At 38.9% G+C, this 144179-nt stretch overlaps 2 protein-coding genes and 2 long non-coding RNA genes across 8 annotated transcripts; 3 read left to right on the top strand and 1 right to left on the bottom strand.

The window, feature by feature from the left end:
- The first annotated feature begins 11776 nt into the window (after positions 1-11776).
- On the top strand, positions 11777-18921 carry POU3F2 (POU class 3 homeobox 2). 2 transcript variants are annotated; one of them, XM_019743418.3, is made up of 2 exons: positions 11777-13209; positions 17710-18921. In XM_019743418.3, exons 1-2 carry the CDS (start codon positions 12130-12132, stop codon positions 17791-17793), a joined length of 1164 nt encoding a protein of 387 aa, XP_019598977.2. In that variant the 5' UTR covers positions 11777-12129; the 3' UTR covers positions 17794-18921. The 2 variants fall into 2 exon arrangements, with proteins under 2 accessions (XP_019598977.2, XP_019598975.2); XM_019743416.3 differs by lacking the exon at positions 17710-18921 and having other exon boundaries at positions 11785-16235.
- Positions 18922-21057: 2136 nt separating this feature from the next.
- LOC141571687 (uncharacterized) lies at positions 21058-28017 on the top strand. Of its 3 annotated transcripts, none has more exons than XR_016020218.1 (4): positions 21058-22317; positions 22404-25790; positions 27229-27269; positions 27907-28017. It is a non-coding gene; the product is annotated as an uncharacterized LOC141571687 (long non-coding RNA). The 3 variants fall into 3 exon arrangements; XR_012496693.2 differs by lacking the exon at positions 27907-28017 and adding an exon at positions 27514-27788; XR_016020217.1 differs by lacking the exon at positions 27907-28017 and adding an exon at positions 27514-27788 and having other exon boundaries at positions 22404-27269.
- A 23650-nt stretch (positions 28018-51667) lies between these two features.
- Positions 51668-119562, bottom strand: FBXL4 (F-box and leucine rich repeat protein 4). Of its 2 annotated transcripts, XM_019743411.3 has the most exons (9): positions 119427-119562; positions 105010-105127; positions 103782-104364; positions 96652-96997; positions 87188-87432; positions 80012-80225; positions 60168-60239; positions 56660-56972; positions 51668-52217 (listed from the first exon to the last, which is right to left on the bottom strand). In XM_019743411.3, the coding sequence occupies exons 3-9, from the start codon at positions 104291-104293 to the stop codon at positions 52054-52056; spliced, it is 1866 nt and encodes a 621-aa protein (XP_019598970.1). In that variant the 5' UTR covers positions 104294-104364; positions 105010-105127; positions 119427-119562; the 3' UTR covers positions 51668-52053. The 2 variants fall into 2 exon arrangements, with proteins under 2 accessions (XP_019598970.1, XP_019598973.1); XM_019743414.3 differs by lacking the exon at positions 105010-105127 and having other exon boundaries at positions 119427-119551.
- Positions 119563-119768: 206 nt separating this feature from the next.
- LOC141571884 (uncharacterized) lies at positions 119769-127005 on the top strand. Its single transcript, XR_012496938.2, has 2 exons — positions 119769-123240; positions 126406-127005. It is a non-coding gene; the product is annotated as an uncharacterized LOC141571884 (long non-coding RNA).
- The last annotated feature ends 17174 nt before the right edge of the window (positions 127006-144179 follow it).

Raw genomic sequence — 144179 nt, 5'->3', positions numbered from 1 at the left:
GGGGCATTCTATGAGGGGATTTGGGGGGATCTAGTCCCTTCCCCTAACAAGTTCCATGTTGAAAACATGGCTGTAGAACAGCCTCTGCCCTGGGTTTGCAGGGAGAGGGGAGAGTTTTTAATAGAAGATGATCATGAGGAAGAACCTCTAAAAATACTCTTGAAGTTATTTCCAGCTTCTAATCATCTAATAGTTAAAGAAAGGTATCCCTAAGACCTTTGTTGATCTTTTTCTAATGACATAAAAGTATCAGTTATCTAAATGACTTGTTTTTTGGCTAAGGCAGTAACAGAGCTGGAACAATACCCCAAAGCTAGCTTCCCATGTGATTTCCGGCAAGATATTGTCCTTCTTTATAATATCCCAATTTTTTTTCTTTATTACTAAGTTTCCTATCTTACTGTGCCTCATCTTCCTAAAAGGAATTATAATAGTGTATAACAATAAAAATCTTTCCAAACCTTTAGTAAAGTAGATGGATAGGAAGGAAGGAACTCATTAAACTAGTAGCAGTGATTCTCTATGGGAAGGGAATAGGGTAAAGATGAAGATAGTAAAGAAGAAACTAAGCATTTTATTCTATGTATTTTGTTATTACTTGACTTTTCTTTTACAGTGATCATGTGTTCGTGAATCCTTTTGTAATTTAGTAAAATTTGTACTTAATTGATTCTACTAACTAAAAGACATTTGTTCTCATATTTGGGATTAAACTTGAGGGAGATTGGCCTAGATAAATGCTGACCACACAGAGAAAAAGTGTATCCCACAAATGTCACTGCTGGCTGAATTAAGCTTAAAAATAATGCTCAGATGCTATAAAACTAAGCTGAATAAAAATGCAAAATACTCCAATTCTTGTTACGCCTGCTTTTTTTTCTTTTTTCAAAAAGAATGAACTACTGCTATTCTTGAGAGTGTCATAAAGATACAGGTCGGTTATGCTGCTCCCCTAGATGGGTTTCGGTTGGTAATAAATGGTTTTCTGAGAGGTTTGAGTTAAAGCTCTTATGTAAATAGAGAGCGGCTTACATAATGCTTTCTAAACTAGAACTTTGAAGACAAATCTGCAGTAGGCATATGAAATCTGTCTTTGCTGCAAATGGCATCTGAAAACTAAGAGGAAACCATCCAAGATGTGGTTTAAGAAAACAGGAAGAATAAACACCCAGGGTGCAAGCTTCTGATCAATCATTTAACCAAATCTCAACCATGACCAAACAGAGAATATGTAAGAGGTGTGTCTTGGGCTTATAGTAATACTACTACTAACCAAACCAGCGCTCATCGCTCATGAGTTTCCTTCATTGAAAATTTCTACGTAAAATTCAGGGGCTGGAGCCATGCCATCGGCCGTTTGCATCCCGGTATGGTTGGTGCGTCATCTCACGGAGGAGGCTAAACTAGTATTGATTTTCCAATTTCTAAAAGAAGTAACCATTTAGAGCAAAGGCATGCCGGGGGGCGGGGGCGGGGGTCTTTGTAAAGGAGAAACACACGTCAAAGCGAAAGTGCTGCGTGGAAAAGAAGAGAGAACTGGGGTTAGCGAGCGGCGGCTTCACTGCCCAGGTAGGGGGCAGCGAAGTTCTTGCATCAACAGATGCGACGTTGTAATTCTGCGAACCTGCCAGAAGAGACGTTTCTTGGCCAAAAGAGAGAGATTTCAGTATTTTTCGGGAAGGCGGGAAAGACCATCTTCTATCCGTTTTCACTCGCACTTCATCTGTATACCTCGCCCTCCTCACTACGCCCTCCCTTCCGAACCCAGCGGCGAGCAGCACAGCAGGAGAGGGAGGGAGGGAGAGAGCGCGCGCGCGGGGTTTCAAACGTCACCAAACTTTCCAGAAGCCGGGCGGGCCCTCCTCTGACTCAGAGCAGGCGCCCCTCCAGGCCTCCGAGTTCAGCCCCGCCGCTCTGCTCCACAATCTACGGGCCCCAGTCAGGGCCCTGAACTGAGCGGAAACTTGCCACCCCCAGATGAGGGGTGAACTAACTTTCAGGTCCAGTCCAACCCTGAGATTGTAATTCTCCGTGGGCTCCGAGCTCACTCCGTAACTGTCAAGTCTGAGCGCACGTTGGACAGCGCGCAGGGGCACGCGGCAGGAGAAACCCGCGGCGCCCAGAGCCTCAGCCGGCATCTCCCCAGCCCCCGCGGCCGGCCGTTCCCCCCGCCCCCGCCCCTCTACGCCCCCACCCTCCCGCCAGTTCCCCACCGCCCCAGGAGAAGGAGAGCCCTCAGACAGAGGCCCCTTCTCTGCCCGCATCTGCTAACTTTCCTAACATCCCCTTCCCCCACCACGTAACACGATTTACGACCGCGTAGACTCAGGCTCACGCTCGCCTGCCCTTTTCCCCAGAAGCCTGAAAGTGGCTGAATGGAAATACTGACACGTGAAAACTCTATTTTGAGTGACTTCGAATCCGCCGCCTTGAGGTTTTAACCTTGCTGGGCTCGTCCCGCGCTGTGCCCAGGGCAGCTGTCCGGAAGATCCCCGGCATTCTCTCCTATGCCGAGGGAAGGTGAGGCGAGGAGGAAGGGGCCGGAGGAAACGTGAGAGGTCTGGGACCACACGGAATATCCCAGAAGAAATTCTGAATCCTAATCCCAGGAACTGAGATCTTTGTGCATTGTTCCCAAACCAAATGCACGTGGCAGCTTTCCTCTTAGCCCTGGGACCCCCAGGTCGTGTGTTAGGAACAGAAGAGTACGGATGCGCTACCACCGACCATCTGTCCTGGAAGTTGGAGTGGGTGGCACTGTTCGCCCTAATCCTGCCCTTTCTGTGCCCCCTTTCATCAGCAGCAGATTTTCAAATATGGGAGACCATCCCCGCCCCTGCCCACTCCCCACCCTGTGTCCCACGCCCGCCAGGTGTTCACCCCAGACAGGGTCAGACAGAGACCGAGTGGTCTTGTGGGCGTGGGCGCCTGTGGCCAGTATGGTGTGAGATTTTGAAATGTCAGGGCACTGCTGGGGAGATGACAGACAAATTTGTTATAAAACTCTTCACGAAGGAAAGGCCTTTAGTTGTCTTGGCCTTTAGTTGTTCCTCTCCTAAGAAAACCTTTTTTGTTTTCCAAACACAACATTGAGGATCCCTTGCATCCTTGTACTTTTAGCTTAGACTTTTCGACTCTAAAAGGTTCCAGGACAATCTTGGCGTGGACTTGCCTCCCTTCTGCGTCTCTGCGGGATTCTAACTGCCTTGCTTTCCTGGCCTGAGATGCTTAGTGATGACCCAGCCCTCTTGGGGCAGTTGCAACGAGTCCTTCTGTTGCTCCAGGTCTACCTGGGGACCGCCCACCAAGCTGCCTGCTCTCCAACTACCATGGTCAGTATAAGGTGAAGAATGAGCTTAATTCTCTATAACATGACCTCCAACCTGAGGGCTCTTCCTGCTGAAGACCATCAGAAGGAAAGGAAAGTAGTCGTAATGGTGGCTGGACACCCCCAAACTGACCTCAGAAAAGGAAAACCCTCAACTACTGCTTGTCCCCATCTTGCATTGTCTTCCTGAAACCTGGAAATGAAAATGGAAATTGTTTGATGTATGAGGAGACATTATCTGATTAGGGCGTAAGAAATTTAATCTTTCCAGCATGCAGGTCATATAATTAATGTTAATTTAACGCTCAAATTCTCAGTCATTAATTTTTATTCTCTTAAATGCAGTTTGGCAGGGGCCCCTGATCCATGACAATGGATTTTACTGGATGTAAGAGCACACTTGGTCTTAGGAGTGGCTCACCGCATACCTTCCCATCCCAATAACAAGATCACATCATGTACGCATTATTAAGCTACATAATTGAACGGTCCATAGTTTGCATATCAGACTATTAAAATAATGTGTTTTGCTTTTCTCCGAACACGTATTGTTCAAGCCTCTGCGAATATGTGGCGATTCTGATAATTATCACCAAATTACTGCAAATGTTCTCTTCATTAACATGATTTCTTTCAAGCATTTTTAAAAATGTGAATATTATTGTGAATTAAGGAACTTCTTACAAAGTTGTGTGAACTTTTTTTTAAGAGACTTGTCAGTGGGCAGGAAAAATATATTTTAAATGCAGGAGGAAGAGAAATGCTTTTAAATATGTCTTTCAAATGGCTTCCTCCGGTCAAATAAAAGTTTTTCCTCTAGTTTTTCAGGCAGCTTCTAGGGAAAAGGCGGGGGGGGGGGGAGGAGAGGGGGGCAGAGAGAGAGAGAGAGAGAGAGAGAGAGAGAGAGAGAGAGAGAAAGAGAGAGAGAATGGATGTTTTAAAGTCCCTATTATCCTTTCCCCTTGTCCTCACAGATAAAATTCTTTTTACCTGACATAGAATAAACTAATATTCCCCCTTTTTAAAGTACGAACTCAAAATTTTCTAAAGCCAACAGCTCACAGTTAACTAAATATTGTTATTTTCCCACAGCTAGTCTGAGCTGTACTGTTGGGGAAATTCTAAGCCGCAAAGAGCTTTTATTGTAACCTTCCCTTCACACACTGTTTTCAAAGTTGAATAGCAAGACATTAAAAAAAAAAGAACACTACTGCAAAATAAGAGTCTCTTTTCAATGTGAGAAATTTGCATCTACACTTCTTTCTAGCAAAATTTTCCTTTGAGTGATTTTTAAACTCATAACAGGTCATTCTACCGCTGGTATTATCTCTCTTTCCGGGTACCGAGTCTGCGCCACGCCAAGTCACTGTCCCGACCGCGCTTCCAACGCTCTGCCATGAGCCCCAGCGGTGAGGGGCTTTCACTCACCAGGAAAGTCTCACGAGTTTGAGAAGGTTGTGAGATTTTTTTTCCCCCCTAAATAAAATACTCCAGGAAAAAAAGGGGACAGAAGCGAGTGGAGAGAGGGAGGGGGGGGAGGGAGGGAGGGAAAGGGGGAGAGAGAGAGAGAGAGAGAGAGAGAGAGAGAGAGAGAGAGAGAGAGAGAGAGAGAGAGCTGGTGCATTCCGCCAGCTCCAGCAATAACCTGCTTGGTGGTTCCCTGCGTGGTTGGACACCCCCTCCCCTTGCTCGGTGCCGAGATCCGCCGGGACCCTTCCTCGAGCCCGCAGTCAGCTCTCTTGGGAAGGGGTGTCAGGCCCCGGGAGGCACTTTTATTTTGGCTGAGAAGAGGGAAAGCTGCTCCTAGGCCCAAGGGAGGCGAACTGAGCCCTTCTGTTTGGATTTCCCTCCTCGCTATAGCAACCAGCAGCATCTGGACAAAAATGCTCCCTCCCTGGACAATGGCCCGGCCTCCCCCTTCTCGCCCTCTTCTTCCTCCCCCGGATCGCAGCCAGGACCTACCTAGGAACTCAGTGGCTCAACTGCCGGGAATGGCCCCACCCCCACCCCGCTGAGTTCCCTTGCAATCTCTGCCGAGGTCAGGCCAGGGCGCCGGGACCCCGCATCCACTTCTCCCCACGCGGCTGATGCCCATGCGGGTGGAGGCCGGGACACAGAATCTCCCGACAGAACTCTGGCGCTCCCACAGCGGGGTTATCCGCGGAATTGTATGGGTGGTTGGATGGCCCTGAGTAGCATAAATTCCAGCTTTTTTTCAGGGTAAAAAAAAAAAATTAGTAGTATAATGCACAAGGCAAACTACTCTCTCTCCCCATGGCTCCTTCCTCCTCGCCCCCCCCCCCCCCGCCACACACACACACAGAGTCTCCTACATCCTAGACCACGGTACTAGGCGTGATCTCTGACTTTCTTTCGCTCTATCAAGGTTAATTAAGTTCCCTTCCACGAACTGAGCTCCTCGCCTATTCATTATTCTTTCCCTCTGACCTAGGGCATTAATATGATCAGGACTGTGACTCCGCGTGTCCTGTTTTCCTATTTTGCATTTAATGCTGGGACCTCGTTTCCCTAGATTACCATCCTAAATTCGCAGGAAAGACTTGAGGAGTGAGCTGGTCTCACTGCTCCATCCTGCACAAGGCTTCCTCTTTCTGCGTCTTCTTCCGGACAGTGCCAGCCTCTACATTCCCGGGACCCACATTCTGGAAACCTGTCTTTAAAAAGTAATAACCACCTCTAACTTTATTAAGTCCAAGGTGCCTAGAATGACAGTTCTGAAACTCAGAGACCTAGCAGAAGGTCCCGGCCCACAGCTATTACCTCTGTGGTTAACTGCTCTCAGGAAAAACTTTGCCCGGTTGCATCACTCTTCCCCCGCTGGCTGCCGGCCCCAGGACACTAACAACACAACCGTTAGTGCACCCGAACACTTTAGAAGGGATTTCCATTCGTTCTCTATGCAGCCAGCATAAGAATTCCGAAGTTCAAACTCTACTAAACGCAGCCTCATTTCCTCCAGCAATGGAAACCCAGCCCTAGCCCTTGGACACCGCACCAACGAAATAGCTGAGGACGCCCTTCCCCCGCGCCTGCGCGCAGGTGTGTGCGGTGATCTCGCCCCTCGCCTTCCGCTTCTTAGATTGCTCCCGAGGATAAGACAGGGAAGAAACTGCGGCGAGAGCTTCATCTCAGCACTTCTCCAAATGCTTCAGAACTAAGGTGGTTTCTGTTGAAATCACTTTAATTTATTAAAAGGTTGTCATTCCCTCCTGGTGGCCAGCCATCCACCTGCTTTGAGGCGGGGTAGGGGAATTGGGAGGTGGGGGAACACCTTCAAGCTCCATTGTTAGGAAGTCATTTAACTGTTATTTCTTTGAAAACGAAATTTCAGGAAGGAAACTAGGAGCCACAAATCGCTTAGTGTTCTGTTCCTGATATTTCAGTATAAATGGGCGGCATTAACTCCAAATAGAATTGATCTTGCACACTGATGGAATGTGTCCTTTAGTCTCTCTCTGCCCTGAGGCCTCGTATTTACCACTCAAAATTTAGCAAGCTGCCTTTGATAAATTTCTCAAAGTAATCCCTGAAACAGCTAGACTGCCTGGGTGAGGTGGTTTTAGAAGTCTTCAAGCCTTGCCTGCCTATAAAATGTTCACTTTGGGGCTACAAAGGGGGGAGGTGTCATTTTTAATGACGAGAGTCAAAACTGGCAGAAAAATGGAAAGAGATTAATATCTGTGAATTCAAATAATTTCGTTCCAAATACTCAGTTTAGAATAGTACTCTCACTGGTTTACACAGTAGTGAAAATAAAATAGAATGGTCTGTATGTGAGGCATGGGCAAACAGAAATTGCCAAGCATATGAAGAAGAATGGGAGTTTCAACTCTCAGAAAACTTTTCCTTCTTCAAGACCACTTATGACATGGAGACAGATGCACATTTAGAAACTCATAAAATGTATGAATAGATAATAACATATAACTCTATATGGGATTTTTTTTTTTTAATCCAGGAGACAGTGAGCTGTTACATACTAGTTAAAGATGTTAATTTCCATTCCTTTTTAAGGTAAATGTTTACTGTGTTTCTCACAAGAACTGGCAACTTGGAAATACATTTTCCATGCTTCTTATAAATGCATCCCAACCTTGCAGTTCTTGAAGCTTTAAGGAGGTTTTTATTAAGGCAGCCAGCTGCCTCTTTGTGTGGATTGACTGTTTAAAGCTGCAGCTCTGAATTGGGAGTCTCAGTTTTGACATTCTGTAGGCCCTTAGTACAGAAGTTCCATTCAAATATGGGGGAGCTCTCCACCAATCAGACAGCTTCTGGGGGCTAGTAGTGGAGAAGAAAGTACAGGAATGAATGACTGGAACAGGCAGAAGAAGGAGGAGGAGGAGGAAGAGCAGGAGGAGGAGGAGGAGGAGGAGGAGGAGGAGGAGAAGGGATTCAAGCAATCCTCCTCCAAGGTGGATACATTAAAAAGAAAACACCAGGAGGCAATTTTATCCAAGTTTAAACCAGTTGCCACCTCCTAGGAAAATTTCCTTTGTTTCCTGATTTCTATTGTTGTAAGACTACATAGATAATAAATAAATTAAGGTCTATCAAATGAATATCATCTCACTTCTATTTTAATAACTGTGCCCTTTCAGCTCAATGTATGGGAGTAATTATGGTGGTTTTTCTGTCAAGTCCTGGTATGTAGAAATAAATAAATGATATTTTACATATGGTGTGACTATGTTTAATAGATGAATGAGTTCATAAATTAGAGTTCAAGTTAGAGTGCGTGGGTTGATCCCATTACTGTTACTCAGGTGAAGACTTTGGGGGCCTTGGGTCAAGGTTCTGGGGGCTACTGAGACAGGCTGGCCCCACTCTTTGGAGGAGTGTGACAGTGTGGGAATAAATATGGGTCTTTTGGGTTTAGCTGGAATTAGCTTAATTGTTTCCTCTCGGTGCAGCGCACCAGGGCAGGAAGGAGTTCTCACCACCTCTTCACACCAGTTCAGATCAGGACGCTGAGTAGAGCCCTTCCGTGGGACCTAAGGGAAGGGGACGGGCTAGCACTCTTGCCAGGGTCTCCTCTCGGGGTACCTCGAAATTGTTCTTGAGGAAGGAGTCCAGGGGACCCCGCCGTCCGCGCCCGAGGCAACGAGGCTCTCACAAACCGCCTGCTCAGCCATTGTCCTGGAGAGTGATGTACGGAAGCTGCTGAAGTGAGGGGAGACATCGAGATACCTCGTAGGTTCAAAGCATTTTAGGGTTGTTTGAAATCCACTCCACGTCAAAGGAAGCAGCCTCTGTATTTGAACAGCTGCTTTGAACAGTGGAAGGGAATGAGCTGAATCAAAACCTGGAGGTGTCTTTCTGAGACACCTTCAACGTGCTTTTATGCGGGTGGAGAAAGGCAGGCAGACAGGCGGAATCAACAGCAAAGAAAGGCGCAGGCGACAGTGGGAGGGGTGGAAGGAGGACGGAGAAGCCCCCATCTGGAGCTAAAACCTCCTTGAGCCCGGGTTCTCGGAGCCCCAGGGAGATGCCGCGCTGGGAGGCAGACCAGAAGCCGAGACTACTCAGGACCCAGCGTTCGCGCCAACCGGGCCTCGGGCGACTGGCGAGGAAGCAGGGGTGGCTCAGGAGGGAGGTGGTACCCAGAGCCACAGTGCGCGCCCAGCCCTTCCCGCCCCGCGATTGGCCCGGCTCCGAGGGTGGGAGTGGGATTCGGAGGCTGAGGCCCAGGGGTAGGACATTGCTTTGTGTTCTCCCGAGGATTTATTGGGGTATCATTCCCCGTAGAACTATCAGAGCTTACCCTGTTGGGAATGTTTCGGTTCTGTCACTCGCCAGTAAATGAGGCGGGGGTGGGGGGTGGAGTGGAGACCAAGGATGTCAACCTGGGATGGCTCTCGGAGCAATAATCGCCAGCGAAGTCCCTTTACAGACGGGAAGTTTTGATGTCCATGTGCAGCCTGTTCTTGCCCACCCCCAGTTACACACACCAGCGCCCTATGGGAAGGGAGGGAACAAAAAGCGGGGGGGACTTTTAAACTAACTCCAAGCCCGGACGCCTCGGGTTCCTTAGAGATGCATCTGGAAATCTTTTTCTTCCCTCGAGTGTATCACCCCACGGGCTGCAAAGGGCCTTGTCCCTTGAGAAATGTGAAATCAAATCCAGAGAAAAGCAGACACCTGCCCCGGAAGGGGGAAGGGAGGGGAGCTTCTGATATCCGGACGCGGCCCTTCCTGGCGGGAGGATTCTTCCATCTGTGGGAGCTCAGAGTCTCCCAGTGGGGGAATGCGGGGAGGAGGAGAGGCAGGGGACTGGAGGGGTGAGAGGGGCGCAGAGGGCCAGGACTCGATGCGGCTAGAAAGCGGCCTGTGCGTTCCCAAAGCCCCAGCGGAGCCGCGCGCCCAGTGCTGGGGACTTGGAGCCGCTGCCGGGAGGAGGCAGTCCTGATCGCCGCCCAGTCCCTTCGCTCACAGTAGAGGAGCTGCGAGGGCCAGCTACGGAGTCTGTGCCCTCCGAAGCTCGGACTTTTTCCTTTATTTTAGCTGGGCAAAGTTACGGGGTTCTTAGTAGCCACCAGGCGCACGGCCAGAGTGGCTCCGCGCTTGCGCTGAGATCGAGCGCCACACGGTGTGTGTCCTCGCCTCGCCGCGCGGGTGCGCGCGTGGGGGATGCAGGTCCGTTCCGCTGGCGGCCTGTGGGCTCGCCCCTCCCCTAACCATTTCTCTCTCTCCCACATACACGCTCATAAACACTGGGCACGTGGAAATTCTCAGCCAAAGCGCCTTGCCCCGGCGGGTGCTCAATGTGGTGATTTATAAACAGCTCAGCCACTCCCCAAAGAGCTCGGCTCCTCGTTAGTCATGATGAATTCTCTGGCCCGCTCTACTTGGCTGTCTGGATTAAGACGCCCAGAGGCCCCAAAGTGCTCCCCTTGAGCGTTGACTTGGCTTCCTTCACAAGCCCACGACCTCCAGCAGTGCCAGCGTTAGAGCTACAACGCGCTGGGCCCAAGGTGAGAGGTGGGGACGCGATCAATTTCCATGAGGTCTTTTTGCCCTTCCTGGCAGCAACTTTTGATTCGCTTCGCAGTATAAGCCCCGCCGTACGCTTGGCCCTGCGTGGTATTCCGGACGCTCAAGCCTGGGTCGGTGCCCGGGCTCCTACTAGTCGACCTGCAGTCTCCGAACCGCTGCAGTCACCTGCTCCAGGCGGCTAAGAAACTGACGGCGCAACGCGCTCGCACTGAGTGGCGCGGCACCGCCTGTGCGCTGTACCGCAGTTTTGCTCTGGAGTTCAAGGCCTAAGACTAAGTAGGGAGATACGCCAGCCAGAGCCAGACAGCTGAGTTAGCCCAACCCCACCCGATGGCGCCCGCAGAAGTTACTGAATAGGAAGGGTCCCCTAGCATCGGCCCATCTTCCGTCACACACACTCTCTCCCCTTCCAAGTAGTTAACGGAAAAGTTGCAACGAAGAGGACCAGGAGCGCAAAGAAGCGCGCACGCAGCCCCTGTGGCTCGGCTTCCCCAGGTGGCCGTTGGTGCCTCCACCACACCCCGAGGCAGAGCCACCAAAGCTCCTGCACAAGGCAAAGGTCTGCGCGCAGGCCCCCAGTTTTCTAAACCAAAAACTGCGCGCGCCCTAGTGTGGGAATCTGACAGAGACTTTTAGAGTTTTGTTTTGCTTTCAGTCCTGCATGCTGCGCTGTCAAAGCAGTCAACTCCTCTCCTTAACAGGAATCTCTCACAAGCCAATACGCGGGGCTGAGCCTGCCTCTCGTGGGGGCCTCTCGCGGAGGGGCCGTGAGACAATTGGGCCTGGAACCTAAAAGGAAGAGAGCCTGCGCTAGTGGCAGGGTGGCAGGAAAGAAGAGGACCTTTATTAGCGGCAAAAGTATCTTCAGACCCCAGGGCAAAGAGCACATGGACATTGAAATTCTAAGCGTGGAGGGAAAGGAGACTTCAACAGCGGGACAAGTCTGGCTTCTGAGTAGGTTTAAGAGACGCTGATGTGTGTGTATCCCAAGGTGATTAAAAATCAGACGCCCCCTGGCTCTGTGCAACTCGGCCTGTCTCGTCCTCCCTCCTTCTTTACCACGCTCCCCCCTCTCCAGCCCCACAGGGAAAAGGTGGACAGACACCCACCCACCCAAGTAGCTGTGACGGATAGTGCGCCGGGGCGGGTCCCCGCCCTGCACCCCCATCCCCGCCCGGCCTGTCTGTTGGGGAGACAGATGGGGGGCGGGGCCCATCCAAGAGGGGAGGAGGAGGCCGGGGGGCTGGGGAGAAAGGGAGATGAGATCCAAGAGAAGCTGAATAGGGTTGCGAGGGGGCACCAAAGGAGGGCTATGAGGACTCCGCGCTCGGGGGGAGGAGGAGGGGCTGCTCTGCGCCAATCAGTGGCGCCGGCCTGGGAGGTTGCTAGTGGTATCCACGTAAATCAAAGGGCGCAGAGCCAATGGGAGGGGGCGGAGGGGGCGGGGCTCAGGCGCGTGCCGTTGCGAGCCGGCTCTGCCAAGAGAGCGGGAGAGAGCTGGAGAGAGCAGGGAGAGGGGGGAGAGCGCAGCTAGCCTGAGAGTGAGCGAAGCAAGAAGGAGGGAGAGGAGGAGAAAGAGAGAGAGGGCGGGCGGGAGGCGGCGGCGGCGGCGGCGGCAGCAGTAATAGCAGGAGCAGCAACAGAAGGCGTCGGAGCGGGCGTCGGAGCTGCCCGCTGGGGGAGAGAGAGGAGAGAGCGAGCGAGCGAGGAGAGCAGCCCGAGGCGAAAAAGTAACTGTCAAATGCGCGGCTCCTTTAACCGGAGCGCTCAGTCCGGCTCCGAGAGTCATGGCGACCGCAGCGTCTAACCACTACAGCCTGCTCACCTCCAGCGCCTCCATCGTGCACGCCGAGCCGCCAGGCGGCATGCAGCAGGGCGCGGGGGGCTACCGCGAGGCGCAGAGCCTGGTTCAAGGCGACTACGGCGCGCTGCAGAGCAACGGGCACCCGCTCAGCCACGCTCACCAGTGGATCACCGCGCTGTCCCACGGCGGCGGCGGCGGGGGAGGCGGCGGCGGCGGCGGGGGCGGGGGCGGCGGCGGGGGCGGCGGCGACGGCTCCCCGTGGTCCACCAGCCCCTTGGGCCAGCCGGACATCAAGCCCTCGGTGGTGGTACAGCAGGGCGGCCGCGGCGACGAGCTTCACGGGCCAGGCGCCCTGCAGCAGCAGCACCAGCAGCAGCAGCAGCAGCAACAGCAGCAGCAGCAGCAACAGCAGCAGCAGCAACAGCAGCGGCCGCCGCATCTGGTGCACCACGCCGCCAACCACCACCCGGGGCCCGGGGCATGGAGGAGCGCGGCGGCTGCGGCGCACCTCCCGCCCTCCATGGGAGCGTCCAACGGCGGCTTGCTCTACTCGCAGCCCAGCTTCACCGTGAACGGCATGCTGGGCGCCGGCGGGCAGCCGGCCGGGCTGCACCACCACGGCCTGCGGGACGCGCACGACGAGCCGCACCACGCAGACCACCACCCGCACCCGCACTCGCACCCGCATCAGCAGCCGCCGCCGCCGCCCCCGCAGGGCCCGCCAGGCCACCCCGGCGCACACCACGACCCGCACTCGGACGAGGACACGCCGACCTCGGATGACCTGGAGCAGTTCGCCAAGCAGTTCAAGCAGCGGCGGATCAAACTAGGATTTACCCAAGCGGACGTGGGGCTGGCGCTGGGCACCCTGTACGGCAACGTGTTCTCGCAGACCACCATCTGCAGGTTTGAGGCCCTGCAGCTGAGCTTCAAGAACATGTGCAAGCTGAAGCCTTTGTTGAACAAGTGGTTGGAGGAGGCGGACTCGTCCTCGGGCAGCCCCACCAGCATAGACAAGATCGCAGCGCAGGGGCGCAAGAGGAAAAAGCGGACCTCGATCGAGGTGAGCGTCAAGGGGGCTCTGGAGAGCCATTTCCTCAAATGCCCCAAGCCCTCGGCCCAGGAGATCACCTCCCTCGCGGACAGCTTACAGCTGGAGAAGGAGGTGGTGAGAGTTTGGTTTTGTAACAGGAGACAAAAAGAGAAAAGGATGACCCCTCCCGGAGGGACTCTGCCGGGCGCCGAGGATGTGTACGGGGGGAGTAGGGACACGCCACCACACCACGGGGTGCAGACGCCCGTCCAGTGAACTCGAGCGGGGGGAGGGGCAGAGCGCGGGGCTCCCCCTCCCCTTCGGTCCACGGCCCTTTCCCTGCCCCCTTGTTCCCACTCTAACTTCTGATTGTTCTTTTATTTTTAATTATTATTTCCCCGTCTCGTAAAAAGAACAAAAATAAGGAAAGCAACTAAGGCACTGGACTATCTTTTAAACGGTAGCAGGTGTAATGATGTGTTTTGACCTTTACAGGCTAGTGCCCAGGCAATGGAGTAGACTGTCTCATAGAGAGAGAAGTGTGTGGAGAGATAGAGAATGAGAGAATGAGAGAATGAGAGAATGAGAGAGAGAGAGAGAGAGAGAGAGAGAGAGAGAGAGAGAGAGAGAGAGAGGAGTTAACCTGGCAAAACTAAATAAATTACAAAAAAAAAAAAAATCCACCAAACCGTGATAAACGCAAAACACAGCTTCCCGATGCTCAGAGTTGGCACATGCTGCTGTGTTTATTTAATGTGGATCCCCATCAGGAAAGAGGAAAAAAACACACGTTCTTTGATGTCGGCAAAATCTAACCACATAAATTTGCACTGCAAGAAAATTGAAGTTTACATGAACAAATTCATGAACATGTTTTTCTTTCTCCCAGTTAATTTTGAAATTGCCGGGTTTTGTGTTTTGTTTTGTTTTATTCAGTGGAGAGAGTTGCAGCCAGCTCTTGGCCACTCTCCATTTCTAATGTTCTTGTGTAGCCACTTGTTCTTACTGTTTGTGAACTTTGGTTACCTTCAGATCCCCCCTCCTCCCTTATATTGGTGTAACGTTTATTTGCTCCTTTTACCAAAGCAATACGGTTGGCTTCATACAAAATAAATAACTCTCTGCTTTTAGGAGAAGTGTATGATCTACCCGTTTTATCCACGACCAGAATCCAGTTTGGAATACAAAAATGAGAGTCAAGCATTGGCTTTTGTTACCAACCACAAAGTAAACTTCATTTTCAGGCAGTGTTTCTGGGGGAGGTTGCAGAGGGGAGAAAAAGAAAAATCGATAGTGAGTGACTGATTGCTTCATTTTATCAAGCGGGCCCATTGTGAAAGAGCTCAGAGGAAATGTGGAGGTTACATATATTTCCAGAGTTGTCCAACAGAAAAAAAGTGGCACTTTGAAGAGAACTAGGGAAATATATATCTTCAGACACCCCCTGTATAGTTCTCTGCCTTCAGTTTTAATAACTTCATTATGAGGAATTATTTGTGCTCACAGCAGCCGTTAAACTTTGTTCCTCTAATAGCTTTTTTAAAAACAAAGAAAATAATCTTGGAACTTAATGGTGTATGCCTAGACTGTGTTTCTCAGCACACAAATACCCACATGCATACAGAGAATATTTCCACTCTAGACTGGTTTTGTCTTCACTAGCCCATTTGTTTATCAAGTCATATTTAAGGTCCCACACCTTCTTCTCCTGTAATTTATTACAGAAAATACCAGTTTGACTTGAACAGCTCCCCCCCCCCCCTTTTTCCACTGAGGAAGCCAAATGAAGTGGGGAAAAATGCTATTTTTCAATTTTTCCTTTTCTCCCTTTGTTAATAGTTTTAAGTGCATTTTGACCTTATCTTGATGGAAAAATAGTTAACTCCCATAACAAAAGACTCTACTGGGAAGTGTAGGTGAAAAACAAAACTGTAACTACATTGAAAATAAATGCCATTAAACTGTGATCAGTTAAAATGTTGAAAAATAATCAGCACAAAAGGGCGCTAAAAGGGAAAACACTTTTTATTCATCTTAAAAGACCGGGGCTTTTTTTTCTGGTTAAGTATTAGGTAAATTTTTATTTTAAAAAATTAAAACTCAGTACCATAAAATTATGGTTCAGCATCAGATTAGCTTGCACTCAGTAGTTAAGGTTTTAGGAAATATGCTTTATATTGTCTTTTCAAACACCTGTGACTGTTTCATTTTCAATGTTTTTGCAAGATAAATGATGACTTATAATGGGCATATTTATTTGCCTGTATTTCATTTCCCCCAACGAATGTCACAAGGAAATGGGCATAGAGCTGCTTCGGGGTGCATCACACCGCTTGTTCCTGAGGTGTGGGGACTGGCCTGTAGTGAAGCAAATAGCCAATGGTAAAGGGAGGAAATGAATTTTCAGATTCTTATTACCAAGTGGGTAAGGTTAGAAGCTGGAGTTCAGGGGATGTGTCTACAGCTCCTCTAACTCCCAGAGGTTTACTAAAATGAAGGGTACCACTGAACCTTACCACTATGTATATATGTTTAATATCTGTCTTTTGAAATGCAGAAATAGTTTAAATGTTTCTTTGTCTATTTTTCTTTTTTTTTTAATGCTACCCAGGGAAATATTTTCATATCATTTTTAAGTGGCCTGCCTCAATGTATATTTATTTCTTTTAAAGCAAAAAGGTTCTGGAAACTGTTTTTCTGTAGCTTTAAATGAGTAGGTGAGCAAAATCTATATGGGATGTAATTTTTTTTTGTTCAGTCTCTTTAAAAATACTTTGTTTTGGTACATTTGGTTGTGCTTGTGGGGAAAATAAAAACGCAGAGATCCTTATATATTTATGTTAAAGTAATATTTTATTATCTACATAAAACAGAAATGCACAATACCTTCATAGTTTGTTCTAATTATTGAAATATCTTTATTTTATTTTTAAAATAGTGCCAAGTTTTAAGGGGGAAAAAAACCCTAGACCTTATACTGACTGAGTTGAGTTGTATGTAAAACACTTCCCTTCCTTTATACTTCATAAAGTTTTGGAATAAATTTTATGCATATACTGCCAGGTTTCATGTTTATAACTTTCAGAAGCCTTTTTTTTAATTAGGTGAGACTACTGTTCTGATTCACTTTTCTTTGCAAAAACTATCAATCCAAAACCTTTCAGTCACTGTGCCTGTAGCATTAAATTGAAATGGTCATTGGGTTTGAGCTTCAATTTGTTTGCCATTTCATGGTCTGACAAAGAGATGTTTGTCCTCTTTAAATATATGCAGATATCCCTGCATCTTCTTTCTAGGTTAGTTTTACCTTACCCGATTTCACTTTTTTGGAAAGCATCAATGGAACTAGGTGGACTTTAATCTTTACCCACATGTCCTTACATAATTTGGGATCTACGGAAAGCAAGGCTTAGTTAAGGGGATTATTCTTTTTAGTAATTAACAAATATCTTTCAACAAAGAATTTCTGACCATATGCAATATGTGTGTTTACCAAGTGATAGAGAAAGGTCATATTGTTCCTGTTAGGTTTACAGAAAAAGATGGATTTTGCAATGGTTTATACAATAGTGTTTATTTCTCATCGGGCAAGAAAACAGGCTCAAAAAGAAAAGAATATATGGGAGCACTCAAGACTGTGGTGCTAATAAGTGTTTCACATAGTCTGAGATGGAATATTACCCTTACTAAAATCAGTTTTAAGGTCAGTGAGAAATCCAAGCAATGTTGGGTTAGTTTACAAGTTTGCTGATGTGTTTGAAGTCCTCCTTGGAACATTGGTTTTAGTATAAATGTCCATTTTGAAAGGTAGTTTCTGGGCTTATTACATCTGATCATCTTTTCTAACTCCTAGTCAATATTACACAGGTCCCAAACAGATTCAGCCAAATGATCTTATCAATAGTCAGAACGCGAAGTGACAGAAAGAAGAAGTGTTTTGTGACCGCAGACATGCTGATGGGTAAAATGTTTAAGCTGGGTATAGATCTGAGTTCTGGGTCAATATCCTCTTCCATTGTAGGCAGAAAACAAGCAGCATCTGCCCTCTGCAGGGCATTTTAGGGGACCTTGAGAAGGCGTTTTTTGTTCTTAGCCACAAGGGCTACCGACTGGAAACCATCACGTGTTAAACGGACTCGCCATGGTTTTGACCCATGCTTGCATTCAGATTCTGAAGCTACTCAGGCAGTCTCGATGCTGTTTTAGGGAATGTATTACATGCTAAAGTGAACAACTCCATCATTGCCACTGGGAGAAATTTGTGGGGTAGTCACCCCTAAAATGTTGGCTAGACATGACAAACCCTTTCTTTTCCCTAAAGACAATAATGCAGAATACAGCCATCCCGAAAGAGCTCCTGTGTTTGCTCGAAATATGTCATTTAAAAAATTTATGATGTAAGATGAAGGAGAAACAATCATGTGGGAGAGTTATGTGAAGGTCAGATGGAGGGAATGGCCACAAATAATATTATGCTTGACAGTTCTAAACATTCTCGGTTCCCACGAAGTTACCTCCTTTATATTTCAGATGCAGCAACAAAAGCACTCTTCTCCTTGCCTTCCTGCTCCTACCAGTGGAAGCCACACACTGGTTGGCAAATTTTTCTGGTGAAATGGATTTAATAAAGGCACTCATCTTTCTACTTATTTCTCCAAAAGCAACTAATAAAGAAATGCATCAGCCTCAATGGGGGAAATGGCATGTGAGTGCATTGGTACATGCACATGGAGGTCTATATCCTTCATTCTTTTGCCTTTCATTTGCCTTACTACATGGAAGCAGCTCGGGGAGTGCTGGGCTGCTGGGTGAGAGAAATTATCTTTTTATCACTGGTCTCTGTGATGTGTCTTTGTTGATTTTTCAATCAGTTTATAGAACTCTGTTCTAGATTCTATTGAATTCCTAGGCAAGTTACAGAATGAGGCAGAGAACAAAGTTTATACAGAAAAAGATAGAAGGATAGTAAAGTGAGGGTGTCAAAGGTAAAAATGTTTCTTTGAATCTGCTTGTATATTTCAGTGAGGCAAAAGGGACAGTTCTTATTTAAAATGGAAGAAAATGGTGCATCTTAAAGTAGTAAGAATGAATCTTGACAATATGACTAAATGAGTTGTACAGCTAAATTTTATACCAACACTTTCGCTGTTCAGGAAAGTTTATTTTTTCAATGATACACAATCTCTTAACGGGGCATATAGTGGTAGAAGAAAACCAAGTCTCCTGGTTCCTATTCCCACCACTTGATTCAGGATGGGAAATAATTCAAAAGTGGCAAGGGCTTGCCACTCAGCTAGCAAAACATGGAACAAACTTGCCCACATTTGTAGAACTTGGACCAGAGTTATTTCAATGCCATCTTATATAGATGTGGGTACGGGAGTGCCAGAATATGTTTTTTTAGTTTTCTTTAAGGCTTTGCTTAGTTATGGAGATAAAGAAACAATCAGAATATTTTCACATTGTTCTTGTGTTTGGTGGGAAGCTAGGAAATTTGTTCCCTTTTTTAAAGAAAAAAAGTTAATTAACTTGATCACGTAGTACTTTTACCTTAATAACAACTCTGCTTGGCTTAGCTGTTAGAGGTTTTAGAAACAATATCATACCCCTTCAAAACAACCCTGGCCTCTCTTATTGTTCCTAGAATTCTGGTTGTTAGTAACATTAAGATGTACTTTTTAAAAAAATGTCTGAAATGTTATTTAATAGACCAGTAAAAGTGCATCTATATCTTAAAGTTTATTCCTTCCACGTCTTTGAGTTTTTATAGCTCTTTGTCTGGGATTTGGTGGTGGGGGGGCATTTCCATATGCGGTTCCTGCGTGAAGAGCCTGGGCTCTGGAGCGGTCTGTAGCTGGCGGCACACAGCTCTCTGCTAGAAAGGGGAGCTGTCATCTAGAAAAAAGAAGGAAATAAATGCCCCACAAAGACTCACTTGTCACTGATTTTAGAAAGACAGGGGAGCTTTAGGACCCCATCTGAGCAATATGGAGGGGATTTTGATTGTTATAAATTGTATACGATTAACTCTCGGCGTGCAGAACGATGGCGATAGAAACCTTGTGGAGTAAATTTAAATCTGCGTCTTTTTTTATTTGGAGCATATATATTTCCTCCCAGCAATGTTTCCTCTGAGTTTGTTGTTTAAAAAGAAAAAAGTGCCATGCACACAAGAATATGGCGAATTTAGCAGGAGTGGGAAAAAGAAAAAGTTTCTTGCGGGTTTGTAACACAAATTAGCCATTGTAAATCACTGGGTTTTAAGGTTTAGACAAATCCTTGTAGAAAGTGTTGGGAGTTCTTTTCCTCCTCCCATTAGGAAATCTCATTCCGTCAGAGGACTTTTTATGTTCCACAGCACAGGATTCTGGAGAGAATGATTTGACATTAATAACTTTTTGTTTGTTCCCCTAACAAAATATTCCTTCAAAGTTGTTCAGAACGCCTGGGCCAGGCGGGCCAGTGTGCTGGCTGCCGGTATCTGCTCAGCCTTCGGGCGCAGAGGAGGCGCCCCCAGCCTGGCTGTGTGCCCCTATCTCGGGGAAGCCCAGACCACTGAAAAAAAGGCCCAGACCGCCCTGCTGGCCCACGCAGGGAGAGAAGTGAGAGGAGCGGAGCATTCCCTGTACTCCAACCCTGCCTTCGCTCCTGGACGCCCAACAGCCCCTGAGTGTTTGCCAGGAGCTGGGATTCTCTGCGGCTCCCGCGGTTTGGACGCCTGAACCCTTAGGGGAAAGTTCCACAGCCCTGAAGACGTGGGCCATTCCATCACTTTCCCACTTTGAGGAGATTCTGCGGGGTGGGGGATGGGGGTGTAGACGATTGGTGGGTTCGCCCGTGGAAGGCAGAGGATAGAGGTAGCGATTAGGGGGAGGGCAGGCGCCTTGGATGGGCCGCCGCCCCTGGGGAAGTTGGTTTTAGCTGCAGTGAGTTGGCGGGGCCTCTCTGGGGGCTCGCTCCGCCAGGGCAGAGATGGCGATGGGTCACAGAGATGACTGCAGTTCAAGAGTCCAGGGGCGTGTGAGTCTCCTAGCTTTCTCCCTGCGTGGCTTTTCCACTTGACTTTGTTAATTTGGGCCCAGGACATTGCTTTCTGCATAAGAGAAGCAATCGTGGGAGAAGGTACCTCAGAAAGAGAGGGTAGATAGAGGAGGCAAACTTCAGGAAACTGCGGAGGAAAAGGGGATCATCTGCCTGTGAAGAAAAGTAATATGACCTTTTCCTGTTTGTTTGTTGGGGGCGAGTGAGGGTTGGGAGATTGGGAAGGGCCAAGGAACCGAGCAAGGGAGCAGAGAGCTGGCAAGCGAAGTTCAGCTAACACCTATCAAACTTCTTGGCGCTCCTGACCTCAGCTCCCTGCCTCCAGTGGAGAGCAACTTACTCTCCAAGCCTTGAAGATGGAGAAAAACGAACCCCAAAACCCTCCGCAACCGACTACTACTCCCTGCGGGGTCTAAAGTCTCTTTTATCTCTACACTGAAGGAAAGTCAATTCCCCAACGAAGGGAAGCTGGGAGCCCCATTGGGCACCCCATCATCCCAAGTCAGACCTGAGAGCAGCGAGCCGAGAGAAGCCGCGCCCCATGACCCGAGGCCTGGGCTTGCCTCTGATGCCTGGGTACTCCCAGCACTACGGACCCCCATCCTCACCCCCCTTAGCACTCCAAGGCTTCTGGGATGAGTCTCCTGGTGGGAGGAAATCAATTCTTAAAATCCTCGTTGAGGGGCTCTGGGGGTTCTAAAGCGGCCTTTCACCTATGTAGGAGGTGAGACCCCACGGGGCACAGGGGTTCTTGGGGCCTGGGGTATGTGGCCAGGCCACAGAAGCGGGAAACTGACTGTGGAGGGTGGGCGGGCGGCCAGCAGCAGAAGCAGCGGCTCTGACGCGGCGCAGGTCTGGGCTGGCGCGGGGCCCGGCCTCTGCCCTGCACGCTGAGCCTCCTGCTCGCTCCCGCCGCGCCCGCCCGCGGCCACTCACCGGCCTCGCGGCCGGCCGGGGCGGGGACGCACGCAAACAAGGATGCTTCTATTTACTCGCCTCTGCCTGTACATTTCTAAGACATTCAGCAGGCACAATCATTAAACTAATTTGTATTTGATTGTTTGGGCGGACGGAGGGTAGTTTTATTGCGCTAAGCATTCAAGCAGGCACGCATCGCTGATTACCAGTATACATTAAATAAAGTTGTTTGTACACATTGTCTTACCACATATAGGCAGAGGCTTATTATTCTAATTGCTCTAATTAGTGCATTGAAATGTTTTCTACTTGATTTGAGGAGACAGTGATTAGTTCTATTACTTCTTTTAACTCGTATTTTATGGAAAACTGTTGGTGCATGTTCAAATTACTTTATTTGCCCCTGGAATATAACGCTGACCCAAACGCAGTGAACTGCACGGCCCTCATGGGGCCCCAACTTTGATGTGGGCCTCAGCTTGGAAGAGGCGCCCGTTATTTATTTCCCTCCCACCCGCATGGCCAGGTCTCCCAGCTCTGGGCCCGCTGCGCCCGCCCCAGCCTGAGCCCCACAGGCGTGTCCCGCACTGGCCGCGTCCCAGCAGACACAGATCCGAAACGCTGGCCTGCTGCCCACTGGTTTCCTGGGTGCATTACTTTTAAAAGACGCCCTGAAGCATATTTTCTGTGAATCTGTTTCTTGAGCTTTAATGTTACTATTAATTGATAAGATCAGCTCATCAAACATACTTTTTCGATAGGGAATTGTAATTAAAACCTTAATCCTGTTTGAGACTTTTTCCTTTTAAATTCCTTTTTCTTATGGAAGGGGCGCAAAGTTCACTATGAAAAGTATTATAACAGGGAGATTAATTCGTTATCTAAATAACAATCTTTGCTATTGATCCAACGTACTTCCCGCCACCTTTTGTGTTGGTCGGGGAGGCCCCTAAAAAGGAGAATATGACAAAGCAGAAGATTTGAACTGTGCGGGGCTGACTCCGATAGACTTGGCAAACAGTTTCAAGGCCCTCCCCCCTTAACCACACCCGAAGGAAGCTCCGGAGGAGGGTCGTGGCCAGACTGCGATGCCACCCGGAAGCGTCACACCAGGCCCGCAGGCCTGGGAACCTGGCCTCCTTTGAGCTCCTCTCCCCTGGCAAAAGATCTCACTTCTAGGTAAATATACCACCGGTTCTGCTTTTACTGTTAATATTTAAACTCGGATTATCCCGTCTCTAAATGCGCGTTCCTAACCTTTGCAGGTGGCTGGGATGTAATAAACCCTGGCGAGGCCGGGGCGTTCAGTCTCTGCTGGTGTCTGCCGCTGCCTCCCGCCTCTGCCTCCCGCCCCCACCCCGCCCTGCCGGCCTCCCGCCCTCCGCCCTTCGCTGCCCGCAGCAAAAGCCGCGGCAGAATGAAATCAGCTCCTCCCGGCAGCTGACGGCTGAGCATCCCGGGAGCTCGCAGACTAGGGAAGGCCGCCCTTTATCCCGACGGAGGAGTCCTCTGGCGCTGCAGAAGGAATTGGGCAACCCTGTGGCGCCCAAGAGGAGAAACAGCCCCGAAATGGGCGTGGGGGGGGCGGGGAGGTGAGGCGGGGTAGTTGGTGTGCTTGTGGGGAACAGATCCTCTCCAAATCCATCTCCCCTCTTCTCACGCCCAGTTTAAAAAAGGTCAGGGCCCCAGTTTGAGAAACCCAAGAATTTCTGAAGCTAAGAGGAGCGTCTGTGCTCCTTGGTGAGCTCAGTGGTCCGAGATTTTCTTCTTTTCTAAAGAGCTTTCCCCCACTCACACCCTCTTTTCCTTCTAACAAAGTGTTCATCCTCCACGTACAGACTTGTTATGTAACGAAGTCTCCCAGGCGACTTTTACTGGAGAATAAAGAGCACTCCAGCCCCACCCCTGCTTTCCTTTCCCTTCCCTCCCCCACCCCGCCACTTCTTCCCCGAGTGCATCTGTTCCCCAGGACTTCTGTTCTCGCACCCAAGACGGCCGCGGTCCTTAGCCGAGTAGAACTTTGGCGCCCCACAGTGGCGTCGACTCACAATTACTCTTGATTTTACGTTGCCTAATCTTCAACTGTTTTGTTTCAGATCCAGTTCTCCTTTCCCCCTCTTCTTCCTCTCCCTCCTCATTCTAAAGTTTCCCCCCAAGTCCTCCTAGCCTTATGAAGGTGACTGTATGCATATGACTCATACAAAGGTTTCTAAACATCCAGTTTTAGGTAGTTCCTGAGTAGGGATTTGAAAAACTTCCCCTGGAAAGACGATACGTTCTATACAAGAGAAGTTCCCAAACAAGAGGAAAGAATCGTTTTCTCAATCCTTGGTTCCCACATATTTGGACTGTGGCAGGCCAGTCTTCAGTCTCTCGGAGAACCCTGGCTTTTCAGGGGCATCAAGACCAGAATACTAAGTTAGAAGTAATGCTTCCTCACAGAATGCTTCATCGGGAATAAGAGACCAGAGAGGGATATTTTAATTCAGACTCAGGTTCCACCTGTAACTATAGAGTAGGTTTGTTCAGTTTTAGGGTTCAAAACTGAGTTTCCAGCTGTCACTTGAACAGAGATTTATCCATGGAAGAGCTTCCCAGAATAGGAGGCCCCCCACCCCCAAACACCTACCAAAGGTATCAATTCAGCATAGAGAGCTGAACTTTGCTTCCTTCAGACCCCAGTTAACTGGTCATTCTTCCACACTATATGCATTTGCACCATGAATGGTGATTTCTTCCTCCACCTTTATCCTACATTATGTGCCAAGGAAGAAGAGGAGAACAGACACCACAGGCTGCACCCAGCAGTAGTAATAGAAATGAACTGCAGTCAGAACACCTACGTTTGTGTACCAGCCCTGCACTTATGTATGAGCACCCTGGGGGGAGTTAACTGACACCTCCAAATCTCAGTTTCTTCGCATACAGAATGTGGATAACACCGCTTCTTTCTTTCCAACAGGATTTAAGTAAGGCTCAAATGAAATAATATATATGAAACCACATGAAGGGCAAGTCCAATGTCAAGTGCTGTTGTTGCCAACTCCAGTGGAGGCCTCTGCTGTGACTGTCCAGCAAGAAATGTTTTTAACTTAAAAATTGATGCAGCCTTATGTCTACCAGCGTGGAGAAAGAGAAATGCATGGACAGACATCTCAATTGCATTATCCAAGAGAGGCACCCTGGATTCTGATTAGCTTTACCCTGGGCTGCCCCTGCACCGGATATTTGCATTTGGGATGTTCAGGCCCCTTGTAGATAAAACCACCATGAGGGCTGCCAGCGCCCCTCTCCAGTAATGCCGCTGTGACGCGAGGGCTAGCCCACAAACCACTCCATTTCTTTAACATCTTACAACCTCTTGACGTTTTTATAGCATTTTTCTCTGTCACTTACAGCACCGACATTAGTTAAGAAGAAAATACTGGGATAAAACACTTAAAACCAATCACACACACATAAAGTAGCAACAGCAACAAGAGCACTAACCACCAGCAGTTTATCTTGAATTGATCCAGGCCTCCCACCTATGGAGAGCTCCAGGGGTCGAGGGCCAGCCACATCCAGTCTCTGGGCTTGGAAACAAAGACAGTTTGGGTATTATAGGCGCTCCGTGACATCCCAGAGTTGCTCGGAGGGGCACAGTGGCAGAAGCCAGTCCCCCATTCTGGACTACCCTCCACCACTCAAGGGGTCCCATGCCATTGTCGGCATCCTTCCAACACCCTATGGTCCCTTCCTCCAGCCTGGGGGTCCCTCCGCCACTCTGGCGTAGGAAGAGTGGCCGTGGCCAGTCCCTCCCTCTGCTTGAGCCAGGAGGCCCCTTCTGGGGCACCCAATCAGGCACGATTTGGGGAAAGAGGGTCTGGGTGTTCTCCGCCGCGCACTGAAGCCTGGGGCGGCTGTGTTGGCTGGGCGCAGGCGAGGCGGGGGCTGCATGAGTTCCTGGCGGGCCCGGGGGGGTGCTCTAAGTGCAGGCGGAGGATGGGTTCACCTCTGGGTCGCCCCAGGACTGCCCTCCCTCTTCTCCTGGTTGGCAACGCAGGACAGCTGGCCAGTGCCAAGTTTTAGAGACACTTTGTCTCTCCCGGGAGTTCTCCTAGGGCAGGAGAGGCGGTCGCGGCCTAGAGCAGCCATACCGAGAAGAGGAGCGGAGCCTCAGCATCGCGGCACCCCGGGACCCGTGCGGACGAGGAGGTGACCCCGCAAGAAATGCCCTGCGGCCTACGGTCCACTACCCACGCTGCCCCAGCCGCGCTCCACCGCCTCTCGCCTAGTTTCCTTCTGACCCCCTGGAGGCCCCTGAGGCTTCCCCTGTTCCACCGCCCGGGGTTGGGGAATAGAAGGCAGCGCAACTCGCGGGAGGGGAAGGGAATGGGACCGCACCAGGACGTTCTTCGAGCATGCCTGCCTGGCCTGAGCCAAGGACTCCACTAGCTCCTTCACCTGCTTATAGGAAAAGCCAAAGCACTAGCCCGATGACAGCTGGACTTCCGCCAAATGCGTGGAGCCCTTGAACCAAAATATGCGGGCAGTGCTCCCCACGACAAGGCGTGAATAATACAGGTACATGAACACGCGTTTCCAAAAGGACAGACCCAAAGTCAATCCATAGGATTCTCAGTTGGCATAATCAAAGTTGGAAGGCAAAGGTAATTCAGCATTTTTTTTATGAGGGAGAGGGGGAGAGAGAGAGAGAGAGAGAGAGAGAGAGAGAGAGAGAGAGAGAGCGAGCGAGCTTTGGCAGAAAGAAGAAATAAATAGAGTGGGCACTCTAGGTAGGAGGCACCTGGCACAACATGAGGCAGGGAAGTAAGAAAAGGCAGAGGGTGAGCAGGTTTGGTCCACTGAGCCCGAATCCCTCACAGGAAAGCTGCTGAGGGAGCCTGGTACAGAGTTCATGAGTAGAAGGTCTTGAAGAAGTTTTAATTAGATCCTAAAGGCACTTAAGAGCTATTGAAGAGGAGCAATCCCATGAAAATCATGCTTCAGGAAGGGAGTCGGGGCAGTGCATCAGATAGGTTGGAGAGGATGAAAACCTGGAAGGTTCGCTAGAGGGCTGTGGAAATAGCCCTGACTCAAAGTGGTCAGAGAAGTGTGGAAAAGAGCAGATGATGGTGCCAGAATGGCTGTAGGGGCTAAAAAAGAGACACAAAACATGGTGAGACCATGATTACTTTCTTGGGGAATAAGATGAACAAGGATCGAGAGATGAGAACAACGGACAATTGTAGAAATTGTATTCAGCTTCAGATGTGCTAGTTTCACTAGTCTCTCTCTCTCTCTCTCTCTCTCTCTCTCTCTCTCTCTCTCTCTCTCTCTCACTCACACACACACACACACACACACACACAGTATCATAAAGCCATCATGATAAGCGGTTTCCCAGCAACATTTATCTATTTATTGAACCTAGCTCTAAGGCTGACCCTAGTAAAAAACAACTTAATTTCAAATCCGGAAATTGTTACTAAGCTCCTACCATGTGCTGGGCCCTTTCTTCAGTGGTGCCTCTGTAACAGAGCTCGAGAGAATAGGAAGGAGGAGAAAATGAACACAAACCATAGGCCACACATTGTTCATATGAAGTACGCACTATGTACAGTCTTGAGAAACCTTTAAGGACTGCAACCAGGCTTCTATAACTTCCCAGAAGGAAGCCTGCTTGAGCCATATCACTTCTTTTTTTCATGTCTCTTCTACCACATACATTTATCCAAACCTTTCCTTCTAAGGGAGTTAAAGGAAAGAGTCTATTTTAAAGAAATTTAGACATACATTAAACTTTCCTTATTTAACATGTTAACTAAAACTACGAGGGGATGGATTTGGGAATAATATATTTGTTTATATTAATACTACTTCCCAATTAAAGTGAAAACCCCCCTCTCTATTTCCTAGCCTTCAAAAGCTCAGAATGGTATTCTGGATCACTCTGAGTTAGGAAGAAAGGAAGGCAATTTGAAAAGTAGAATACTGTAAATCAATATTCTCTTGAATATAGTTTGAAGTAGCTGAAACTTCCTGGCTTATAAAACAGTACATGAAATGACGTGCATATAATTTCTTTTCTTCTTTTGTTTACCACAGATAGTCAACATACATTGTTCTACTTTCCACTTAAAATCAAGGTAACCAGAGGACTTTGATTTTTATTTATTTACTTATTTTTTTGGTCGAATCTTTCTAAGTAGTATTCAGAAAAGAATTTTTCACCTGTAAATATTTGTTAGAAATAAACATTTTGGGGATACTAGGAAAAAATGAGAAATGATTTTCTGCAATATTTGTCAGAATAAGATTTAACCCTAATTATTTAAGGGAATTAAAGTTTTCTGGAGTCCTTTTGCAAGCATTTTTTTTTTCCAAATGTAGACATACTACTCCCAGCCCACCCCACCCCTTGCTGTATTTTATAAAATGTACTACATAAAAGTCCTTTTGGGTGCAAGTAAGCAGACTGGAGAGGCTATTGCCTCCAAATTGGAAGGTATGTATGTGCATAGTGGAGAAGCTGCTGAATGCTGCCGTTCTCTGTGCTTGTCATTACCATAATTAATTTAGAAAGAAGAGAAAAAAGTATTGTGAAATGGTCCTGCACAGGGAATGAATTATCAGAATTATCTGTATAGTGAAGCAACATTTTAGAATCCAATAAAAAATTGTTTCTGAAATAGTTCCATGTATCATAGATTTGAATGGTGTCTTAATCAGATGATAAATATGAAATATTAAATTCTCTTTATAATTTTGCTCTATTTCATATAGAAATACCTAAAGAAAAATATAACAAATACCTGTACACCATTTAAGAACTAAAACATCACCAGTATGTTATTCTGCCCTCAGTCATGGCTCCTTGATGGCCTACTCTCTTCCCACCAAAGGTAAGTAACCACCAGCCCGAATTTAGTATTTGCCATCAATAAATTTTTAAATATTTTTATACATATATTTTTATTTTTAAGAGTTTTTCATGTTTTAAAACTTTATATAAATTATATAAAACACACATCATAGAAAAAAATGTTAAATATCTCAAATGGAAAAGACAAACATCTTAGATACATACATTGCTACACTTTTCAGAGTTACATAATACAATATATAGATTCAGAGGCCTGACCAGTTATATTTGCAAAAACTGAAGTTCTGTTGAGGAGAGGAAAAGGCAGAATGGATAGTAATTGCAATGTTTGTGTTTTGTTTAAGATATACACATAAGAGCAAAACCTATATATTTTACAAATGATCAGCTTAGTTGTGTATGTAAGCCAAAGAAAATAGCCTAGCATAGGTGTGTACTTACACATAACTGTGTGTCCTAATACTTGCCAGTTCAGAAATATACACTTCCCAGTGAAAAGCACTTTTTTTTTTAGTACTTTTATATGTATTAAATGGTTCAGGGAGGATTCTACTGTATGCATGAAGAGGATTTGGAAATAAAAGGCATACTAGTTTTGTATTCCATTACAAACAAAAACAACAGTGAGGTAGATTGTTTCCAAAGATGGTCACAACAATAGCCCGCATTCTGCACATTTTCTGGGATGAGATTTTGCCACTCTGGTTGAGTGGTTGAATTATCCCCCTCGCCTCAGTTCTATATAAGCTGGGTTGGTCCTCACTTTGATCAAGAAACTGCAGCCTTAGGAATGACTACATGGCTTACAAGGTCTCTTTAGGAGACCTTGAAACTCCTATTTGTGCACTCTAGGAATCGCTGAAAAAAGAGGAGAGATGTGCCTCAACCAACAACCTAGCTCAACCCAAGCCCAGCCAACCAGCTACCTGAATGCAGCCAGGAGTGAGCTTGGGCAAGAACAAAACTGTTCTAACAGTCCACAGAATCATGGGAAATAATATATCATTATTGTTTTAAGCCATATATTTTGAAGTGGTTACAATACAATAAGTAACTGAAAGAAAGAATAATATGAGAATGGGCTTGTGCTATAGATCTGGCATATTTGCACTGTAAGGTGAAGTCATAAGAAAATGTTCACAAAAGGAAGTCTTACTAGCTCTGCACATGGTAAAATACAGTATTTAAAATTTCTCGGGGTGCCATTCCTGCCCAACTCGCAGTCCTCCGACGTATGTCAAATGTCAATGAAGTACTTTACACTAAATGAAAAATTTCAAACAACCAGTCCAAATGACTCTACTTATTACTAAGCGTGTGGGGAACCCTGAACTACTCTGGTATCAGTGTTATTTATAATTGCCTCAGGAGTTTACAATCCAAGTACACAAATACATACCAATTTCCAGCACAACAGAAGCATACGAATATTATGTGCAAGCTAACAACTGAAATTCTTAGTTGGAGAATTCAAAACTATAAAGGGTAATATAAGAAAATGATCTATCAGCGTTTAACAAAATGAGATGTGATCTGGCAGGAAGAAGCGGGATGGTACTCTGCAAAGGGAACACAGGAAAAGACAAAGGGAACCTGCGCTTTATAGGAAATAGGTGGGAGAAGGAGTTGCTTGTAAGAATATTTTCTGTAAAACAGCAGTATATGACTAGTAGGATTCTTTTACTTGCAAGTAACTGAAACTAAATCAAACAGACTTAATAAACAAAAACAAACAAAAAAACAAAAACGAAATTTATTGGATCATGCAACAGAAAACTTCTGCAATGACTCGACCCAGGGGGACAAATGGCATCATCAGGACTGAGTCAGTCTCGCTTCATCTCCTGGTAGGTGAACTCATTCGGGTGACTAGAACTGTTGGCTTGATGATATAAGTTAGGTTTGTATTCTGTACTACAAAGAGCCTCAGCTTGAAGAATTCCACCTGAGGCCCAGAATTAGTCTTATTGCCCATCTTTTTAAACAATGTGTGTGTGTGTGTGTGTGTGTGTGTGTGTGTGTGTGTGCTGATTGGTCAATCCTAAATTCTAATGCCAAATTCTAAAACCAAGGAACCTACTCCATCCAAACCATACATCCTAAGAATCTCACAGGGGTGTTTCCCCAAAGTCAGGGCGGTGGTTCAGGAAGGGCTAACCATTAATAAAACAAAAAGACATCTCATTGAATGGGAGAAAATATTTGCCAATGATACATCTGATAAGGGGTTAATATCCAAACATTATAAAAAAACTCATACAACTCAACATAAAAAAAAACCCCAATTAAAAAATGGGCAGAGGACATGCAGAGACATTTCTCTAAACAGGACATACAGATGGCCAACAGACATATGAAAAGATGCTCAATGTCAGTAATCATTAGAGAAATGCAAATAAATACCACAGTGAGATACCACCTCACTCCAGTCAGAATGGCTATCACCAATAAATCAACAAACAAGTGATGGCGAGGATGTGGAGAAAAAGGGACCCTCATACATTGTTGGTGGGATTGCAGATTGGTGCAGCCACTATAAAAATCAGTTTGGAGGTATTTCAAAACACTAAAAATGGAACTACAGTGGTACCTCGGTTTTCTAACGTAATCCATTCCAGAAGACAGTTCGAGTTTTAAAACGTTCGAAAACTGAGGCACGGTTTCCCCATAGAAAGTAATGCAAAATGGATTAATCCATTCCAGACCTTTAAAATCAAACCCTAAAACTGCAAATTTAACATGAATTTTACTATCTAATGACACCATAGATCCATAAAATTTACGGCATTCATAAACCAAAATGTTCGTCAACAGAGATGTTTGAAAACCGAGGTACTACTGTACCTTATGACCCAGCAATTCCACTTCTGGGTATTTATGCAAAGAAATCCAAAACACTCATTCAAAAAAATATATGCACCCCTATGTTTATTACAGTGCTATTCACAACAGCCAAGACATGGAAACAACCGAAATGCCCATCGGTAGACGACTGGATTAAGAAACTGTGGTACATTTATACAATGGGGTATTACTTGGCCATAAAAAAGAATGAAATCATACCATTGGGAACAACATGGGTGGACCTAGAGGGTATTATGCTAAGTGAAATAAGTCAGACTGAGAAATCATACCATATGATTTCACTTATATGTGGACTCTAAAGAACTGAATAAATGAACAAACAAAACGGAAACAGACTCAGAGATATAGGGAAAAACTGATGGTTGCTAGATGGGAGGGGGTGAGGATGGGGGAGAAAGTACAAATTGGTAATCACAATATAGTCACGGGGATATGCAATACAGTACGGGGAATATAACCAATAATGTTGTAAAGATTATGTAGTGTACCAGATGGGCACTGGACTTATCAGGGGATCACTTCATGGACTGTGTAGATGCCTGACCACTGCGCTGTACACCTGAAGCTGAAGCTGAATAATATTGAATGTCAACTATATGATACACACACACACACACACACACACACACACACACACACACATATGTGTATATATATATATTCATTCACAGGGTGTAAAGTACAGCACAGGCAATATAGTCAATGGTATTGTAACAGCTATATACGATGTCAGAGGGGTAGTAGATGGGGGGGTTATCACTTTGTGAGGGGCGTAAATGTCTAACTATTGTGTATCTTTGTACACTGGAAACTAATTTTTAAAAAGGCTAAAAGATGGCTGAATAGGCAAAAAATAGAAAAAAGATGTTTAAATGAGAAAAATAAGTGTCTACTATAATCAATGTACTTTTAATACAGTTATACTTATATTTTAAACACCTCTAATCTAAGAACTAAAAGTAAGCGTACTTGGAGAGCTCTTTTTCTTTTCTATCTTGAGTTAGCAACTTAAAGAAATAGGTTATATCACTGTTTAAGTGAGTTGCAAAAGTGAAGATTATTAGTCTCAAACTAGTTTCCCTACTTTTTACTGTACAGGTAATAGACCTTTATAGAAAACTACTCTTAGAAGATTAAAAGATTTCATCTAAAAACTGTACTTACTTGAAATTCTACAACATTCTTAATGAAAAAAATATTATCTGCATAATTACATTAAATGGCTTCTGGAATACATTACCACTAATGATGCTAATAGAGTTAGTCCAGATGCAAACTATAAAAACATCCATTATCTTTTGTCCTTGAAGGAACTTCAAAAAATTGTTTTTTATTTCTTATAAACAGCCTACTAATGCTATACTCTAATTTTGTGTATGTTGTTTTGTAAATTGTTCTACAGAGCCTCAATATCTCACAGAAGTTTCTGAAGTGATTCTGCAAATACCTATCATAATTTTGTACTTTTTTTCTGTGGCCCAATTTCATGTCATTGACTTAATGAATACAGCAGCCAACATATTTTAATCTGACTTTTATTTTACTTCCTAGCTTGTAGTTAGCATATAGATATTAGGTAGTACCATAAACAACAGAAACATTTTCTAGTATTTGATAAGAAATAAATTCAGCTACCATTATTGGTAATACATAAAGTTGAAAATAGGTTTCATTGTGCATCAGTGTTATGTTAACTAATAGAATTTACAAAAATTGTCTGCAATGATATTTAATTTAAATATCATGGGTCTCAAGTTCATAAAAAGCAGAAGTCCTATAAAAGTGATGTTTATTAAAAAACAAAGTAGATGTTTGTAAGGTAGACAAGAGCATGGTAATAGAAAAGTCTACACACTTAAAGGTCAGTGAGTGACTAGATCTCTGCAACGAAGTATATGTAATGAAAACGTATGCTAGCTTTGATAAATGTTTTGAATCCAGTTAATAAAATGTCATTATTTCCTTCTTTATAATTTGTAGGTCACAAACTTTTTTTGGCCTTGTTGGGAAGTGTATGAAGGTTCTGCAGATAAATAGAACCAATAGAATGTGTATGTATGCATATATGTATATATATTTATACAATATTATAAGGAATTGGCTCATGGGATTATGGAGGTTGACAAGTCTAAAATCTGCAGGGTGGGCTGACAGGCTGGAGACCCAGGAGAACCAATGTTCTAGTTTGAGTCCAAAGGCAATCTGCTATAGAATCAGGAAGAGCCAATGTTGAAGATAAAGTCTGAATACACTCTGATGGAAAATTCTCTCCTGCTTGAGGGAGGCTGAACATTTTGTTCTATTTAGGCTTTCAACTGATTGGAAAAGCCCCACCTACATCACGGAGGTCACTGTGCTTTACTTGAAATCTACCAATTTAAATGTTAATCTCATCCAAACACAAAATACACCCAGAATAATGGTTGAACAAATACCTGGGCACTTTGTGGTGCCAAGTTGACACATAAAATTAACCATCACAAGTGCACCCCTTGTCAACCTGGTATCCATATATAACTCCTGAAACAATACGTAACCTCCAAATAATCTCCATTGTTAACCTCCAAATAAAGAGAATAAGAGGGTCATAATTCTACCTAACACACATCTGATATTACATGATAAGGAGATAAAAAAAAGGAAGAAAACAAAGATATCTACTATGCAAACACACACACAAACATATTCATAACAAAATAAGGAAATACTCATGACAATCAGTCCTTGTTTCTATAACTGGTCACATGGCTGTAGCTGGTATTCATGATTACCATCTTCCACTACCTCGTTTGTATTCCCTTTGCCCTTAGAAAACACCTCTGCTGGTCCTGGTTCTTTACCTTGTGAGGTGACCCAAACCTTCATTTCTGACAGAGTACTGGCACATGGGGCATTTCCAGGCACCAGACCATGCAGTAAGTAACAAGCAGGGAAGTCTAGGCCAGGGAGGAGAAAATGTCCAAATAAATGGACTATTTTACTGTGGCTTAATATTACTTGACTAAAAATGTTGTAAACATTGCAACAGCTACTTTATTCCTTTAGTTTGCAAAATGCTTTGGACCTATTGTCTAAATAACCTCAGTACTGTTCCAGTCAGGCATATTTTTATGGCATAAAATCCTCTATCAGTACATGTATTGGTTTTAGAGGGCATGTATCAGAGGATGCTAAGAATAAATTATCCTTTTACTTTGTTTATTAATCAAGAAGAATTTTAATTTTAGAGGAAACCATGAATGCTATTACTTATTTATGTAACTACATCAAATAGGTATCACATGAAGGTAAGTACTCCATGTTACGGGAATGTAAATCTGGTTCCTTTCACCAACATTGAATTCATAATTGGAGTTTCAAATTTCAATTAAGTAAAACTTGTTGAAGTAAAATATCAACTTTAAGTTGCCGTAACTCAAAACAAAGTATGACAAATAATTTAAAAAATAGACTAAAACAGATGGAAAAAGATTTCTGGTCAAAATGGTGGAGTATGTAAATGCTGTGCTCACTTCTTCTCACAACCACATCATAATTACAACTGAACCACAGAAAAACTATCACTGAGAATCACCTAAAGTTTAGCTGAACCGAAGCCCTACAAATAAGGACATACATAAAAAGCCACCTCGAGACTGGTAGGAGGGGGAGAGACGTGGAATATCTCGGCTGAGGAGGTCCCCACCCTGCCAGAGGAGTGAGGGGTCCCAGTGCCACACAAAGCTCCCCCTCCCCGGTCAGGATTTCAGAGCCGGGGAGAGAAGCCCCCTTAACTTCTAATAATCAGCAGAAATTGTGGCTGAGTGAGCCAGAAGGCAGCTGCACTCCAAGGTGTTCTTCATACAGGGCCTGCGCAAGAACTTACTTGCTGACGGACTTGCTCTGAGCTCCAGCGCTGGGGCAGCAGCTCCAAAGGTGCCAGGGACAGACGGGGAGGAACTGAGTTGTCTGGTTGTAGAGCAAGGGCTGGAGGGGCAGCTATCTCCCAGATGGAGGAGCTGACAGAAGCCATTGTTTCTCTGTTGAGTTCCCCCCCCCCCCTTTTCAGCGTGCAGACGCAGGCAGCCGCCATATTTAAGTCTCCATCAACCTGGCCCCACCCCAAAGAATCTGAGACCACGCCCCTCCCAACTTGTGGGCCCTTCTAAGCCACGTGCAGTGACTCTCCTGTACAAAATGCCTGCCTTGGCTCATTTGCAGACTTTCCTAAAATATCACAAAGTTTCACAAAACCCAAACAAGCAGCTTCTACCTCCCGCATGTCTTGTACCTCTGGCTGAAAAGCCCTAAGCCCTAAACTAGCCACAGCTGGCCTTGGTTTGCAGCTTGGCCTCTCCAGGCACCTCCGAGCACAGTGGATTGCTTTGCGGTTCATGCTAGGTGGCTGTGGGCAGGGCACAGTCTGCAGCTGAATTTGGCTTACAGCAGATCCCTTTTCAGAAGGTACTGGGGCTGGCACGCCCAGTGGCCAGCTTTGGTACAAGCTGGAGAATCATGCTGCCACCTCCAAAACCGACACACCCAAAGGGCATACTGAGTAGGCACCAGAGTTCTGCTAATGTGAACCCTACCCTGTAGGGTCAGTGTCTGTACCACAGCTACTCCACTGTAGTCACAGCCAGTCCTCTCAACCAGCCTGCGGGTCAACCCCTCCCACTGATGTGCAAACAGCAACCAACGCTCAACTATAACAGGACACACATAACCACACAAGGAGCAAAACTTGAGCGCCCGGTTCTGGTGACAAGGGAGATTGCACCCCTGGGCCCACAGGACACCTACTACATAAGGTCACTCTACTAAGACTGGGAGGCACAGCAGCCCTACCTAATACACAAAAACAAACACAAGGAGGCAGCCAAAATGGGGAGAAAAATAAAAGAACAGAATAAATCTCCAGAAAAGGAACTAAAGAAAATGGAGAAAAGCAATCTACCAGACAGAGTTCAAAATACTGATTATAAGGATGCTCAATGATCTCAGGGAGAACTTCAACAAAGAGACAGAAAACATAAAAAATGGAGATAAAAAATAAAACAGAACCAGTCAGAAATCAAGAATACAATCATTGAAATGAAGAATACACTAGAGGGAAACAACAGATTAGATGAAGCAGAGGGTTGAATAAGCAATTTAAAAGAGAAGGTAGCACAAAGCACCCAATCAGAACAGCAAAAAGAAAAAAGAATCCAAAAAGATGAGGTGAGTTTATGCGGTCTCTGGGACATCAAGCATACCAAGATTCGCATCATAGAGGTACCAGAAGGAAAAGCAAGAGAGCAAGGAATTGAAACCTTTATTTGAAGAAATAATGACAGGGAGACCACCTCAGGGATGACGTAGAGGCCTGATCACTGCACTGTACACCTGAAGCTGAAGCTGAACAATAATGAATGTCAACTACAAGTTCAAATATGTGTGTGTGTGTGTGTGTGTGTGTGTGTGTGTATACTTACAAGAAGCGGAGTACAGCATTAGGAATAGAGACAATGGAAATGTAATGGCCATGTGCGATGTCAGAGGGAGAATGGATGGGGGAAGGGGGGTTGACACAGTGTGAGGGATATAAATGATAAACGTCTAAGTATTACTTTGTTTTGTGCAACTGAAATAAAAAAAGAAAAAAAAGAAATAATGACAGAAAACTTCCCTAACATGGAGACGGAAATGGATATTCAAGCCCAGGAAGTGCAGAGTCCCAAACATGAATTCAAAGAGGCCCACACCAAGACACATCATAATTAAAATACCAAAGCTTAAAGACAAGGACAGAATCTTACAAGCAGAAAGAGAAAAGCAGTTAGTTACCCACAAGGGAGGCCCCATAAGACTATGAGCTGATTTCTCAACAGAAACTTTGCAGACCAGAAGACATTGGCACAAAATATTCAGTGATGAAAGGCAAGGACGTACAACCAAGATTACTCTACCCAGCAAAGCTATCATTTAGAATCAAAGGACAGATAAAGAGCTTCCCAGACAACAAAAAGCAAAAGGAGTTCATTGCCACCAAACTAGTATTACAAGGAATCTTAGAGAGACTGCTTAAAGATGAACAAAAAAAGAAAAAGTGATAAAAAATATGAATAACAAAATGGCAATAACTACATTTCTATCAACAATACTTTAAATGTAAATAGATTAAATGCTCTAACTGAAAGACACAGGGTGGCTGAATGGATAAGAAAACAAGACCATTGCATATGCTATCTACAAGAGATTCACTTCAGATCGAAAGACACACACAGACTGAAAGTAAAGGGATGGAAAAAGATATTTCATAAAAATGGAAATAGAAAAAAAAAAGCTAGGTTAGCAATACTTATACCAGACAAAATAGACTTTAAAACAAAGGCTATAACAAGAGACACAGGACCTATTGATCCCACTTCTGGGTATTCATCAAAAAAAAAAAAAAAAAAACAAAACCCTAAATGCAAGGGTACACATGCATTCATATGTTTATTGGAGCATTATTTACAATGGCCAAGATATGAGGGAAACCTGGGTGACCCTCAATGGATGAATGGATAAAGAAGAGGTGGTACATATATACAGTTGAATATTATCCAGCCATAAGTAAAGAATGAAATCTTGCCATCTGCAACTACATGGATGGATCTAGAGGGTATTGTACTGAGTGTAGTAAGTCAGACAGAGAAAGACAAATGTCATGATTTCACTTATAAGTGGAATCTAAAGAACAAATAAACAAATGAAACAACAACAAAAACTCATACAGAGAACATTATGATGGTTGCCAGATGGGAGAGGAGTAAGGGGTGGGTGCAAAAGGGGAAGGGATTAAGAAGTACAAATTGGTTGTTACACAATAGTCATGGGGATGTAGGGTAAAGCATAAGAATATAATCAATAATATTATAATAACTATGTATGGTGTCAGAGGGGTACTAGATTTATTGGGGTGATACATGGTAGAGGGTTGGGGGAGGGTGAAAAAGGTGAAGGGACTAAGAAGTACAAATTGGTAGTTACAAACCAGTCATGGGGATGTAAAGTAAAAAAAGGGAATATAGTCAATAATACGGTAATATCTATGTATAGTGCAGGGTGGGTACTAGACTGGTCAGGAGGATCATTTCTTAAATTATATAAACGTCTAACCACTATGCTGTACACCTGAAACTAATGTAAAATAATACTGAATGCCAAGTGTAATTGAAAAATAATAAAAAAAGATGGAGTTTGCAAAAGGGATGATAAATCTAAAAACATTAAAGTATCTTTAAAAATAAATGAGAAACTAAGAGAAAATAAAACTGCCTTTAAAAACATTACTTATTTTATAAAACTTGAGTCTTAATAGTCTTGCCTTATACTGGAGATAGGCCAACCTGTGGATAATCTCCAAAAGTTTGTTCAACAAATATTTACTGAGTACCTACTATGTGCCAGGTATTATTCTAAGCCCTGGAGACATAGTGAACAAAACAAAGTCCTTGTGCTTATAAAACTAAAAATTAAAAAGGGGTGGATATAAATCAATACATGTTAAATAGTCTTAAGTACTGTAAACAAAAATAAAGCAGAGAACAAAGGGTAATGATTGATGGGTGGAAGGGAATATGCTATTTTATCTTGGATGGCCAATGCGGGCCTGTCAGCGTAAGGCAGTATTTGAGCAGAGACCTCAGGAAAGCCTTAGCTGGTGTGGTGAAGACAAATGGAGAAGTGCATTTCAGCAAACAGCGAGATGCAGGAGGGGTGGGTGAAGTTAGGGAGATAAGATCCTACAGGTAGCCAGGATAAGAGCTTTGGTTTTCATTCTGGAGGGTTTCAAGCAGAGAAATAACATGATCTGAGTATATTTTAAAAGGCGTACTAGGCTGTGGAGCTTAGACTGTAAGGAAACAAGGAAAGAAGCAGGGAGACTGGAGGTAATAATCCAACAGTTCTAATTCTGCAGTTTTTCATTCTGAAATAAATCTACCCTGTACGCATTTGGAGAATGCTAAACTAATCAAAGTACTTTCAGAATATTAAGATATTTCAGTTTCCACATTTCTAAAATTTGTATATGACCATAATTCCATCACTTACAGAGGTCCAATACACTAAATGCGGTAACAAAAAGCAAAAATTAAATTCATGAAAACAAAATACACCAAACAAAGGTGCAATTGAGAAATATGGTATTAACAACTAATTTTAAATTATTATACTATGTATATTAGTATCCCAGTATATGGTGTTGTTTTTTATTGCTATTACCAAAATAATTTATAGGGTTTGTACTGCTTAGATTAGTTTAGATACCTGCCATTCTTATTAAAAATGTAGTTTTCTGGGTTCTATCTAGTCTCAAAATCTCCAGGGGTTTAGGGACTGGAAATTTACATTTTAAACAAGCTCTCAGATGATTTTAACATATAATGATGCTTAAACCAGCAAATCTCAGAGTAACGAAAAAGTATTAGTTTGAATATTAAGATTAAAACAAGGAGGACTGGATTCTATCACTTTAGCTTAAATCCATGTTTGAATAGGGCGGGACAGAAATAAAGGGAAACTAAAATTCCATTGCTCTGCCATAATTCTAAGAAAAACAATGAGTTAAACTGTAATAAAAATTGCAGAAGGATATGCTTTGTTAATTAGATGGCAATGAAAAAGCATTAGAATGAGAGCTTTATATAATAGTAAAAATGACCTTAGGAAACTTGTGGAACAATTTTCTTATTTTAGAGATGAGCAAATTGAGACTCAGAAAAGTTTAGTTAACAGCCCCCCCCAAAAAAAAATAATAATACAAAGAGTACTATTTTTAGTACTAATTGTACTATTAGTACAATTAGTACTAAAAATAGTACACCATCAATTATCTAGGAATATTTCTATTAATTTATCGTATTTTTTATTTCCTACAGAATTAGGTGATAGTGACATTAAAAAAAATCTTATTTTCCAAAAAGTGAAATATAGACAGAGTAAGATGAAAAATTCTGAACCAACTTATTATGTAGGTTTATTTTCTAAAACCTATTTTATTATAAAACCTATCTATATATGTATATATATTTATATACTATATATATCTATACATATAGATATATATATGTATATAGATATATGTGTATATCTATATATCTATATACACAGGGTGCCAAAAATGTATACATATTTTAAGAAAGGAATAAACTATTAAAATTGTAATACTCAATGTAGTCATATACTGATAACAAAAAATGAATACAAGTCACGTTTGACTTCTGCAATTACAACAGGTGCTCAAAGTGGTTACCATCAGCGTCCAGACACTTCCGATTACGGCAAACTACTGCTTGAGCAACGTTGACCACTTGTATACATTTTTTTGGCAACCCTAATATATATATATATATATAAATTATATATATATATAAATTTTTTTTTTAATATTTCCTTTCAGATTATTTTGATATACTTTGGTTACTCCTATGAGCTCAAATATTGTGGTACCTGCGGTATTGTTGTTCAGAATTATATTTTCATACCTTTAGCTATGATTTACAGTGGCTTCATGTAGGAAGAGCAGTTTTGTTGCTCAAATGACTGGGCTTAGCCACGACTTGCTATGGTCAACAGAATGTGAATAGACTAGATGAGAACTGTATCTACTTAAACACTTTTAGATCCATTTCACATTGTTGGCAGTTCTCTTGAATCACTGCCTTCTGTCACTAGAAGGGCATATCCCAGGTAGGAGCCTTCTCTTTCAGCCTGGGTCCTGGACGGTGCAGAGCTGAACCTGAACCACAACCATGGAGGACAGCACAGCAACCAACCTGCAGTACCCAACATGCCATGAGTGAGAAATGCTATTGAAAGGCACCGAAAATTTTTGAAGTTGTTATTCATTGCAGTCTGATAAAAGCTAGCACATAAATGTTCCCAAATCTGGACCAAAAATATGTGACATGAGCCAGAAAGATATCAAAAGTAAAAATTCTGAGGTTCCCAAGCTAAGAATTTTTGTTATAATAATGTATAAATATCTTATCAATGTTCCTGTACAAGTGATAGAATGTTTTTATGCAGTTTAGAGTTTGGTATATGACAAGTATGTATTTGAGTTACAGTCATTTGTGTTTGGAAAATACATGTAATGAATCTACATGACAATTTCACAATGTAAATTGCACCAATGTGCAGAAAGAAAATGTCACAATTTATCTGGGGATGTAATTTCAAAGTCCATGGAAATACATAAGAATTTTTTTTAAATTATAATCCCACAAACACACATGCTCTATCAATTTACATAACCAATGTCAGATTTACATCATCAAAAATAACTTGCTTCTCCTTGTAAGTTTTTTCAAAGTTTTCCTTCTTACTATTCTTAAATCTCCTACTAATGATTACTGGCTATTAGTTTAGGAAAATCTATTTTAATTTTATTCTTTCAATGTATTCAGTGGCAAGGAAGAATTTCATAGATTTTGAAGGACAACTCTACTACAGATAACACCAACTCTGGGGGAAATCTAGTTATAGATTATCATGCCTATTTTTCAAAAGTTGTAAGATCACTGTTCAATAATTTCATCTGGCAGTGTTGAGCTAGAGCTGGTTCATATCAAGTCAAAAGAGCAAAGTGTGTGCATCTCATCCCAACTCAGTATTGAGTGACTTCACATTGATAGCTTGAAATCAATCACGGAAGGAGAATTTATGTAACAAAAATTGGAAGGTACTACAAATAAGGGTTTTTTGCCCCACCAGAGAGTTGGTGGTAAAACATTTATCCATGTATAAAGAGGCTTAAAAACTCACCTTAACATTTGGTACTTTAATGTTCAAACCATAAAAAAATAGATTGCCTAATTTCATTTATGAGGGAGGATTTAAGGCTAGAGTTAAAACTGAAGCTAGTGGCTTCTTACAGAGGTTTAGAACTGAAGGCACTGAAGAATGAGACTTGATGATGCTCCAGGAAGACTGTTTTGCTCAGACTCTAGGTGCTGGTAAAACTGATGCACCTAGAATAGGAAATGAGATCCTGGACTTGGGCAAGGAGTGTACATAGATGGGAAATCAGAATACATTTTCTTCTTTTTTAAAAAACATTTTTATTAAAATGTAGCTGACATACAATATTATATTAGTTTCAGGTGTACACCACAATTATTCAACATTTATATACCTGAAGAACTAATCACTGTTAAGTCCAGCAACCATCTGACACCATACAATACTATCACGTTACATCTCCATGTCTTATTTTATATCAAAAACTGGAAACTCTTACTCCCCTTCACCTGTTCCCCCCTTTAAAAAATTTTTCAGTTAGTTGACATACATATTATATTAGTTTCAGGTGTACAACATAGTGATTAGACATTTGTGTAACATATAAAGTGATCACCCCAATAAATCTAGTACCCATCTGACACCATACATATTTATTACATTATTGACTATATTCCCTATGCTATACTTTATATCCCAGTGACTATTTCATAAGTACTAATTTGTACTTCTTAAGCCCTTCACCTTTTCCACCACACCCCACTATGGCAACCATCAGTTTCTTTTTGCATCTATGAGTTTGTTTTGTTTGTTCATTTATTTTGTTTTTTATCTTCCACACATAAGTGAGATCATGTGGTATTTGTCTTTCTCTGTCTGACTTATTTCACTTAGCATAGTATCTTCCAGGTCCATTCACATTGTCGCAAATGATAAGGCTTCATCCTTTTTTATGGAAGAGTAGTATTTCAGTGTATAAATGTACCACAATTTCTTTATAGAGCGTCTATTGATGGGCTTTTAGGTTGCTTCCATATCTTGGCTATTATAAATAATGCTGTAATGAACATAGGGGTACATATATTTCTTTGAATTAGTGTTTTGGATTTCTTCAGATAAATACCCAGAAGTGGAATTGCTGGGTCATACCGAAGTTCTATTTTTAATTTTTTGAGGAATCTCCATATTGTTTTCCATAGTAGCTGCACCAATGTGCAACCCCACCAACAGTGCATGAGGATTCCCTTTTCTCTGCATCCTTGCCAAACTGTTGATTTATTGGTGCTGGCCATTCTGACAGGTGTGAGGTGATATTTCATTGTGATTTTAATTTGCATTTCTCTGATGATTAGTGACGTTGAGTATCTCTTCATATGCCTATTGGCCATCTGTATGTCCTCTTTGGAGAAATGTCTATTCGGGTCCTCTGCCTGCTTTTTAACTGGATTGTTAGTTTTTCAGAAGGCAATTAGAAAGACAGAAGCAGAACAGTCATCGTAGTCGAATAGTATTTGTCTTTTCTGGGTAGATACACATGGTCAGACACACTGCTAAGAAACTAAGGATAACATGTGCTAGGTAAATACGTTTTAAGGTCTTACAATTTAAAAAATATTTCTGATTATAGGAACTTATGAATTATTTATTTTAGGTTTTACTGGGTAGATTTATTTTTAGGACTTCTAAACAAAATAAGCAGGACTTCAACACTATCAATGCTTTATCTGGAGTATCTATCAGTAAAAACATCTCAAGTAAGAAAAATGGTGTGTCAGAAGTTGTTAGTATTAACAATTCTCTAGCTTTTGTTGTTGTAATCTTAGCAGCAATTTATAAATATTCTATAGACTGCATTGCAGAAATGTAACTTCCCATTAAAAATAAAGTTTAACAAAATAAACACATATTTTCTTGAGAGACTGAAATAAATATTGCTTATATATGTGACTACACACATAACAGGGTTCACATAAAAGTATCCATTTGGGAAGAAATTAGTCTCGTCATAAATTACCACTTTATTCATTCAGACTTTAGCAAAACAGATGCTAGTTGTGAACTGTTACTATACCTATTTTTAAAAATTACGTATTAAACATAGTCACTGATCAGAAGCTAATCTAAAATTTTTACTTTTTTTCTACTACTACACAATTAATGATTAGAATGGTTTACGGACTAGCACAACATATAAATATTAATGCAACTGAACAGGGAACTCCTACATACAAATATTCATAATCATTAGATGGTACAGCAGTTTCTTCAGGCATTCCCAATGACTACAAGATTCATATTTCACAGAAAACAAACACAAATTCTAAAACTCTGTATATGAATAAAAATTGAGTTAGCAATTGTGGGCCAAAATAAAAAGTAATCATGCTCAGAAATATTTTTTAAAAATCACATCACCGAAGTATTAGTAACATCCTAACATTCTTAAATAATAAATTAAAAATATTTTGTTAGAAACAAATTACACTGCATAATCTTTAGCAAGTCTATTAAAAGTTAGTGTAGGGTAACTTTTCCCAACTGTGCTCTGAGAAACTAAAATTTTCAAAAAATGTTGACAGGCATTCCATCAGAAATTAACACCGCAAACCTTCCCTCATCCCACTTTCACAGTATCCATTGTATATTGAAGGTTCTAAAGTTGAGCAGTAAAGAAACCTGCCTAACTTTGTTGTCTATCGTATCCCATGCTTCTTTCACCACGTAATTCTTTCTTGGCACATAATGATTTTTGAAAATTGCTCTGTAGTTATTCATATGCATTCAGTAAACTCGCCCCCCCCCACCCAATCTGTGCCTAGCGCACAGATGTCAATATGTATTTGTTGTAAATATATATTGTTGACTAAATGGATGGATGAATGTGTCTTATCTGTTATTTATTCCATTCTAGCTCACCAAAAGTAGTTTGGGCATGAATTAAGAACTAGGGGACAAGTTAGGGGCTAATTAGTAATGAAGGAATTGGCTTCTACAAAAGGCAAATAAATACCACAGTACATAATACCTTACAAATAAAAGCAGAAAAACGTTATCAAACTTTGGTTTTTGGTAGCAAACCAAACAAACTCTAAGTAAACAAATCTCATTTAGTAGAATTACTGAGAAAGAAATAAATAACAGTGTGAACTCAGTTTACAGTTTATTTACAGATTCATATAATTTTAGGGTTTAAAATGCATCCTAGCTGATGTCATTTCATAGCATGAGGATGGATTGTAAGTGTTCAGCACGTAGCTAGCTGATGGCTCGTCTTCCAGGCTTATCCTCATCTATAAGGTCGGACAATTACGCTCGCGAACTTTCCACCGTGTAAGTGTATGGTGCAAAGTTCGCGAATGTAATTGTCTGACCCTCGTAATTTCACAGAGGCTGTGACACAAACCTTCCATAATATACATCAGTGTCCTGAAATACTCAATTTTGAAAGTGAGCTAATGAAACTCCCTAGCTTATCTTATTATTCTAAAGTACAAAATAATACAAACAGTAAAAAATCATTAGACATTGAACAGCATTTTTACACAAATAAAATTTAAAACACCTCAGTTCATACAGATTCTCATTTGTAACAGAAAGAGCTATTTTATCTTTGGTGTAATCTCTTCAATTTATCTGATCACATGACCGCTTTGTTTTTAAATTTTTCCTAAAAAACTTTATAGCTAAGACCACTAACTTACCAAATACATTTATAAAAATCTTCCTTTTTCTGACAATGTCAATTCTGACATTACTTTTTTCCGTTCAAAATTTAATCAAAGCATTAATACTACTGACATGTACAAAAATATAAGCCAAAAATTCAGATTTATAGGCAAAAATCTTAAATAATCCCTCTGCTGTGCAAAAGGAAATATCCTGCCTGGCCTCTACCACCTTTATAAAAATACATATAATAAATCATGATCTCTGATAAAAATAATTTATCTTTTCCCTTTTGACTTGTAGCTATTACTGCCAACCATCATCTCATTTGTTTATTGACATTAATGTGCTGCTAGAGAAGTAGGCTGTAAGTATAAAACGATAGCTGTTAGAATAGTGTTTTGGCAATAGCTAATATACTGTTAAGGGTCATTGACAAAATATTCAGAGTGGCTAAAAAGGACAGTTTTTCTGAAGTATCATTATTAAATGTGCCAAGAGGGTGGAAAACTAGATGCAACACAGATAAATGTGTGATAAATGGCTTTGAAAATGAAAATTACTGTAACAGGCATCCTTTTAATACCTTAACATAAAAAAAAAGAAAAGCCAAACATTCTTTTTAATATACATGGAACCCAAATGTAATTTTTATTGACTCCTTGGTTAGTATTACTACACTCGCAAATGAGTTTTCAGTCTTTAGTTAATTCCTGGGGAAGACGGAAAAAAAAATAACTCTGCAAAGAAATCAGTTTTTCTTTGCTACATATTGGCTCAAAACTAATCACTCCAAAGGAAAGGAGGAATATTAACCATCTAAATGGTTTGCTAAATAGTGTATATTTTTAGGGTCTTATTTCAGAGCAATTTAAATTGAGAGGACCCTGTAAATATGCTCAGAGTCAGGGACATATCTTTATCACTAGCCACTGGGAAGATAATTTATCTTACAAAATGCTAAGATAAATAATTATTTAAAAATTTAAGTCAGTTGATAATGCTAATAACAACGGGTCATTTGGCTTCAGATTTAATGAATAGCTTGCACATTCTCTTTTGTTAAGGGAACCCTTTGTAGACTGTTGGTGGGAATGTACATTGGTACAGCCTTTACGGAAAATAGTGTGGAGGTTCTTCAAAAAATTAAAAATAAAAATACCATATTATCCAGTAGTTCCACTTCTGGGTATATATCCAAAGGAAATAACATCAGGATCTCAAAGAGGTATCTGTACTCCCACATTCATTTCTGTATTATTCACAATAGCCATTATAATGGAATATTATTCTTATTCAGCCTTAAAAATACTGATATTTGCAACTATATGAATGAATCTACAGAATTTGTGCTAAGTGAAATGAACCAGACACAGAAAGACAAATGCTGTGTGACCTCACTTATATTTGGAATGTAAAATATTCAAATTCATGGAAGCAGAGAGTATAATGGTGGTTACCAGAGACTGGAGAGAAGGAAATGGGGAGCTATTGGCCCAAAGGTACAAAGTTTCAGTTATGCAAGATGAGTAATTTCTGGAAATCTAATGTACAATAATGTGGCTATATTTAACAATACTTTACTGTATACTTGAAATTTGCTAAGGGAGTGGATCTTAAGTGTCACTACCAAAATAAAAGTGGTAACTATCTGAATAGATAGGTATGTTAATTAGCTTGAATGTAGTGATTACTTCACATTGTAAATGTATATCAAATGATCAAATTATAAACCTCAATAGATACAATTCTTAATATAAATGTATACAATATGTACAATTGTCAAATATATCTCAATAAAAGACAAAAATTTCAAAACTGTCTTTTACTATGGTAACAAGTTTTGTTTTCTCTAAGTCAATAAAGTAATGTTTTTCATTTTTAAATCTAAATGGCAAAGTGAGAAAGATAAAGGCTGAGAACAGGTTTGAACATGGTTTATAAAACTAGGAATAGGCAAACCTGGGTTTACTAACTGATCTGAAAATATCCTAGAAAAGGGTATAAATTCAGTCCACAAACCAAATCTAGATTGCCACTTAAAAATGGTTTTTACATTTTCTAATGGCTAAAAAAATTCAAATCAAAGGAAGAATATTTTGTGATACATGAAAATTATGTGAAATTCAACTTTCAGTGCCCATAAGTAAACAGTTTTTTGGAACATGGCCACACTCATTCATTTACGTATTGTTTACGACTGGTTTCTTCTCTACTACAAAGGCAGAGTTCAGTAATTGCAACAGAGACCTAGTTGGTGCTCTCTCGTTTTGCACTGCTGCTTAGCACATTACAAATTGCAGTGATGCAGTTATAACTACCAGCATTTTGAATGCCACACATATTGTAATATCACAATATTTTAAAGTTTCTTTATTATCAGTGCATACTCATAATGTCAGGAGAGAGAGGGGAACAGAGAGAGAGAGGTGGACTTCAAGTGTCATGTATTTAAGGCAAAGTGGAGTATAGACTATTTTGTTATCTAATTAGATGGCAAAGCATTGTGTTTAACATGCAGTAGTAATACTTTAGCTGTTCTGAAAAAATACTATGTATACATTGGAATTACTAAATGAAGTACTCATCACAATATTCTCAATTCATAGAATGCAGTGGCCAGAGAAATCAGAAAATTTAAAACAAGGAATCTCATCACGCCAGAATTTCTCTACAAAAATAAAAAAATGAAAATAAAGTTACAGCCAAGTAACTTTCTGAGTGGCTCATTTGTTAGCCAAGCAAAGAAAGCCTTTTTACCAATGGTGAGTTAATTAAATTGTTTTTGATTCATCAGTTGAAGAAACATGTCCAAAGTAAATTTGCTTAAGACTATTAAATTAGCCTTCTGGCAAGAACAGTTGCTGGAAAGAATTGAGAACACTGGCAACATCAATAGTTAATAATAAAAAAGAGGCAAATGATTCTCAGTGGTTTTCCTTGGCTCTTGATGAATCAACAGATGTCACTGATACTGCCTAGTTATTGTTGTTTATTTGATAAGTCAATGCCAAGGTTGAAGTATCTGAAGAGTTAGTTTCTATGAATAGTCTGTGTGGAACAATTACGGCAAGAATATTTCCTAAGAAGTTAAGAAAACATGAATTCAGTACAACCTGAAGTAGAATCTGCTAAGATGTGTTACAACTGGTGGTGGTAAAAATATGTGTGGAGCAAAACAAAAAGATTTAGTTGGTCAAATATACAAAGCTTGTAAAAATGTAGTTTTTAAAACCTGTGGTTGTTTACTGTATTATTCATCAGCAAGTTATCTGTGGAATATATTTGACTCAATGTAGCAGTGTCAATGGTGAACTTCATTTAACCATCATCAGTTGTTATGTTTTGTCAGATATAGAAGTGGAATATGCACATTTGTCCTACCACACAGCAGTTTATTGTACATTTGTTGTATGTTTTTGAGCTCAGAACTGATATTGAATTTTTTCTGAATGAGAAGAAATACCCTCAACTACTATTATGAAACACTGAGAGGCTTCAGAATTTAGCTTTTGTTGACAAACTTGATAATACTCTGTAATAAATTCAACCAAAAATTGAAACAGTGCAAAACAGTGAGAACAGTTATTCATACTGTGGGGTTCACCAGGATTTCGGAAAAGGTTTCAGACTCAAGGAGAGTTCTAGAGCAGTGCTTTTCAAAGGGTAGCCCTCAAACCAGCAGCATCAGCATCACCTGACCACTTATTAGAAATGCAAATTCTACTGAATCACAAACTCTGGAGATGGAGCGATACAGTGTTTATGTATGAAACATACTAATGTAATTTTGATAATAATTAACATTATTTGAATCACAAAGTAATCTTAAGTTGCTTTATATACTTCCTGTGCTATCAAAAGGTAAGACAATAAGTAGGATCCCTATTCTCACACAAATTTGCAACAGATATATTTTCCAAGCTCTAAGCTCACACTGTAGGTCTAACACAATTTTTTGGACCCTGATGCAAGTATAAAGGAAATTTCCATTTTCCAAAATCCATTCAGTTGTGCGATTGAGGAGCCTCCACATAATCTTCAGTTGGAAGTGATTAATCGGCAATGTAATATGTGCTAAAAGTAAATCATCAAGAGAAGAATCTATAGAATTCTACCAATGCCTTCCAAGTGATAAATATGCTCAATGAAAATCATATTCTTCTCATGGATTAATATATGTATTTGGCAATACCTGTCTGCATGAAAAGATTTTCAAAGACAAAATATAAGATCATACTAGAGATCAACATTAAAGATGAATATTTGCAATCAATTTTGATGGCAGGAAATAGTCATTTTGAACCCCAATTGTGAAATATTATCCTCCCCAAGAGTATTTCATTCTTCTCATTAGTAGAACCGTATTACAAAAAATTGTTCTCAATTATTGCTATTTTTTGAATTCTATCAACAAAAACATTGTAGAAAGTTTTTCTCTCTATTTATATAAAAATTCCTACATACCACGTTTCCCCAAAAATAAGACCTAGCTGGACCATCAGCTCCAATGCATCTTTTGGAGCAAAAATTAATATAAGACCTGGTCTTATTTTACTATAAGACCGGGTATAATATCATATAATAATATAATATTATAATATATACCAGGTCTTATATAAGACCGGACCTTATATAAGACCCGGTCTTATATTAATTTTTATTTCAAAAGATGCATTAGAGCTGATGGTCCGGCTAGTTCTTATTTTCTGGGAAACACGGTAATAATCTCAGTTTTGCCTCTAAGCTCCAAATCCTCAAATATTTATTATCTGGCCCTTTACAGATAACATTTGCTGACCTCTGCTCTAGAACCAGAAGCAACCCCAGATACTTAAAGCATAGGTTGAATGCACTGCCTGTAAAGCTAGATGTCCTGCATGTGTATGTTGGCTCTGCCACTAGCAGCTATGTGATCATAAGTTCTTCGATCTTTCTTTGCCTCAGTTTCCTTGTCTGTAGTAAATGGGAGTAAGTAATGGTATCTATATTACAGTGCTGTTTCTGAGGATTAAGTGAGTTAGTAAATGCAAAGCACTTGAGAAAGAGTAAGCATTAGTACTACTTCATCTAGGTGGTAGTCCAAGTATAAATCTCATCATCCTAAAAGGTCCATCAAATACAATTTATAAAATGTTTACATACATTAGTGAGTAAAAAGAACATTTAAGTACATGAAGATAACAATGGAGGATAACCAAGCTCTTTTCCAACTGCCAGGACATATACTGCCAACATATACTGCCAGGACAGGAATTCTCATAGAGATGGTTTCTTATATGTAGGAGATTGTATTAATATTTTAATACTTTAAATGTCATAATATTACATTCTTTATAGTCTATAAAATAAGCATAGTACTAGTAATAATTTATAACATTTACATTTTAAAAATTTGACATTACATGGCTTAACTCAATATAGAATTATCCATTCAATAAATATTTACTGAATGCCTGTTGACTGCCATAAGTATTAATTTGCTAACTTAAGAACTTTGGAGGAACAATGCTTTCACATATGTAATGATGAGTACCCTCAAAAATTGCCTAGAAATATATATTAATTATGCTAATTTTTTAACCAAATGTGCTTTTTCTTAAATGACTACATTTATAACACAAGAAATTCTAGATTAATGTTGTCCAATATAACCCCCAGCCTCAGGTGCACTACTGCACACTTGAAATGTGGCTAGTACATTGAGAAATGGAATTTTTAATTACATTTAAGTGAATGAAAATTAAATAAAATAGCCACATATGGATGTGGCTGCCGTAGTGGACAGCAGCACAGGCTCACTCTAGGATGTGAAGGTGTTGGAATTTAACATTTTGCCCTATGTGGGAAAATAAATTTTGTTACACTATACACTTAATATTAGTTTGTTATTCACAACAGCCCTTGTTTGTCATGCCACAAAGTATTTTCTGTTTACTTTCTTAGCAAACAATGTTGGTTTGTTTTTTCCTCCACTATAGGTGATTTGTAATTACTTAAGGTGCTGGGGCACAGAAAAAAATAAATACAAATAAAAGCCACATAAAACTCAGAAGTTTCAAACCTTTCCCTCTGGCAAATTTTTAAGGTAACTGCTTAACAGTCGGAAAGCTGTTTTGTTTAGTAGGTTACCTCTTGCTCTTGGTTACGCCCATATTTTTATATTGATACTATCCAGTAGTAAAGTAGATAAATATATCAAAAGACAAGTATAAAAACAAAAAACTTGGAAGTTGATGAGCTGATGTATCAGCTTAAAAAAATAATTTTAACAAATGAAAAAAATAAGACTCTCCAACTAACTGACAATTTTGTATATACCAAACAAAATACAGTCCAGGTCATAAGGCTTATTAATAAGGCATCCTTACACGGAGGTGTGAAAAATTAATTATATTTTTTTCATAGACATCATGATAACTTACTGTTCAAACTGTTCCTTTAAAAATAAGTTAAAATGGTTCCACGTTATTCTTTTATTAAACATGTAATTATTAACTAGGGCATATAATATCACCACTTAACATAAGGTAAAAATAATATCAGCTACTCACATATTCTTGAAGAAAAGTGCTTACAATATTTTGTGAAAACATTTGTTTACATTTATACTTGATTTAGTGGACAATTTCAAATTTGTCTTTAAAAATCTACATTAAGATATTTCCACCAACATGAAAACTACACAAAACAAAAACACAAAACCTGCCCTAAAATAAAACCCTACAAAAGCACATTCATTTTATTATAGAACATATATGAAGTCACTGAGTAAAGCTCTTTTTTATGAACACTTTTGGAAAGCTTACATTGAGTTCTAGCACAGCTCTATTATCAATCTGGGAACAGAAGGACACATCAAGCAAGGAAAGATCTTTACAAGATTCCAGGAGTTTTCTTAAGGATGCTGGACTTACCATTCTTGTTCCTGTTTAAAAAAACAAAGCCACATAAAACATCTTAAATATAACATTTATATACTATTCCGATAAAGGGTCCCTTTGTTATGTATTGTTTAAAAATAACAAAGTAAATTGTATTTTAAAAATTAAAAACATTTCTTAAAACAAAAGACTTCATATTGAAACAGTCTGATAAAAAAATATGAACTGAATTTTCCCAGCCAATTTGGCACCTTGTCAATACTCCACCCACTATCTTCATTCCTACCTCCTACCTCTTCCAGTCAGCTCCTCCAGGCTTTCCTATTTCTGTCACCCAGTTCAAAACTGTTTGCACATCCCATTTTCTGTTACCCATGCGTCATATCAGGCACCAAGGATTCAACCTGTAACTCCATGCAATAAATTACTGAGCAACTAACTACCCTATAGAAACATCTGTTTCAGGCATTAGAAATACAAAGATACGTAAGACAGACTTATGTCATAGGGAACTCACTGACCAGAGTTGAAAGCAAATAACTACAACACAATTTGATCAGTTTTACAGTAACTGGTTGGTATAAAATGACATTACTGGGAAGACAGATGATGGATGATGAGTACTAGTTAGCCCATGTTAAAAATGAAGAGATTATGGGACATTCAGACGGAGGCTAAATTGTCACTAGCTCTAAGATGTCACCTGTTGTAAAACATACCTTGCTTTAACTACAGCTTTTCTAGGGAGGAAAAAAAAAATCACAGTTGTATTACACATACACATCTACTGGGATGGGGATTCAAGTTTCTAAAATGTTAACCTATACCTTTTTCTCTGAGAGCTTCTTTCTATTCCCCTCCCTGCCATGGGTTCCAGAAGCTGTAACTATACTGCTACTCAGGTGGTGACTGGCCCTGCACCTAACACAGATTTCGCTGAAATTTTAGAATTGGCATTCAGTAAAGCCATCCCTTGAACAAAAGACATGGAAAACTGGGTTGGGTCTGCTGTATTTGGCTACGTGCACCCAATAAGGCAGAGACGTCCAGTATGACAAGAACAAGGCAAAACCAAAGGGAGCAGCAAACATCAAAGTCTTTGTGAGTGTACAGCTGCAGAGGGTAGGGGTAGGGGACAGGTACCTGATCATGTAAGACAGAAAAAGAGAAAACAGCTTCCTTGCCTCCTGATGGTTTTCCAATCCCTCTTTATTATCTGACAATAGCTCGCTCCTAACCATGGGATCTGAGACACCTGTATCTTCAGAATAATTTTCTTTTTCTTATGTTTAAATTATCTTGAGTGGGTTTCTGTTATATAAGATCAGAGACCCTCAGCTAAGACACCTGACTACTTTTTTTTTTATACCTAGGATTGTGATTATTTTCTATTTGCCAGTCTTGGTCATTAGAATCTGAGTTTCCTGATAAATCAGGAGTGCCTAAGAAAATGTCAGGGAAGGAAGTCGGAGGCTGAAAATTTTACTAGGCTAGGGTGCCTCGTCCTCGGTTTCCAGAGCACTTTGTGCTGATGCTTTGTTACTCACTTATGACACAATTATGCTTTCAGCTTGCACCTTCAGGGCAGCAGCCATATCTATCTTGTTCACTGACATATTTCCAGTGTTTAAAACGGTACCTGACATGGTATTTGCTCAATAAGTGTGTAATAAATGAAGCGATGAAGGAATGGTAGTTAATTTCCCAACACCATCGCCCTGGTTCGGATCCTCTTTAGATCTATGACTTAGATCTCTTCCTTCTCCAATTCACCTACACTTGTTTCCAGATTAATATTCCCTAAATGTGTCTCTCACCCCCCTAATTAAAACCCAATAATAGTTCTTCCTTGTTTAATTTTGTGCAGATTCCTCATTCTGGTGTGTTCAAAATTCTCCATGAAAGCCTATTTTATACTAACATTCTCAGTCAACTTAGATTGCCTGTTCTCTGAACATATTCTGTATTTTTAACTCTTTTACTTTTGTTTCATGCTAGTCAATCTTCCTAAAATGCCCCCCCATTCCTATTTCCTATTTACTTTTCAAGGATATTTTTCAAATACCTATTAACCTTTTTAATTAAGCCTTTTCTCATTTCTAAAATCATATATACTCTCTTTTCTTTGAGCCCCATGAAAATGGACTTGCTTCGAGCTTGCATTATAGTTATGTATATACTTGTTTTACTCCTCCTTGCTAGATTATAAACTCTCTGAAAGTCAGGACTGTATCTTACTCAGCTTGGTCCTGATCAGTAAGTATTCTCAGTATGAAGAAAGTATGCCACTTAACACTCATATGTGCTGGTCACAAAATGACAAAATAATAATTATTAGCTTGGTTCAATTAAGAATCCTTTTAAAAATATCGATTCTAACACTTAAGGATGAAAGGAGACAAACACGAAACCAATAAAAATAAAGAAAATATCGCATAGTATTAGGTTGGTGCAAAAGTAATTGCAGTTTAAAAGGTTAAAAACAATTGCAAAAACCGCAATTACTTTTGCACCAACCTAATCTGGTTCAACACCCGATTTCTTACTAGACATGAGACCCAGGCAGACAGATCACTAACCTGTTTCATTCTGTTTCCTCGTTTGTGGCTAATACTAATACCTGCCTCACAAAATTGTTGTGGGGATTAAATCAGTTAATGCATGCTCAGCAGTAGGTAGTAACATTGCTGTTAACATTATTAACTATTATTGATATTATTTTTACTGTGCTCTTCGTATTTGAAATAAGATGTTCCAATATATTTGCTGATGGCTGTCTTCCATCTATAATTAGTTTTGGCATAATAGATAATTATACTTCCTTGCTCTTATGCTCATAAAAGTTATAAATGCTTTCATGAAGAAGTCATTATGCTTCTTACCCATTTTTCTTTTATGTCTCTGTCAAGTAGTTAATACATTTATAAGCCAAAGTTAGGTCACCTGACACTCAACCCCACTGTTTGTCACAACTGTGCTATTGTTCTAGGATCAGTGTTACCAACTTCTCTGTGCTTCTGTAGCATCTCTTTCAGATACTGGCTACTCTTTATCTGTAGTGCATGAGTTTTTTTGGTTTTCATTTTTTGTTTTGTTTTCTTTGTTCTTTGTTTTGAGGGGGAGGGTTGTAAAACAGATTTTAACCAACAATAGCACCACCCTCTGAAGTGAAGTGTGACTCCATCAGCAAATCCCTTTTAAAAGGCCCTGGCCACTTTTTCTCATTCTCCCTGTGAATTCATGACTTTTTCTTGAACTTTTCAAAATATTTCTCTTATAAAAGGTCTGGGCTAATTCAAGGGGGAAAGTGGGTAGTAAGGAAAAGAAGCAAGCAAGGTAAGTGGGTGTGGTGTTATATGAAAAAATGATACTATGTAGCCACAGACCTTGGATTTGAAACCTGCTCTGCCACATGTTAACTGCCCTCACCAATGAAAAAACAATGACATCCAACTCGCTCAGCTATGAAGATAAGGAAACTATAACAGATGAAATATGTATCTAGCCCAAAGTGTACATATAATAGGCAAAAATTTCTCTCTAGTTTTTAGGCAAGAATTTCTGCCTAATAGAAGCTTGATTAAGTAACATGCAACTATATAAGCAACATCTACCAATGTTATCATAAACCTGGACTGTGGAAAGATTTTAACTAAAACCACCAATACAAATTTTCCTTTCGTTGAATGTTTAATAAAAAGAAAAGGATATAATTAGCACTTCGTGGACTAATCTGTTAGTACTAATAAATTACCAGAGAACAAAGAACAAGTGCTATGTGGGCTCACAAAGTACCAACCATGTGGGCATTTGTAACTGTGACACTGCCAGCACTCTGGCTAAAGTAAGAAGTGACAAAATCTCCCAGGGTTCCTTGCTGAGAAACTGCAGTAAGGACATAAAGAGTCCCAGAACCGGAAAGGATCTTCATTGGCTCGGCCTTGGGGTAGAACCATTCCCAAAAACTGGAATTATCAGGGATGGAGAGTGTATAAAATTCTTTAATCAATAGTTCAACATCAAGAATATATACACACATATATATACACACATACATATGTATATATACACATATATACGCATAAGTACATATATATTTATACATGTATAAATATACATATGTATGTATATTTATATTTGAACTCCTTATACAAATGGATTCATTTCTTACCTGTCCTTAATGAAAACGGATAACACAGATCATATAAATTCTCACTCTTCTTACTCGACCAAGAATTAATGATTATTTGGAGCTTTCTGATGGGTTCAAGTATAAAATTTTGTTATTGTCCTCACTCTTTTACTTAAGTACAGATATAATTACTCTTCATATTAATTGACTTATCTTGTACTTCCTATCAAGCCAAGCAGTGTTATCAAGACAAAATTTTTATTTTATCCAAGAAATTCTGTTTTTTCTTGCAAAAAGTCTGAGATTAGCTTTTATGTCAAGGCTTTAAAATAAATTTATATACTGTATCCTTACCTAGTATGTCCAGTTGCCGTAATCTGGTACAATTACATGCCAGTTCTTCAATGTCTGTATCACACACAGACCTGTTAGCAGTAAGAAAGAGTTTTTGCAAGTTTGGGAGCTGGCGTGCCAGTCTGGCAAAGCACCCAGTACTGCTCTGCAGAGTAGGGCACCAGCCGAGATCAAGTTCCTCCAGAAGCGGACATCCAGAAGCCAGTTCTGCTATCCCATTCTCAGTAATATTCTTACATCTCCACAAATCCAGAGTGCGCAGTTTTTTACACTTGGCTCCTATCATGCTAGCGATCACATCATAGTCTTCAATCTGGAAATCAAATAATTCCAATCTTTTACATATGATGCTCAGAAAAACAAACTATTTAGAGCAAGTAAGACATTCTTAATCATTCATATTGTTTGATTGTTTGATCTCGAAGCAGTCTGAAATCCTCCATCCCTCATGAAGAATTTGAGGGTTACGTGTTGGTCCTGCCTGCCTCCCATTTTGACCTCGATGCTGCTACTTGCTGAGAAGGCATGGCTTCTTCTATCTTATATATAATTAATCAATTTTGGTAGACAAATAAGATCTCCCTGATAAAGGTGTGAACCTTGTTAGGCTCTAAAATAGTATGTAAATATTCTGATAGGACTAATAAGGATACTAGTTTGGAGTTAAGTGAGGCATTTGGGGACTGAAGATACAACACAAAGATAATTTAGATTATGTTGTTAATCATTGTCAGTTACAGGAGGTATCCAGTGATTTACCTCCAGACCACAGGATAAGCCTCCACCAACCAAGGATTAAACATTTAAATTCACGGGCTTTATATGCTTTAGTAATGGTTCTTAAAACAGGTTCTTTTAAGAGATTCATTTGATTTGGTTGTAATCAGGTGTCAAAATTATCACCAGTAGTCAAAAGGGAACAAAATAGCAAACAATTTCCAATGATTATTTCCTTTTATTTATTGTTTATTCATATTTTCAACTACTATGTGCCAGCACCACTCTAGATGCTAAGAATAACAGTGAACCAAAAGACAGGACTTTGTTCACATTTTTGGGAAAGACATACAGACAAATATAAGAGCAAAATAAATTCAGAGAGCGATCAGCGTGGAAATAACAAACCAGGGTGATGTGAGCACGATCAGAGAGGGAGGCAGTGGTGGCTGCTGGGACCTCCGGGAATGAGCTTGGTGCATCAGATCAGTATGGCGCTGGGTAGTGATGGAGAGGACACGCCATAGAGGACAGAGTGAATGCTGGGGTCAGGCCATTAGGCCATAAAGGAATTTGATTTTTATTTTAAGTAATAAGGAAATCAATGGAGGGTTTGCTACAAATGATTTACATTAAACCAAAAACAAAAACCCCTCTTGCTTCTATCAGATGGTCTATGGTGGGTAAGAATGGAGGAGGCAGCCCAGTGAAGAGGCCTGTATTAGCTTAGGAGAGATGACAAGGGCTTGGATTAAGACAGCAGCAGTGGAAGTGGAGAAATGGACAGATGCAGGGCTATACGTTCAGTAGAAACCAAGGTTTATGGACTAGACATAGAGATGATGATGTCTAAGGTTCTGGTCTTCAGGAATTGTGTATGGTAAAATCATGCAGAAAACCACGAGAAGCAGACTGTGGGGAATGTAACTATTTACTTAAGTGACTGTACCTGAACAACACAAAAGTGTAGCTTCGATCATTAGTGCAGCCAATTTGCTTCTTTAGAAAGAAACAATTTAAAAATGTTCTGAAACCCGTGATTCTGATTGGTATTATTTTAATAGTCAAATACAAAATAGGAAATGAATCATCCTGCTTTTGGTCAATTGACAGAAAAAAACTGAGATGAACATGGTGTGAAAGTATCGCTCAACAGCTGTCTATGGCAGTGTCCTGATAAACTCTGGACCTGCTGCGCTGTTCCTGCTGTGAAGTAAGAATGGTGTTTCCACAACAAGCATGAAATGTATCAATCATGACAGTAGTAGCAAAATCAGAAATATTAGCAGTATTCCTGAATTTAAAGTCAAATTTTTAAAACTTCATTTCCTGGCAAACAATATCAATGGTAATATATTTTACTGGTAACTACATACTTTAATTTAAAAACAGCTTATGTATCTAAAGCAGTATTTTCCATAGTATCTTACATATTAATAGTTGTAACATGGGAAATCGTGTTCAAGGCAGGTCAAGATGAAAAATACTGATTTAAGCAAAGGCAAACACTTGTCACAGAAACTGCCAATTGAATGTCACTGGGCCCATCTACAAGAGCCACTAGAGGGACCAACAGAAGCTTATGAAATGACTTAGGTAAGAATTTGGCCAGAAGTAAGGAAAACCTAATGCTAAATTAGTGGGCTCCCAAGATTGTTTCCAGACACCAGGATGGGACTGAGTTCATACTTGGGGTTTAATCAGGCCTAACCGCCAGGATTAAAAACTACGGGGACATGGAGATAAATATGTCCTTATAATTGGCCTCTCCAGCCTACAATGCCAAACCTTGGGGCATCTCTGAAGCCATTGCTGAGCTTCAAAAGATGTTCAAATGGGATCTGTTTCAGGTCAGTGACTGTGCCTGTTGATTCCAAGCCTAGGACACCAAGAGAACTTCTCTGGACTCTTACAACTATCCTGCTCATGCTGGTATTTCTCCTACGTGGATGCAAAATTGAAATGGCTGTGGATCTTCTAAATCTGCTTTGGGTGGATAAGGAAGTGAAGAGAAATGGATTGCTCATAGTCATTTATATTGGGAGATGCATTTCCTGTGAATGTGCATATGTGCACGCACACGCATACACATGTGCACACAAACACCAAGGGCTGTACAGTCCCTTGAGTGTCAGTATTATTTATAAACCATACAATTTAGATAAAAAGATTTAACTCATCCCATGAGCTCTTTCAATGGCACATAAAATCATAACTTTAAATCTGGAAGGGCTTTAAAGACTATCTAATCCAACAGTCCCTAGGCTTTTGATTTCATGAAATCAGTAAAATTCAAAAATGAGTTCCAATACAGAATATCCACCTTTTTATCTCACCCAGTAAGGCCAGGAAAACAAACATAAAAACAAAGTAAATCTTTCTTACTATCATCAACATTTGCAGGAAACATTCTCAGAACTTAAAAATTAAAATTAGCTTTGTGAAAAACTTACTGAACTACTGGCATTTGGGTGTGATGGATAACTTATTTTATAAAGAAATCCAGAGGTAAATAACTTGTCAGAGATAACATCTGATAACATCTGACGTGAGGCAGAACCAAACTCTTTCCACTATACTATACTTCTCTTCTTGCTCTTATGGATAATGTCAGTATTTCAAAGACATACTCTCCAATTTAAGAAAAATGTTTGAAAGTGGGGTACATATAGTTAACCGTAAATCAGAAAAGCTGTGGGTGGGTGTGGGGTGGGGTGAGTCAGAATAAAATTCACCTGTGGGAAGAAAAAGAGAATAAGCAATTGAGTGTAAAGAATTTTCAAATACTTACCATTACACAACTACCCAAACTGAGGTGCTGAAGCTCTGAACAGAAGTTCAAAATGCTGAGCAGCGCTGTTTGCTGCCATCAGGGACCACATCAGAGGCAAATATGGAAAGTGAAAGAAAGTGAAACAAAGAGAAGAGGTCAATTAGACATTAAAGGCTGTCACTGCTTTTCCTGAAATAGAGCTCAAAACCAGGGTGACAGACACCACAAATGCAATTTAACGAGTCCCCAGGTGCTCCCACCATTGATTGGCTTGGAGTCAAGGTAATCATTACCAGTCTCTATGTAAGTCGTTATTCTGTATATGGTTTGCATGCCCTAAAGATACCTATATTCCCTATGACCCCTCAGTTCATTTCCCAAAGGTAAGCAATTTGAAAGTCTGGTTAAGACTGAACAAGACAAGCTAAACAACCCCTCCCTCAAAAAGAAAAAAAAAAAGAAAACGCACAGAGGACTGGTGACACTCTGAAGAATAGCGGCACCTCTGACATTCACTTATCAGCTGCAGCCTGATGGAACTGCCAATAGAGTCACCTGAAATCAGGACTGAGCTGGTGACTTTAATGTCAAAGGATTCTCTTTGCTGACAAGGATCCCTACAACCATTGAGCACTTGTCACTAGCAGCATGCTGACTGAAACACATATAATGTGCACTTTCTAATCATGTTCTAGCCATTTTCGCCCATCTATCCTGTGCAATGAAAACAGTCTCACCACTAAAGAAACCCAGAGGTATGCCAGACTGTGACATAATCATGGTACCTAAAAATATCTCCAAGTGGCTATAATTTCATTAGAGGGCATGCTTGAAATTAAAATTTGTGAAAAACAACACAAAACATTCACATTTCTAATTTTTACCTTATACATTAAAAAAAAAAAGACTCCAATTTATGTGGCAAAATTTGTTTCTAAATAGTTGTACTATATCATAGTTAACAAAGTTAAGAGAATATCACACAACCTTTGTTTATAAATGTTCAGAAACTGAAAAATATCAGCGGAGGAGGAGATGACAAATATGTTAATGACAATACAAAACATTTGTTCCTTTGTTGAGCCCTTCCCAAAACCTGGCCTGCAGGCACAGATGGCCGCCACATCTGAGTCTCCATCAACCCAGCTAACACCATTTTCCCTGCCCTGATGATTCCCAGAAACCCTGTCGCACCCTACTTACGGGTCTACCCAAGCTACTTTGAGTGGCTTTTCCATACAAACAGCCTGTTTTGACTCATACTGTGTTCTTTCCTAATATTGCTAAAGATTTCACAAACCCCAAACAAAGCAGCATCTGGCTTCAGCATGCCCCATACCTCTTGCTAAGCAGCCTCAAGCCCGGCACTAGTGGCAGTTGGCCTCAGTTCACAGCTTAGCCTCTCCCAGGCACATCCAAATAGCCCCACTGCAGCACAAGTGGCAACCATGTGCAGATCACTTTGTAGTTTCATACCAAGTAGCCCCAGGCATGGCACAGGCAGTGGCTGACCTTGGTGTGCCCTAGAGCCCCTCCCAAGAGGCCCTAAAACCAACATATCCAGAAGCCAGCTTCAGACCACACCACAGCACTACCCAACCACTTCCACATTGACACACTCAAAGGGCAGACATGGCAGGCACCAGAGCCCTACTAAAGCGAATCCTGCTCCATAGGGTCAGCCCCTGCACAACAGTTCTTCCACTGGAGTTTTGATGACATTCAGGACATCAAGGGTAATATGACGACAGCTCTGATGGCCTTCTCAGAAAACTGCTTTGAAGGGTGGATTAGGCGCTTGCATTGATGCATAGCTTCCCAAGGGGAGTACTTTGAAGGTGACCATAGTGATATTCATCAATGAGGTATGTAGCAGTTTTTCTAGGATGAGTTCGCGAACTTAGTTGTCCAACCTTGTACAGCCCAGGAAGCAGAGTCCCAAACAAGATGCACCCAAAGAGGCCCCCACTAAGACACATCATAATTAAAATGCTAAAACTTAAAGACCAGGAGAGAATCTTACAAGCAGCAAAAAAAAAAAGCAGTCAGGGCCGGCCCGGTGGCTCAGGCTGTTAGAGCCACATGCTCCTAATTCCGAAGGCTGCCGGTTCAATTCCCACATGGGCCAGTGGGCTCTCAACCACAAGGTTGCCAGTTCAATTCCTCAACTCACACAAGGGATGGTGGGCAGCGCCCCCTGGAACTAAGGTTGAACATGACATCTTGAGCTGAGCTGCCGCTGAGCTCCCAGATGGCTCAGTTGGTTGGAGCGCGTCCTCTCAACCACAAGGTTGCCGGTTCAACTCCCGCAAGGGATGGTGGGCTGTGCCCCCTGCAACTAGCAACGGCAACTGGACCTGGAGCTGAGCTGCGCCCTCCACAACTAAGACTGAAAGGACAACAACTTGACTTGGAAAAAAGGCCTGGAAGTACACACTGTTCCACTGTTCCCCAATAAAGTCCTATTCCCCTTCCCCAATAAAATCTTTAAAAAAAAAAAAAAAGCAGTCAGTTACCCACAAGGGAGCTCCCATAACACAGTCAGCTGATTTCTCAACAGAAACTTTGCAGGTCAGAAGGGATTGGCAGGGAACATTCAACGTGATGAAAAGCAAAGACCTACAACCAAGGTTACTCCACCCAGCAAAGTATCATTTAGAATTGAGGGACAGATAAAGAGTTTCCCAGACAAGCAAATGCTAAAGGAGTTCATCACCACCAAACCAGTATTACAAGAAATGTTAAAGGGACTTCTTTAAGAAGAAAAGAGAATATGAATGATAAAAATTGCAATAACTACATACCTATCAACAATTACTTTAAATGTAAATGGATCAAATGCTCCAATCAAAAGACATAGGGTGGCTGAATATATATAAAAAACAAAACCCTTACATATGTTGTCCACAAGAGACTCACTTCAGATTGAAAGACCCACACACAGACTGAAAGTAAAGGGACAGAAAAAGATATTTCATGAAAATGGAAACGAGCAAGCAACAAAGAAGCTGGGGTAGCAATATTTATATCAGACAAAACAGACTTTAAAACAAAGGCTATAACAAGACACAAAGAACCACCTCGTAATCCCACTTCTGGGTATTTATCTCAAGAAATCCAAAACACTACTTCAAGGGACATATGCATCCATATGTTCATTGCAGCACTGTTTACAATGGCCAAGATGTGGAGGCAGCCTGGGTGTCTGTCAATGGAAGAATGGATAAAGAGGAGGTGGTACATATACACAATGGAATACGGCCCTGGGGCCATGGAAGGCAATGGGTTCTTGCCAGCTATAACAACATGGGTGGACCTAGCGGGTATTAATGCTAAATGAAATAAATCAGAGAATGGCAAATACAACATGATTTCACTTAAATGTGGAGTTTAATAAACAAAATCCACAAACAAACAAACTTAAAGATACAGAGAACATTTTAATGGTTATCAGAGGGGAGGGGGCTTGGTGGGCAGGTTGAAAAAGGTGAAGGGATTAAGAAGTATAAATTGGTAGTTACAAAATAGTCACTGGGATGTAAAGTGTAGTATAGTCAATAATATTGTAATAACTATTTATGGTGTCAGATGGGTACTAGATTAATCGGGGTGATCACCTCATAAGTTATATAAATGTCTAATCACTATGTTGTACACCTAAAACTAATTTAATATTGTATGTCAACTGTAATTGACAAATAAAAAAATCATTTAAAAAATAGCCACATATCAAAGTTGGAACTTCTCAAGAAAAAAAATTTTGTTCAAACTCCAGATAAGATTTCATTGAGAAAATAAAGTATTTCAAATAAAATAAACTTAGTTAATTCAGAAATAAAATAATAGTTGTAACAGGCCCTAGAGTAATAACAGACTTAAGAGTGTTTCACTGTTGAGCATTTCTTTAAATTTAAGCAAAAGCAAAAAAAAAAAAAGTTTATACGAATCTTATGCTTAAGTTTCAACACAACTTATAACATATCCAAGGCAATCTCATGTAGCTCTCAGAATGTTGACATTAGAAGAGATACATGAAAATAAGTTAATTTTCAGATTCTCCATAATACTTAGCTATTTTAACTTATACTAACAGATATGAAAATGATATGAGGTTTATTTTTATTAAAGTACCAGATCTTTATAATAAGGTTGTTTTATACGATTTTCCCATGAGCAAGATCCTGAACATATTAGAGAATTTTTAGAGAGGACCCCACATATTCTTGTGGCTAAGAAATTTTAAATTCACACACACACACACACACACACACACACACACACACACACACACACTTCACTCATGTAATTTGTTTGGTGCTTTATTTTTAAATTATTTACAATGAAGGACCACAAATATACAGACTAGTAGAGTCCAGTATAACAAACTTCCATATAAGCCACAACTCAGATGGATCAAACCTTACCATTCTGCCTTCTTTGTTTATACTTGGCTATTTGCGTACCCCCCCATCCATTCACATACTTCCTCAGAGGTAACCTTTATCATGCTTGTGTTTGAAAAACACGTTTCAAGATTATATAATTTTACTACATATTATGGATCCATATTTAGCACATACTGTTCCACATGGGTTTTATATAAATTGTGTTAGAATATGCATATACGAGTGCACTTTCCTCAACAGTGTTTGTGAGGGGTTTGTCCGTGTTGATACTCATAGCTTTAGTTTGCTGACTTTTTAACGGTTTTATACTATTACCAAATGCAATACATTCTCATTTGATGAACACTTTGTTTACAAGTTTCAGCATAACAAAGAATGTCAGAATAAACTTTCTTATAGTGCTTCCTTGTGCATTTATAGAAGAGTATTTCTCTAGAGCACATACCAGAAGAATTTCCAGGTGTTTATGTATGCTCTGACCTTATATTTTGCAAAACACCTCTCCTGTGTAATGTATCAATTGGTGCTCCCACCAGCAGTGTAAGAGTGTGGGGTCTCCACATCTTTGCTAACATATAGTCTTTTCATCCTTTTTAACATCCACCTATCTGATGAGTATGGAATGGTACAATTTGCATTTAGTACAATTCCTGGGGAGATTGAAGATCTTCTCCTATATTTATGGGTCACTCTTATTTCCTGCTCTGTAAATTGCTAATCATATCCTTTGCTGGTTTTTCCATTAGATTGTTTCTTCCTTCTTGATGTATAAGACTTCTTTTTTTATGCTGAATACCAACCTTTGTCAGTTATATCCATTACAAATCTCTTCTCTAAATCTGGGACTTGCCTTTTTGTTTTGTTTATAAAATATTCTGAGACACGAAATTTTGTATTTTAATATAGTCTCATCAATCTTTACGTGTGTATTCTGTTCTTTCCTAAAAAGTCCTTCTTTGCCCAAGGAAGAATATTCTTTTATTATTTTTTTTTGGTGACAGTTTTAAAGATTTTTCTTTTTTGCACTTAGGTTTTCAACCCAACTTTAATTGACTCTTATACATAGTAGGATATCAAATTTCATTTTTTCCCCTTAAGAAAAACCACTTGTCCCAGTTCAATTTATTGAAGATTCTACATTATCTACTGATTTGTGATGCTTTCTGTCATATATCAAGTTCTCTTATATGTGTAAGTCTATTTCTGGTCATTTTGTTTCACTGGTCTATTTGCCTTTCCCTGCACCAACACTTCAGTCTTAATTTTTATAGTTTGTTATAAGTTTATCAATCTAGTAAGGAAAATACCCTTTCCTTGGTCTTCAGAACTCTTTTAGCTGTTTTTATTTAGCCTAGGCTCTTTCATATGAATTTTAGAATCACTTTAAAGATTTTAATTCACCTTTTCAAAAATAATACAGAAAGATTAGTTTCTCTTTCTTTCTTCCCCCATGATAATTATTTTATTGCCACGTTATCAATTTCTCTGTCATAACTGTTTATTATATATGACACCTTCTACCTGAAGTTTTCTTCTTGTTGAAAAATATTTTTAATAGTTCTTTTAGTAAGCACCCGTGAGTGGTAAAATCTTAACAGCAAACATTTATTGAGTAGTATTAACATGTCAGACAGTGCTGTAAATTCTTTATATATATATATATATATATATATATATATATATATATATATATTAATTCTTAAAACAACCCTATTGTTTGTATGTTTAATCCTCACAACACCCTATTCACTCATTTACTCGTTTAATAAATACGGTTTTATTGAATGCCTACCATGTGTTAGACACTGTTTAAGCACTTGGGATATATCAGCAAACAGAGCAGATAAATAAACTAAGGTAGATATGATTATTCCCATTTACAGGTAAGAAATCTGAGTCACAGAAAGTTAAATAATGTATTTAGTCTGCATACATCTCCTCAACATTGAATCAAAGTTTAGCCTTGCTTAAAATTTTAGGATGACCGTTATCTTCTTTCATCATTTTGAAAGCATTACTCCATTACCTATCAGCCTTTATTATTTTAATAAGAAGTCTATAGTGAGAATTGTCTTCCTCTGTAAGTCATATGTCTTTTCCATCTGGTAGCTCTTGTCCCTTTATCTTTTATATTCTGCAATTTCATCACAATCAATCTAAATAAAGATTTATTTTCATTTATTCTGTTTGGCATCCTGAGTGAACATTTGGATTTGCAGACTTACATCTTTTTTCATGAAAGATGAAGATTCTTAACAATTCTCTCTTCAAATATTGCTTCTCCATCATTGCTTCCACTCTTTTCTTCTGGAACTCCTATTAAATGAACATTGGAGTATCCCAGTACCAGTGCCTACAGTAGTTTAAAAAGTAAGTTCACAAATTATTCTATACTCGTCCCAGAGGTGGAATTTCACTCCTCTCCTTTTGAGTGTGAGCTGGACTTAGTGACTTACTTCTAAGAAACAGAACATAGCAGAAGTGATGGTATGTAAGGTTATTGTGATGGTTAATATTATGTCACAGACTGCCTAGATATTTGGTCCAATATTATGCTGAGTGTTTCTGTAAGGGTGTTTGGGATGAGGTTAATATTTAAATCAGTATACTGAGTAAAGCAGATTATTCTCTAATGTGGATGGACCTCATCCAATCAGTCGAAGACCTGAATACAGCAAAAGGATGATTCTCTCCCAAGAAAGAGAGAATTCTTCCTGCCCGATGGCCTTCGAAAGAGGACATCAACTTTAGACTCACACTGAAACCTAAGTTCTTCCTGGGTCCCCAATCTGCTGGTCTTTGGACTGGAACTACACCATTGGCTCTCCTGGGTCTCCAGCTTCCCGACTCACTGTGTAGGACTTGGGAATGCCAGCCTCCATCATCACGAGCCAATTCCTCATAATAAAGTTATACACACCCACACATACTGTTTTATTTCTGTTTCTGTGAAGAATCCTGATAATGCAGTTATAAAAGGGCTGTGGCTCCTCTTGGGTTCCTCCCTCCCCCACTGCTCACTAGGGAAAAGCCACCTGTCATCTCATGAGGACACTCAGGCAGGAGAGGCCTATGTAGAGAGAACCAGCAGCCTCTGGCCAACAGCTACTGGGGAATCCTGCCAGTAGCCACATGTGTGAACTTGGAAGCTGATCCTCCAGCTGCAGTCAAGCCCTGAGATGACTGCAGCTTCAGCAATAATTGGGCTGCAACCTTGTTAGAAAACTTGAGCCAAAGCTACGCAGCCAAGCTGCTCCCAGATTCCTGACCTACAGAAACCGTGTGAGATCATGAATGGGTTTTTTTTAAGCCACTAAGTTTTGGGGTAACTGATATACAACAATAGATAAATAATACAGTGACTGGCACACAGTAGCCACAATATATATTTACTAAATGAATAAATAGGGTTGCTATCAGAGTTAAGTGAGTTTATATTATATATAATAAACTACGTACAGCAGTGCCTGACACACAAAGATTTTACAAATTTAAGTACATTCCTCAGACTTCGCTTCTAATTTAGCAATTCTCTCTTTAATTTAGAATTCATCGATTTTTAAAAATTACAATGACTGTCATTTATTACCTAGATTTTTAATCAGTTCTTTTCCAGAACTGATTTGTGTTTTAGCCTCTTTATGGTCCATAATTTCTTGTTCTATTTAAAAATATGCTTTCATTGATGTCTTTGAACTCCAAGCCCCTGCCCTCACTCTTTTTATTCTTCCCTGTCTAGGGTCTTGCAGACGGCCCCCATCCAGAACCAGGACTTCCACTGCTCTGCAATGCGGTGGGGGGGATGCAGAAGCAGAAGGAGGCGGGCCTCAGTTCTGACCTTGAGGCGCAGTCAATGCCAGGTCACTATATACTTTGTGGTATGTGTGTCCTGGCCCAAATTCCCTCCTCTTGCTAACATTTACATCCAACTCCTGGGGTAGCATGAACAGCCATCTAACACAGTTACCTAGCTCTAACTGACTACCCCCAAGCGGACAGCAAGATTCTCTCTTCAAATAAGTTTGTGATTTTTGAAACAAAGGCCAACCTTATTTAAGTCACTATGTAAAGAAATATAGTTTGGGATGAATTCCCTATTGTATTGGTTCTTCTAATGAAAAATAAGAGTAAGATAAAATAACAGTAAGATCTACCTGGACTGTTTCTTAGAGGAGCTGTATCTACTGCTTATTGTCTATCTTAAAGGTTGTAACTTTAAGGCACCAACAACTCATTGTTAAGATTCAAGTAATCACATATTTAGAAAATATCTTGTGTAAGAGTAGATGCACTCTGGAGGAATTTCAAGTCATAGAAGAGGAATTCATGGCATACTATACTTACTCAGGCAAATATTTTATAATAACTTAAACAGTCTGCACATTAAATTGGAAATTTAAAAAATCATTTAATAGAGAACAATCACTTTTCTCCCCCCCCTTAAAAAAGACCTAACAGGACAAACGAGATTCATGTTGAAGGATATCACACATCTTTGCTAAATTAAGAGATGTGAGATCAAATGCTGAGACTAAGATATTAGTGGGTGGAGGTATCAGCTAAAGAAGAAAACAAGCATCCCCTTGGAAGAGATGCTGTGAGGTATGTAACAAGGAGTCAAACAGAGATGAACCAAAGGCTTGACAGGTAGCACTGAGGTGAGCCAGCACACGTTAACACTTTCAGGACTTCCTATGGCAGAGCTCATGAGAAGCCAGAGACTGTGGGAGTACCCCCAGGTGTAAAAAACACATCTATAGATCAGTCTGAAATTTCTCTAAATCCAGTTAACCAGTTCCCTTCTAAAATATCGTTAGCATATTCTTTCTCTATGCTGTTAGTATTCAGAATTAAAGTACTGCTATTGATGCTACAGCAAAGAGGACAAACGAATTCTTCATTTCCAGATATAAAAGAACCTGATTTTGGAGGGACCACAGATTCAATGGTTTGGAGCAGGAGATAGCAAATTACTGCCCATGGACCAAACCCAGCCACTAACTGTTTTGTAAATAACATTTGATTGGAACACAGGCACACCCATTCATTTATTTATTGCCTATGGCTGTTTTCACACTGCAACAGCAGGGTTGAGTTGTTGTGACAGAGCCCATATGGTCTACAAAGCCTAAAATATTTGCTGTTTGGCCTTTCACAGAAAAAGTTAGCCAACCCCTGCTTAGAGAACAATTCTACTGTAATGAGTACTTCCCGCACTTTTTTACATATCGAGAACCCACAAATGGATGGATTAAAGCCCCATTAAGTGTACTATGAAAAGGCATTCAGAAAGAAAAAGGGAACAAATTTATGAACCTCTTATTTAAGACTTCAGATATCTTTTAGGTACCCAAGTCCACAGATTCTGTTGTGGTTAGTTCTCTAAAATTCATTCAACAGAAGCATAAGACTAACTCTATAAAATTAAAATATAATTTAAAGAGTTAGTAGCTTTTACAATGCAAGGCAGCAGATTCATTTTCACATGAGTTTGTAATTTTGAAACAAAGGCCCACCTTATTTAAGTCACCGTGGAAAGAAATTAATAAGGAATGACTGGTCATGTTAAATTCTTCTACAGAATTATCAAAGCATACCCTAGGTGAATGCTGGCACCTGGTAGTAGAATATATATTCATAAAGAAAGAATCCTTTGGCATTCCACCTAAAATCAACCTACTAACCCAATTCAGCAGCTTCAAAATCCAATGGATAACAATGAATTATAGAGAATTATTATTAATGCCTCTACTTGTTTCAAGGCAATTTATTAAGAGGTAAAACAAGGCAGAAATTCAAATTTTCATTGACAGCCTTTTAAGAGATGCTATCTGTAAACTGCATAACCTCCCATCCTCCAGACTCCCAAGTGCTAAGCAAAAATAGTTAATAAAATGATAACTGATATTTATTATACTCACATATAACTTTTACATATTCCAGATTTACGGCTTAGTAGAGTTATATTTATGCGTACCTGTATATTTTATAATGTAGTGAGATCATGTAAAATCAATGTATGCAGTACTATGTTAACTATTTTACAATACAGGCTTATAGTTATGACTAGTTCACAATTTTTTTTGCTCAGTTAAAAATTGTTGCTTATCTTAAATAATGAAACTCTTAATCACAACACTCTTAATATAGGAGGGTAGAATTCCAAATCAGTATTCTGCAATCTAATACCATGTTTCCCCGAAAATAAGACCTAGCTGGACCATCAGCTCTAATGCGTCTTTTGGAGCAAAAATTAACCTAAGACCCGGTCTTATTTTACTACAATATAAGACAGGGTGTTATCTAACATAATGTAAGACCGGCTCATATTAATTTTTGCTCCAAAGGACACATTAGAGCTGATGGTCCGGCTAGGTCTTCTTTCTGGGGAAAGATGGTATGATTCCTAGAAAGTATATTAAAGAAACATATACAAGTTTTATGTACTACAGACATACACAAGCTAAAATATAGACTAGTGACATCACCTGATCACAAACAAATGTACTTTCAGCTGATCATGATGCATTTCAAGCACATCAGAGCAATATTTACAAGTAATGAGATTTTATAAAAGTATATTCATTAAATGAAAATTCATAAATTTGTGTAACAAATACCACCAAGAAATCCCAATAACATAATCACTCAGTTGTTGGAATTTAAAATACACATATATGTGTGAATCTCTTTCTCTAATTTTTTTGCCTCTGTGATCCAATCTCAATAAATTTGAGAAGGAAAATACAGAATAAAAGTTCAAGTATTTTCAGAACTATTTAAAGTACTTGAAACTAACTATAGGTAGAAATAAACATCATCATTTCAGAATAATTAAATTCAACTATGTTATATAGATTTGCTTTGAACCATCTACTACAAATTATCTTTTATACAGTTTAGATATAAAATATGGTATAGTTATGTACTTATACATGATTACAACTTGAAAATAATACGGTCTTTTACAGGTTAAACTTTAAGATCAACATTGTGGTAGAAAAGTTAGACTTCTGACTGATCTCTAAAAAGAAAAAGGTTAAAAACCATAAATGGCATAAATTAATAACGCTCTTACATATAACTTTGAGAATAAAAAGGGAAAGTTCTTTAAATTTAACTGTAGATGGTTAAAGCTACACTAGATCACACACTCAGAAATTTGGCTCTATAGTACGAGTTTCAGTTAAGGTTCAGATTATTTGCTAAATTCTAAAAATGCATGTGTGTGACAGAATAAAATCTAAGATTAAATCACACACATCTGCCTTGCTCTGTACTCTCATTTCAGAACCCATTTTTACCATTGTAGTGGATCTCTCCCATAATAATATAGTGGAATACATCTTTGCTCACAGATAACTAAACTGAATTTCCCTATCTACCCAGAAGGGATGATGGCAGATATGCAGTCAGAAATTCATGGCGATTTGCACACCTGCTGGACTTGACAATAACCTTATTGAATATATAAAGAAAGAATATTTCGATCAAAGAGTAAGGGTTGGACTGTCAAGGAACCATGTAAGAGGTGCCTGAGGCATATGTTTGTTGACACTGTCCATCTAAATGATGCCCAGCTGAGAGAAGACACTGGTCCAAAGATTTTATATATATATATCTATCTTCCTCCAAAAGTACTTCTTTCTTCCTATTAAGATGAAGGTGTCAACCTGTTAAGCATTTAAGTCACATAATTCTCAGCGTTCTGTTTCTAAACTCACCAAATAAGTCTTGTAAGTACAATTTGGTTTTCCTCCTGACATACCAGCAGTGAAAGAATGTGAATGGTGTCCTCTCCTGGTAGATTTATCATACCTGGTTTACGGGTCACTGTCATGAATGCAGACGCTAATGAGTCTGACTCCCAACAAATGAACCTCCCAATTCACTACACTGACAAGTGAGGCTTTTTGACCCCGACAGAACCACAGCCCACTTGCTCAGGTCACACAAACCCAACCTCACCAAAAGTCTCATATTCTCATTAGAACTTCTACAAGGATAGAGAGAACTATAAATATATTCTTGCTTGGAGACATATGTCAAAGACTTAAAAAGTTTGTTAGTTTTAGTCTATGATAGTTAATAAGTTAAATACGAGTTATTAAAACCTTAACTCTTGATTCTGTTTAAGAATCAAGTAACATCCTTATGTATACATTATCTAGCTAGATGTATCTGTTAGAAACAGACTGCATTTTCGGTAACAATGAGCTAACGACAGCCCATATTAGTCAATTTAGGTGACCAAAGTAGGTTCTTCCTATTTCAGTTTTTCCTCTCCTTCTTGATGAGTTATCAGCACTGGCTCTGTTAAGTGAAAGGCCACCCCTTTCATTTGCCATCCAGTCTGCTCTTATAGTCTGAGTTTGTTAGCTGCATAGACGCTATTAAGAGAAAGGCCATCCCTGCTTCTACTTACCAATATATAATGATGTGTCCTTTAAATCAAATAAGAATGCAGTTAAGAAGACCACTACTGTGTATGCATCAGGAAGCAAATTCATGGCACTAACTCAAATCATACTCTTCTCAAAAGACAGTTCATGCATCGTTTGTAGGAAAGCCCAGGTGTTTTTCATCAACAGACAGGGTGGTAGGAATTTTTACTTACATATCCGCTCTGCCAAATAAACTGGCACAGAAAAAAAAGAAAATAGGAGGAGAGTGTTGATATCCAACAGAAGTACAGATCAACTAGTTTCGTTGTCTTCTGCTTCATGAAGATGAAGACAGCGGGGGTCCTTGAAACGGTGGTCCCAGCCTAGTAAACAGTTGCTGAACCATACTTAGGGATTACGGTCATATACTAGTCTCCCACAATACCTATAATCAGTTTTTTCACTTCTTCAGATTCTGTCAATTTATGCTCTATCATTCTTGAAGTGAGGCAATCAAAATTGAATGCAGGTGTTCCATTTATAACTCCAACTTAAGAAAAACAACATTCTTGGCTTTCTTGTCTGCTGCTAGGCAACAGAATGACATTCTTACTGGGCTACCTGTCATGCCCCACTCCATATATATATATATATATATACATTTTTTTCCCCCAAAGAAAAGGTAAACAAGACCAAACTTCTAATACTAACCCAGATTGTTTTCGCAAATGCACAGGACTTCCCTTAAAGATACTTTTTGTGCAATATGTTAAAAAGTTACTCTTATGCCACTGTTTACAAGTTGTATTGGTTTGCTAGGGGTGCCATACAAAGTACTACAGGCTAGGTAGCTTAAACAATATAAATCATTTTTTTCACAATACTGGAGGCTAGAAGTCTGAGATAAAGGTATGTCCAGGGTTAGTTTATCCTAAGGCCTTGCTTCTTGTTTGATACTGGCGTCTTCACATGTTCTTTCCTCCGTGTATGTCTGTGTCCTAATCTCTTCTTATAAGGACAGCAGTCACATTAGATTAGGGCCCACTCTAGTGACCCCATTTAACCTTAATTTCTTCTTTAAAGAACCTATCACCAAATAACAATCAAATTATGAGGCACTGGGGTTTAAAACTTCAACATATGAAATTTAAGGAGACACAATTCAGCCCATAACGCTAGCATTTAAGAATACATTGTAGATATATGCCCCTTTGGAGTAAAGGAGAATTATATCTTCTACTTATTTTCAAATGGTTCAGGAAAAAAATTATGCATACAGTAGGAGAACTGACTTTTTATGCAATTTTTTTGCATAGAACATTTTTAATGAAATTATTTCAAAATAAAAGGTTTTTTCCTTTTTAGGATTTAAAAGTCTATTTCATGAGTTAAATTTTTACAGCTTTCCTCTCATGAAAATGCATCGACATATAGGCTAAATTATACTTGCAATCAATGCTCATCATACATATTAAGAATCTGTGAACAGAGAAGAACCAAAGTTATTGAAACAAAAGTCCTTCCAATCATGAAATATCTAACTCTACTATACTTACTTCTTTGTCACAGATACTAGAAGAATCTTAGTGCAACTAAAGTTTCTTTCCTATCCTAAGTTCCCATCTTTACCTAAAGTGTTGTCTATGTAACCCTAAAAGATCCACTAAATTCAGTAAAAAGCAAATTACTCTATTTACCAACCCATTTCACTAGTTATTTTGGGATCCCAGAGTAAATAGGGCCTAAATCTCAGCTTGAGGGTCCTGTCTTCTAAAAAGATCTCCCAACACAGACCATTCTCCAACCAAGCACAGACCAAGCACAGACGTTAGGATGCACTGGGCCTCTTCTATAGCAGGCTACTCTGTCTCTCTTTAATGTAGTAGTATCTTGTTCTTTATTAGGCATATATTTATTGCTCTGTTTCTACTGAAATTCTGTAAATGTATACCACTAACTGCAAATAGCTTATGTAGTAATTTTTTGGTTTTGTTTTGATGTTATAAAAAGACACTTGTCATTTCTCTGATAAAGCGATTTTTTGTTTCAATCCTAAACACATCTAAAGAAAAGAAAAAAGAAAGAAAAACATCTCATGAAGTAAATTAACAAAACAAATTGAACTATGTTTCACTATCTTTTAGGGCTAAAGATTCTGAACAAATATTTTCTTACAAGTTTTCCAAGTTGCAGATCCTCCCATCCATCTGCTTAGCAGATGTGATTATTCTGTAGAAAGACAAACTTAGCTTATGCTTGCTAACTTATCTAATAATGAAAAAATGAATTAATAGGAGAGAGATACTGCTCATTCATTCACTACAAGCTTACTGAATATCAGCTACGTATATTCACTATACTGAAGACCAGATACTGTTCTATGTAACAGTTGTAAAGGAATAAATAGTCAAACATGGTCCCTCCCATTATGGCGTTTACAATTTAGGAATGAACATTCCTTTTACCAGAAACAAGTCCTAAGGGTGAGAGATAATTCAGCTAAATCTCTCTTAGCACACAAAAGAAAAAAATACTCTAGGATGATCTATAAGAATATTTTGCAGAGGTGGAAATAATTGTGCGGGACTATACTAAGTAAATCTATACTATTATTTTCACAAGTCCATCTAACTTATAAAGTGTGGTTTTGTTTTGTTTTCCACATGTATGACCTAATTTGGTCTTTTTAATAGCCTATATGATAGGGTAAGTTTTCTTTTTATAATAAATAAACTTTTAGCTTAGTGTAAGTAACTTACCCAAGCACATAAATATTTCAAGTGGGAAAGCCAAGGTAAGGATTGAGTTTTATGACTTGGGTCTATGATACAGAGTAAATAACAAATATCCTCCCAGTTTTTAAATTATCAAATAGATTAGGAAAAAAAGCTATGTCTAGAAAAACGTATCTACACTGATCTACCAATAAAAAAAGCTATACGCCCAGATGGTTTTATAAGTAAATTCTATTTAACAGACAATTCCCATTTATTCAAGTTATTCCAGATCAAAGAAAAAGATGGGAGTTTCCCCAATCATTTTGCTATGCTGTCATAATCCTAGACCCATACCTAATAAAATAGCATGAAACAGAGAACCAAAGCTCAACCTCACTTAGGAAAGCAGATGTAAAAAGTATTTACCCTTAAAGAATATTTACTATGAACCAGGCACTGTTGTAGTCACTTTATGTATATTAAATCATTTAATCTTCACAACAACTCTTTGAGATGCATACTATTATTATCTCCACATTATAGAAGGGAAAGCTGAAGGACAGGGTATCAAAAAACTTCTGCAATGAAACACAATTAGTAAGTGATAAAACCAGATCCCAAACCCAAGCAATTTGGCTCCAAAATATCAGGAAGCTAGCCTCGCTAAGTATTACATTAAAAACACACAGGGATTACTCTAGGAAAGCGAGGACTGTTTAAAGTAAGGCATTATATTAATAAATAAAAGAAGAAAAAAGACGAGTGTTAACGAAGCCTTAAAAAACTTAAAATATACATTTTTGATAAAATATTCTCAAACAAGAATGACAAAGACTACTTATGAAAAGCAACATTAAACAACATAGAAAATTAATAAGCTGCATGAGGAATTGTCTGTTTAGTTCATTAGTTAAGTTCCAGTGCATAAATAGTGTCTGGCACATAATACGTACTGAAATATTTTTTGTAGAAATATAAAAAACATAAAACATTGAAGGCAGTTCCACTATTTTAGAAATAACACTGGTATACCTGTTGTGACGCTATTATTCTTTATTATTTATGAAGTTCTACCTATTGTAGCAATACTTTAACTATTGGAAAAGAAAGGAAAAGTATATTTACTTCCAGATTACATAACTGTAAAATTCAAAGGACATAAGTAAAAAGTTAATAGAATATTTTAAGCATTCAGTACTGTGAGCAGCGACAGGATAAATATACAAAACCCAAATTTCTGTTTATATTAACAATAACCAATTAAAATTAAACAGAAGAAAAAATAGTATCTGAGACTATAAAATGCCAGCGATAAATTTAACCAGGAAGATATAAAAGCTAAGTGAAGAAAACTATAACATGCTCTTGGATGTAAAATAAAACCTATGTGAACAGATGAAAAGCTTACTAAAGAATAAAATGAAATAAAATGAATGCACTCCTAATAAAATCCTTGCTGGGAGACACATCTGGAAGAATAATACAAGGACTTAAAAAAAAAAAAAAATCAAAAGAATAGAGATGAGGCCCCCCCCACACCACCACCCCGCAAAACATACAGCAAAACTGCGATGATGATGTTACTACTACTACTGTTATTAGCTAATATTGAGATTTTTCTGTGCTCTAGGTACCCTCTAAGCACTTCACATGTTACTTACTTCTCACAATGACCATATGAGATGTTATTTTTATTATCTCCATTTCAGAAATGAGGAAACTGAAATACTAAGAGGCTGGATACCTTGACCAAGGTAACATTCAAGAGAGGCAAAGGGCCACTGTAGTGGGAAAAGCAACTGGTGTATCATTTTGGAAAAGTAATTTGGCTATCTTATTCATTCATTTATTAAATATTTGTTGAATGGGCAATCTTTACCAAGTCTATTCTAGATGCTAGAAACATGGCAATGAAAAAAACAGGCAAGGATCCTACCTTCATGAAACTTATCTCCTGGGGTAAGGAGACAGATAATAGCAAGAAAACAAGTAATTTCAGAGTGATAAAGATGCTAAAAAAGGAAACAAAACTAGCGGACATGAAAGAAACACACTAGAAGGGGGGCTACCTTTTATCAATGTCCAAGAAGCCATCTCTGAAAAGAAATTTAAATTGAACATGAAGTTGACAAGACGGCAGCCATGTAATAAGACAGAAGAATATTCCACACAGGCAGACGAGAAAGAGCCAGGAGCTGGGACCAGATCAGAATGTTCAAGGAATAGAAAGAAGGCCAACATAACTGGAGTAGAGGGAACAAGCACAGGAAAAGTCAAGTGGTACATGTAATGATCTGGAAAGATGCCCTAGAGATATCACGTGAAAAAAGCCAGTAGATCAATATATATATTACATGATTCCATTTTACTTCAATGAAGACTCATAAGTTACTGTATCTGGAATTCTAACTTCGAAGTCTGATCCTGGATAAATTCCACTTTGCTTCCTCCTGCTCCAAGCAAAAGTCCTATCCTGAATCCTATCCTGTTACTCCTTTCTTTAATTTGTTCCCTGTCAGCATTTCAGCTCACCTCAGCCCATTACTTTTTTCTTTACCTAGAAACAGTATTACAAAAATTTTTAGACTGCGGAGAAGAACATGTGCTTATAATTATTAAAAAAAACACACACAAAACACCCCACAATAGACTCTAAATAATTTTGAAATGACTGAAAAAGCACTAAAGACTGTGCAATAGTCAAGTAGCATAAACTTATCTATTTAAAAATCAGGAGGTTATGGTCTTTTCTAGCCTGATCTCCCGCAGCTCAAACATGCCAAATAAATTCTAACAGACCAATTTTGGTCTCCTGCAACTCGTTCCTTCCGCAATGCCTAACAATTTGGTGGTCCAGACCAGGAGCCTTCGGCAGATGATTTAGGTAAGTCTTCCCTCCTTTACCCTCTGACTCAGTCAGATTTGCCCTCCGTAGGACTTGAAGACACTGACAGCGGGACACCTGCCGTTTTCCCTTGTCCTCCGGGTGATTAACAGGACCCAGACTGCACCGTCTTTTGCCCCCCGTTCATTACTATGGGCTCCGGCTACTCCGCTTACCCCAGGGACACCCCTTTGGAGATGCTTTTGGACCGCGTTAAGAGAAGACTTTACCTCGTTTTAGAGGCTAAACACCTTATTTCCTTTTCAAGTGCAGCCTGGCCACAATGTAAGCTTGATAATGGCGAACGCTGGCCGCCTACTGGAACTCTTGACCTTGATATTCTCCGAGATGTAGACAACCGTCTCCGTCGGCAGGGTAAATGGAGTGCGGTCCCCTACCTCCTGGCTTTCTTTGAGCTGCGATGGGACTTGTCCCATTTCCTAACTAAGGGCGAATCACGCCTCTTAGGTTTAGCTTCAACCTCTTCTTCTCCCTCTGCTCCGACCCCCAATTTCCCTCTCCTCCCCGACCTCCGCTAGTTCAAATCCCCCCACCGTATCAACCCGCTGCCGCCCTGTAACCACCCGATACTTCCTCCACCACTGCCCCGCCTGCTCCCGACCTTTCTTCCGCTTCTCATACCGGATCCTGCACCCCCAGCCACCCAGATGCCTCTCAGGGAAGTGGCAGGCGCTGAAGGCCCTGTTAGGGTCCATGTCCCTTTCTCGATGATGGACCTGAGTCAGACTGAATCTACTCCTTTTCTCCTGGTCCCTCCCGCTTTACTACAGAGTTCCAATACCTCATCCTTAGCTATGACCTTACTTGGCGGTGGATCTATATTATTCTCTCCACGTGTACTAACTCTGATGAAAGGGATCAAATCGGTCAAAAAGCTAGGGAAATAGCTGACTACATGCATCACCAAAATAATAGCACCTATCCCCCTGGGGAGACAGCCGTTCCTACCCAGGATCCTAACCGGAATTATCAGACTCACCCCCAGCACAATCCCGACTGCCTAAAGAGACCATATGGTTAATTGTCTCCTTCAGGTCGTGGAGGCAGCCATTCAGAAAGCTGTCAATTATGAAAAAGTTAGGGAAATCTACCAGGACTGCCATGAGAACCCAGCTGTTTTTCTCTCCCGCCTTTCAGAGGCCCTACAAACCTACACTAACATTAATCCCTACTATCAGGATGGCAGAGCTGTCTTAGCCACGCATTTCATCTCCCAGCCGGCTCCTGATATTCGCAGGAAGCTTCAGAAACTAGAGAAGGGTCCTCACACACCCCCAAACAAAATCTTTTACAACTGGCTTTTAAGGTCTTCAATAATAATAATAATAATAAAACAAAAACAAAACAAAATAAAAAAATCAGAAATCACATTATTATGAGCAATTATAAGGAACTCAATATTCAGTTGGGTATTACACTAGCAAAGACGTACATGATGAGTTAGTCTTACCTCTACTTTTGTTCGATAGAGAACAAGTCGTTTAAGGCCACATAACTTGGCAATGTGGTTGAAAGCTTGAGGTGGTAGTTTATCACAGGATGAAAGATTTAAACCCTGCAGATTTGGACACATCTCAGAAATAATCTCCAAGCAAGTTTCATTAAGGAAGTGGCTGCAAGATAATTCAAGGCGCACTAATTCGGATCCACAGACCTTCAGAAACCTGTAAAAATAATGTTCCATGTGAATTTTGTAAAACTAAAAAATATTTTTGCAAGTAGTTTGGAACTATATTAACTCTAAGCAAACACCTTCAGAAGAATGGATTTCCATTACGGAAATCGTAAAACTTGTTTCATTTAAATCCTCACTTCCTGCATACTGAAATAGGTATGGTTAGGCTAAAATAAATCAACCTGAGAAGATAAAATGGACTCACACCATATAAAGTCAGCTAATGCTAAGTAGAAAATTAAGAAAGTGTGGAAGGTGTGTACATATAATTCACATCTAAGTTAATAGAGCTAAAACCCAAAACATAAGAAAATTCTAAATTCTTGGAATATTTTCCCCTAAACAGTACCCATCCACTACTAGATAATTTATTCGGAATGTGGCACACAGAGTGACAACTTTAAATGACCTCAAAACAAATCAGACTTAGCCTACTCTCAACACAGAAAATTTCTGGGTTGGTTTAACTGTACTGTTCTGATATATTCCTTGTAACTGTTACTATTTAGCAGTTAGACTGATGTTGAAATTATTACAAGATGTTCAACTGCAGCTTCACATAAAATATACATAAATAATTCAATGCGGAAGACACAAAATTCCTTAGTAGAGTAGGAATAACAATATTTATCTTAATTACATTACAAATGAGGGAGAAACTGTCCTGTCCAGAATCATCATCTGAAAATTGTCTAAAAGTAAATATGAGTCTAAGAGTATTTGAATCCATGACACTATCACCTAAGCAAACTGACCCCTTAAACAAATGAGCCAATCATCCCTGACGTTTTCTTGCCTACCTCAGTGTCACATCAGTGATATACTGTTAGTTTATTTATGCCACGTTTCCTAAATGATTTAATTAGCTTACAAATACACATACAAAATTAAAATGACTAACTCAATCACTTAATTAAATAAAGGAAGTAACACTAGACTTCCAAGTCAAAAGATGGATTTTTTTACCCCCTGTTGCACTACTTTCTAGATTATGACCTGGGAAAAGGTGTTTACCCAAGACTCAGCATTTCCTCAGTCGTCAAAGGCAGACTAGAATTATGTAACAGCACTCACCACACTACCTCCTGGTTTTGGACATCAAACAATACGAGAAAACAGTTTGTAAAGGTCAAAGCACCTCACAAATATTAAAATAAAGTTAAAGCATAGCCAATTCTCATTCAAACAACAATAAAAAAAAAAATCAACCGCTATAAATTTAAAATATTGCAAATTACTCTGTAGCCCACACATCTTATTTATACCTGAATAACTATTTAGTCTAAATCCGTTGCAATGTGTTCTGCTCTCCCTAAATTCACCCTTTCCTTTTACATAGCAAATTTAATGGCCTTTCTCTTTAGTCCTGTATTACTTACTGTAATATAAGGCATTTCACACAACTGCTCACCCCTTCCTTAAAGTTCTCTAACACTCCTCAATCTACTCTCTCCTGGATTTCCTTCCACCTTCCGACTAGTTACCTTTGCTAGTTATATTAGCTAAACTGCAGTTTGCATTAAACACATTCATTCATTCATTCATGCATTCATTCATTCAAAAATATTTATTTAGATCCTACTATGACCCAGGCATTACTCTAGGCACTGGAGAGTTAGCAGTGGACAAAACAAAGTCTCTACTCTCATGTAGCTTACATACTTTTTGGTAAGAGAGACAGACTATAAAAAAATAAATGAGTAAAATAAATAGTGTATTAGAGAGTGAAACATGCCAAGGAGGAAATGAAAGCAAGGAAGGGCAATAGGAAATATCAAGAGTAATTGATATTTCAGGTAAGGGGCAGTTCATAGAATGTGTGTCCTATTAAGACTGGGTTTTCTTTTGAGGGAGATGGGATTCCCCATCATCTGAGCGTTGTGAGCAGAGAAGTGATACAACCTGCTTGCCTTTTAATATGATCACTGGTTTCTGTGAGGAGGACAGACTGAATGAAATAGGGGTAAAACAAGGGGACTATCAGGACAGCACTGCAGTAAACAGGGAAGAGAGGACAGCGCGCGGGATCCAGGTGGCAGCACCGATTGTGGAGCTCAGCACTCAGGGTCCGGACCTATCTCAAAGGCAGGCGGTGTGTGTGCATACTGCGTCAGGACACGCCACACTAAGCTGAACGCACGCTCCTCTACTTCTCAACCACTATTTATTTTTATCTTACCCACAGTTTCCTTACTAATTTGTTTCTATAGAGTTTTATATGCAGCCTCAAATCCTTTGGCAATTGGAACAGATTCTTGATGTACCCAGTACTTAGCAAAATGTCAGGGAGGTTAAAAAAATTTTTTTTGATGATTTTTTTTTTTTTTTTAATGAATCTTCCAATTATGAAAATTCACTTGAAGAATTTAAGTTACCTCTATTCTGGAACAAAGTTCTATGGATTCAGGGTATTTTTCCCTTTACGGGTCAAACTATTCCTGAGACATATGACAAAATTAACATTTTTACATTACTTTGAGTACAATAGTAGTTATGCGTACTTCTTCATTATTTATAAGCTAGCAATCTAGAAATGGATATAAAACTTCAAAGAACTAAAGAGTATCCTATTTTGATTTGATACTTCTAAAATTATTTTCAGATCATAGAAATTAAATGGGTATATTAACTCTCTTAAAATTAAAATGTTTATTAGGCCTCTTATCTCTTGCAAGTCTTCATTATTTGGCAAAGTCCTTTGTTCTACAATTCTTTTTCATATTGGAGTTGGGATCCTTTGACATCCCTTTTCTTCTTACTCTCATTCTTGACCTTTTCCCCCTAAAGAATTTATCCAGTGATATCAAGCCAATCACAGACTAGAAAAATCCCCAAATTGATTTAGTGAATGATAGAATTTGAAAGCACAATAAAAGTAATGATCATGCCTATATTACATTTCTGACTCTCTATTTCTATATTGCATATTTTTATTTTGAGCAGATTATTTGGTCGATATCCCCATATTGCCTCTTCTTAAACTTATAAGATCTATACTACCTAATTTTTCATAAAATCTCCATTCCAAGAAAGCAGAAGTAGCAGCAAACTCAGTCTATTAGCTGAAAACAACTTGTTTCTTTCCTTAATGCTCCTCATGTAAGTTTTATTTTAATGCATAATTATATAATTACATAATTACATATATGTTCTTGTCTTGATCATCTATTTTTTTCATCTCAATTGTGATACCAATCACCTGAAAGCAGAACTGTAGCTTCTTTGTTTCCCTACAGCCTATTCATTCGATGCTATAGATTCTCACAAAGTACTTCTTAATATTGAGGGTATGATGAGAAGACCTAAGTTCAGATAAACAATCCCAAACTAGGTCTCCTGCTATGAGAAAAGGAGTCTCTGGAGAGAGAAATAAATTGCTTATCCTTATGAGGTGAATTAATTTGTCCAGAGTAATGTAAGTACATAAGAAGTAATTTACTAAGTGGTAACTTGCACCCTAAAATAATTAAGATCACATGAATAAATGATTTAATTGGAATTTACTCATCACAGAATAAAAGGCACTAATCCTCAGAAGCCGCCTGATGTATAAAGGTAAGGGGAGAATTACACTTAAATATCCATTGCTTCTGATTCCTAATCTTTGTTTTGTTAGCTGACCCTCACTGAGTTTTATAAAACAACATATTTAAGATAATTTTTAATTCCAAATAACTTGGAACATTATTTGTTATATCTGATTCAAAATAATGCCAAACGTCCTGCCTAACTGTGTATGGTACTATCCAGCAATACTAGAAGGAAGGGGAAAAAAGCCATAAAACTGTCTCTAATCTCTAGGTACTGACGATCTAAAAGAAACAAGTGTACAAAATACAGGCAAGCAATTGAATAAACTAATATGTGAAGAGGCAATAAGCTCTTTATCCCATAAAACTGTAGCTCTGTGTCTAAACATCTAGTTGTGAAGCTCTTGAATCTAGAGTTTCCAAGAATGTTTTCTGAAGAAAACAAGTAAGAGGGTTTAGGGGTAAAAATCTCTACGTAACTGAGGTGGACTCACAGTGTTTAGTTTGGGCAACTATCTGAAGAAAAAATGGTAGAGGAAAAATAAACCTAAGGGTTTTTGAACATCAGACTAAGCCTCAAAGCACAAACAGGAAGGGAGGTAAAGGAATATCTGAGACTTTAGGGAACTGTATTATACAAGAAAAGTAGAATTATAATAGATGTGATTTTTAATAAGTGATGTTATACATGAGCAGTAAACTTCCAACACAAATCTGTAAATAGAATAGGATTTTAATAACTCATTAAAACTCTTAAATTCTCGTTATTCCAATCTAACCTATTTCCCTGCTATTCTGAATAACATAAATTCCTAAAAACTTGTTTAAAATCCAGTTATACAGTTCTAACTCATGAGGATAAGGTAAGGTTTTTTAGGCAACAGATATAAACTGTATCAAACTTTTCCCAGACTTGCTCAAACAGCAGCTCATCACCATTGGTCTCTAAAAATGTACTTTTTTTTTCTTTGAAGTATTATAAATAAGTCTTCTTCGCGGTAGTGAGCACAAATAGACCATATTTATTCATAGATTATTCATTAATAATCACGGCATGAATATTTATTGTTTATTCTGGGAATGCTGCCTACAAGCCATAATGATTATCAATTCAGCAGTCAGGTCAGGGGGCCAACAGTAGTCAGGAGGTGAAGTTCCAGTATTTCCCATCCCAAAAAGGTTCTCTCCCTGTTATTTAAACTTCCCCTTTTTCTAATGGGAACAATGACTACGCTTAAAGAAACGCTATCAAGATTTATGGTTTTACTGGCTGAAAACTAGAGTAAAATATGGAAAACTTAAATTTATGTATGTACTTTTGTGATTATTCAAACAGCCCCACAGCAACTAACATGGCTGAATTGAAAATGAAAGAGAAATTGCTAGTGAGAAAGTGGATTAGCGCTTTAACCTTGCAAAAGAAGATCTTTATTCCTGATGAGTCTAAAATTTAAAAAATAGTAGCATTGCTAAGTTTTCTTCGCAGAGCTTATGTTTCTGCTCATGCACCAGAATGAACTATATAAAGAGTTTTTAAAAACTGACTTAATAGTACCTTTACATTTTACTCATTTTATAATTATTATAGGCCACATTTCACCAAAGAAGCTGGACTTCAGCAATCACTACCAAAGTTCCCTATAATGTTTATACTCACTAATTGCCCGTTATTTAATTTATTAAAATGTAGGAAGGAGATGTTATCGTCTTTATTATAGCCTGAAGGCAGGAACTATAGTATATATCTCTTTACTTGGTCAACAACACTTACAGTAATGCCTTTACACATAAAGGGCTGAAAACAAACAATAAATTCCTAATAATGGGAAACATTAAGGAAAGAGCTATGAGGGTAATTAAAATACCGGAAAGGTCCTTATAATGTAAAATAATGCTTACTGACACCAATTGTTCTATCTGCTCAGTTTGTCTTGGTTTGTAATCCGCAGTGTGTGCTCTAAATACCCCCAGTCGTCCTTAGCTTCAGTTCTTCTCGATCTTATTAGCAGAGAGGACAATTTGCGAATAAAGTGTATGTGTTTGAGCTGGGGAAGTAGGAAGGACTAAACTGTGTTCCACTAAATAGTTGTCAAATGTCTGGCAATTTTTAAAATGTGAATTCTATAAAAATTCACTAAAATCACATTGCTAAAAAGAAATGCCTTATTTTTCTACTATAGATATCCCCTCTTACGCAAATTTACATAATGAAAAAGAATTCTGTATACATATCATCTTATAAAATCTTTAGATTCTCTGACCCACAAGACAATAATGTTTCACCTAAGAACCCCTCCTCTGGCTGCTTCTGGCAGACAAGAAAGACACTCAGTGCATTCATGGTTTCAACATGTGCCAAAAGCCATTACCTGCTTGTGCATATTTTTTACTTTGATGCATAAACTATCAATATTAGCATTTTTGAACACATTTTACTATTCCAAACATTATTTCATCCAAATCTAATGGTATCAAATATTTATTTCATTTTCTAGAATTGCACTTTGATTTTTTATAAGGTAAGTCAAGGGGGAACAAGGCTCAATATACACATTTTTGATTCATAAACTACTGTTCAACAGTGTATCCACTGGGGATGTGTATAGGGAGAGCTGAAGTTCATTTTCAACTTCTGAAAACAGGATAGAAGATTATTCATTAATCAAAAATAACAGGTAATTTCCCCAAAGTTTCTACTCCTTCATTATTTAACCTAATGAAATGATGGGAGTATACTTTTACATACAATGAGAATAACCATCATCAAGGTTAAGAGAAAAACACCTGTTTGTATCATAATAAAAATTACTATGGCATTACTAAATGAATATGCACTTGTGCAAGCTTTCAAATGTTTAACAGGTGACACTTAATAGTAAGGAAAATAAATGCTTAAATAGAAAGGAGCAGAAACACCTGGGCAGGTCTGCAAGTGTGGTCGCCTATTTAGCGTGCAATTGCATTTTCAATATAATTAGTTTAAATGAGCTTCTAAATTTGGGTGATGTATTGCACATGTAATTAAGATTTAATTAAAAATGTTCTATAATAAATTGTTTTCCATTTCTGGCAAATCACATTAGAGAGGTAGATTTTGATTTGGAAATAGTTTTTTAAATGTGTTAATCATCTGTGCTGAAAATATGAGAAAGAAAAAAAAGGAGCTCTGTTGAAAGTTACTAGGGATTTAAAAACTATGAGGCAAAAGGCACAGTTTTCCTTCATATTATTATGAAGTTTAGCTGGAGAGGATGGTGAAACTCATTCACTTTTATAAGCAGAAGCATTCTGAACATAATGATGCACAAAATGTATTTTTTTTCTTTAAAGTATAGGTATATACTTTCAAGCTGTTATGGAAACTGCTACATAGTAAGCACAGCCTGCTGGTGAAATAACCTCAGTAAGGTTTGGCACTAACCTGCTAAATCCTGCAACGGAGATGAAGCCCCTATTGCCAGTCCAAGACAAATTAAGCCACTGGACGAGAGTGCAGCGAGCCAGTAGAAACTCCAAGGAGGTGTCGTTTAGTTTTGCCCAGTATGGCTGCAGATTGAGGTGGATGTACTGGAGAGGGTCACAGCAATGCTGGTTCAGCAGCTTGCAAGTCTGTGCTAACCTACACAGGTCTGGTAGTGTAAGATGATTCAGAATCAACTGAATGAGCTACGTTAAAGCAGAGAAACCAAGATTATCAAGATTGAAAAGAACAGTATCACTTTATTAAGTACATAACACAGTCTAATGAAGAACAACAGTATCATATTTTATACCAATATTTTCACACACTAAAAAAAAAAAAAAAAATCAACATTCAATCCAATTATCCAGAGCAGAAGAAACCACAGAGACATATGACTATATTACATTTCAAAATTGTTCAATATACTCAGTGTGGGGACAGAGCCCCAGAAAGTAGTTTACAGGCTCTCGGCCTCACGTGGAGGAGTGCTGGCTCGGGTAGTAGATGGCCGTCAGCTGTAGCCAGTTAGCCAATTAGCCGCTAATATAACTGCTGCGGCTACGAAGGAGAGCCGAGGAGAGCCGAGGAGAGTCGTCAGTGGGTTGCAGACAAAACGGACAGCAGGTCGCACGTCCAGTGAACCCAGCCTCCAGTGAGACCGTAGTGGTATGACTCCCCTACCTATGGCTCCGTGGGTGTTCCTTTTTGACCTCACCATATCCTGCGTTCTTGTATGGGGAGCGGGAGCAGAGACCCCGCAGGCCTCCCCGCACGACACTCGGTCATCTTGACTACTTTTTTTTAAAAGAGCAAAGATGTATTTCAGTAATCTGCTGAATAATACAATTTTTCATAGACCCAACATTTACCAGACATCTACATATCAAATACTGTGATAGAGAAAAAGGGTTCCCACTTTCAGAGTTTTCAGAGTCCAGTGGGAACTGGTAAGAACAATGGCACGTTTTAATAGCTCTGACAGAGAGAAACAGACTGCTACTAGAGCCGAACACAAGACACAGGCCTACTACCCTCAGTGAAAGCAGACTTGTACCAGGTAGGCTCAGCTTTAAAGGGTGAGAGGCCAACTAGGTGAAAGGACAGAGGGAAGGATTGGGTTACAAAAGCCTCACAGAGGAGCTGGGATTATTCTGAAAGCAATAATGAGGAGTCTTGAAGGGATTGAAACTACAGAGTGACACAGTCTGATTCGTATTTTTGAAAGATTATTGCAGAGGGTACTACTGAAGGCAGGGAGGCAGGAAAGGAAAGCAGTCAGGGTGGGAGCTATTGCAGAATTCCAGGAAAGAAAAAACGGGCCAGTTTCAGGCAGCTGGGAGTGATGATGGAGTGGCAGACAGGTACAAAACACTGAAAAGGAGGAATTAAAAGGATTTTTATTGCTAATTATAATAATTTCCTTGAACTAGCTTAAGATTTTTTTTTCTTAATGGTGAACAATTGGGGGTTTCTAAACAAATATACAAAGAACTACTGCTTGAATAGTATATTCTGAACCAAGAAACATAAAAGAAAAAAAGATCAAATATTTCCTAAATGGTAAAAATCCTTAGATGAGAGGTTGAGTTTTTTACTCAATGCAGTGAGTGTATTTACCTAGCTACACTTTTCTGTTTTGCAAATGTGCCCTTTAACGTCAATGATGTTCTTCAATTTATTTGACTAGGTAGGCCCAGTATTAATTTTAGGTTAGAATTTCACTGTTTTAGGCCAAAATATTACAAAATAAAGAGTGACAACAATATGATATTTAAAATAAGTTTAAAGAGTATAAAGCATGAACATTTCTGACTAATAACGTTTATTAAGTATGATAAGACTTGGGTGTTGTTGCTATTTATTTTTAACATCTGAACTGGGCTTTTAAAAAAATAACATCAATGTGTCTGTGTGTGTGTGTGTGTGTGTGTGTGTGTGTGTGTGAGATATAAAAATAGGGAAATACAAGGAAACTAAAAATTAGTCTAAAATCTCATCATCCAGATACAATTGAACTGTTGATACGCAAATTGTTACACAAACAATGAAAGAAAATTTAGGTAAAACATTAGAAACCCAAATATTGAAGAAAGGTAGGAAAGAAGTTTCAATTTCTCTACCCTCAAATCTAACAAGCCCTCTCCCTATTGGTAAGCACAGTTAACTGTGTTTCTGATCGCTTCCAGATAAATATGCATGAAATGCTTTTCTTGGATTTGCACTAAAATAATAGTATGTACACTGTTCGCACCTTGCTTTTCTCAGTTAATGATGTATCTTGTAGATATTTCTATAGCTGCACATACAAATCCACCCCATTCCATTTTATAGATGTGACAGACTAATTCAATTAATTTCTCATTGATATATTTCCTGTTTTTTTCCCCTATTGCAAATTACACTGCAATATCATTGTGCATATGTATATCTTGGCAAAGTTTACAAATATACCTTAGTTTGGTAAATTTCATGCATTTAAAAGTTTGACATAAACACACAATTGACCCTCAGAACGTCTGCATCAATTACTCCAGTGTATAAAAGTACCCACTATATCCTAGACAGCACTGGTATCAATACTTTAAATTTTGTCATTCTGAAAGGCAGAAAAAAGAAAAAAAGACAAAAACAAGGTCTGTTTTGGGGACTCTTCTCTATTCCATTTATTAGTCATTATTACGTCCATATCAATAGCCCTCTGGCTCAATTAAGTAAGTTCTGTTCTAAATTTTTAAAAATTTATGTGTTAGAATGCATTATATAGCTTGGTTGCAAATGAGAATTTATCTTCATTGTTGACCAACAGGTATCAATACTACAGCTTCATATTATGCTTTATTATATTTCCCCGAAAATAAGACCTGACCAGGGGTGTCCAAACTTTTTTCAACGTTTTTCACCAAGGGCCATATGCGGTAAAATACACAAACAGCCGGGCCACTCACTCGAGGTGAAGTACGTATTGCCTCACCTGGTTTATTTAAGTAAACTAAATATATTTTTGGAATTTGTTGCGGGCCAATAAAAAATGGATCGCGGGGCCGCAGTTGGCTAGTCTAGATGCGGGCCCCTGACCTAGATGAACCATCAGCTCTAATGCGTCTTTTGGAGCAAAAATTAATATAAGACCCGGTCTTACCTGGTATAATATAATATAATAAATATAATATAATATAATATGATACCAGGTCTTATATTAATTGTTGTTCCAAAAGACGATTAGAGCTGATGGTCCGGCTAGGTCTTATTTTTGGGGAAACACGGTATCTGGTGGGACTACTGCCCCCTCCATCATTCTTCTTTGCCAGAATTTTCCTGAGAATTTCATGGTTTTTTAGGTGAACTTTTCAAATTAAAAAACAAAAAATTCTGTTTGCATTTTAATTGGGACTCCATTGAACATACCAATACTTTAAGGAAAATTGACACTTTTACTTTATTGTGTCTTCGTACTAACAAGCATGGTATGGTTTATCACTTCATGGTCTGTTATGTCTCTAGAGTTCCTAAAGTCTATTAACTTTTTAACCTGCCAACTTACTGTTTCTAATAATGTATGGTCTAGTCTCCCGAGTATTCTAATACATAACCAAGTTGTCTGCAAATGATGATTTTACAGCCTCCTTTAAAAAATTATGGCTTTTATTTCTTACATCTTCCAGCATCGGGTAGTATGTTTCAGAACAATGTTAAGTAACGTTGTCTTGTTCCTGGCTTTAGTTTGGATGTGAGCCACAAATATGAGGCACCTATGTAATTTAAAATTTTTAGTAACTACATTCTTTTAAAAGGTCAAAGACTACCGTTAATAATATTGTATACCTGAAAGCTGCTGAGAGTTAGAGCTTAAGCATTTTCACCAAACACAAAAAAGGAGTTGTGAGGTAATATATGTATTATCTTAATCTTGGTAATCATTCCACAATGTATATCAAACCATCACAATGTATACTTTAAATATGAGGTTGGTGCTAAAGTAATTGCGGTTTAAAAAGTTAAAAATAATCGTAAAATTTGCAATTACTTTTGCACCAACCTAATATGTTTGTCAATTATTACTCAATGAAGTTTAAAAAATAGTCAAAATAAACAGGTGATATTAATTGTTGTATTTTATTTAATGAGGTATATTAAAAATTATCATTGTAACATGTAATCAATATAAAAATTACTACTGAGGTATTTTCTTCTTCTTCTTGTATTAAGTCTTTAAAATCCTTCAGCACTTTCAGCACATCTCAAATTAGACTAGCCATGTTTCGAGTTCTAAATAGTACATATGGCTAGTGGCTACCAGATTGGACAATGCATTTCTAGTGTTCAATTAATTAAATATGCTAGCTTTTGCTTCATGATATTTGGTAGTAGGCAATTAGTAGATAGCTTAATAAAGTGTTTGCTTTTTAAAAGACATGGTTAAAACTTTGGCTATCTGTCCAGCTGTCAACCGATTTTGTACATCTACTGACATGATCACAGGATTTTTCTCCTTTTCACCCAGTACTATGTATGGTATTATTATATTCTAATCCCAAACACCCTTGAATTCCAGGAATACATCCTGAAGGATTTTGTTTATCATTTTTTAAAATAATTCTATAGACTATATTTTATTTGTTTGCAGAAGTAAAATTACAGTTGGACCTCCATATCCTCAAGTTCCACATTGGCAGGTCTAGCCAGCTGTAGATGAAAAATATATATTTTTAAATGTTACATTGTTGCTGACGTGTACTATGTAGTTAGACCTGCAATGGTTGTAACTGTACTGAACATGTACAGACTTTTTTTTATTCCCTAAAACAATAAAGTATAACAACTATTTACATAGCATTTACAATTGCATCAAGTATTAGAAGTAACCTAGAAATGACGGAAAGTGCACAGGAAGATGTGTGTAGGTTGTGCATATATGCAAATACTACGCCATCTTATATAACAGCCTTCAGCATCTGAGGATTTGGTATGCGGGAGGGGTGGAGGGGTCTGGAACCAATCCCCAGAGGATACCGAGGGATGACTGTAGTCTGTAGTTTTCTCATGTGCCATAGTGTTTGTTACATTGGCTTCGTAAAAATGTTGACAACTTTCCTTTTTCTTTATGCTATGAAAGACTTGAAATAATATAGAATTTCTCTATTTCTTAAATGTCTGAAAGAACCTATGAACTATCTGGGCTCAGCAACAGTAAAATCTTAAGTATTTGTAAAATGAATTAAAAATGTGTTTTAACTACAATAATAAAAGTTATTTCAGTGGAATTTTAAGTAGTCAGTACAAAGAGGCATTAAAAGTTAAATATATCCCTGTATCAGAGGATAAATAATTTACTTTTTCCAGATGATTTGTAATTTAAATAATTCCCAGCAATTTCTGGAATCATTCCAAACAGAAGTTACCAATATTAAAATATGTATATACTGTGTGAAAACATTCTATGATAATTAATATTACATTTTAAGCAAATATCAGAACAGAAAAAGAATAATGAAAAGTTACTGAGACTATGACACTGACATGTGAAAAAATACTTTCGGATTTTGATTAAATAAAAGATTACACGTGTCAGGCCTACAGGACAACATCCATTAATCATTACTCACCTAGTATCTAGTGTCTGTCAAAACGTGCTTTTATATTTGGGTATGCTAGCATAAAGCACCAGTTGGTACCACAGTGAATGCAGCACGTGACGTGTTGGGAAAGACCCTCAAAACAGTTTATCTGCCCTCAAACCCACTCTATTCATAATACATTTATTTCCAACGATAAAAATATTTATCACTTGACATAATTGAATGTGTTTTTCCCCTTGAAATAATTTGGGTTTCCTTTAAATAATATGGGTAATTAAATAACTTTTTTGAAAAAAAGAGCTTCTCTTTTTACTCACTGTGAGATCACTCAGTGGTTCGCAGCACTAACTCTTTATGCGTGGCACTCTGCTTTCATCGTGGCTAATTAATGTCCTCCAGGACGACTGATTCCATCTCCTGGTTTCTTCACATGCCTTTGTTGTATTAATTAAACCCCTCACAGGTTTTGGAACCTTTCCCTCTCTACTGGCTCCTTCCCTTCCGCATATGAACATGCTGAAATCTCTCCCAGCCTGCGTCACAAACAGAAACCTTCCCACTCTGGCTTCCCCCAGAACACCACTCGTCTTTTCTCCCTTTAAAAGGTAAGTGAGAACAGATATACCTGTAACAACTCATATATGCCCTCATTTTAATATGCCCTTTTTTGAGTGTGTCACAAAGGGGGTGCAGTGTTAGGATGCCAAGTATTATTCATTTCTGATGGATAGTCTTCCCCATGTCACAGCCCATGATTAGAGTATATTAACAGAATTACTGTTTTACTCAGTGAGTAAAACACTTTTTGTCTCTGCTTCTCCCCCCATCTGCTTCATGCCTTAACCAAATATGGCAAGGTTTTCTCATCCCTCAACTTACGGTTATGGTGCCATTGAACTTGTAATGGTAAAGGATTATCAAAGACTCCCCAATGACCAAAACAAGTGGACACTTGTAACTTACTCTCTGCAGTAATGTGGCTGACGACACCCTTTTTGTTTTCTATACTTTAGCTTCCTAGCACTTTGCTTTTAAGACTATCTCATATTTGTCCCAAGTGCCTTTTCTTTTTTTAAAAAAATTTATTGGGGTGACAATTGTTAGTAAAATTACATAGATTTCAGGTGTACGATTCTGTATTACATCATCTATAAATCCCATTGTGTGTTCACCACTCAGAGTCAGTTCTCCTTCCATCACCGTATATTTGATCCCCCTTACCCTCATCTCCCACCCCCCACCTCCCTTACCCTCTGGTAACCACTAAACTATTGTGCCTTTTCTGATTTGTCTTCTTCTAAGAGATTCTTAGATGTTGATATGCCCAGAATTCTATTCCTGGCCCTTTATTTGCACTCTACAGAGTTTCACTGGTCAATTTCATCTACCATCATGCGCCTCCCCTCTCTCGAGTAGACTCACGCAAACGTGAACTCAGACCTCCCTCCTGAGTTACAAACTCAAATAGCAACTGCCTACTGTCCTCTCAACCCAACAAGTCTGCTTTGATGAATCACAGGCACCTCAAAGTCAATATGCCCTTCCTACCTGCACCCACTGTTTTATGATTAATGGCATGTCCATACATTTAGTCATTTCTACCAGAAACCTAGAAGTCCTTCTGATGTTCTGCTTTATCTCCACATTCACTAGTTACCTTTGATTCCCACCTTCTGCACCTCTATTTCTCTCACTCGTCTCCTTTCCAAACCTTCCAATATCTCGGATGCCATCACTTCTTGCCCAAATTACTGCAGTAGCTTCCTAACTGATGCCCCACCTCCCACCCTGACCTCCTTTTGGTCAGTTCTTCATCTACCAACAGAGAAATCTAAGACAGAAATCTCATTCTGTTATTTTCCTGCTTAAAATAAATAAAATAAAACCTTCACTGTTTCCCTATTGACTATAGAAGAGGTTCAATCTTTTTAATACCACAAAGTTTACATGATGCCAAACACCTGGGCAATTATTCTAATTGTGGGTTGAAGCATGTGCAAAACTGCCTGCATATTCTGGATAATTCCTGGAACATTAGCAATTATTCCACACTTTCTCTCCCACTCCAAAAAAGCATATGAAGGATACAAGAAAACAAAAGAGAGTGAGTGTGAAATTATTATAGGTATAATCTTGGATCTGCTCTCACTTTTTACCACAAGTAAACTATTTATATGGTCTGAAGTATGTGTGACTCCCCCAACTGATTTTGCCGTGTACTGGAGAAACAGAGCACCGTGAGGCCCACTGGATAAAATGCAAATCTCTTGGTAAAACTCAGAGTCCCCTGTATGCAGCAATGCAGGCTGTGCCCGGCCAATGCTAGGATGTCCCAATTCTCTGTCATCTATGCACGCTGTCCTGTGGAGTTCTTCACTGAGGCAGCCCTGAGCCTCCATCTAATTTCATCTCTTGCAGCTTCTGCTATCAAAGCCTGTTCCCGCCGTATGGAAATGCTAGCGTTCCCACACAGTTTCACTTCTCCACACCTTTGTACATTCTCTTCCCTCTGCCTAAAGTTCCCCTCAGTTATTCATCTGAATGCTAAGTGTCAACTATTTTATCAGGCCTGGATAAAATTCAGTAAGTGTTTAACATGTATTTGCTGAATTTAAATTTCTATGTTGTAGTTCTAGGAAATGGGTAAGAATCCAAGAAGTGATTTCGTTTCCTCCAGATGAAGTGCTCCCACTGCTGTTGGGACAGAGCCTCCTGCAGCCCTGGGGAACTACACTGTCACTATCCCATGTTCTTCTCTTTCCCCAACTCCACTCATCTTTCCTCCCTCCTCCCACTAAAGACCAGAGGGTCTCGTTCAATCTGTGAAGCTTCCTTTCCATATCACAAGACTTGCCCTAGAAGGCCTGGGTTGGATCATGGTCCCCAAGGCATACTGACGGAATTACCTTGGATCCTTACATTCATCTATGTGGAACCTCAGCTATTTCACAAGATGTACCATAGCATTTTAACTGTAAAATGTTACACAGACATTATAGTTACCGATAGGCATTCAAGAAGCTATCATATTGTTCCATGCAATTTAAACTACTTGTGTTATTATAATGAAACCTGAAATACCCACCAATTTGGAAGGGGCACAGTCCGAATTGCTTACAATTAGAGGTTTTAAATTTTTCTTTAAAAAATTGAATTATATTATTTTTAACTACACACAGCAGTTCTCAGCAAGGGACAGAAATGCCTGGTTCTACCCCACCCTCGGGGGTGGTGCTACTGGCATTTGATGCCCAGGAGCCAGGGATGCTAAATATACTGCAGAAATGCCCCTGTGGAGACACACTGAACACAAGACTGTAGGTAACGGCACGCTGTACCTGCTTAGACCAAAAATTATAGCTACTTAGAAGAATATAGAATAGAGCTGGAACAGAAGAATAAATGACACTTGGAGAAACTGTGAACTACTACATTGTATAAGCATCCCTCTCACAATTTTATTATTCCTCTTATTTTTAATGGGAAATTATCTTTAACTTAACTGATATAAAGTTAAGCACATATTACCCATATTTACATTGTATAATTATGACTTAAAGTGGAGAATAATTTATTATTGATTCATGTATTTTGCTTATTGTTAATCAGTGATACAATAACATATATTTCATCATTTATCCAAAATCACTAAAGTTAATCTAAAACAAAAGTGGTGAAACTACTTAACAGAATTTTGTCTAGTTTTCCCAAAATCCAAGTATACAACACATCAGCTTATGTACGCCTTACCAATGCTTCTATTTCTCTGATAATAAGTATTAATACCTAAACTTGAAAGAACTACAGTGTCATACCCAATATTACTACTGAATATCTTTGGCTTACCTCATAAGGTAGTTTATCAAAATATCCATTATTTGGCCCTTCCCTGAGGGCAGTGCCGCTAAGCTTTTTGTTAAGATTGTCCATTCCACAACCATCCTTTTCTTCATAGTCATCTTCTTCCAGATCATTCATATCAATAAGTGAAGTCTTGAGAGAAAGCAGTGGCTTGTCCTTCGTACCATGTAATACAACTGCATCTAATTCAGTGTAATAATCCAGAAGAGAGCTATTTACTTCCAGCCGTATAAGATTTGTGGGAAAATGTATCTGCTTAATACAAGGTTTAAACTGGCGAGCCTGGGAACCATTCACCTTCGTAGGTCTCTCTGACCAAAGAATCTCCCATCTGCCAAAGAAAGAAACTTCTCTGTAAAACAGTTTAGAATGAGATTTACTGTTACCGTAAGGCTATGGCTGCATGCCCGATACATTACAGTGTGAAGCAAAGGCATTAAATAAAGTGTATAGAACCAAACACAAGTATTGTTTCCAGAACATGAACAAATTTTAAGAACTAAATGCCAAAGACCTAATTACTTAAATTATTTTTACTACATTAATTGTTTTTACAACTCCCTAGAAAGTCCTTTTTGGCAGATTTCATGTGGTCAGTTAAAAACTGGAATGGGTAGTTAGAGGTGGAGGTACATGAAGAACAACATTCAGTTTTAAAAGAAAAAGTAAACCCAAAGTAAGAAGAAAGCACACGTGGTAAAGCTCTCTCGTGTGCATGTCTTAAACCAAATGTGTAACCTAACTTATCATCTTCCTCACAAAGGTCTCCTTTTCTACTTCTGTCACTATCATCATACAAAATCAAAATTTTTATTATCTTTGATTTTCTTTTATCCAGTTATTAAGTTTTGTCAAAATTTTCATGAAATTGTCTCTTACATACGCCCTTCTCCTAAATTTCCATTATTGTCATCTTTCAGTTATCTGTGTATCCTCATTACCTAGCAAGTATCTAACACCTAACAGGTGAATAACATTTTTTCCTATTCCTCCAAAATGAACTCCTCCTTTCCAGTCAGATTAATCATTACTTTTCAAATAATAAACTTATTTCCACCTTTGTGTCTTTGTTCATGTTGTCTCCCCCCAATGAAATACCTAACCCACAATTATCTGCCCATCTACTCCTCAAGGCCCAACTCTTATTCCATCTCTTCATATGTCTTCTCATAAAACTATTTTCCAAAATTACTTAAAGATTCTTCATAACATAGCATCATTAGATATATATAATATTCTCATATATATGTCATAAGTAAATATTTCTCTAATATTGCTTCCTAATATAGCAGAGAAAATTAAAAACACAGACTGGAAATACTTCAATAAATATTTTTATGCTATTCCTAAATATTTATTTTAGTTAGCAGAATTTTTTAATAAAGATTTTATGTCAAAGACTAAGAATATTTTTAAGTCTCTTAATATATACAACAAACTGCTTTCAAAGAAGCTTATGCCAATAGTATAGAAGAATCACCAGTGAGAGCATTAATTATTTTTAAAAATTACTAATTTCATAGTGAGCTATATCTCCGTATGACATAATTTATAATTCACTGATAACTAATAACACTTAAAATATTTTATACACTTATTAATTATATGAGGATTTTTCCCCGATATGTCAGTTCCCATCCTAGGCCCAATGACCTACTGAGATCTAAATCTAAAAACATGTTCTTTGTGTATAGCTTGATTTGTAGTATAATGTAAATTACATTATAAAATCACAAATATAATCTTAAAGAAAAGCACTGACTGGAGCAGGACTATACTATTTTAATAATGTATTCGTCTACTAACGTCCTCAGTACCTTGCAGTACAGACAAGGTTAATGTGATGCCTTAAATTGACTTCCTTAACCTTTCTTGCTGTTTAAACATACCAGGGTTAATGCTATTTTAGTACCATTCTTGCTTCTGACTTCTATATACCATGGATATTATATATTTAGTTATACATGTATCATAATTTCTACATATATCATAAGACAGCATACTTAAAAAGTAGAATGTTAGGATGTAGAAAGATTTAAAACTATATCTAAATATAAAAATACTTTCAAGTATCATTCCCTTATTTGTATTTTATTTTGACTTTTCTTGATAACCTAAAAAGTAAAGAGAAATAACAACAAGATGGGAAAGTTATTTTATAGGTCTGTGGCCATTTGACTCACATTAACGTTCACTATGAGACTAATAATACAAACTAATTTTGAGGTATCTTTATTAAAGTGAATTTTTATTGAAAATTCCCTACTAGAATATGTTATTTCAAAGTTAGAAAGAGAAAGTTATTTATTTTACCAAACAAGAGACTATAACAATATCTTTTTTATTCTAGAAAACTAAAGCCAGAATCTTAAAAACTAGTTAGTGAAAACAAGCAAGCAAATACAAACACATGTATTCTCTCTCTCTCTCTCTCTCTCTCTCTCTCTCTCTCTCTCTCTTCTGGTGAGACAATCCAAAATCTTAGTCCTCTAGGCCAAGGGCAGCGCTGATGTGATTAAGCTGCTTTAACTCATGGCCTTTGTAGTCTGTACATTTATGTGTTTACTATATACGCTCACACACTGTGTTTATCTACTGCACACATTGGACAACCTCCAATGTTCTATGTGAGTATTTTAAATCTACAGTATCAGATGTGCAAAATTCAGCTTGGAATCCCCTTCAGGCTGTGCTTCGGTCTGTACTCGGACCACTTAATTCTGGGATAGTAACCAACGGCATTCTTTTCACCAGCCCACTTACTTCTCTTTCTGTTGAGTGTACTGAGCACTATGAGTCCAGTGCTTGGAAACAAAGAAACAAACCACTCTGTGTGACTGCTGAGCGGTTGTTAGCCCACTGAGAAACTCTCTCTAGGGATCCCTGGAAGCAGCATGTAGATAAGAGAGGAAGAGAGAGTTCATCAACGGAAACATGAAAAAGCAAGTTTTCTAACGTATTCAGATTGGAAGCCAGGCACATGGATGCAAAAAGCTTCCCGAAATCAAAATTTCTCCTGGCTAGCACGTATATCTAGTAGCCAACACAAAGAAGTTCTCTTGCCAACTTTCTTCCATTTCACCAGTTGAAAGTGAAGGGATAGAACTGGAAAACAACAACAATAAAAGTATGCTGGCAGGGGTACCTATACACTTCCTGCCTCCCAGCCCATCTCTAATTAGCGCTAACAAACTGGAATCTGCTTTAAAAAGGATCAACCAATACAAGGTCTGGTCAATTCTGACTTAAATGTCAAAATCATGCTTCTTGACCCACAAAGTCAAGAAGGCCAGACCACACCAATTTGTGAAATCGTTGCGTAAGCAATTCCCTTTGGCAGCAAATTCTCTGTCAGTTACTTCCTTTCTCCTTGCTTTCTTAACTTCAATATCATATAGTGAAAATGCTTTTAACACTCAAAAAACAAAAACAAACCAGAAGAGATCCATACCATTAAATTTTATCCCCAAATAACTATTCCAATTAGTTTCTTTAATACGGCCTCGTTTTCTTTCTCATCTTTTCCGTCTCTCTCTTCCAATGTGTAACCCTGGGCTAGCCTAGTTTCTGACTCTTACACAAGCATCCATTAAGATCTTATCCTCAAGAATAGGACATTCTACACCACCGTTTTTTGTTGTTTTTTTCCTTAACAGGGCACTAGGTAAGAAGTCAGAACGCTCTGAGATCTTGTAGAACAACCTGTAACTTTTCTACTTCATTCGTTGAACAAAGAAATGCAACCGGACGAAATGGGGAAAGATTGCTTTTAAATTCTGAATATTCTAGGACTACAAGTCCATTTCCCACAAATAAATTCCTGAGCTACTCCAACACACTCTCTCATTTGCTAATTCCTAAGGTGGGCATAAAACCAGGTGCTCATTTAAATTAATAAGCAGTATAGTCCAGTGGTTCCCAAATGACAGTGTGTGATGGAGCTTTCCATGACTAGATATTAAAAAAAAAAAAGGACTATATTGGTATATATAAAAATATGCACACATACATGTGTATATTTGCCAACCATTCTTTATTTGAGATTCTTATCATGCTAATTTCTCAGGATAAACTAAGCTTACTTTTTATGAAATGATGGTGACAATAAATGATGTTGGTGTTTCATTTGTTTGCCTTTTTAATGTGTGCCTACTTAACAAAGTACATAATCTGACAACCCTATATCAGTTCTCTAATTTTTATTATCATTATTATGTTCACTGGTTTATTGTAACTGACGTTCCCTACTTAGAGCTCCTGGACAGGCCTGTGTGCCCCATCTGCTTGCTGCACTCCGAAGGGCTTCTACCTGCAATCTTCTTTAGAAAACTACCTGGGTTCCTGGGGCCTCTATCACTCAGAGGGTGGCATGTATGTGCCTTTATTCCAATCATTTTCTTTAATACGATCGCAATCTCTTCCTCCTCATGTGCATTCCCCTTCCCACTCCGCCAGCCCACAGCCAGGGAGAGATGGTGCAGGAGCGTAAGAACCCTTCCCCCCAGCAATTCTGCTTCCAGGCAGACTGGAAGTTCACAGGTGAAATCCTTGCCTGGCTACTTCCCTTCCCCATGGCACTTTCCCCAGTCCCTTACTGGTTTCCCCAGGAGCACTTCCTTAACAAATCATTTGGACAGGAAGAGTCCTCTCAAGGTCTCTTTCTGGGGCACTGGATCTAAGAGCTCTGCGAAAGCCCAAAGTCTGGAAATCACTGGTCGAGATCTTAAGAGTCACACTCAAAGAACATCTGCATTCATCTGGCTCTCTAGCAGAGATGGTGCTCAATCAATATCTTTGACTGTCTAAATGAAATTCACCAAAATGTTAACAGTTACTGAATCTGGGCAGAAAAACTGTGTTGTGTTTTTTTTTCTTGCATATTTTCTCTTTTGGTATTTTCTAACAAGTTTGTTAAACAGCAAAAAATCTATTGACTCCATAATCAGTAAAATTTAAGAGGCTCGTTTTTTACTCTCCAATAATACATATTGGTTAGATTCTTTCTCTTCTAAAATTTAATGGTATTTTCAGTAAGATAAAGCTAAAAATCAGTTAAGTACATTAGAGATACATTGTAAATGAAGTTGTCTGCTTAGCTCTCAGTTAAGAACCCAAGAGCATAATTTATACTCAAAATCACGCAGACATTAATTTTCAGATTAAAGACATTACATGTTTCATAGATTTTATCCCCAAATTTGTTCAGCTTTTTAAGAAAAAAGTGGATGACTTTGTAGGTAAAAGGCAAAGAATGACTGAGTCTAATAAATCAATTCTCACCTATGAAAGGATCCTGCCTAAAGTACTTTTTTTTCTTAGGAAAAAAAAATCTGTGTATTAAAAGATGCTGGCTTTCTGTGTTTCAAAAACTTTTGATGTATTAATAATTGTTCACAATGAATTAGCCAAGTAATTCTGAAAAGAACAAATAACGATTATATAACACCAGCAGTCTTCAGCTTGAGTTAAGTTGTCCTCTGCAGTTGTTTACTAGCATGCTGGAAGTTCCCTTAGAGTTAAGGAAACAGGGACGTTAAGGAAGCAGTGTGACAAGTGGCAGCTGATCCCTGCCCGCCCTCCCCCTCCACAGCTGGGGTCCTACAGTTTTAATTGCTAGGGGCTAGAATAAGCTCATAAGGGCAGGGAATTTTATCTGTTTTGTTCATTGTTTACTGATGAGGCTTCAATACCCAGAAAAATGCTTAGCTCGTGCTACACATGCAAATATTTAATGAATGAATTTATAAACTGATACAAAGATCTAAAAACTGATCATATTAACAAGAAATAGAAAAATGGGCAAATAATATGATGAGATAGCTCAAGGAGAAGGAAATATCAATGGCTCTTAAACATGAAAAGATATTCAACCTCAGAGATAATAAAATAATTTTAACTTAAAATTAATATGAGATAACTGTTTAGCAATCTAACAATGATATTAAAATGTATTAACACAGTCTATAGGTGAGGCTTTGGTAAAACATGTATGCAGTATGCACATACATTGCTAGTGGGAATAAAAACAGGTAGAGCCTCTTTGAAGAAAAATTTGGCACTATATATTTAAATTACAAATGCATAGACCCTTGGCTCAGCAATCTTTCTGGGAACTTACCCACAAATAAACTTGCACACATGTAAAGTGACAAGGTTATTCACTGTATTAATGTTTACAAGTATGGAAATAACTAAGTATGCATCAGAAGGGGAGTCGTTAATAAGGTGGGGTACACATATACTACTCTGTAGATTACTTGCAACTGTAGAAAAGAATGCAGAAGCTCTCTGCACTCATATGTAAAGATCCAATACATACTACTAAATGACATAAGGTACAGAAAAATGTGAACAGTGTGCTTATTTTTGTGTACAAAGAAAATAGGAATATATTTGCTGATATCTGCATAAAACTATGGAAAAAATACAAAAAAAAGTAGATAAGAGTGGTTTCTTTGAAGGAAGGGTATGTCCTGGGCACATGGAGAACACAGCACACACAAGACTGTGTTTTGCACTTTCTAATTATTGAAATGTGAATATACCACTGGTCAAATAATTATATTTTAAAGAATAAGGAGGCTAAACTACAAGAGCAAGAGATAGGGGCACTGCTATGCAAATTAATCGTGTAAATAAATAGGCTTTTAGAGAGAATGAATGAATTACTTAAAGCAACATTTATTTTTAAATGAATATGCTTGTTAGAGAAACATTCACCTAATATTAAAGCTAATCCTCTATGGACCGCCTCTCAGTATTTAAAAGCAGTAACATGATGCCTGTTTGAAAATACGTTAGAAGTCATAGTTCCTCCTAACTTCTCAGAGTGGGGCATGTTTCAATTAGTTCAAATCATGCTTTTCGTTTACAGAAAATTCTGTGACATGCAAATTTCAGAATCTATGAATATCATGGTGTGAGGTGCTACAGGTATGAAGAATGCATTAAATCTTCACATGCGTGATCTTTCCCTATCACAAAACTAAGGAAAATTTTAAAAATCAAATTTGCTTAAATGACTTTAGAGAATGATTCCAATAAAAATGCCCTCCAATGTTAAAACAACCAAACCTTCCAGCCATCGAGCTCGATTATTAGAAAATGAGTCTTACCTTACTTCAGCTGGTGGACTTGGGGAATAGGGGTTTGCAGAACAAGCTAGAATTCTAATGACTGCTCCAGGATGATAGGTTTCCAGAACATGCACAGCTGTGGGATACACCTGTTGTTCAAAAGTAAGTTCCACATAGTCTTGGCTCTGAAAGTTCGGCGGTGTCCTCTTGAATGGCAAGGGAGCACTAGGGCACTGATCCCACCATGTTCCATAAGTTCGAAACACAGCCGTCTGAGTGAAGTCACCAGAACTTGGGAATACATTTGGTACACCCGCCAAATTCCACATGGTATAGGACATACTATTCTCACTTCCATAATGAGAGCTGAAGTCCACCACTTCTTTGGCATACTGGACCACCTCTGCATTCAAAGGGGAAGTTCTGCTGTTGGATTCTACAGTTCTATGGCTGTTCATTACTTCTCCTCTTGCAGCTGTCCTGGCTCGGCGCCGAAGGCATAAATAATAAAACATAGTCAGAACTGTTAACATGGGGAAGACTGTTGACATCTAGATGTGAATTATGAAGTTCAAAAGGTCAGATGTCCTCAGAAAGACGCATGAACTCTTTGAAGGATGTTCTAAAAAAAAAATGAATGGCTTGGTGAAGTAAAATAATTTAAATAAGCATGAATAAGGTAATAAACAGGCTTTTAACTCAAGGTAATTTCCGAGAATGAAACTGAAAAACCAAAATTCACAGTAAACGTGAATCTCTGGTATAATCTATCTAATGTGTTTTTAAGAAAACTAAGTATTAAAAATGTATACAATTTTATGCTATATGAGAAGCAAAACTAATATTATAAGGCAATGGAAGATGAATGATCCAAACCCCCCTATTTTATGCAAAATTATAGCTATCATTCAAGAAATACTAAGTCCTTGAACTTTTAAAATTAAAGTTATTTAAAATATATGGTGAACCACTAAGACAGTGCTGTAAATCCAAAAGAATCTTTGGCATTTTACAATTTCACTTTTTTAACAAATGATTCCCTATTATTAATTATTACTCATGTCCAAACACGCTAAGTACGGATTTCACATTATAGGAATATAGTTTTCTGGAGGTGACAGTTAATCCAGACAAACTAAATTAACTTCCTTACACATCACAGATCACCAGACAGTGTTTAATTTATAACTCTTAGCATTATTTGTTAGGGCAGTCCACAGCTGGCTGGCATCTGGTTTGTTGCCAGCCACTCTTAGAAATCACTCACCCCAGATAGAATGGTCACAGGATACACACAGGAAATGCAAAAGTTGGCACTCATCCATGTGGCCTGCAAATTGCATGCTGATTTCAGTTACAAATGTTGAAATGTGACATTCTTTTACCTGTAAGATGAGAGTTTTAGAAAATATTTCTATTTCCAACTTAGGAAGTCAAATATCCCAAAAAGATTTATCATAGATGAACAGTTACTTATTAGACAAACAACTTTCAAATTGAATAGGTCACATTTTTCTGAATTTGTGAACAATTAATGAATAACTAACATATATATTTTTAATTTTATGAATGTATAAATACAGTAATGAACCCTTTCTATATAGAGATTGTAAACCCACAGCTTATGAGTCAAACTATGCCAGCAGACATATTTTATTGGGACCAAATAGTGGTTTTTAAAATTTTGACTAATTTGCAACTTTTAACAGTCAAGAGGACCCCAGTTAGAAGAGGCCGCAGCTCTCTGGGTGACTGCCATTGTTCCAGCCAGCTCTACCCAGGGCTGACCTGTCTGCATCAAGTAACCTCTTGTCTACACAAACAAGGAAATCAAACATAATTATTTTTTTACCTGTAAAGTCTTAAGTTTAACTTCTCCTAAGTAAAAGAAAGGGAATGTACCAACTTTTCTTTAGTAGAGCAATGTGCTAGCCTTTCAAAATTTTAGCACTTAGATTGTGAAACATTGTAATTTATAAAACACATAAATAAGCTTATTCCTGCTATTACCTTTATATCAGATATATATCCTAGATCTACAAGGGTCTACATTAGGACTAAGTTTCTTGAAGGAGGGAATCTAGCCAAAGACCTTTGTTTCTCAAAGTACTCAGCACATACTACCGTGTTTCCCCAAATATAAGACCCAGCCAGACCATCAGGTCTAATGCATCTTTTAGAGCAAATATTAATATAAGACCCGGTCTTATTTTATTATAATACCACGTATAGTATAATATAATATAATATTGGGTATAATATAATACTGAGTCTTATATTAATTTTTGCTCCAAAAGACGCATTAGAGCTGACGGTCCGGCTAGGTCTTATTTTCCAGGAAACACGGTAAGCACAAAATATTGACATGTTGACAAAAAGGTGATAAGCAAACAAAAAAAATTATGAAACTCTAAAATAATGTAAAATTACATACTAACATGTTTGTTTCTCAATCCCAGCCAGATCCAAACTCACTAAAATGCTTGACAAAATGTAACAAATAAAACAGTAAAAAAACAGCTGCAAGTGAGGAAAATCCACAGTTGTAAGAAACAATGAGAAAAATCAAAGAGCAGAGAGCAAGAATTGAAGCTAATATGACTCATGGAACCAGGTACAGGCCTTAATGGCTATAAGGAGATTTTTTAACACCCATGCAGAAAGGTCATTTCAAGCCACAGGTCACATTAGGAAGTACGTTCATAAAGCCAAAGCTAAGGAAAAAGATCGCCCTATCCAAGAAACCAGGAGTATGGAAACTTAGCTCACTGGCCAGGAAGCCCAAGTAGACATGAATGAAATCCACTTAGGCAACGGGGAAAGTCACCAGAGTGAAATCAGAACCCCGTTCGGCATGTACCATGCACAGACTGGGGGCCTAAATTCATACTATCTTTATGGTGTAGAATCCACACTAACCCCCAAACCAAAACACTTACAAAGAAAAAGTCCTGAACTAGTAACACGTTAGGACCTGTTAGGGGCAGATGGGAAACCTCTTTGCAGGGATGCTTCCACAGCACAGGACAAATTAAACCCTTTCTAAGATGTATCACATTCAAAACCTACTGCCCACAAGAGAAAATGAACCACGGTGAGGGGCAGTCCAGCAGGTAGACTAACTGGAAAAACTGGCACCCCAAGAACAAGCAATAATAGCACAATGTGAACAAGACATTTTCTGGAGAAGAGTAACAAAGCGTGTATTAAAATACAGAAGGTGTTTCTGCAGCGCATGTTCCCAGTGCTGATGTATCATGAATCAACAAATCAGATTCGCCTCAGGACATGTAACACCAAGTGCTGAAGTATAGGTCATGTTACAAAGGTGGGAAAAAGTCATTATCTAGGATATCATTTGCTTATTCAAACATTTCACCTGCCACAAGTATAAATCCCACAAGTAAAAAAAAAATTTCACAACTGCACAAACCTCTAATCTTTAACAGCAAAACTTGAAAAGATACAACTCTTCCTTTTACCATATATACCAAAGTAGGCCCCCAGGTAAATTAAAAAGAATAGTTTTCCAAAGAATTACTTGTTTGCTCACTTTCTTAAAAGAAAAAGAACTAATGAAGTAAATTTAAACTATAAAAATGAAATGTGGGGAATAAAGACCAATGCACAAGTATCCAACTCAACTGATAGATCAGCTGATTTGGAAGACTGGATGTTTTACTCCTGGAAATCTTCAAGAGAAGGACAGAATACCACCTGCCAAAGTGGACGCGTGAATTTGGCTGTATAATCTTTGGACATCACTGCTCAATCCATAGTCTATAAATTGCTTCCACTAAGCTCCATTCACTTTCTTTATAAAACTGAATTTATCACAAAGTAAAAGTTTTACAAACCAAAAAAACACCTCCAAAATAAGGTATCATCATTCATGTGAATGTTCACCATCATTCTTGGCAAAAAAATTGAGACAAATTGTGAAAGTCAAATTCTATTTGACATACCAAACCACAAACTTTGTAACTGTTTCCCAGTGAGCTTTTACCACTGTGGATTATGGGATAATATCAAAAGCAGCAAGACTGTCATATGGACAATATCATTTTAAGACTGTGTTAAAGTTAAATACAATTTTGCACTGAGGCAACATATAAAAATGAGTTATAAACTGTAAATATATATGTTTAAATTTCTTTAGTATACAAGAGAAATGTAAATGGATGCTTTACTTTTTTTCCAACTATGAATAACAATTTTTAGAGTTAATTTTTTGTGAGATGAAGCTAAACATGACAAAATAAATTTCTGAAAGGAGAAAAAGCAGGGTATAAAACACTGAAAAAGCAAATATATTTATTCTTTTATCAGCAATACAATTCAGAAAAATGCAACGAAGTTAAAACCTGTTTTTGAAAAAAAACAAGACATAGAAATAAAAAAGAGGAACGTGCAAACCCATTGCAAACATCCTTCATTGATTCTAAACTCCTTTGCAGTCAACTAAGAGGATACACAAAAGCGTTTTGGGGTGGGGAAGAACATATGGAGAAGAAAGGACAGCTCACTCTTTTCCCTGGGAAATGAAGCTGCAGAAGGGAAGAGAGCTATAGTCTCAGGACACATGTGGGCAGCTACAACTGATACAAAGTCCAAACTGTCCAGGCACATCTGGAGTTTTGCCAAGGCATGGAGGCAATTTGTGATAACCAATAAACATCCCAATAGTCAATAAACCCAATGCAGAAGATACCATAACTCTATTTTGTGAGGGGAACGGGATTCAAAAACAAAGTGATTTTTCCCACTTTGTGCAAATAAATAATTATTAGTCTTGTACACTAAATTTGTCCAAAAGGGTGATCATAAAATATACCTTTTGGGAGACATTTTCTTTTCCAGTTCATTCAAAATGCTGCTTTAATTTTAAAGACTCTCACAACATATATAAATATTATTTTCCATTTAACAAAGAGTCTAAATTAGAAATAGGGTGATCTTTGTTTCATTAATTGTTTAATCCAAACACTGATCAACAATGATTGAGGTGAGAAATTCTCTGTAACACACTGAACTTTTTTACTAGCATCATCAAGGAATACAAAATAATAGCCATTTTAACTTGTATCATGAGACTTCCATACTCCTTGGGAAACAACTTGCTTTATAGGGCATGATTTTATTACAACTTTATTTTCAACTACATCTTTCATATTATAAAATGCTTAACAAAGTTAAATAATACAATTACAGAGAAAGCACTAACAGTGGAAAAGAGAAATTAAGAGGTATAGACAAGGGAGAACATATGTTTACTACTGAGATTTGAAGTGAGATGGGGAATCGATGAGGCGGAGAGAAGCAGGATGGCAGGAACTGCAGAGAAGACGGCTTGTGCTTCGGCAGAGGAAAACGAAGGGAGGAAATGGACTTTTCATGAAATAAACAAAAGGAGGCAATGGGAATGAACTTGAGCCAGGACCACCCAAAAGCTAGGTTCATAGAGTGATGAAAGAACCTGGAAAACACGATGAAAACTCAAAAGAGGATTCTTAACTTAAAGCGAAAAGATACAGAAAAAGATAAAATGGACAGACAATAAAGGTATAGTCATGTACTGAAGGCAAGTCACAACACAAATCTTACTTGCGAAATATCCCACAGAGACATGTCAACGAAATGAGAGGGGGGTAAAAAGAGCATTTAGGCAGCTTTGCAGCCTAATACTAAAATGAAAGAGTGCATAATGTGGTAACAAATCAAGAAAAAAGGTGGAACCTTAAATGTTATTATATTTCTGTATCCTGCTAAAACTGATCAAGAGATACTATTTTGAGGAAACGACTTTTCTGGTTGAATCTAGAAATCAAGACATGGAGGAATGAAGGAAATTATCAATCGAGAAGAGTGGAAGTATACTTGAATTTGGTGCACAGCTAACACTCATAACCAGCCCTCTGTCCTGGCCTGCCCGTCTAGGTTTCCGTGGCACCACAGGCTCTTATATCTCCTTCCGCCTCTCAGATAACTGCTTCTCAGTCCTCTCTGAGTTGCCTTCTTCCTCATTCTCAAATGTATAGAGGTACCATTAAAGGACGGCTGTCTTGCTGATAAAATGATACACAAGAACGCTCTACCTCCCTTGGCACTAGTCTTTTCCCTCTCCCCTCTACTTCCACATACCCACTCACGTGCGGCACATCCACCAGAATTACTCCTCTGCTTTCCCACCTGAGCGTCTCCAAGCCTGCCACCCAGGCTGAGTTGCCCTGGAATGCCCTTGCTCTTCCTCAGCTTGGCACCTTTTTTCATCCTTTAAGGTCAGGTGCAGACCTTATCCATCACCCACTTTTTGTTTGCTCATTCATGTTATCTGTCATTTCCTATATGCTGAGATAATTTTCTACTCAGACTATGAATTCTTCAGGTTCAGAGAATGTGTCTTAATTATAAGTACACCTATAGGACCTAGCACAGGCCAATACATTCTCAATAAACATTTGTTATGTTTTTTGAATACTGGCCGAGAAGATGGCAGGAGAGAATGAACATAACACAGAAACGAAACCAGTGATTCTTCCAGATAAAGTACATGTAGACCAAACAATGAAAAAAAGTCCCTTTCCTTGATATAGAGAAAAAGAGGGGGAAAATGGATCATAAAAACCAAAACACAATAGGTAAGAATCAAATGTATGACCTTCTTTGAAGCCATTTAATAAGGAATAGTATACATATTGAAATTTTACTGTTCAAAGAGAATGTAAAAAAGTAGTAACTTCTGTTAGTACAAAAGCAGCCCAAGTACGGAAAAGACTTGACCTTGCCCACAAAGAAACTGATTGAAATTAAAGAAAAATTCATGAAAGAAATGATTGCAGAGGTAAAGAAAGCTATTTTCTCAAATACAATGATTTTTTTTTTAACACTCTAAACCTGTGTTAAGACCATAAGGTGATTATGGGAAACTGGAAAAACTGGATGAAAAAGTTCTTTAAAAAGGGGATAACTTAAGAGCAAGATGGAACAGACAGTTCATAAAAGGCAGTAAGAGCAAGGGTAAAAACACAGGTTGATGTTGTTCTGGTATTAGATATGCTGGGGAGGAGCAAAGGCTGAGTATTAGCCAAAGCATCCTTTTTCTTCATCATAATTATTTACATTCCAATGTACTACACTGAAAAAATGTAACATTGTCAGGAGACTACTGGGGTAGAATATTATGACTTTATGTGCCTCTCTTTTCCTCTAAGTAAATTTTCCTCCAATGAAAACATTTTTTATTATGATTCCAATTTTTAAACAAGTTCTCAATATAGAATAAATAGGTAGAGTTCTTAACTAAACCAGGTGGATGAACAGGGAGAATACAACCTTCTATCCAGCTTCAAAGCTTCCTGGAAATCCAGGCAAATAAAGCAGAAGTCCAGGGCACCAACAAGAACGAAAAACCTAAAGGTGGAGGGAAAATCAAAGAGGCAAACAGTACCTCGCTCTCTCCAGGAATCAAAGCAGGCCTCAAAAATACAAAAAGTACTGGGACACACGTGGCTCTTCAAAACTTCTAGAGTTAATGAACAAATGGCGAGGACTTACTAAGAAGTGCTAAGAAGTCAAACTAGGAATGAACTTGTCAGAAAACAAGGGATAAAATTTAGAATTTAAACTAGAATTTGATAATGGTCAATATTCTGTAAAATATTTTCTCCTCATCCTTTCCTAAACAAGCCTATCTAAACTTATGAAGTATTCCAGGGGCATTTTCAGAACTGGCAGGGGTGTTAGTAATCTTCAGCAGCAAGGAAAAGGAATTAAGGAGTCAATTTTTTGTTTGTTTTGTTTTGTTTTAAAGCCGAGCTGTAGGAGACATGAATTGTGATTTTCGGATACTATCGATCTGGAAACCCTCTTCCTGCCCAAGGTACTATGTCACCGAGTGACAAAGGACATGCTTCTAATTATACAGGTATGACAATATAACATCTTAGATAATGTATTATCTATAGTTTACCTTTTCCTAATTATTTAATGATGCATAAGAATAAATCATCTGGATGGGAAGAACTACATAATTAGAATAACCCTAAATCTTTAGCAGATACATGATGTATATTTAACTAAAACCTAGAATATAACTAAAAAATTAGGGATCTCTGGTTGAGGATAATTTTAATGGAATCACTGAAGACAGAAAAAAAATCTCTTTCTAGCTATGAAAACTACAAAGTAGGTGTGAATTTACTTTAGCCAAACACTAGCTCTACATTTTCGTACATTAAATAAACAGCATTTTACGTAGTAAAAACATACTGAATTTAGTTAGCCTTCCTAACAAAAATCCAAGTACAGGTCATAGGTAGTATGTCACCGCTAGCCATTCAAATTAAAAAGCAATTAACTAAAACAGTGTAATACTGTTAAATTAACTTTGGGGAATAATTTACACTCCAAAAAAATGCACTCTATTTTAAGTATACAATTCAATGAGCTCTGACACAGACATACACTGTGTTTCCCCGAAAATAAGACCGGGTCTTATATGAAGTTGCGCTCCAAAAGACACATTAGGTCTTATGCTCAGGGGATGTCATCCTGAAAAATCATGCTAGGGCTTATTTTCCGGTTAGGTCTTAATTTCAGAGAAAAACATTACCAACGTAACGACCGCCAAACCAAGATACAGAATATTTCTATCAGCCCAAAAGACCCCCTGGTGTCACCTCTCAACCACCAATCCACTCTCTATGCCAAGTGAAAACTGATCTGCTTCGTGTCACTATAAATCAGATTGTCCTCTACTCTAGAGTTAGGTATTAGTGAAATATATATGTATTCCTTTGTCTGTTTTGCTCAGCATATCTTTGAAATTTATCCCAGTTACGTATTTCAGGCATTTGCTCCTTTTTATCGCCAGGTCATATCTATTATATGGACATATCCATTCACGTGTTGATAGACATTTGGGTTATTTCTAGTGCCAAAATATTTCCAAACAGGCTGTAGCATTTTCCATGTCTACCAGCGATATATGAGAGTTCTAGCTGCTTCACACCCTCACCAACAGTTAAGGTTGTCAGTCTGCAGCCATTCCAGTATGTGGGTGATAATATCTTGTGCTTTCAATTTCCATTTCTCAATTGACTAGTAATGATGTGGAGCATCTTTTCAGGTTCTTCTTTACCATTTGTATCTTCTGTAGTGGAATGTCTATTTTGCTGGTTTTTTAAATCAGTTTTTTTCGTTTTCTTACTATTGACTTGTAAGAGTTCTTTACACATTCTAAATACAATCTTTATCAGATATGTGGTTTGCAGATATTTCTCTCAGTCTGTGCTTGCCTTTTCATCTATTTGATAATATCTTTTAAAAAGTTTTCACATTTTTATTGTTTACCTTTTTTTTTTCTTTTATGGCCTATTCTTGTATGTCCTAGCAAACATTCTTTATAGTAGTATTAAGGATAGTGTCAAAAGGGCAAACCCTGGGACAAAGAGTATTTAGTATTTTACATGTGGGAAGAGTTAACTACAGATTAATCAAATTTTAAGATGATATCAAATTGGATGCTGCAAACGCTTGCAGTGGGAATGCCAAATAAAACCACTTTGGAAAAGTATAGCAGTTCATTAAAAAGTTCAACATACCCTTATGAAACCATCTAGCAATCCCATTCCTAGGTATTTACCCAACTGTACTGAAAATGTACATTTAAAACAAAAACCTGTTCACAAATGTTTATAGCTGATTTATTCGTAATCACTCCAACCTGGAAACATCTAAGACTGTCTCAACAGATGAATGGATACATAGTGGTACACCCATACAATGAAATACTACTCAACAACAGAAAGGAATGAACACTGATTCAGGCAAGAACATAAATGCATCTTAAAGCTATTTTGTAAGTGAAAGAAGCCACACCCAAGGGCTCCCTATTGTTTAACTTCATTTATGTGATACTCTGGAAAAGGCGAAGCTATAGGGGAGGCAAACAGATCAGTGGTTGCGGTGAAGTCAGGGGAGAAGACTGGGCTGAGCACAATAACTGAAAAGGGCCTCACAAAGGAATTCTTAAGGCAATGGAACTGTTCCATATGCCTTTGTTTTCAGTGTTTCTTTTGGACCCAAACAAGTCAAGTTGGAGATCTGATACCCTAGGATCAGCTTGTTTACAGGTGTCCTATGAGTCAGTTCTTGACCAACACACCCTGAAAGATATTCACTACGAAGTTGCCGTGTCCTGCCCTTCATTCTGGGATTCAGCCTGATCCCAGAACCCCAACCACTCCCCTGGCCTTAGGGTACTACCTGTCCAGAAAAGAGAATAGTGACTTTCAGGACTTTAGAAACTAGACTCCCAACCAGAAACAAACCCATCAGTATGTATCTGCATTTATATATATGAGTAGAATTCACCACCTCAAACACCGGGGAAACAAGTTCAACTACTAGAGCAAATGGTCTCCACTAAAAGTTAATGCAGGGGCAGCCGGTTGCTCAGTTGGTTGGAGAGCAGTGCTCTTAACAACAAGGTTGCCGGTTCGATCCCCACATGGCCCACTGTGATCTGTGCCCTCCACAACTAGATTGAAACAACTACGTGACCTGGAGCTGATGGGTCCTGAAAAACACACTTAAACAGATAAAAGTTAAAAAAAAAAAGTTAATGCAAAAAAATAAGCAAATAGTTTTAAAATAATAACTATCACCTTTCGTGTGAATTCATAGGGTATAGGATCCATAAAATAAGGGCAAGCTAATGAAAAAAAATTTTAAAGTTCTCAGAAATTGAAAACATTGTGGCAAACATAAATTGAAAATGAAAATGAAAAAAATGATAAGTGACCTAGAACCCGGAAGCAAGAAACCTAATATTCATATAAAATTAATTCAAGAGACTGAAGCTCACAAAAACTCAAGGAAATGCTAGATCATGTAATATTTTAGAAATTCTAAAGAAAAAAAATACTAATTCAAACTCTTATTCACATAGAAAACAAACAAAATGAAAAGTATTTATGAACATGCAGGTGTGCGTCCCAAAACTCTTCTTAAAAACATGACTTAAGAAAATATTCTAGTCACAAAAACAAAGTAAATAATTTTAAAAAGGGGAAGACATAATTATCAAGTAATCAGTGACCTTGCAGTTAAATCTAAACCATTACAGATACAGTACTGGTAAAGTTGAAAGGAATGGTTAGAGAGAAAAAACAGAAGCAATGTAAAAAGGAAATAAATTCAATTGATCCAAGAATGGGGGGAAGGCAAGGAGTCAAAGTCTCACCTTATTAAATGGAGGTATGAGGGTAACAGAAAGTCAATTATAGATGGTTCTAGAATTTTCAAATTTGCAGGGGATGGGGAAAAAAGTAAATATGAATAGGTTAAATTTTCCTATTAAAAGATAAACCGTTTTTCACAAAGGATCTTTGTGATAGAATAGTATTTTGACTATGGTGGTTGTCACAAGTTCTACATAAAATTGCAGAGAACTAAACACACACACAGGTGCATGTAAAACTGATGAAATCTCAGTATGATCTGTAGCTTGTATCAATGTCAATTTCCTGTGCTATAGTTATACAAGAAGTTATCATAGGAGGAAAAAGAACGAAGTATACACAGGAACTCTATTGTTTCTTATAACTGCATGTGAATCTATAATTATCTTTTTAAAAAATAATTTTTTAACAATGCAAAAAAATAAAGACAAACTTTCAAATTGGAAGGAGTGAAGACTGAAAGGAGAATAAAAGTCCAGCTATAGGCTGTTTGATGTTTTTAAGGGAAGCAAGTAAAGCAAAATAATATAGAGATGGAAAATAAACATGGGCAATAAAGATCTATCTGGTATACACAAAACTGACAGAGATGGCAATAGTAATATCAGACAATGAAACTCCAAGGCAAAAATCATTCATTACACAGGACAAAAAAAGATATTTTATATTTTGTAAGATTAAAATCCACTAAACAAACAACTACACATAGTAATCTATAAGGATAAATTCAACCAAATTCATAGTCACAGTAGGAAACTAACATATTTTGCTTACTGATGTGTCAGTTTCGAGAAAACAATACATAAAGATATAGTATGTCATAATAGATGTGTCAAATCAAAACAACAGGGAAAGGACAGCCTGGCAAAAATGTTTTGGGAAACGTCCAGACATTTAGAAAAGTAAATTTAGAATATTATCATAGCAACCATTTTTTAAAATCTAAATATATAATACAAAATATCCAATATGAGAATACATATAAAGAGTATTTTAATAACCTTGGGGTGGAAACTCAGAGTCTATAAATGAAGAAAACAGCAGAACTGACAACTTATATATTAAAGATTTCCTTTAACAAAAGCTCCCAGAAACAGCATTGAAAGAACAGACTATGTAAAAACGCTCGCAAATGAGGAACCAAGTCATTAATAGCCACTACACATAAAGAGCTATTACAGATCAATAAGAAAAAGAGAAACACTTCAACAGAAAACTACGCAAAGAGAACACAAACAGGTAAGTAACAAAATATAAATGGCTAATGAACATTTACATATATTCAATTCCATTAATAAGCAAAGAAATGCAGAGTTAAAACAGTAATACAATAGTATTTTTCATCCATAAAGTTACTAAAATGTAAAAAATGACTATCATTTTAGCAGCGATTGTTTTTGAGACAATTCTTCACAGGTGTCTCACATTTCTGCATGTCTGATATGCAGGTACACTGTCTTCGTTACAGACTATCTTTTCAAGGATATATAAGCATCTCAAACAGCTTGGCAGATAGAGGGAGGTCTACTTCTGGAGCAGCAGGTAGGTTTGTTTACTCTCCAGCATAATAAAGGTAATGCCTCTCACTAGCGCAAAGATTAGGCAGGTTTACTTGCAGCCTATTATGAAAGATTTGGGTTCCCTAAACTCAGGACTCCTTTCCTGTAATGCAATCTACTGTGTGTTCTAGAATCATCTGACCCTCGTCACATCACCCTGTGGAAATTAGGGGTCAAGGAAGCAGCACAAGAAAATGATAATCCTCTGGCTACTGTTACTGCTGTGCTTTGTCTTTGACCCAGGAGTCTCATGTCTTCTGCCAGCATCCGAGACTGTTAGCTTGAAGTAGGGTAAAATCTCAGCCTTCACAATTCCTATCAATGATATGGCAGCAACAGCATTCCCAAACATTGTATAAATTTATTCTTACAACACCTTTTGAAGAGCAATATGGAACAATTTGTCATAATTTAAAACGTATGTACCCTTTGACCAAGCACTTCTGGGTTATTCCTACAATGAAATACCAAAAACACTGTAAATAGATAATGTTATATGCACTGACATAGAAAGATTTTCATCAGTTATTACTAACTGGAAGTTATAAATAACTATATAGAGTAAACTGCCATTTATGAAACAAATGTAGACTTATACACATGTATTTTTAATGTCTTGAAAGAGAGAGAACAAATGATTAAACAGTGATCTCTGTGGAACTGGGTTACTGGGCAGGTGGATACACAACACTTTTACTTTCTCCTTTGGCTACTCTGCATGTATTACTTGATTTTTTTTAAAAGAATGTATACATTTCTTTTATGATCTAATAATGTTTTTAAGTATCTATTATATTTAAGATGTCCAGTTGGGGTGGTAAAATACAAATAGACATGGGTCTCAGGGATCACTTCTATATGCATTTACCACTTAGAGCTGCTGAAATCAGGTACATAACATACTGAGTCAGAGCTGATGAGGAGAACAATACACTTACTAATACACAATGCAAGTCAGAGATTTTGAATTGAGCTGCTTCTCCATGTACAACTCCGAAGAGCAACTCTACATGGAGTTCGGAATTAGCAAGAGAAAGGATTTAGTCACAGCTAATAATGATTCCACTGACCATGAGAAAAGCGACCTAAAAAATAATTTCAAGAATAAGCAAGAAACTTTAAAGGGAGGGGTAAAAAAAAGGAAATCAACATACCCCACTAAATGTGTTCATTCCAAAAATATTTAGTGATGCCTACAAGATGCCAGGCATTGTTTGAATCCCTAGACATTCAAACACATCATAAAGCTCGAGTAATAAGAGCAGCATGGTATCAGCAAAGGAAGCCAGTCCACTGAACAACAGTTCAGAAGTCCCAAGCATATACCAGGATTAGGGGCTAGGATAAACAGTATGTATCAGTAGGGAAAAACAGAATTCAACAAATGACGATGGGGTCATTCACTAACAATTTGGGGGGCAGGGGGAGTTAGAGCCTTACTTCCTTTCTTACATTAAAATATAATTGAGGTAAGTTAAAAATGTAAATATGAAGAATAAGACCATTAAAAAGTACTAGAAGAAAACAGAGCAGGATATTTATACACAATTCATGCAAAAGGTCTAAGAGGATACCAGAGTTAGAACCTTGAAGTTAAAACGTATTATGCTAATTACAGGAAAATTAAGAGGATGAGGCCATGAGCAAACACAGTAGAGGCCGTTTTTTGTTAACTGACCCTATTTCAAAGTACAAGATAAGCAGTTAGCATTGTACAGAGGACTAAAATTACATTACTGGATCATGGTGTTAGTGGAAAGAAATTAACCATCTCAGTGAGCTGACCCTTCTGATTTTCAAGTCGTAGCAAAAGGGAAAAGCATGAAAATACAGGGTTCAGAAAAGCCAAAATTTAGGAAAGCAGTTAAAAAAAAAAGTAGGTACTCAGAAAGGAAGTGTGTGGCAAAAGGAATTCAATTCTAATGAACAATTAAAGAATGTCTCCTATGGGGTGATGCACTACCCCCAAGAACTTACTACTGTCTAATAAAGGACTATAGGTGTGTTGACATATAAGGAACATTTCCCTCTACTCAACCAACAGGTACACTATGTAATACAGGATAAAAGTAGCATGAAGTGAGATTTAAGGGGGGAAAAAATGTGCCTATATTCTGAACTGAAGAACTGAGGCGTACCCACCAGGAAGCCGTAAAGGCTGCTTGTGTCATCGAACAGACAAGCAAGACCCCGCACCTAGTGTTGGCCCTACAGAGCATAAAGCCAGACACAGTACGCTGCCAACGCAACCACCTGACTACAGGTTTCTATCATGACTTTCTAATTATTCGTGTATTTCAATTAGTGGCTGCCTCCCGACTTCGTGGCAATGAGCATTTGGGAAACCATCAAGGAAGTCTAAAACCACTCCCCTTGCCAACATGCTGACAGGGAGGTAAAGTGGATGTTCACCATCCCACCGCACTCTAAGGACACCCCTGAACAGAAACAAAGCTGCTGCCGGATTTCTCCCGGCGGTTCTGAATTAAAGACAGGGGCCTGGTCAGGGATGGGATGCCAAAAGGAAATCAAGGCAGCAGGCACAGGAGCAACAAGTACACAGACGGGCGACTGGCCAACGCAGGGCTGCAGGGTCACCACCTCCCGCAGACACCGGCGTAAACAACCCTGCGCCGCTCGCACGCCCGGGCGGCGCCTCGGGCGCTGCGGACTGGTGCGGAGAAGCAGCGCCCGAGGGACGTAAGCCGTTTTCGGGGTCCCCAGGAAGCCCCGCAAGCGCGGCATGAGCGGAGATCGGTGGCGACCTCTGCCGCGCGCCCAGGCTCCCAAAGCGCGGCGCTGCGCCCCGGCCTGGCCCATCCCCGGCGCCGAAGGAGGGAGACGGAGACCCGCTGGAGGGAGAAGTAAAAGAAGGGCCGTACCCTGCAGGGTCCGGAAGAGCGCGCGCCGTGGGCTTCACCAGCGACTAGGCGCCTTGGGGAGGCCCCGGGCGCGGGGCGGCTCCCAAACTCCCGCGCTCCGGCGTGACCGCAGCGAGCCCTGCCCAGCGCGACCCGGAAGGAAGACGCGGAGGCCGCGAGGAGGGGCGGGGCCGGGTAGGGGGGGCGGGACGGGGCGGGACGAGAGGGGAGGCGGGGCGCTGTTCCTGCTGGAAGCTCTTCGTGGTGTCTGGACCGCCCTCTCCTAGGCCGAGGGGAGGAGCTTCCCGGCCCCAGGCGTGCCCTATAAATTGCTCCGTTACTGCAAAGCGGGCTGGTTGCAAATCTACTTCGGGGAAAAATTCCTTGGTTGCACCAGTTTGCCATTGTAGTGTAGTCCTCCTAGGGCTTCTTTGGTCCAGAGTTTGTGGGTCGGGTGATGCATAGGGATTACGGGTGGTCAAGTCATCAGAGGAAAAGTGCAACAAAGTTATAAGCTTTCTAAAGGTATAATTCACCAAATTTGCAAACTTCTTATGCCCCAGATACAAATCCTTCCTGCAGGCTCACTTCCCTCCCAACATTCAGAAACCCGAGGTCGTTACCTCTGATGAACAAGATGCTCTCACGGGTCTCCCTTAGTCATTTTTAAATTTTCAGTATATATAATATCACCCTTATGTTTAGTTTGCATCATATTTATCTTTTTACAAAGTTTCCAATAAGATAGAAAAACATTTAATAATGAAGAGATGTTGAACTACACATTACTTGCTCTCTGATTGCTCCTCCTAAGGAAGCAAAATAATGACATTTATTTATAAATTACATATATATGAACTGAGCTGATATATGATGTGCAGTATAAATTGTACACGAAACAGGAAATTTTAGAAAGGAATTGAAGCTTAATCCCCAAATTCCTTGAGTATGGGCAGCACTTAATGACTTGCTTCCAAAGAATATGGAACGGAGGGAAAGTAACTTTATTGTGGAGAAACCTGGTAAACACTACCTTGACCAGGTGAAAGATAACACCATCAGCGTTAAACCAAGTTGATAGCATTCACCCTGATGATGAGAAGGGCATTTCCTTGCTATGACATTCTTCCTCAAAACCCACAAACCCAGTCTAAACTTGGGACAACATAAGAAAACTCAAAATTCCTGAAAAAACTGTCAACTTAATGGGGAAGAAAAAAAGGAAAAACAGAGAAATTATCGCAGACCAGAGGAAGACTTAGAAGACAGGACGAGTAAATGTAATACGGCATTTTGAATGGGTTCCTGGAACATGAAAAGGACATTAGTAGGAAAACTAGTGAAATTGGAATAAAGAGTGGATTTAGTTAATAGTAATGACGTACCAATGTTGGTTTCTTAAGGGGAAAAGGCATGAGGGGTATACGGGAACCTTCTGTAACCTTGTTGCAACTTTTCTGTAAATCTCAGTCTAAAATCTAAAGTGGATTACAAATAATGAATTAATTTACTAATAAGTAAATAGCTCTTTTGTGGTTGCGGGTGAGAATTGAGTTGATGCCTTCAGGGTACTCAGATCCAGTCTAACTAGTTTCTCGTTTCTAACATAATTTCCAAATAAACTTTTCATTGAAGTATAAAATATATTCAGTAAAGGACACAAAATGTGAGTGTAAAGTTTGATGAAAAGTGACATACCCTTGTATTCACCACTCAGATAAAAAATAGTTACCAGCACTCAGAAGCAACCCCGTCCCTCCATGTGCTCTCCTAAATGTCTACCTTTTACTCATCTCCAAAGGTATCCGTTGTCTGGGCTTTTAATACCAGAGATTAATTTTGCCAAGTTTTTCCCTTTATATAGATGGACTCATACATTATACACTCTTTTAAGTCTGGCTTCTTTCAACATTAGGTTTGTGACTATTATTCATGTTGTTGAGTTTCTACTGTATAAATATACCATAATTTATTTATCTATTTTACTCCTGATGGACACTGAGCTGTTTTTAGTTTTGATTATTCCAAACAATGCTGCTATGAACATTCCTATGCATATCTTTTGGTACATATCTGTTGCATGGCCCTCCATACATTTTCATCTCATTGGTATTTAAGAGATGTAGTAGTTGGTGCTGTTAGTTATTTTGTTTTTAAAGGCACTTAAAGTGCTGCTTGGAAAGTATGCAAGTTTATGTTTAAGGAAAAGAAAAGACGAGGGCAAAGCTCCATTTCTGTGTTAGATGGAATTTTGGTCATCATTGCTCAATCTACCCTCCCTCCAATCTTCTTGTCTCAAGGGCCATGCCATTGCCATGCTTTGTTTGCTGGGCAGAAGTGCCAAGTGAGGCCAAAGAAACGGGTGATACTTATCAGTTAGTGATGGCGCTGATTTAATGGGTGAACTAATGCCTACTTATTAAATGGAATGTTGTTTGGAGCTGAATAGCATCCCACGCTGTAACAGCCCTATCACAAATAAAGAAAGTCCCGACAAAGCTTAATTGTGCATAAAGTCACCAGCTCAGCAAGCTGGTTGTGATCCATTCTCTGTTAGCTTCAAAAGTTACAATGTTCTACTCAGACGGGGAGGCGGGCAAAGAAGGAGCAGGTTCAAAACTCTTCTTTGTCTCTAACCCTTGAAACACTCATCATCATATCCTCCACTATTTTCAAGTGATTTTTCCTTATTTAAAAACAAAATGTCTACCAATTATAAACTTTCAGGGCAAGCAGTATACATGACAATAAGATACTGTATCAGAGTAGAGATATCATTCAGCACACTGCAGAGAGGGCCAAAAATGTCTTCACAATGAGCTGCCTTAGGTTTTCTATTATTGGTTCTCAAGTAAGGTCTTCTGTCAAGTCAAGACCTCTCAGAAAATGCAACTCCATGCATTTTCTACATAACTCAGCTAAAATAATGTACCTCTCTGTGAAAGCTTCAGTTACCTAGATTGTTGGAAAATGGCATTCAGTAAATAATATTAGTCCAAGATTTTTAATATGCTGGTGGCTAAAAGGCATACAAATAAATAATAACCAGTAGGAGTGATCTCTTAGTGTACCTTTTTTAACCTCTTACAGTCAATAAAAATGTTTCATTTTAATATTAATCTAGAAATAGTCACAGCCATGAAAAGGAAAATAAAAAAGTTAAGCAAGAAATAAGCCCAAATGTCATGTAGTCCAAATCCTCTTTTTAAGAGATGTGGAAAATGAGGCTTGGAGAGATTAAGTGACTTCCCAAATGAGTGTCAGACTGTCAATGAAACTTGGTTCTCTGACTAAGCCTAGTAGGTTTTTTTTAATGATACAACATTACTTTATGATTTAACAAAAACTTAACTAATCATACTTCCATATTATCATGAGCTTGAATACAGTAGAAAGAAAATTGAACTTGGGAGTAGGAAGACCTGTCTCTCCAGCTCTGCCATGTATATAACTCTGTGATCTTGGGTAAGTTACAACTTCTTTGAGTTTGTTCTCACCTCTATAAAATGTGTCCAACTCACAGGCACTGGAGAGATTTAAAAGAGATCATCTATTTGAAAGCACTTTGTAAGCTTATAAAGTAGTATGAAAATGTATGAACATTGTTAATATTATGTGTTGAAGATCAGAAATTGAGTCTTTCTAGGACAAAATGTCAGCATAGGACTTTCAAGTTCATTCTAGTCTAATTCTTTCAGTTGTTACCAGAGGAGAGAAAAGCCTAGAAAGACTGGATAATTTACCCAAAAACTTACGGCAAGTTGCTCGTAAAGCCAAGACTTGAATGTTTGTCTCCTAACTTGCAGCTTCCAGTGAACAACTTCTAATCTCTTTGGTAAGTGAATACTAACTAGAAACTAGTTCTATGTTTTAAAATAATCTGGCAAAACTTTAGACTGAATTTACACAGGCCTCGAAAGGATATGTTGAAATGTTTTAAAAATATGTTTTAAAAATAAAGTTATCTAACTTATTACTGTTTGTACTGTTCTGACCTGTACTATTTTCTGTAGCTTGGATCATTTACTTTAAAACTTAGCATTAATAAAAGATTGTCAGTGGTCAAGAATAATGTAGGAAGAAATACCACCTGCAGACAGTGGACAGAATAGATCTCTTCCTGAGGTCATTTCATGCCTATGGTTCTTTGATGGAAGGAACACAAAGCCATGAAAATAAAGCTTGTGACCAGTGCCCCAGGTAATCCCTTTCCTTCCTTTTTCCTTTTTTAAGTGGACATGCTTTTGAAGAAGTTCCTGTGTATCTGTATTAGGCAGATTCCTATGGTCTAGTCACAGAGTGACATGGTAATCAATCGAAAAAAAGCAAAGATTTTCTGTCCATACAGGTAAAGCCATACAGATTTTCTGTCCATACAGGTAAAATATATATGTGATTATCTGAGTGTTTGAATATTAGTGTTCCATATAGTTTGAAGTCTTCAATTCTTCACAATTATTTTGTCCTCAGTGGAAGATTTGAGGGGACTAGATTATTCAGATAAAACACACAGTATTTCACTAATTTATTTGTGCCCTTGCACAACTGTGAATGTCTCTTCCTCATTGTGACACAATTTATGTATTTAAAACAATTTTTATTAAATTTATTGGGGTGACATTGGCTAGTAAAATTATATAGGTTTCAAGTGTATAATTCTATAATGTATCATCTATATATTGCATTGTGCGTTCATCACCCAGAGTCAGTTCTCCTTCCATCACCATATATTTAACCCCTTTACCTTCTTCTACCACACCCCTCCTCCCTTACCCTCTGGTAACCACTTAACTGTTGTCTGTGTCTACGAGTGTTTTTTTTTCCGCATCTAGTTAATATAAGTAATAAGACATATATAGTAAATATAAATGACTCAAGAATAACTTATTAAGTATCATTTAAAATGAAATCCTTATAATGATTGATGAACCTTTATTATAAGGCTTCTCCCAAACCCAGTCCCTTTGATAAGGCATTTCCTTCATCCAGCAGTTCTGTATCTCTCATGGATAGTGTGTAAAAGGACAAAGGCAATCTGGCAGAAGCACCCTAAAAGTGCATCTTTAAATACCATCCTTTGTGATATAATACTACAACTGGGGTTTCTTGGTTAGAGTACTGAGTGCTTTGTTGGGGGAAAAATCTTCTATTTCAAAGTCATTTAAAATGAAATATAGAAAATAAATTTAAAACTAGACTTTCTTTTTTCCCCCTGGTTATAAATTGATAGAAAGTTTCCAGAATTTTGAGGAGAAATTGACTTTCCTCTTTAATGGGTTTCTCCAAATGTTACCAAAGATAAAGCTCCCTATTATATACTATTCTCTTGCTTTTTTTTTTCTTGCTTATCATTTTAGCCTTTAATGATGAGAGATTTGATTGCTTTAGAGTAGGGGTCTTTTCCTCCAAATCAAATGACTCACAAAGAAAGTCACTAAGAGAAGAGGGTGAGAAGCCAGGATGGGCAGCTGGCAGCGTTCCCCCTTCCGCCGCCTCCTAGCCTCCCCCCGAGAACGCCTGCAGCTGCCAGGACAGCACAAACAAGTTGGAGATGGGCCAGACAAGATTTAACAGTGGTCAGTTGGGATCAGTCTGTTATGGAACTGGGCACTTTATTTACTATTTACTAAATAGATTGCTATTCCTATGGTGTTGGACTATTTTATAGGATAAGAGGTCTTGAGCCAATTTCATATTTGTATGTTCTATTTCCCTAATAATGAATATTATTCCATAGCCTTTAGTGCAGCTAGAAAGCAAGCTTAATGCGATCACTCAAAAGTATCTCTTTAGGAAACCAACATAAGTATTTGAAATTCAGAAGAGTGGGTGTTTGAGCTACTTTCTTTGAAGGTCATATTTTGAGGATGGGAGGGGCCAATTTTTTTGTAAGGACAATATCAGTATTTTATTCTCCCACTGATAAGAATTTATGTTCATTTAGACTGCGACTTGGACCTCACATACTTGTGTTTGATGGTTTTGTACTATTCCAATTTTGTTTGTGCCTCCAACTACAGACGGAAATCATACTAGTGTTTGGTGGCTTTTTCTATTCCAACTTTGTTTGTGTCTCCAAGTACAGATGGAAATCTAAGAAGGCATTCTTTTACATGGAATGCCTGACAAATACCACTTAGAGTAGAAATAGTAGAAGTCCTATAAGCCAATACTTCTCAAACTTTAATGTGCAATGGAATATTATTCAGCCATGAGAAAGAAAGATATCCTCCCATTTGTGACAAACGGATGGGCCTTAAGCACGTTATACTAAGTGAGATAAGTCAGATAGAGAAAAACAAGTGCTGTATGATATCATTTATATATGGAATCTAAAAAAGTTAAATCTGTAAAAAACAGAGTAAAATGGTAGTTGCCAGGGTATGTGGGTGCGGGGAGAAGAGTGATGTTGGTTATGGGTACAAACTTGTAACATATAGTAAATAAGCCATAGAGATCTAATGCACAGTATAAAGAATATAGACAATACTATTGTACTATAATCGTGTAATGTGATAAACATCACTAATCAGCAATCGTATTACAATATATAAATGTATCAAAATAGCACGTTGTATACTTTAAATGTATACAATGTTACATGTCCAATTTATTCAATTAAAAAAAAAAACTTTAATGTGCGTATGCATCTCCTGGGAATGATTGTAAAATACAGATTCTGATTCTGGGTTGGAGCCTGAGTTCTGAATTTATAGCAAGATCTCAGATGATCTGGATGCCATTGAACCCTGAACTCTATATACTTTGAGGAGAAAGCTTTAGGCCATGTCATTTGCAGAACATTGTTTATGCACTATGCAGATTTACCATGAATAGGTACTAATATTACAAAGCAATATTTCAACTTTTTAACTGTGGACTTGAACAAAGTAAATGGATAGAATCTTGTTAAACATATATGTTGTTTCCTTTAGATAGTTTTGATTTCCTTGGGAACAGGGAAAGGTAATCCATATTCTGTTTTCATTTTACTGAAAAGGCAGGTACAAGAGAAAAACCTATGAGGTGATGGCACGAGTGGGCATCCAGTTAGTCTCAGAAGACTACGGCTGGCCCATCTTTCAAGAGAAGTCAGCAGACAATATTAGAAGAGTTTTGTGGATAGAATTCCAGCATGTACCAAGACCACACGAGCTTGACCAATTTAACTTCCTATATGTCAAAGTTCTCAACCAGTGTATCATGTCTCCAGCTGTTGTTCTGCTCTGACCTGCCTTTGTTTTCACCAAGTGCAAGTGCAGCACAGAAATGAGAGCACAAGAAAAACATCCGATTTGTTATTCACAGCAACGACTCCAAGCCCAGACAGCTCCAAAGTAAATCTGAGCAAGGTCTTGCTGTGACTTTGTGACCAAAGACTTAATGTTCTCATACCATTAGTGGGCTCTGGCACTTTATCAAACCTGTGATATTGACTAACTACCAGTAATTGCTGATTTATGGGCAAAATTTGCTCGGCCTTGTTTTCTTCAGGAATCTAATATCCCTTCACCTCTGGATATGTGTTGAATCAATCTGTTCACGTTCTCTGTGAGCTTTGTTGTTGAAATATCTAAATAAAGGACATCTTGCTCTGTTACCTGTTGCTGTTAAGATCACCTTGTAGTACTTTACTGGTCTTAAGTTATCTCTTTAAAAAAACAACCACACTTCTCTGTATTCAGGGAGAGCAGTTAACAGAATATAGCATGTGGAGAATACATTTTATCATTCTATAATTTTTAAGAGCTCTTTACTTAAGCAGAGTAAGATAATGATATAACTAGAAGGATTTCTAAAGAGCATCTAGTCCAAGATGACAAATGGGTTTCACTTCCAATATTGAAGGGCAGAGGAATGAGGGCATGTTTGCCTTTTATTTTCCAAATCTAGCTTCAACCCTAACTTCTAGTCCATGCTTCTCATTTCTTTCTATCATTTTTACTTCTCCCCCGCCCCCATTATCTAGCACCAGCTATGTAGATACAAGTACTAACGAGGCCTCAAAATTACATCTGAGGAAGAATTAGGGTCATATCAAGAGCCTGGAACAGCTCTACCAATTTCACCTCACCTTCAAACTCCCTCTACCCCTCTTTCATCATTGACCAGCACCCGGGACTCCCTAGAACCACATCCATGGCAAGCTTTGCCCTCTAGCATTTCCATATTACTACTGGGTTCTTTGTGCCTGATTCCAGGGTCACAAATGATGTTATAACAACCCTTGAAACCATACTATAGAATGTTTATGACCAAATAGTTCCAAATAGTTGGACACATAGATGTGTCTCTGGTTTCCATTTATATCCTTTTCCAGAATCATGGCCTCAAAACTCCTGAGAGGTACCTCCTCCATCTCTTTTATACTTCCTCATTCATTGCATACACCATTGGGAGGGAGGCAGAAGTTGGTGACAGCATCATTTGAGACCATATAATATCTTGGAAGTGTCCAAGTATAGAAATCTATTTTGTCCTGTTTATTTCTGGATTCAGGAGAGTGTTAATTGCAGCCTAAACATCTAGAGCTGATTTAGATTTCTCACTGACGGTGTGACCTTGGTTGAGCTGCTTCACCTTTTCGATATTTTGTAAAGAATGGATAATGGCATCTGCTCTTCAGTGTGGTTAATCAAAGAAGATATGTAAAAGAACCTCGCTCTCTCCACAGGAAAGCTTCTAATCTATATAAACACAAGGGATTATTAAGATACTGATATCTTCAGGCTGAGTTAAGTGTGATTGAATTTTACACCATTAAATGTGTATGTTCAGTGATTTTGTTATTGGTGGGCTGATTCTTGGTATGTTAATGAAGACCTATGTATAGTTTTCTTGATTAACTCATGGCTCAGGACTTGTTACTTCAAGCGCCAAACTATTCAGTTTTTGGAGGCACTGAATCCAATATCTCAATTATTCATTTTAGGAATTAGTGTAAAATTAGCACAGATCCCTGTTCATATGGAAATAGATGGGTATGTTAATTGGAATGCTGTAGCTGGAAACTATCTTGCATAATGAAAGGCCTGATATTAATACCTCTGAATGGAAGATGTACATCATATAGTTAATAAGGAATAATCAATTCATGCATACGTGTTCTAAACAATTATTTTATGTAGTTTATCTCACTTCCAAAGTAGAAGCTATTCACTATACCTAGCAAGTATTTTGAAGCAAAAATATGCTGAGACACTTTTCAATTTAAAGTAAAAGCTTTGTTAAAACATTGAAATTTCTTTCTTATCATATTTTTTATCACTTTTCATGTTCAAATTTTCACATTCAGCTGCTGTAAGGATTTATTGATTCTTAATCAGAATGGAATAATTAGAGTCCAGTTCCACTAACTACTCAGATTAAACACTAGTTGTGTATGACAACTTGACATCATTAAAATTCCTTCATTCTCCCCAGGTAGGTCCGTTAGAGCCTTTTCTGAGTTTATATACCAAGTTAAGCCTAAATAGTGGCAACAATAATTTATCAAAATGCTGAAGGAAATGAGATACCACATCACATATAAATATATATGTATAGTTATGTATATATGTACACATGTACACACACACCGTAAATGCAAGTTGAAGCCTCTAATCAGTTTTAAATTTCTGAAACTTATAATATATATTATATTAACTTTATTATAACATTATAACCTCATAATATTTCACTATTCCTTTTCATTTAGAAATTTAACTCAGACATTTAGCTCAACAAACGTTTATTGAGCATATATTATGGGAACGGCATTCTGCTAAATGTACTAAAGGAAATAAAGACTAACAAGGACCTCACTATCTGTGTGTACAAACATCCATGTGTACCAAATATCTTAATCACAAGAAGAGGGTTTCAAAGCATTATAAAACAAAATGCTCTGTGAGCATCAAGCTGGACAAGATTGTCCCTAAGCATGGCGACTTAAAGAAGTAGGCATGTTTAACTGACATAAAAAGATAGGTATAATTCCAGGGATTTCCAGTCAAAGGCAACAGCATGAAGAAAAGCCTGTAGGGGGAAATAAAGGGCAGGAAATGTTTGGGGATTGGTAATGAGAGCTTCAAAGAGTAGCAAAGTATCTCCTACCCCTTTTCTACCCACAGTATTTTGTGATAATTTTACCTCCTTTTCATCAATGCTGTGAAAATATTGTTTTTAAATACAAATTCACAGGTGAAGAAATTCTAAAGCCAAAAGTGATTTTTCTACGGAGAACATACACAATAATTTTACTGCTTTAAATTGCCCAAGACAACTGAGGATGGCATTAACTAACATTGTAAACATTCATCAGGGGCCTAAGGAGTACCCCACAGGCAAAAAAAGAGTCATCTGGTAATATGAGATGTGATCAAAATATATAGTGAATATTTATATTTAAAAAATTATTATAATAAAAGACACATTGTCATTAATTCCCCTCAAAATACTGCCCCCCCCCGAACACACTTATCCCATCGTTCTTGCTACTTTGTGAAGCAGTTCTGAAAGTCCTCTCTCGTTAGTGTCTTTACTTCATCCTGCGTCATGACACTGCTGTGTCACATATCGCTTCTGGTATGGCATTATTTCTGTGTGTGTCCTCATCCATCTTATTCACTGGATCTGGCACCGTGCAACTTCTCGCTCTTCCCCAAAGTCAAAATGACCATGAAAGTTAAACATTTTTAATCGATTCAGGACATGGAGGCAGCCATGACAGCACAACTAAAGACACTCACAAAAGAGAACTTCCAGAACTGCTTTAGGAAATGGCAAGAATGATGGGATAAGTGTGTTTGAAGTGAGGGCGAGTATTTTGAGGGGGATTGATGGCAATGAATCTTTCACTGTAATATTTTTTTATTTAAATATTCACTGTATTTGTTGATCACACCTCGTACAATATTGGCAACCAACTGACAAGCCCAGTGCACAGAGAAGATGGCTGACAAGGCATGAGACACCACTGGGGTGAGAATCTGTCAGCAGAGACTGCTAGTCTAGGCACCAAGAATCACTTCATACTCCAGCTGAAGCCCCATGGAGAAGGGGAATGGGAGTTTGGAATACAAACATTGAGTAAGTAATCCTAAAATGGAAGGGCTTCTCCAACAATTTCTAACCCAAAATTCTGGGAAGTGGACCCCTAATGACACAATTTATCTATTTTCCCAAAGGGCTTGTTCCATTTACTATGACTGCATAACATATTACTCCAAAACTTAGTGCAGGAAAACAACCATGTATTATGCTCACAAATTCTGTGAATCAGGTTTTTGACACAGCATAATAGGGTCATGCCCCTGCTCTATACTCTCTGGGCCTCAGATGGAATTCTGGAAAGCTGAGAACTGGAGTCATCTGAGGATTCATCTTGCAGTCAACTCTAGCTTGGTCAGCTGGGGGCCAGAGTGCCTCTCTACTTGGGTTTCTCCAGGTGGTCTCTGCAAAAAGGCTTGTTTGACTTCATCACAATATGATGGCAGAGTTCAAAGGGCAAGCATCCTAGGCGGAAGTAGTTGTAAGCTCTTGCACAAATTCAAGATGAGAAAACAGAGACTCCACCTCTTGGGAGGAGGAACAGCAAGGTTCTGAAGCACATTCAAACTAGAAACACTGCCATAATTTCATTTTTTTAATCAGAAATGCATTTTTATTTTTATTTGAAAACAACTTAAATTTTTACACAAAGCGTTTTAGTATATAAATTTGATTTTGTTTTTATACATAATATAAAGATTTTCCTCACTGATCTTCCATGTAAAGGGTATTACAAGCCTGAAGGGAGATTCTTCACACAAGTGTGTATCTTCCATGTCGGGTGCTGGAAACCAGTGGGGTAGTGCTCCTACACATAAATTAGGTCAAGTGACAGCATGTATTACAAAGGGGAGAAGAGAAATATTCTAGTTAATCAGGTTCGAGAAGCAAACATGACACAAAAACTGTGCAGATAAGACCAAGTCAGTAACTTTAGTTAGGACACTGCAGATTATACTGGTAACACATTTGGGAGGCTATCATGTGTACCACATTAAAACAGCAAGGAAGAGCTTGAATGAGGGATTTGGGGGATTTGGAAAATACAGTCTGCCACAGGGCCCTAGAGAGCTCACAGAACAAATACTGTGCGGCTCTCGGTTTCTGTCCTTCTCCTTCCCTTTCCTATGTCCTTTGTTGCTGTTGCAGTTTCTTGAATAAAGAGAGAGGCAGAGGACTTAACAAGAAGCCCGAACTTTGCTTTCGGGAATTATTAATAAGGTTTATTATATCTTTTTCAAAATTCAAACTCAAGATAGATTAATATATTCCTGGAGCATGGAAAAGATAAATACATTTGGAGAGATGGATTGGGATAAATCCTTGAGGACTTTAAATGCCATCCTGAGAATTTAGGTTTCATGCTGGAATCAGGATTTTGTTCTGCGGCCATGGAGAAATGGCTGCGTGTTTTTGATCAGGCGAGTGACATTATTTAGGAAAATGACTCACTTTGAAAGCCCTGGGCAGGGTGGCAAGAAATTGGAAACTGAGAGAAAACAGAAATTCTCTCTTAACCGACCTTCTCTTAACTGAATGCCTCATTAGTTTTCGCTCTCAGTGTTGTCTCTAAAATCCATGGACTGATTTGCAGGGTACTCTGGACGCTGAGATCAGTAAGACACACTCCAACACTCCCTTGTATTCCTACTTTTCCAGGTGAGTTGCTCGTGTACCAAGAGTCAGAATGTTTCTTTCCAAATCTGTTTATGAACTTTACTTGCAATTACATCATTTAATTAAATATTTTTAAACAAAATTAATTATGAGTGCAAAGGGAAAGAGGGTGGTTGTTTCTGTGAAAACCAAACTGACCTCTTTGAAAATGCCTAAATAAGGGTTTTTATAATTGCTGCAGGAATAGAGTAGGTGAGACAGGGGTAAAAGATTGGGGACAAATAAAACTCTAGAGGGATTCCAAAGTCAGGTTACTCTGTAATTGTGTTGTACTTTCAGAATAGATGTTAGGGTATATGTAGCACAGTGGTTAAGAGCCAATAGAGCCAAACCTAATAATCCAATTCCAATTCTACCATTTGTGATCTATGTGACTTTGAGTAATTTACTTAGCTTTTATGTGCCTCAGTTTCCTTATCTGTAACATAGAGTTACTAATTGTACCTACCTCCTAGTTTATGATGAGGAATAACAGAGTTTAAAATTTTAAAGTGTATAAAGAGTATCTGCTATATAGAAAGTGTTAAAGAAAAGCTAGCTATTATTATTATTATTATTATTATTATTATGATCATCATTATTATGCACTATGGATATGTCTTTTAAAAGAGGGACAGTGTAAACACCAATATATGGATCAATAGGCAGGAAAATGCTATGGCTACATCAAAAGATAAGTGAGTGAATGTACACTTATACTTTCATAGGGTATATGTGTGTCATAATTTTTATAATGCCCTGCTTAAACACTTAAAAATAATATAGACAAGCCATTGGTCCCAATGATCTTAGATAACAGAAACTTCTATGTCTGGAGGGCTCTTGCCAGATGGGTGATGCCGGTGGAGGGCAGAGAGAGGCAGGGATAATGGAGAGTAAGAGGCAGAGATGAGAGACTTGATGAAAGAAGACTCAACAGGACCTGCAAATTGTTTGTGCACAAAGGAGAGCAAAGAATATGACCCTAAGGCTTGAGCCTGAGTACTTGAGAAGATATTCATCAGAAGAGAGGACTCAGTTTGGGAAGGAAATGATGAAAACACTTTATTTAAATACAATTGTTTTTAAACTTTGGTATTTCTCAAGATTTGATCCTGAGCCCTCTTCATTTCTTCCCCAAAACACTCTCTCTAAGCAAATTCATCTCATGGCTTTGGCTAGCATATTCTAATCATGCCAAAATTCATAACCCAGCTCAAACCTCTCCGCTAAACTTTAGACTAATACATACAGCTGATTTCTAAACAAAGCTCTTCCTGAATGTTCCATAGAACATTCATTGAACATTCAATATGTGCAAAGCCATTTATCGTCTTCCTGCAAACAGCTGTTCCTTCTCCAAATCACCTTAGCTAATGATGCCATCATTTACCCAATTGTTCAGGCCAGGGGTGATCTGAAAACCAATCTAAATGTCTCTCCTTACCTTACCCCTCACACTTAATTGTCTCTAAGACTTGCCATTTCACCTTTTAAATTTTATTTGAATTTGTCCCTCTGCCTCCTAACTCACTTCCCTGACGTCATAATTGGTATCTCTGCCTTCATGCTTTCTCCATTCTAATCCACACCTCACATTGCTACCAGAGTGATATTTATAAAATGTAATATGATCATACTACAGAAATGGTTAAAACTTCAGTGGTTCCTCATTGTCTAAAGAATGTAACCCCAAATTCTACAAATGGTACACAACATACAGGACACATTGTGATCTGCTTTCTGCCTTTCTCTCCAGATTCAGCTCTACTCCTTGTACATTATAATCAGCCATATGGAATTATCACAAAAATAACCCCATCTCCCAGAATTCACCATTCAAGAACTTTACACCATAGAATTTTCAAGGAGAAGATCTCAAATGGATCAACAAAGGGCATCTCTATTTGATTTAAGGAATCTTTCAAGAAAGAGGAAAAAAAACTAAACAGCTCAATCCAAACTTTCTGAATTCATTTTAGAAAGCCTACCTAGTATAATTCCACATAGAAAAATCCTTGAAAAAAGATGTTTGCAATTTATAATTTATTCTAAATGTTTGTTTTTTGAATTTATAAATATTTGTTTCTACACAACAACTATATTTTGTATTTTCCTTGCATTTACTTCTGTGATTAACATTGCTATTTTTATAGTATGCATGGGATCAGAACTCTGATTTGTAACATTGTATCTGCAGCACAAAAATAATTTGTCTAATAATGACTTAACTTATAACAATCATACAAGAACCAATTATGCTGTCAGAAGTACCCTATACACAAAGTTAGAAATTGAAAAAAAGAACAGAGAGGATATTAAAAGAACTCCAAGAAAATACTTTGCACATCTCTAGAATAACAAAATCCACAAGAAATGAACAGTAGTCTAAGAAAATATAAATTACCAAAATTGGCCCTTGAAGAGGTAGAAAATCTAAATAAGTTAATTTTTATGGAAAAAATTAAAATTGTTATAGAACTACTCCTCAAAAATGTGTAGGACCCAGATGGTTTTACAGATGAATTATTTCAAACTTTCCAGAAACAAATTGTTTCTATGTTATATAAACTGGTCCAGAACATAGATAAAGAAAGAAACTGTCTCTCTTACTTATATGACGTTAGCATCCATCTAACAAGGAGAACACAAACTTCAGACCAATCGCCCTTAAAAGCACTGACACAAACTCCCAAGTAAAAGATAAGCTCATTTACTTCAAATATTTTTAAATGTTTAAAAGAATGGCCTAATAAAGTTAATTTCAAAAATAGCTCAATAGTAGAAGATGGATGAATAAGTTACAAGAGGAAAACCAGATTATCGTCTTGTATTGGAAAAGGGGGGGCATTTATTTTGATAAGTTTGAACTAAGAAAATGTACAGATACTCCACACTCGGCATGATTATCACCTACTTTTAATATGGCTATAAAGTGGTTAAACAATAAAACCCTGAGATGCCACAGGGTATGATAAACTCCGTACATTCTGTGCAGTGGAGGAGCCTGTTTCAGTCCAATTCTATCTAGCCTCTACTCCCAGAAGTGGAGAGTGAGATGGGAAGTGCTTCCCACAGCACTACCATGAAGCAGAGTGGGTATAAATGGAGCACAGGTAGATGAGGCAGAGGGCAGAGAGCACTGCACAGGTATAAATGCCCTGCCCCTAGGAAAGCAGGCAGCCATGGTAGGCGTTTGATTGAGCATGTTTTCGGGGAGAAATACAACTGATGGAACAAATGCTGATGCAAAGGCTACTCATGCTCTAAAATAGACACTGACATCTCTGGTCTGAAGAGGTGATCATTTAATATAGATGATAGTGGGGGACATTCACCAGCTCAATATAAAAAGAGCATCCAAACTGGGGCAGGAAAGAAAGCATTACCTTAGTAACATCTGGAACCTTAGGCACATCTGGATATGCACTATAGTTGTGGCTTTTCCTTTATAGTTAAGTTCATCATACAAACTTGTAGGGTAAAGAGAGAGGGGTGTACTGGTCGTGTCACACATGTCCTTGAAGACCTATGGGTCTGCAGAACTCACTGGCCTTTCCTTAGGAGAGTCTCCTGAACTGCTTTGTTTCTTCTTCCTTCAAAACCTGGGATGAGATGTGCCTCCAGCTTCAAGTGAAAACAACCTGCCACTCTGGCCACTGCTGACTGGTGAAGACATTGGTATGTGAAACAAAGGTGGCCTTATAGTGGAGCCTAAAGGCATTAAACCAATAATAGAAGATGAAAATTGTTTATAAAGCAATACATTTAAATGTAAGTGAAAAGAGGATATTTGAAATCTAGGTTTCTGATTACCTTTTAAAAATATACTTTGGTGGTGTGTGTGCAAAGGTAGCTAAGTCAAGAATACCAAGAACCCTGTCAGGCCAAATGGTTCTCAATGAAGACTCACAGGACTCGGGAAAGGTGTTGCACTCGTGATTGTGGTTTATTACAGTGAGAAGATCCAGATGGAGATCGGCAAAGGATAAAGATGTAGAGGACGAAGTCTAGGAAACACCAGGCACAAGCTTCCAGGTGTCCCCCCCATCCCCCAGTAGAATTGCACAGGGACACGCTTCGTTCTCCCAGCAGTAATATTTGACAACACCTACGAAGTGTTGCCAAACAAGACACTGATTTCTGGTGTCCAGGGTTTGTATTGGAGGTCAGTCCTGTAGGCTGGTAGGGATGCATGAACTATCATAGCTACTCAGAGTCCACCTACCAGCTCAGAGCAAAAATAAGCATTCTCCATAAATCACATTTTAGTTTTTACAAAATAGACCTTTCTTTTTTTTTTTTTATCAGTCTTAGGTTTATAGCAATATTGAGAAGAAGATACAGAGATTCCCCATATGCCTCCTGGTTCTACACATCCATAGCTTCCCCCATTATCAACATTCCCCACCAGTTTGGTACATTTGTTATAACTGATGGAACCTACATTGACAAATTAACGTTCTTGGTGTTGTATATTCTACAGGTGTGAAAAAAATTTGCAATAACATGTATCTACCATTATAGTGTCATACAGAGTTTCATTGCCCTAAATAATATCTATGCCCAGCCTATTCAGCCCTCTATCTCCCAACCCCTGGAAACCACTGATCTTTATACTGTCTCCATAGTTTTGCCTTTTCCAGAATATCATATAGTTGGAATCATTCAGTATGTAACTTTTTTCGGATTGGCTTCTTTCACTCAGTAATATGCATTTAAGTTTCCTCCATGTCTTTTCACGGCTTAATAGCTCATTTCTGTTTAGTGCTGAGTAATATTCCATTGTCTGGATGGACCACAGTATATTTATCCGTTTACCTACGGAAGGACATTTTGGTTATTTCTAAGTTTTGGCAATTATGAATAAAGCAGTTAAAAACATTTATGTGCAGGTTTTTCAGTGGACATAAGTTTTCAACTCCTTTGGGTCAATACCCCTTGGTAGCACAATTGCTGGATCACATGGTAAGAGTATGTTTAATTTAGTAAGAAACTGGCAAACTGTTTTCCAAAGTGGCTGTTCCATTTTGCATTCCCACCAGCAATGAATGAGAGTTCCTGTTGCTCCACACACAAATTACATTTTTAGGGTAAACATCTGGCAAACATGTAGCATGATGACCCAAGGCCTCGAGCACACAAAACCAGTCTTTTCAGACAGAATATTCTAAGGTCTGACAGGTTATCTCCCAGGAGTTGGCCAAGGGCCAGACCTAAAGATAGGCCTTGAATTTGATCAACCAAAGCCTGCCGAGTTAACACTTTCCTGCCCCCACAGCCCAGGTCCTGAGAGCCCGCCTGCTCTCAGTAAGAATCTGGTCAACACTCAGTCAGCATCATAAGAGACAGTACATGTTGACTTACTCCCAAGCAGCCTGAACAGGAAACACCCATTGGCTGAAATGCTGATCTGTCACTGCTCAGACAGGGTGTTTTCGTCATCCTGGGGTGATACAACTCCAATCCCCAGTTCTCACTGTATTCCTAGCTGGCTCTGTACCTTGCCTAGAAAGATGAGAAATGAAGTCCTCTACTGTCCTTTGGATTGGACACGCAACCTCTCTTCCTCCACATGATTGAAGGGAGACTGGAAGGAAGCATTAAATTTTGCCTGGGTTTGATTTCAAATGGGTGAGTTAGAGTTCTTGTGAAAGGAACCATTTGTTTAGAGGAAAAGAACCTGCTCTTACTACCTCCTTTGGAACTAAGCGAAACAGTCTTCAACTAGACAACTTCAGAGACAATCCTTTTGCAAGGCTGGGATGCGACGCTAAAGAGTGAAGCATACGCTTTGGATTGTTAATACTCCATCTCTCTCACAGCCAGAATGTTTGGGTCTAGGACACAAAGGGTGGAGGTGAGAATGATGCCTCTCAGAATGACACCTCAGTACCCACTATCAATACTTCAGGTTAGATAAGGACAGATCCTCCCCACCCCCCCAAAAAAAGAAGTAGTGCATTCCATGTTAAAAAAAAAAAAAAAAAGTTAATTTTATCCTAATAGGAAGCTACTGAAATAATTTACATGGGCCAGTAGACTTAAGATTTATATTGAAAATACACTGCTCTGAACACAATAAGGATTGAAGGAAATAAGAATGGATGCCAATTTAGGAGATTACTGCATTAATTAAGGCAAAAACTGATTGAACTAAGACTGTGCCTGTGGAATGGAGAGGAATTTGGATAAGAGATCTTCAGAAAGTAAAACTGACATGCCAGAATGCATCTAGCATGATACCCATGTCCCGGGTTGGATGAGAGAAGGGCAGACAATCCATTAGTCTAGGACCTCCAGCAGGGAATACAGAGGAAGGAACACCACCTAGTATGGTGGACTGCACTTAGGAGGGGTCAACATATCTTTATTAAGCTGAATGTTGGAGGAGGAATTTTAGGAAGATTATTCTGTAAATAACAAGTCACAGGCCCTTGGACAAGAAAGAAACAAAAGCTAGAGAGACCTCTCAATTAGTGTGTGACAGTCAGAAGAGAAAAGGCATATGCATTAGTGAACTTTCAAAAGAAAAATCCATAAGCTCTGATGATTGAATAATAGAATACAATGTATGAAAGGGAAAAAAAAATGGGTTAAAGACGACTGTTGTCTTCCAACTTTTAATTCCTGGCTAACGTACCAAAGTCACATGACTGGAGTCCCATGGATAAATAATATTATTAATTCTAATAAGAAACTTCAATTTGAATATTTATTGTATGGCTAAATTATTTTTCTCCATTTGGCACATAAGTCTCATTATCCTTACAACCATTATCCCCATTGGAAAAGAAGTGTTCTTGCCCAGAATTAAGCTGATTGCCAAATTACCATTTGTGCTGACGATGTTGAAGTGCCACAGCTTTTGTTTCTACCTTACTCTTGCTCCCTGATGAATGGTGATTTAGTTTGTGTAACTGTTTAATGCACATAGTTTTAAAGACTGATCGTAACTTTTAGTTCAAGATGTTTGACCTTTTATCCACATTTAAATATCTGAAAAACATTTGGAAACCTCAGTTAGAAGATCAAACAAAATTCTGTCACAAAAGTTCCTGACCTTTCTACATTTCTGAGAAAGGGAATTAAGACTTCAGGCTTTCTTAATACACATTTGAAACCAGGTTCATTGATTGAGAGCTTTCTGTTCTGCATTTGTCTCCTTGGCTTTACCTACTGTCAGTGTGAAATCTGCAGCGCTCCAGCCATTACTTTCTCTTTTTTTCCTCTAACCTTTACAACATTCAAGTGACTTTCAGTTGAGTAAATACAAGTCCAGATTCTGCTTAGGTTTGAGTATGTATTACCATAGTGGTCAGAGTCTTAAACTGGGACGCTGAAACAATAATCTTAACGCTGGCTGGCAGAGGATTTACTTAAATTTGGAAACTCGGTCTTGTTTTCATTTGATTAAAACTGAATATTTTCTACTTCTTCATGTATTCAGTCAATGATCCTTATTGGGGCATGCCATGTGCCAGGAATTTGGGGTACAGCAGCGAAGTAAGACCTTTCATTCATTAAGCTTATACTTGAGTGGAGGTATAAAACAATAAGCACAATAAATAAATAAGTCTATGCTATGTGAGGAGGTAATGTGCTCTGAGCAAAAGAAAATGTAGAGCAGGTTAGAAGATGTGGAGAAAGGAGTTCCTGTATTAAATATGAAGATCAAGGTAGATGTTATGGAAGTAGTGACAGAGGAGCATAAACCTGAAGCATGTCAGGAAAATAATCAGACAGATATATGGGGAAAGAGCATTCCAGGAAGAGCAAACAGCAAAAGCAGACCTTAAAGCAGGGTGGTGCCTAGAATGTTCCAGAACCACCAAGAAGGTGGGGCTTAAGGGTATTAGCAGAGGATGTAGGCTGTTACAAACATAGGCATATATATTCAGAAACACCTGTTGACCAACTCAAGGCCCCATCTGAATTGGTCATAACTGTGCAATCTTTTTTTTTCATCCCCCTTGATATTTTTTCTGCTTGTTAAGCTCATTGTTTCACCATCCCTCCAAGACTTTCACGTCTATTTCTACCTCTATGTTTCTGTACATTCTTCTTGCACCACGTCTTGTACCAGACTCCAGGTGGCAAATCTGCTCCTTTGCTAGGGTTTACCTCATGGTTCATCCATCGTTGGTGATGTTTTTGCTGCCTTCATTTCCACATTTTTCTTTTCATTTACTCAGGGCCACACATTTCACCCCTGAAGTATTTACTGTCTTTTGTCATTCCTTTATTACATCATGCATGTTACTCTTCTCTTATAGAGTATGTGTGTCCTGAAATCTGAGACCACCTGTCATACTTCATCTATACTTAGCCTTTGCAGAGTGTTTATGTCATATCAGCCACTGTTATGCAGAGATGAGTAAGACCCCATCCCTATCCTGGAGGAGTTCAATCTGAAGAGAAAATGACGGGCAAGTCAGTAACAATAACACTATAGGATCAGCGTACAGCTATGATTCTGAGAGTGGCAGCGCTCTGAACAGAGAGGGGAAAAGGGAACCAATATGTATTTGCTGCCACGCGTTATCTCCTGTAATTCCTACAAAAGTCTGGCAGATAAAGGCTATAAACCTCATTTTAGAAGATGAGGAAATTGAGGTCCAGAGGTGGAGTTTCTTGACCATGGTTACTCAGGTAGATAGGATCATTCCTGGGACAGGAACTAAGCTTTTGACTTTCATTTAACTACACAATTCGTCCACTTTGCCTATTATCCTTTACCAGCCCAAAGAACACAGCAACTAAGAAAAATGTTTTATACCAGTCAAATAAAATAACAATTTCTTTCATTTGTCCTTATGGTTTCCTATCAAATATCAGAGGATACCCATGATAAACATATTTTTAAAATTTTTATAAACTTCAATTGTGTCTTTCCTCAGACTTTGATTTAAAAAAATGAAATTTTGTTCTAGCTATATTTTTGTCTTACAATTCTTATTATGTTTGTTTAAAGATCAGTTGTGAAACGAAAATGTCATGTTAGAATTCTAATTCTGCCTTTCATTTATTATAGTTACTCAGTTTAGCAGTTCTAACTCACTCCATTTGTAAAACGGAGATACTAATATGAGGACATTGGTAGAATTAATTAATATTTTAACATCTATGCAGGGCCGGCCAGGTGGCTCAGGCGGTTAGAGCTCCATGCTCCTAACTCTGAAGGCTGCCGGTTCGATTCCCACATGGGCCAGTGGGCTCTCAACCACAAGGTTGCCAGTTCAATTCCTCAAGTCCCGCAAGGGATGGTGGGCTCCGCCCCTGCAACTAAGATTGAACTCGGCACCTTGAGCTGAGCTGCCGCTGAGCTGCCGTTGAGCTCCCGGATGGCTCAGTTGGTTGGAGTGTGTCCTCTCAACCACAAGGTTGCCGGTTCGACTCCCGCAAGGGATGGTGGGCTGTGCTCCCTGCAACTAGAAAACAGCAACTAGACCTGGAGCTGAGCTGCGCCCTCCACAACTAAGATTGAAAGGACAACAACTTGACTTGGAAAAAAGGCCTGGAAGTACATCTATGCAACTGAAAAATACAAATTAAGTGAACAAAATTTTAGTTTGCATGTACAGAAAAGAACTATAATAGAAAAAAACAAAGGCCATCCAAATGAGAATAAACAGAGGCTATTTATTCAGAGCTTGCTCTAGCAAGGGAGTTAGCCACCATCACTTTCACTCTGGCAGAGACTCAAAGGCAGGTAGAGGAAAGGGAAAGCTGTAGAGTAGAAAAAAGGAAACCTTCAGGTATGTCCTGATTGGAGGCTGTTGGCGTGGGGGAGCTGTAGAAAGGCTAACTAGTAGTAGGTTATCCTAAGTGATTGGTTAGGGGTGCATATTGGGCTTGCTCTGGTTGATCCGTAATTGGAAGCAGGGACAAACATTAGGAAAGCTGTCAGTTATTAATCAAGTCCTGGCCATTTTGTCACAGAGGTTATTGTTTGGCTTCCTGGGTAATTTGCTACAGATAGTGGTCTGACTTTCTACAAGTCTGACTTACAGCAGGTTGCCTTCCTAGTTGGTGACTATAGATAATGGATTGGTTTCCTGGGCTGGTTGTGGCAGATTGTGGGTCAAAGTTCTATTTTTTTATATGGCCTGAGCATTGTCTGTTTGTATATTAAGTCTCTCATTGTAGATATATCAATAGTGGATTTAGCAGGTCTCTATGCTTTACAGACCTCTCTATATGTGCTTTAATTCAATTTCAGAATCATCTAGAGTAGATGTACCAATTTTTCTAAACATTAACCTCATTAAATTTCATATATTAATAATTTGAGTGTGCCCTTCTCTTGTCAAAACTTTTAGCTTTTAGCGAAATATTCCAAATGTGACCTAAAATTTCTATCATGATTCATCAGACGATATATGCACAGTGGAAAAGTCATTGTTGGATTCTAAAGAGTTTGTTACCATTGTTAACTAACATTGTTACCATTATTAATTAGTTCTCCAAAAAAAGTTAGGCTGACCATATATGTGTACATGTTCTTCAAAGCTTACAGGAAATAATAAGTACTATAACTTGGACTCAAGGTGCTATATAGTAAACAATATGAAATTTCTAGAAATGAAATCATTTTTAAAACTTTCCATGAGAAAAATCATAGTAGCTAACACAGAAAAGATAATTCAGGTGTATACTGAGAGTCATAAGACTACTATCAACATTGTCGCTTTAGTAACTATTCTCTTGGTCAATTCATATGTAGGTCGCCAGAAAGACAGAGTTGACATTTGTTGTTTGCCTGCTTGGATAACTTTTGGTTACTGATGCACCCCTCCTCCTCTCTCAGTTCTCATTGTCAGGGGTCAGATGAGACGCCTCTCCTAGCTTTAGGGGCTAGACCCAGGCCTAAGCCAATCTATAAGTCAAATTTCATGGATTGCAGACATGGATTCAAAGATGGACTCATAACATAAACTAGTCCAATCAGAGTAAATGTCAAGACTTTTAATGAGAATACTGGAACAAATACTCTCATACTTTACTGGTGGGCATGAGCCAAGAAGACTATACCCCAAGGGCAGTTGACAGCCATCTTGCAACCCCAAGAAGAATGTAAGTCTGCGAATAAGGTCAACAGAGATAAAGCACAGTCCAGCAGTGTAATTAAAAAAAAAAAAAATCAGGGCCGGCCCGGTGGCTCAGGCGGTTAGAGCTCCGTGCTCCTAACTCCGAAGGCTGCCGGTTCGATTCCCACATGGGCCAGTGGGCTCTCAACCACAAGGTTGCCAGTTCAATTCCACGAGTCCTGCAAGGGATGGTGGGCTCTGCCCCCTGCAACTAAGATTGAACACAGCACCTTGAGCTGAGCTGCCGCTGAGCTCCCGGATGGCTCAGTTGGTTGGAGCGTGTCCTCTCAACCATAAGGTTGCCGGTTCGACTCCCGCAAGGGATGGTGGGCTGTGCCCCCTGCAACTAGAAAACAGCAACTGGACCTGGAGCTGAGCTGCGCCCTCCACAACTAAGACTGAAAGAACAACAACGTGAAGCTGAACAGAACCCTCCACAACTAAGATTGAAAGGACAACAACTTGACTTGGAGAAAAAAAGTCCTGGAAGTGCACACTGTCCCCCAATAAAGTCCTGTAAAAAAAATAAAATAAAATAAAAAAAATGAAAAGACTTAAAAAAAAAAAAAAAAAAAAAAAAAGTAATTGCAGTTTAAAAAAAAAAAAAACTTCTATTGAAAAAAAAAAATCAGTATTCCATCTTCCTATGTAGGAAAAAACCCATTCTTCCCTACTATGACTTTCTTCCTTGTGAGCCTCCCTCACCACTCAAACAGAACACTTTACTTCTGACACTTCTGGTCACCAAATGCGTGGAGATTTCCCCCACAACAACAAGCAATTCTCTCACACCATCTAGGTGTCCCACAATGTAACTCAATTCTAATACTCTCTACCTGGAGATAGTGTCAGATCTCACAGGCTCAAGGTTCAGTTCCATAAGACTGGCTCTTCCCCACTCCTTACATACACACACATTTCAGATGCCAGTTGTAAACCCAGGTTATCACCTGTGCTTCTGACCAACCAGCTATAGATCCAGGGTTCCAATGACCCC

Source organism: Rhinolophus sinicus, chromosome 2, assembly GCF_057876585.1.
Source record: "Rhinolophus sinicus isolate RSI-liver-muscle chromosome 2, RSI-T2T, whole genome shotgun sequence".
NCBI classification, from domain to species: domain Eukaryota; kingdom Metazoa; phylum Chordata; class Mammalia; order Chiroptera; family Rhinolophidae; genus Rhinolophus; species Rhinolophus sinicus.
This window is presented reverse-complemented; position numbering and strand designations above follow the sequence as displayed.

What these genes read in the sequence shown, in the direction of transcription:
- POU3F2 (XM_019743416.3), top strand. Translation starts at nt 12,130, where the DNA reads ATGGCGACCGCAGCGTCTAACCACTACAGCCTGCTCACCTCCAGCGCC.
- FBXL4 (XM_019743411.3), bottom strand. Translation starts at nt 104,293, where the DNA reads ATGTCAACAGTCTTCCCCATGTTAACAGTTCTGACTATGTTTTATTAT. An exon ending in AGTCCACCAGCTGAAGTAAG is followed by an intron (nt 96,998 to 103,781) that starts GTAAGACTCATT and finishes TTTCTTTGGCAG; the next exon opens with ATGGGAGATTCTTTGGTCAG. An exon ending in ACGGCAACTGGACATACTAG is followed by an intron (nt 52,218 to 56,659) that starts GTAAGGATACAG and finishes TTTTTTAAACAG; the next exon opens with GAACAAGAATGGTAAGTCCA.